Source organism: Bufo gargarizans, chromosome 5 (assembly GCF_014858855.1).
Source record: "Bufo gargarizans isolate SCDJY-AF-19 chromosome 5, ASM1485885v1, whole genome shotgun sequence".
Lineage (NCBI taxonomy): Eukaryota > Metazoa > Chordata > Amphibia > Anura > Bufonidae > Bufo > Bufo gargarizans.
In genome coordinates, this window is record NC_058084.1 from 456,785,486 (window position 1) to 456,929,664 (window position 144,179).

Below are 144,179 nucleotides of genomic sequence, written 5' to 3' on the forward strand. Positions count from 1 at the left end.
AGTGTTGATTGTGAATTTTCATAAAGAGAATTTTCGTAATGCGAATTTTCGTAATGAGAATCAATGAGATTGTGAAAACTCAGATCCGATGGTATATTCTAACCCCCAGGCCTTCCCTATGGTGACGGGGACGCTTGTCGGGGAGGAGTATGCCAAAGTGGAAGAACTGTACAGATTTAAAAAAAAAAGACGAATATTCTAAAAAATTAATATATTTGCAAATATTTAGAATATAGTGATAAATATTTGTAATTTCGAATATTCAAGATTTTTTTTAAATCCGTACACATGATCCCTCCCTGCTTCTAGCTTGTGGGCCAATAAGAAGGCTGCAAAATGAGAAGGCTGCAATATCTTTGACTTTAGGAGTAGTGTTGATTGCGAATTTTCATAAAGAGAATTTTCGTAATGAGATTGTGAAAACTCTGATCCGATGGTATATTCTAACCCCCAGGCCTTCCCATGGTGACGGGGATGCTTGTCAGGGAGGAGTATGCCAAAGTGCAAGAACTGTACAGATTTAAAAAAAAAAGACGAATATTCTAAAAAACAAATATATTTGTTTTTTAGAATATTCGTAATATTCTAAAACAAGAATATATAGCAATATAGCGAATATTCGAAAAAAACTAAAACAAATGTAGAACAAGTTAGCTAATATAGTGCTATAATCTTTTTTTTAATAGTTGTCATTTTTTTCCAATCTGAACATCAGATGAGAAAAAAATTACAACTATTAGACAAAGAAGATTATAGCACGATATTAGCTAAAAAAATACCCTTTTTCACCCAGACAGCCCTCTGAGATGAGCATCGGAGCATTTCCTGCTCCAATGCTCTCCCTTGCCCTGCGCGATACAGCTGTTTGTTTAAATTTTTTACACTGCTAGGCGGCGGCTTCTGCCTAGCAGCGTTGCCGGAAACGTCACCGGCACACTTATCGGCTGGCTGTAAAACGGCTAGGGGAGCGCTGAAGCCTGCCCATTAGTACCCTTGACATCACCGGGCTCACTGCTAGGCAAAAGCCTCCGCCTAGCTTACCCATAGAGAGTCTAGTAGATCACCAGCTCTCCATAAAAAAAATCCTTCGATTCTCATGTCAGAGGAGCTGCCTGGGTGAAATAAGGGATATGTCCTGGTTCAGCTCTGAATCTGGACAACTCCTTTAATTAGTAGGGTTTATATAGAGTTCTCAATTATGGGGGCTTTCGGGGACCCAGCAAGTCCTGCAAGGCCTGCTTAGGGTAGGTTCAGATCTGCAGCAGGTAAATCCGGAAGTTTGTTCTGGCAGATGAGCAGACTACCGGAGTTACCAGATCCCTAATCCCTATAATTCGGCCAGTTTCTGGCACAGAGAGCAGCTGTATATTTCCAGCAAAATTCTGGCATTTATACCGGATCCCCGTTGGATCCCATTATAGTGAATAGGGATCCAGCGGTGTCCAGCTATGCCGGATATGGTAACTCTGTTAGTCTGCTCCTCTGCTGGAACAGACTACCTGATTTACTTATCCTAAATTACACCTAACACATCTGTAGGAGAATGTTTGTGATCTACTTACCCTCCTGAAGTTGCATGATTGGCCTCCTAGGAACCCAGTTATGTAACACACCTCTCCTGAAAATCCAGCTTCCACCGAAATCACGTCTTTTGCCAGGTTTCTAGTCTGGGCTGTGGACAGGATGTAAATTTGGCTATGGATTCAGCCATACTGTAGCTATCCCTCTCCCTGGCTCATGTATAGATGAGGTGGAACTTGTGCGTGCTTCCTGCTCACATGACTGTATGACTTACTCCATGCACAGGGATGTCTGTCATTAGTGCTTTTAAAGATATGCAGTGGCAGTGTCTGTGAACCTTTAAAGGCTATGTATAGGTTTCGGGGCAATATTTTTAATTTTTGCATTGTACTGATTATGAGGTAAAAAACTTTTTTTCAATTGGTCTTTAGTAAAAATTTGGAGCCTTTTTTTTCTGTACAGAGGTGAGATGCTCTGGTAGCAGCCTCTGGATTTTCTCTTTTCTGTCATTTGGGGAGTTGAGGGGCTCCTTATCTCTGCTCTCTGACATTATAAACACTCATTAAAGCTCAATCCTTATCTTACTGATAATAATGTGGCTTTATTAAGTGTTTATGATGACCTTTTAGTAATTTAGAGATGATGTTTGTTAGATAACCAATCAACACTAAGTGAACGTAGGATTCACACAGCTAGAAAAACAGAACAGATCAAAATATATAATAAAGACCAATTGAAAAAATGATTTCTAGCCCAAAATGAGTAAAATGTAATAAAAAATAAATAAACTAAAGCTTTAAAGCATACATCCACTCGTGTAATAAAAAAATATCATAGGATATGCACCTCACAGCGTAACATCAAGTTAAGTGTTATTTGATGGCTGGATGCACACTCTATAGTTTTCAATATTGGCATAGTAGGAGGAGACACAATGAATTTGGTCCTTTACTTCCTCCCTGCTGATGTCAGCTAAAGTGTGACATTTGTTACTGGCTGACGGGTGCACCCTGAAACCATTGCCAGGTAACTGCCTTCCTGGACAGTGGGCATGGTCCGCGTGTTGCAGCACCGCCTGCATTTGTGCCCCACTGTTTTGTAGCGGGCTACACCCCCGACATCCAGTGCTTAGTTACTGGCTGGGTGCCATTTGTTGGAGCACTGGCCAATCAGGTGGGACATTGGGATCCATCATCATGACGTCACAGGTCACGTGGGCGCACATCCCACGTGATCTATGGGGCGACCTATTTCGGTTGGAAACTGCTGGCCAAAGTTGCCTGTGATTAAGGCATCTTTTCCACTTAATCTGCTTTATTAAATTTTTGACCTCTAGAATTTGGACCTCAGCATGTTTATAACGTTTAACACTTTGCTTGACGATTTGAATGTGACAAGACTTCCTGGTGTGAGCTTCTGGCTTGGTACGTTTCTGATTTCCAGTTTCTGGCTTTATAGTTGACTCTCTTGGTATCAACCCTGGTTAGTACCACTCTGTAATCATTGTTTCAGTTCAGTTCTGGTTCTTTTTGTATGACCCACATAGTTGGTATCGGTTCAGTGTATCTGTCACTACGTTTATTTATTTTTCCTCGCGTTTCTCCCTGTAGGTCCCTTTACCTAGTTAAGAAGGGACCGCCTTCCAGTTGTGGACTGTCAGCTAGGGCGTATCATGCAATCAGGTAGGAACAGTGGTGCAGGTGAAGTTCAGGGCCTCACTGATCACTACCGTGACCATAATGGAGTGAATAGAGACAGAAACTTACTAGCTGTGATTGCAGCAGCATCAGCACTGATTCAATCTGTGTTAGAAGATGTAAGCACAGGACTGTATTTAAAGAGGGTGGAAAGAGTGGACTTTAGAAAGAGTGACCGGTGACCGGGTTGCCTCTCCACTGTATCAATAATGATATATTACTGTTAGTAAAATAGGAGGGAGAGGTCTGCAGCACTGACCATGAGATTTGAGAGAAAAACCTTTAGAAAATGTGCTGTAAATGACAATCTACGAGGACTGAGAAAGTTTTAATTTTCACCAGCGATACGCATTAAGCTCAGCAGTTTTCAGCCTTTTAATATACTTTGGCGTGTTCGCTGCTTCTTTACGACAAATTTTCATAGATTTTTTTACACTGCCTCTAATTAATTAAACTTGTAATGATGTACTGCTACTACTGTGAATTATATCTGCATTGCTAATAAATTAAGTAATTCTTGCTAATTATCATTTAAGTTTCCTAACGCATTGTAAATTGATTGCAAAGATTATGTTGCATGTTTTCCCCGTAATGAAGAGGCAGGAGAGACGTTTCATGCTGCAAGAATAGCATCTAAATTCAGCTAATTTATTAGCAGCATTTACTGGTGTCCCTTGAGACGATGGCGATGCTCCTTAAGGTCTAGCTCCTCTGCAGTATTAGCATAATTAACATTACATAAGAATACATGAGGATTGTTTATCTTCATAAAAAGAACCCTTGAATTTTGTACTTTGATTTTGTTCTGGTTGCAGTTGCCTAGCAACCACTTGTCTTTCTGTCTCGATGACTACCGGTTCAGCACATGTAGTCACATATACTGAAGTGGTCACCAAATGGTCAGTTGTGCTTCCTCTGCCAGCAGACTCATAGCCTTTCCTTACTAAAGATACAGTATGGCGGAGCTCCACTGGCACCCGACACCTCGTTTATGACTCTCCCAGTGCCACCCAGTCACTAATTGAAGATCTGTCACCTCTCTTTTTTAGCCCCATAAATGAACAATTCTGGAGCATCTTTTCTAAAAACTCTTGAGTTGTGAATCCCTCTGTTATTGCTATTAAAAATGTATTTAAAAAAACTGACGACTGGGGTGTCAGAGGGGATATCACTACACAGTGTGACTGGGCAATGTCAGACATGGAAGGGACACATCCCTAACTGGTAACATCTCATTATCAGTATATTCCACATGTTATCCAGGAGGAACAGCTGAGCAACGACATGATTCAGAGTCCTAAGAAAAGGTGCCCCAAAATTGTTCTGATCTTGGAAATCCAAATAATTACTAAAACAGATATGTCGGGGGTGTTGGCAGAGTCTGGGATTGAACAATTTTGTTTTGACAACCCCTACAGAGCCTGTTATGGTGTTTGCATTGGTTGTCAGGACTGGGTAAGAAACGGCAGAATCCAAATGTCAGTGGCAATGAAAGACGAGGGATTCAGAGTCGTGTGAACCAAAGGAGATTCAGAACGTTACATCCAAGAGGTTACTTAATATAAGGCTACATTCACACCACCGTACTTTCGGTCTGCGTCTGATGCTCATTTGCTACGGATCGGACCCATTCATTTCTATGGTTCAGAGAAAAATGTGTGTGTTGTCCTCATCTGTGTGATAGAGCATTTCCCATTCTTGTCCGTTTTGAAGGTAAATAAATATAGATCAGTAATGTTTTTTTTTTTGCATAGCAGTGCCCAGTGGTGCACCACCAATGAGGCCAGGTGAGGCAGCACCAGTTACGAGCAAGAGGGGGGCAGCGGAAGGGCCGTGGGCGATGAGCACTTTCATTGTGGCAAAGGGGTTAGGTTAAGAAATTGGCATGGGGGGGGCGCCGTTTCATTTTTCGCCTCAGGCAGCAGAATGACTAGGTGCACCCCTTGTAGTTCTTCTGTGGTATAACAAAAGAGTCAACTGGAAAGAAGAAGGTTCAGGAGGCCGGTGATGCGTCTATACTGATATTTCAGTGTTCTTTTACACTATATAGGCACATTCGACCCTGATCACACATGCCTAAGGAAGGGGAACGCCCCCGAAACATTACAGTGGGCTTTTATCCACCTCTGTAATTGATGTGATGGACTGATTTATCCATACAAGTATAACCACTGACTGTTCACTTGGTGTATACACCTGCACATTGACTGTGGACTTCCGGTTAGAGATGAGCAAAGTTTACAAAAAAATCGATTCGGCCGCTTCACCGAATTTCACAAAGAAATTAGCTCATGACGAAGTGCATTTCTTTTTAAGTATCGGGCGCAATGACGGAGAATGGTGATTGCGCCGCCCCCCCTACAGATGCCGCGTTCATCGCTGATCGCGGCATCTGAGATGAAAAATGAAGGCTTTCAGGGGTTAATCAGTTTTAAAAAAATATGTAGAAATACTCATTTTAGCCATTTGAGCGCAAAGAGGATCTTGATTGAAGATCCCACGTCACCACGCACAAGGTTTTAGGTGGGACCTTTAATCAACATGGCCGAGGCGTCCTCTTCGCTCTCAAATGGATGAAGTGAGTGTGAATTTAATTTCTATTTTTTTACCACCATGTCAGTGCAAAGCGGAAGGAAATGTGGCTTTGCGGCGAATCAAATTTTCCCTGAAATTTGAATCAAAGTCCACTTTGGATACTTTGATTCGCTGAACACGGCGTGCTATATTTCTATTTATATGATTCCATATCTGGAAGAGGAGCTCGTTTGGACGCCTGTGTCAGTGCCTATTAAGTAGCTCCTTATAGTAAAGGGGTCTTCCGGTTATATTAAGTTATTCCCATCCACAGGATGAGGAAAAATCTTTAGATCAGAAGGGTTCCTACTGATCAAGAGAAGGGGGGCCCTGTACCGCCTGCAGCCCCCCTGTAATGAACGGAGCAGCTGGTCAAAAATGCATTCATTCCTTTCTATGGGAATACCAGACATACCCGCATACGGCACTCGGCCATCTCCGGATTTCCTATAGAAATTAATGGAGAGGCTGCACGCATGACCGATCGGCCAGTCCGTTCATTCAGGGGGTACGGGGCCCTTGTGATCGGTGGGGGTCACAGCAGTAGGACTCCCGCCAGTCTAATAGTTATCCTCTATTCTGTGAATAGGGGATAACTTAATCTTACCGGAATCCATTTAATTTCCCATTGATCAGGGCATTGCTGCGCGAAGCAGGATATTTATCACAAGACCATCAGCTCTTCGCTGGCACGCTTTACACGCATGAATTATGTATGTTATAACTAAGGAAACATGCTTTCTTGGATTTTTAATGCCGTGTTTCACAAACCGTTCTATTATGCAACACGCGGCTCGGATTTCCATGACACTAGATGAAGCCGAGCGCATGCTACCCATCTAAAGACTGACGGGGCCGCTGCTTCTCAGCCTGCAGTGCACTGCGTACCTCGGAAACGTACATCTGGGGTACAAGAGGGGAAAAGTAACGGTCCTGGTGTGTTACATGACCCCAGCAATGCAATGTTACTAAATTGGGAAACTTGTCCGTAATTTCACTTTAAGAGGGCAATTCGCACGTCCGTAAGTGTTTTGAGGTACGCAAATTGCGGATCTGCAAAACACGGATACTGGCTGTGTGCGTCCCGCATTTTACGGACCGCACATGGCCGGCCCTATGGTAAAAATGCCTATTCTTGTCAGTGATTGCGGACAAGAATAGGACATTCTCTATATTTTTCGCGACCGTAGAACGGAACTACGGAAGCAAACAGCACACGTTGTGCTGTCCACATCTTTTGCGGCACCATTAAAATGAATGGTTCCGCACCTATTCCGAAAACTGCGGACGTGCGAATGGACCCTAAATATTCTTCCGCGTCTACTTACCTCTCACGTATTACAGCGTGCAGAATTTTTAGCCTCGCACATGATGGTTTTACATACAGTCCCAATAGTTTCAGACTTTTCCTGTGTAATGGAGCTTCCGTACCTCAGTATAATCCACTGTCCGACCCCAGCAGCCTATTAATAATTCAGCACTGGATGGTATTGATACTATGAAACTTGTTTGTTTCAGACGCACATAGATCAATAGATGTATGTCTAGAAACCTGACCAGCAATTCACCTCCAACCACACTTAGAAATCTGCTACCTGATACATTTCTGCTCCCTCCTCAGTCAGCGTAAAATACTGCTGAGCTTAGCAAAGGGACACTTAGTGATTAGACCTGCTCTCCATGCTGCTTACAAGCTGCAAAAGTTTAAAGAAATGTGAAAACTTCATGCTAGATACAAAAACACCAAAGTATGTGCCGCTACCTATCCATATCTATTATCTATCTATCTATCTATCTATCTATCTATCTATCTATCTATCTATCTATCTATCTATCTATCTATCTATCTATCTCATATCTATCTATCTATCTATCTAATATCTATCTATCTATCTATCTTTCTAATATCTATCTATCTATCTATCTATCTCATATGTATCTCATATCTATCTATCTCTATTATCTATCTATCTATCTATCTATCTATCTATCTATCTATCTATCTATCTATCAGGCTCCTCTCAGTCCATGGCAGGCAGTGATATATTGTGCTGCTATGGCCGTTGTGTTCTCCTCTTCCCCCAGCAGTATGGAGAGTCTCTCTTCCTCCTCCATGGAGGTGAAGTCTGGGCAGAGATCAGACAGTCTCCTGAAGTGAGTCTCTCTCACTGCTGAGTATTTGGGGCACCGCAGCAGGAAATGAGCCTCATCCTCCACGGTCTCCTGGTCGCACTGCTGGCACAGTCTGCTCTCCCTGGGCTTGTACCTCTGTCGATGACGCCCGGATTCAATGAGCAGGCTGTGGGCGCTCAGTCTGTACCGGCTCAGGATCTGTCAGTCTCTTGGACTGGGGAGTTTCTCCAGATATGGGGCCAGTTTGTACTCCCTCTGCAGGCTCTGGTATACTGTCAGCTTCTGGGACGTTCGTATCTCGTTCCTCCAGACGCTAATATACTCCTCTTTGCCCTTGTGTATCGTCCTCTGGATTTCGCCCTTTGTCAGGCTATATTGGTTGGTGGCTTGGGCAGGCTGGGTTTGGGTGACTTGTTGCAGGGTGCTTTGTTTTTCTGGGGCTTCTTGGTTTAGGAAGGCTTTGTGATGGTAGCAGGGGCGTAGTTATAGGGGGTGCAGAGGTAGCAGTCGCTACCGGGCCCAGGAGCCTGAGGGGGCCCAAAGTCCCTTGTGCCATATAAGAGGACACTGGTATTATAGAAAGTACATGCTGCTCAAGTTACATCTCTGGCTGAAGGGAAGGGGTTAGGTCAAGAATTTGGATTGAGAGGGGGGGGGGGTGCTTTTTGAATTTTTGCCTCAGGTGGCACGAAGGCTATGTGTTTCACTGTCCCTTGCCACAAAGTAGGGGGCCCAAGCTGAACTCTTGCACCAGGGCCCGTGAGCTTTTAGCTACACCTCTGGATGGTAGGAGCTATGCAGATGGGCTCTGAATGATAGCGCCCTCTTCTGGACAGAAAAGTACCGTAGAGTGGAAATCTGCCAGTTCAGGCGCAGTTTGAGGGGCTCCTGTGGACCTGGAGAAAGTGTTTGCCCAGAGTCTATCTATCTATCTATGTCATATCATCTACTTCCGGTAAAATTGTAAAAAAATTACACTGCCAAATATCTGACGAGATCCTTTCCTCTGTGTTGTGCTGGGCGTTATGTAATTGGTGAATCCTCTACAAATCCAAATCCACAATTTAATAAAGTAGTGTTTTTCAGTATATCATATGTGAAAATAGTGAAGTGGAAACAACCAGACTAATGCGAGGAGATCCCGCAGAACACCGCCAGCCGTAGATTTAACAGCTCATTTCACTTCTCGTGGGAGTCTCATGCAAACAGTTTTTTAAAGACGCTTTTAGGGAGCGAAGTCATTATTATGTTATACCCACAGTCCAACGAATAGAAAAGATTCCAGGGTACTTCAATTATACCAAAGGATATTTTTAAGAAAAAAAAAAAATATATATATATATATATAACAAAAATTGAAAAAATTATTTAGCATTTTCTCAGTAGTAAGGTTCATTATCAGTGATGTGGATTTAATATTCTTAAATTTTATTTTAGTCTTTTAGTGCTGATAATTAATCATTTACAATATTTCTTACAGTTTTTGATTATTATTATTTTTATAAACTAGGGAAATCCAACTTCAGCGCACAGGGGATCAAGACTTACGTATGTGCGCTGACTGACCGCCTGTCTTCCTTTGCGCCCCTATAGCCTTATCATTTTTTATATGCCATTCCTGTAAATGCCTGGTATTGCACCTCACTCCTATTTAAAGAGGATGTAATAATGTCTATTCTCCTGACATGTCTATTTTAGAAAACAATTATATTCCCCGGGAAAAAAACAATTCATTTCTTTCAATTCTGTGTACCTTTTTTATTCCTCCTAGAAATGTATCAATTGACTCCTGGGTGTTACCATTTCCTCTTGTCAGAGGTGTGTCCCTACCAGACCGCCTGTGCCTGCACTGATTGGACGGTGGCAGAATAGGTAGGGGCACACCCTCAACTGGTAACACTCAGTTGTCACTGTGTTCATACCTTTCTAGGAGCAGTAACAGAGGAGCGGCACAGTTCTACGAAACGGTGCCCCACAATGGCTATATATCACGGGGAATACAATTAGGTCAGGAGCGCAGATAGGTCTTCTTTGAATGATTGAAGCTGAACTGCAATATCAGATAAAGTCATTGGGCAAAAGGGGGGCTGTTTCTGGGGGGGGAAAAAAGCGGATTCTTTAGGCTGCCTTCACACACAGCAGATTTTGTTGCAGAAAATTTCTGCAAATGTAAATCAGTTCTAGTCATCCGAATGGGTTTCTGTGGGATTTCTGCGAGCGCCATCCAGGTGAATAGAACGGATTTTCAGCCAATTTTCTGCAACATAATCTGCAGCGTGTTAAGGCGCCCTTAGGCCTCGTGCACACGACCGTTGTGTGTTTTGCGGTCCGCAAATTGCATATACGCAAAACACGGAAGCCACCCGTGTGCCTTCCGCAATTTGGGGAACGGAAAAAGCGTCCCATTGTAGAAAAGCCTATTCTTGTCCGCAAAATGGACAAGAATAGGACATGTTATATTTCTTCTGCGGGGCTACGTAACGGAGCAATGGATGAGGACATCACACGGAGTGCTGTCCGCATCTTTTGTGGCCTCCTTGAAGTGTATGGGTCCGCATCCGAGCCGCAAAAACTGACTGTACATGAGGCCTTATACTGATCACCTGCAACCCTCCTAAAGACTAAAAAATGTCCCCCATATGCCGGGCCCCTCACACTGAATCTACTTATCTGGCTCCCCGCTCTCTGCGCCGCTCCTGGTCCCCGCACCGCCGCAGCTGCTTCTCCCCGTGTGCGGATAAAAACATCTGGTGTCGCGGTGGGCGCAGCCATTTGCAGGCGGGGACGGAGACGAGACTCCCTAGCGTCACCCACGATGCTAAGGAGGCTCGTCCCCGGGTGACAGGTGACGCTAAGGAGGATTGTCCCCGCCTGCCATTGACTGCTCCCACCCGACACTGGATGTTTTTATCCGCGCACGGGGAGAAGCAGCTGCGGCAGTGCGGAGACCAGGAGCGGCGCAGGGAGCGGGGTAAGTATATTTAGTGTGAGGGTCCCGGGCGTATGGGGGCATTTTTTAGTCTCAGATAACCCCTTTAAGGGGAGCTGCCCCCTCTCCTGACACATCTGTTTTAGTAACTGTTCACATTTCCCATGTAAAAACTATTCTGGAGCATCTTTTCTTTTATATATTGTGCCATTTTTCGGTTGTTCCTTCTAGAAGTTTCTGAATGAATTGCCCCAGCTGTCTGTAATGAAGGTCCATGCAACATAGACCCATAATCATAGATGCCCTAGAATTGTCATTAAATGGGGAGTGCAAGTAGTTACTAAAACAGACATATCAGGAGAGGGGGGCCGGGTGCTCAGGGGTTGTGCCACAAAAAATATGTGGATCTGAATACTTTTGTACTTGCATGTGATAAAAAAAAATTTGAATGGCCACTTAGATAGTTAGTAAAATCTATCTGTACAGCGCCACCTGCTGTTTGTTATTTTCCTTATTTCTTGTCCATCTCACTGAGGTGGTCGCACGTGCTCAGTTTAAATCTTCAACTGCCCCCAGCCGTATCTTCTGTTAGAAGCTGTGTCAGTTACAGGGAAAGAGCTGCAGTATAAAGGACACATCCTTTTAGACATGTTAGGGAGAGAGCTGCAGCAGACAGGGCACATCACTTGAGCTTTAATAGGGAGAAAGCAGGGGTGTAACTCAGATAGTGGCAGACCATGCGACTGCTATGGGGCCCAGGGCAAGAGGGGCCCAGTCTTGGTTGGCATTATCTCCTCTTCTACTGGAGGTGAAACTTAGTCAGGACTCTACCCTCTAAAGGAACAACTTTTAGCAAATGAGGCAGTGGAAAAATGGCCCAAGGGTCATTGAAAAGGGTTTAGGCAGAAACTCTTCTGTCCTGTGTGGGGGGTCTGGTTTGATCCTTGCTATGGGGCCCTTACTTCTCTATGTATGCCACTGGTAGAAAGCTGCAGTTGACAGGACACACCCCTCGAGCTGTAATAGAGAGAAAGCTGCAACAGACAGGACACACCCCTCGAGCTGTAATAGGGAGAAAGCTGCAACAGACAGGACACACCCCCTGAGCTGTAAGGGTCCTTTCTTACATCCGTAATTTGGGTCCGCATTCGTTCTGCAATTTGCGGACCCATTCAATTTCAATAGGGCTGGAATTGATGCGAATCCGCATTTCCGGGATCTGCATCCGCATTTTCGGGATCCGTTTTTTCGGGATCCGCCATTCCGTTCCTGAAAAAAATAGAACATGTCCTATTATTGTCCGCAATTGCGGACCAGAAAAGGCATTTTCTATTATAGTGTCTGTGATGTGCGGTCCGCAAATTGTGGATCGCACATTGCAGGTGTCCGTGTTTTGCGGATCCGCAAAACACTTACGGACGTGTGAATGGACCCTAATAGTGAGAAAGCTGCAACAGGTAGGACACACACCCTGAGCTGTGGTAGAGTGCTTCAACAGAAAGGACATGCCCCATGAGCTGTGATAGGGAGAGCTGCAGCAGAAAGGACACACCCCATGAGCTGCCAGCCTGAAATAAAGCTAGAAGATCATTCAGAGCCACGAATGGGGAGCTCTCTGGCTCCATGGGAGGTACAGGGCTGGTTCTAGCTTTGTTAGAAAGAGATTGCCATGTGCTATATGATGTCTGATTTTCATTTTTTACATCAGTCATGGGATAACCCCCTTCTAGAGGGTGGACTAGACGTGTCAATCAGTTGAAGTATTAATTAGGAAGACCTTATACGTAGTAGTCATTATTTCTCACTTGTTACTTTGTACAGATACAATCATTCTAACTTAATAGCGACGTCAAGTGTCCTAATGAACATTACTTCTCGGTAAACATCATAGGGCGATAAGTACAAAATAAAAACAATGCGCTGCGCGCACAATTAATGTGCTGTATAATTATACCTAATTATTATGTGCCAGGCTTCTGTTTGATATAGACCATTACGGCAGAATTTACACCACATCAGCTTCCTAATGGCAGCAATAAGAGAAATATCGGATTGTGTGTTAATGTATTAATCAAATAATTTCTTTCCCGATAATTTTCTGACTTGAGCACGTCAAAAAGGAGAAAAGCCCCATGGGAAAAGAAAGCGCTAATATGTTTCCATTTACGACATATGTTCGATATACTTAAAAAGCAATCTGTACTTTCAGATTCAGATTACCATATGCAGCTCTCCTGCTGTGGAGATATATCTATATATACTCTCACAGTATACTTTTCCTACCTAGAGGCAAGATGTAAAAATAATCTATAGACCGTTTTTGTGGTTTTGTACTGATTTAGGCTACAGAGCAAAATCAGGAGCAAAGTCAATATTAGGGCTCATGCATACGACCGTGTGCTGGCCGTTCCGTGCATTGGGGATCGCAATTTGAAGGGTCCCAAATGATAACTTGGCTGTCCCTTATCTCATGGAGCTGACTAGATATCCCTTATCTCATGGAGCTGACTGGCTATCCCCTATCTCTTGGAGTTGATTGGCTATCCCTCATTTCATGGGGCTGATTGGCTATCCCTTATCTCATGGAGCTGATTGGCTATCCCTTATCTCATGGAGCTGACTAGCTATCCCTTATCTCATAGAGCTCATTGGCTATCCCTCATTTCATGAAGCTCATTGGCTACTCCTTATCTCATGGAGCTCATTGGCTATCCCTTTTCTCATGGAGCTGACTGGCTATCCCTCATTTCATGGAGCTGATTGGCTATCCCTTATCTCATGGAGCTGATTGGCTATCCCTTATCTCATGGAGCTGACTCGCTATCCCTTATCTCATGGAGCTCATTGGCTATCCCTCATTTCATGGAGCTCATTGGCTATCCCTTATCTCATGGAGCTCATTGGCTATCCCTCATTTCATGGAGCTCATTGGCTACCCCTTATCTCATGGAGCTCATTGGCTATCCCTTATCTCATGGAGCTGACTGGCTATCCCTCATCTCATGGAGCTGATTGGCTATCCCTTATCTCATGGACCTGACTGGCTATCCCTTATCTCATGGAGCTGACTGGCTATCCCTTATCTCATGGAGCTCATTGGCTATCCCTCATTTCATGGAGCTGATTGGCTATCCCTTATCTCATGGAGCTGACTGGCTATCCCTTATCTCATGGAGCTGACGGGCTATCCCTTATCTCATGGAGCTCATTGGCTATCCCTCATTTCATTGAGCTGATTGGCTATCCCTTATCTCATGGAGCTGACTGGCTATCCCTTATCTCATGGAGCTGACTGGCTATCCCTTATCTCATGGAGCTGACTGGCTATCCCTTATCTCATGGCGCTGACTGGCTATCTTTAATCTCATGGAGTTGACTAGCTATCCTTTATCTCGTGAAGCTGACTGGCTATCCTTTATCTCATTGAGCTGACTGCCTACCCCTTATCTCATGGAGCTGCCCATCACCCCTGATCCAATTTTTCTTACCCCCACCAATCAGATACTGATGACCTATCCAGAGGATAGATCATCAGTATAAAAATCTCAGAAAACCCCTTTAACTCGTAAATTTCGTGAAAACTTTGCAGTCATAGCAAACAAAGCAATTTTTTCAATAGTTTTAATTAAGAATGTCCTATTTGTGTCTACTTCCCATGCAGGCTTACACGTTTCTATGGTAACAGACAACAAACAAGCCCTGTGTAGTCTGATCCTGCAGATTATCTTCCATAATTATTATAGCATAAATTTATGTTAGTAAGGGCTCATGCACACAAACGTATTTTTTTTTCCATGTCCGTTCCATTATTTTATTTTTTTGTGGAGCGTATGCGGAACCATTCATTTCAATGGGTCAGTAAAAAAAAAACGGAAGTTACTCCGTGTGCATTCTGTTTCCGTATGTCCGCATATCCATTCTACAAATTGAATGTGTCCTATTATTGTCCGCATAACGGACAAGCATAGGGCTGTTCTATTAGGGGCCAGCTGTTCCGTTCCGCAAAATACGAAATGTACACAGACATTATCCGTATTTTTTGCGGACCGCAAAATACATACGGTCATGTGCATGAGCCATAATAAGTAGGGAACAGGTGTATGACTTCAGAAACACTTGCCAGCAGTCCAAAATGTGCCAAGTCAACCCAGCGAACTGGCTCGATAAAAGGGCGAGGCTTATGCATACCCAAAAATAGGTATTTTGCTGGCATTTTTGGTCATTTTTTGCAGTACCTTGTGGCTGGCTTTAAATGTCACATTTTTGACTATTTAAATGCTGGTAAGTGTAGGATCAGACTACTCAGTGTGTAGTCTGTTACCATGGAAACACAAGACTACATAGAAGCTAAAAACACATTACAGTCGGATATTTAAATCAAATCAAGACTATTTGCTAAATTACGTGATCTGTTGGTTTAGATCTAAAAGAGAACTAAAAATGGCTGCAAATTTGGACATATCCTTTAAACATTTCTTGTCTAACAGCGAGCAGATGAATGACGAGAAGCAGAATAAGAAACAGAAAATGAGATCTCTAATTGCTAAGTAACAGCACAGGGTCTTTCGTTTACTTCCTTCACCTTGGCCCGATTATGTAATTGCGCTGAACCTCTAATCTCCATCTCCGCGTCCTCATCTATATTTCATATACCCTACTCCCAAAGCAGGCTCTTTCAGGTTTTCCTATCCTATTAGTTGACCACAGTCTGTCCACAGGCTGCTTTCACGGACAATCGATACCCATGATCCTCAGCTGTCAGAAATGAGATAGAAAGAGCAAAACAAGAACTATGATTTAGACAAGTGGAAAGCAGTCAGCAGGGGAAGATTCTTGTTATATAGGATAAAGGAGTTTCCAGGACTTACATATTGAGGACCTACCCTCAGGACAGGTCAGCAGTATCTCATTGTTGGGGATCCAACTCCCAGCACCCCAAACAATCAGCTGTTTGGAGGCGTTTGAACAAGCGCTGTGGCCTCTTTGTAGTATGCGAAGCTCAGCGATCTACTTCGGAAAACGGCCGTGCTTGGTAATCATCTACACGAAGGCTAGGTGACCAGTGGACGCTATCTCACAGACCAAGGAGGAGAACGTATCACTTGCTGTGGTCCCATTAGGCAGCTGATTGGCGCAAGTGTTGAGAGTTGGAGCCCCTTTAATCAGATACTGATGACCGATCCCAGATTGATGGGGGTCACGGCAAGCTCCATTCTCTGTCCATTGGCTACTGCAGCTCATGTCCTGTACACTAGAGCTGTGCCTTCCTACTACTCTATAAAACCATGAGAAAGGTTTTCTGGGAGTTTGATATTGATGGTCACTGCTCAGGATAAGGCCTCATACACACGACCTTATGTTTTTTTCAGTATGCAAAAAACGAATCCATAAACAATATGGTTGACGTCCGTGTGCATTCCGTATTTTGCGGAACAGAACAGCTGGCCCCTAATAGAACAAGACTATCCTTGTCCGTAATGCGGACAATAATAGGACATGTTCTATTTTTTTGCGGAACAGAAATATGGAAAAGGAATGCACACGGAGTAATTTCAGTTTTTTTTGCGGACCTATTGAAATGAATGGTTCTGTATACATTCCCAAAAAAACGGAACGTGTGCATGAGGCCTAAGTCATCAATATCTGATCGGTGGGAGTCGGCACCCTTGCCGATCAGATATGTGATCAGCTGTTCTTAGGCCCGTGACCTAACTAGAGTGCCGGAGCCTCTTCAAACAGTTGGTTGGCACGGGTGTCGGGCATTGTTGAGCAAATCAAAGTTAACAAAATTGGAATTCGATCAGAATTTCAAGAAAAATTTGGCTCACCACAAATCCAAATTTCTTGGCCCTTCTTGGTAAGGAATCAATTTTTACTCATCCATTTGATCGGGGAGAGGCAGTCACGGCCATCTTGATTGAAGAAAGCGCACCAAATCTCACGCGTGCTGACGTGTGACATCACCACGTCATCATGTCCGCGTGCACAGTGACGTCATGATGACATCACCGCACCCGACCAGCGTGATGATGTCACCGCATGTGAATTAGTGCGCTTTCTTCAAACAAGATGGCAGCGACGGCCTCTCCGCGATCAAATGGATGAGATGCGTATGTATTTTTTTGTTATCACAGCCGATAGGCTGACTATGACTATCAGCAATCGGCATCTGAGGGGCTAAATGACGGGGAACAGCACGATCGTCCATTCCCCGTTAGAGTTGAGCGAACACCTGGATGTTCGGGTTCGAGAAGTTCGGCCGAACATCCCGGAAATGTTCGGGTTCGGGATCCGAACCCGATCCGAACTTCGTCCCGAACCCGAACCCCATTGAAGTCAATGGGGACCCGAACTTTTCGGCACTAAAAAGGCTGTAAAACAGCCCAGGAAAGAGCTAGAGGGCTGCAAAAGGCAGCAACATGTAGGTAAATCCCCTGCAAACAAATGTGGATAGGGAAATGAATTAAAATAAAAATTAAATAAATAAAAATTAACCAAAATCAATTGGAGAGAGGTTCCATAGCAGAGAATCTGGCTTCCCGTCACCCACCACTGGAACAGTCCATTCTCAGATATTTAGGCCCCGGCACCCAGGCAGAGGAGAGAGGTCCCGTAACAGAGAATCTGTCTTCATGTCAGCAGAGAATTAGTCTGCATGTCATAGCAGAGAATGAGGCTTCACGTCAGCCACCACTGCAACAGTCCATTGGCATATATTTAGGCCCAGCACCCAGGCAGAGGAGGGAGGTCCCGTAACAGAGAATCTGTCTTCATGTCAGCAGAGAATTAGTCTGCATGTCATAGCAGAGAATGAGGCTTCACGTCAGCCACCACTGCAACAGTCCATTGGCATATATTTAGGCCCAGCACACACACAGGCAGAGGAGAGAGGTCCCGTAACAGAGAATCTGGCTTCATGTCAGCAGAGAATCAGTCTGCATGTCATAGCAGAGAATGAGGCTTCACGTCAGCCACCACTGCAACAGTCCATTGGCATATATTTAGGCCCAGCACACACACAGGCAGAGGAGAGAGGTCCCGTAACAGAGGATCTGGCTTCATGTCAGCAGAGAATCAGTCTGCATGTCATAGCAGAGAATCAGGCTTCACGTCAGCCACCACTGCAACAGTCCATTGTCATAAATTTAGGCCCAGCACCCAGGCAGAGGAGAGAGGTCCCGTAACAGACAATCTGGCTTCATGTCAGCAGAGAATTAGTCTGCATGTCATAGCAGAGAATGAGGCTTCACGTCAGCCACCACTGCAACAGTCCATTGGCATATATTTAGGCCTAGCACACAGGCAGAGGAGAGAGGTCCCGTAACAGACAATCTGGCTTCATGTCAGCAGAGAATCAGTCTGCATGTCATAGCAGAGAATGAGGCTTCACGTCACCCACCACTGCAACAGTCCATTGGCATATATTTAGGCCTAGCACACAGGCAGAGCAGAGAGGTCCCGTAACAGACAATCTGGCTTCATGACAGCAGAGAATCAGTCTGCATGTCATAGCAGAGAATGAGGCTTCACGTCACCCACCACTGCAACAGTCCATTGGCATATATTTAGGCCTAGCACACAGGCAGAGCAGAGAGGTCCCGTAACAGACGATCTGGCTTCATGTCAGCAGAGAATCAGTCTGCATGTCATAGCAGAGAATGAGGCTTCACGTCAGCCACCACTGCAACAGTCCATTGGCATATATTTAGGCCTAGCACACAGGCAGAGGAGAGAGGTCCCGTAACAGACAATCTGGCTTCATGTCAGCAGAGAATCAGTCTGCATGTCATAGCAGAGAATGAGGCTTCACGTCAGCCACCACTGCAACAGTCCATTGGCATATATTTAGGCCCAGCACCCAGGCAGAGGAGGGAGGTCCCGTAACAGACAATCTGGCTTCATGTCAGCAGAGAATCAGTCTGCATGTCATAGCAGAGAATGAGGCTTCACGTCACCCACCACTGCAACAGTCCATTGGCATATATTTAGGCCCAGCACCCAGGCAGAGGAGGGAGGTCCCGTAACAGAGAATCTGTCTTCATGTCAGCAGAGAATTAGTCTGCATGTCATAGCAGAGAATGAGGCTTCACGTCAGCCACCACTGCAACAGTCCATTGGCATATATTTAGGCCCAGCACCCAGGCAGAGGAGGGAGGTCCCGTAACAGAGAATCTGTCTTCATGTCAGCAGAGAATTAGTCTGCATGTCATAGCAGAGAATGAGGCTTCACGTCAGCCACCACTGCAACAGTCCATTGGCATATATTTAGGCCCAGCACACACACAGGCAGAGGAGAGAGGTCCCGTAACAGACAATCTGGCTTCATGTCAGCAGAGAATTAGTCTGCATGTCATAGCAGAGAATGAGGCTTCACGTCAGCCACCACTGCAACAGTCCATTGGCATATATTTAGGCCCAGCACACACACAGGCAGAGGAGAGAGGTCCCGTAACAGAGAATCTGTCTTCATGTCAGCAGAGAATTAGTCTGCATGTCATAGCAGAGAATGAGGCTTCACGTCAGCCACCACTGCAACAGTCCATTGGCATATATTTAGGCCCAGCACACACACAGGCAGAGGAGAGAGGTCCCGTAACAGACAATCTGGCTTCATGTCAGCAGAGAATTAGTCTGCATGTCATAGCAGAGAATGAGGCTTCACGTCAGCCACCACTGCAACAGTCCATTGGCATATATTTAGGCCCAGCACACACACAGGCAGAGGAGAGAGGTCCCGTAACAGAGAATCTGTCTTCATGTCAGCAGAGAATTAGTCTGCATGTCATAGCAGAGAATCAGGCTTCACGTCACCCACCACTGCAACAGTCCATTGGCATATATTTAGGCCCAGCACCCAGGCAGAGGAGGGAGGTCCCGTAACAGAGAATCTGTCTTCATGTCAGCAGAGAATTAGTCTGCATGTCATAGCAGAGAATGAGGCTTCACGTCACCCACCACTGCAACAGTCCATTGGCATATATTTAGGCCTAGCACACAGGCAGAGGAGAGGTTCATTCAACTTTGGGTAGCCTCGCAATATAATGGTAAAATGAAAATAAAAATAGGATTGAATGAGGAAGTGCCCTGGAGTCCAATAATATATGGTTATGGGGAGGTAGTTAATGTCTAATCTGGACAAGGGACGGACAGGTCCTGTGGGATCCATGCCTGGTTCATTTTTATGAACGTCAGCTTGTCCACATTGGCTGTAGACAGGCGGCTGCGTTTGTCTGTAATGACGCCCCCTGCCGTGCTGAATACACGTTCAGACAAAACGCTGGCTGCCGGGCAGGCCAGCACCTCCAAGGCATAAAAGGCTAGCTCTGGCCACGTGGACAATTTAGAGACCCAGAAGTTGAATGGGGCCGAACCATCAGTCAGTACGTGGAGGGGTGTGCACACGTACTGTTCCACCATGTTAGTGAAATGTTGCCTCCTGCTAACACGTTGCGTATCAGGTGGTGGTGCAGTTAGCTGTGGCGTGTTGACAAAAGTTTTCCACATCTCTGCCATGCTAACCCTGCCCTCAGAGGAGCTGGCCGTGACACAGCTGCCTTGGCGACCTCTTGCTCCTCCTCTGCCTTGGCCTTGGGCTTCCACTTGTTCCCCTGTGACATTTGGGAATGCTCTCAGTAGCGCGTCTACCAACGTGCGCTTGTACTCGCGCATCTTCCTATCACGCTCCAGTGCAGGAAGTAAGGTGGGCACATTGTCTTTGTAGCGTGGATCCAGCAGGGTGGCAACCCAGTAGTCCGCACAGGTTAAAATGTGGGCAACTCTGCTGTCGTTGCGCAGGCACTGCAGCATGTAGTCGCTCATGTGTGCCAGGCTGCCCAGGGGTAAGGACAAGCTGTCCTCTGTGGGAGGCGTATCGTCATCGTCCTGCCTTTCCCCCCAGCCACGCACCAGTGATGGACCCGAGCTGCGTTGGGTGCCACCCCGCTGTGACCATGCTTCATCCTCATCCTCCTCCACCTCCTCCTCATCCTCGTCCTCCTCGTCCTCCAGTAGTGGGCCCTGGCTGGCCACATTTGTACCTGGCCTCTGCTGTTGCCAAAAACCTCCCTCTGAGTCACTTCGAAGAGACTGGCCTGAAAGTGCTAAAAATGACCCCTCTTCCTCCTCCTCCTCCTCCTCCTGGGCCACCTCCTCTTCCATCATCGCCCTAAGTGTTTTCTCAAGGAGACATAGAAGTGGTATTGTAACGCTGATAACGGTGTCATCGCCACTGGCCATGTTGGTGGAGTACTCGAAACAGCGCAACAGGGCACACAGGTCTCGCATGGAGGCCCAGTCATTGGTGGTGAAGTGGTGCTGTTCTGTAGTGCGACTGACCCGTGCGTGCTGCAGCTGAAACTCCACTATGGCCTGCTGCTGCTCGCACAGTCTGTCCAGCATGTGCAAGGTGGAGTTCCACCTGGTGGGCACGTCGCATATGAGGCGGTGAGCGGGAAGGCCGAAGTTACGCTGTAGCGCAGACAGGCGAGCAGCAGCAGGATGTGAACGCCGGAAGCGCGAACAGACGGCCCGCACTTTATGCAGCAGCTCTGACATGTCGGGGTAGTTGTGAATGAACTTCTGCACCACCAAATTCAGCACATGCGCCAAGCAAGGGATGTGCGTCAAATTGGCTAGTCCCAGAGCTGCAACGAGATTTCGCCCATTATCACACACCACCAGGCCGGGCTTGAGGCTCACCGGCAGCAACCACTCGTCGGTCTGTTGTTCTATACCCCGCCACAACTCCTGTGCGGTGTGGGGCCTGTCCCCCAAACATATGAGTTTCAGAATGGCCTGCTGACGTTTACCCCGGGCTGTGCTGAAGTTGGTGGTGAAGGTGTGTGGCTGACTGGATGAGCAGGTGGAAGAAGAGGAGGAGGAAGCCGAGAAGGAGGAGGTGGCAACAGGAGGCAAAGAATGTTGCCCTGCGATCCTTGGCGGCGGAAGGACGTGCGCCAAACAGCTCTCCGCCTGGGGCCCAGCTGCCACTACATTTACCCAGTGTGCAGTTAGGGAGATATAGCGTCCCTGGCCGTGCTTACTGGTCCACGTATCTGTGGTTAGGTGGACCTTGCCACAGATGGCGTTGCGCAGTGCACACTTGATTTTATCGGATACTTGGTTGTGCAGGGAAGGCACGGCTCTCTTGGAGAAGTAGTGCCGGCTGGGAACAACATACTGTGGGACAGCAAGCGACATGAGCTGTTTGAAGCTGTCTGTGTCCACCAGCCTAAATGACAGCATTTCATAGGCCAGTAGTTTAGAAATGCTGGCATTCAGGGCCAGGGATCGAGGGTGGCTAGGTGGGAATTTACGCTTTCTATCAAATGTTTGTGAGATGGAGAGCTGAACGCTGGCGTGTGACATGGTTGAGACGCTTGGTGACGGAGGTGGTGGTGGTGGTGTTGGTGGTACATCCCCTGTTTGCTGGGCGGCAGGTGCCAACGTTCCTCCAGAGGCGGAGGAAGAGGCCGAGGCGGCAGCAGCAGAATAGGCCGAGGCGGCAGCAGCAGAAGAGGTAGCAGGGGGAGCCTGAGTGACTTCCTTGGTTTTAAGGTGTTTACTCCACTGCAGTTCATGCTTTGCATGCAGGTGCCTGGTCATGCAGGTTGTGCTCAGGTTCAGAACGTTAATGCCTCGCTTCAGGCTCTGATGGCACAGCGTGCAAACCACTCGGGTCTTGTCGTCAGCACATTGTTTGAAGAAGTGCCATGCCAGGGAACTCCTTGAAGCTGCCTTTGGGGTGCTCGGTCCCAGATGGCGGCGGTCAGTAGCAGGCGGAGTCTCTTGGCGGCGGGTGTTCTGCTTTTGCCCACTGCTCCCTCTTTTGCTACGCTGTTGGCTCGGTCTCACCACTGCCTCTTCCTCCGAACTGTGAAAGTCAGTGGCACGACCTTCATTCCATGTGGGGTCTAGGACCTCATCGTCCCCTGCATCGTCTTCCACCCAGTCTTGATCCCTGACCTCCTGTTCAGTCTGCACACTGCAGAAAGACGCAGCAGTTGGCACCTGTGTTTCGTCATCATCAGAGACATGCTGAGGTGGTATTCCCATGTCCTCATCATCAGGAAACATAAGTGGTTGTGCGTCAGTGCATTCTATGTCTTTCACCGCTGGGGAAGGGCTAGGTGGATGCCCTTGGGAAACCCTGCCAGCGGAGTCTTCAAACAGCATAAGAGACTGCTGCATAACTTGAGGCTGAGACAGTTTCCCTGGTATGCATGGGGGTGATGTGACAGACTGATGGGGTTGGTTTTCAGGCGCCATCTGTGCGCTTTCTGCAGAAGACTGGGTGGGAGATAATGTGAACGTGCTGGATCCACTGTCGGCCACCCAATTGACTAATGCCTGTACCTGCTCAGGCCTTACCATCCTTAGAACGGCATTGGGCCCCACCATATATCGCTGTAAATTCTGGCGGCTACTGGGACCTGAGGTAGTTGGTACACTAGGACGTGTGGATGTGGCAGAACGGCCACGTCCTCTCCCAGCACCAGAGGGTCCACTAACACCACCACGACCATGTCCACGTCCGCGTCCCTTACTAGATGTTTTTCTCATTGTTATGGTTCACCACAACAACAAATATATTATTTGGCCCAATGTATTGTATTCAAATTCAGCGGGATATAAATTTGAGGCCTAGTATTTAGGCGCTGGGTGACCGGTATGGATTTAGTGACAGAATTAGACTTGGAAATGCACAGAAGCGTGTGTGTGAAGTTATTCTGAATGACCCTATGTGCACCTTCAATATGATCTACCCTTTTAGGGATAGATTTCAAATAGCTCTGATATAGCAGAAACGACTAAATTATGAAATTGCTAAATTGGGAATTGTATTTCAACCCAGAACAAAAAATGTGCTTTGACGGACACTAAATAACTTTCCCAGCCACAACAGGACAGCGGTAACGAGAGATTTAGCGGGATATAAATTTGAGGCCTAGTATTTAGGCGCTGGGTGACAGGTATGGGTTTAGTGACAGAATTAGATTTGGAAATGCACAGTAGCGGGTGTGTGAAGTTATTCTGAATGACCCTATGTGCACCTTGAATATTATATACCCTTTTAGGGATAGATTTCAAATAGCTCTGATATAGCAGAAACCACTAAATTATGAAATTGCTAAATTGGGAATTGTATTTCAACCCAGAACAAGAAATGTGCTTGAACGGACACTAAATAACTCGCCCAGCTACAGCACTAGGGACAGATTTAGCGGGATATAAATTTGAGGCCTAGTATTTAGGCGCTGGGTGACAGGTATGGGTTTAGTGCCAGAATTAGACTTGGAAATACACAGTAGCGGGTGTGTGTGAAGTTATTCTGAATGACCCAATGTGCACCTTGAATATTATATACCCTTTTAGGGATAGATTTCAAATAGCTCTGATATAGCAGAAACCACTAAATTATGAAATTGCTAAATTGGGAATTGTATTTCAACCCAGAACAAGAAATGTGCTTGAACGGACACTAAATAACTCGCCCAGCTACAGCACTAAGGACAGATTTAGCGGGATATAAATTTGAGGCCTAGTATTTAGGCGCTGGGTGACAGGTATGGGTTTAGTGCCAGAATTAGACTTGGAAATACACAGTAGCGGGTGTGTGTGAAGTTATTCTGAATGACCCAATGTGCACCTTGAATATTATATACCCTTTTAGGGATAGATTTCAAATAGCTCTGATATAGCAGAAACCACTAAATTATGAAATTGCTAAATTGGGAATTGTATTTCAACCCAGAACAAGAAATGTGCTTGAACGGACACTAAATAACTCGCCCAGCTACAGCACTAGGGACAGATTTAGCGGGATATAAATTTGAGGCCTAGTATTTAGGCGCTGGGTGACAGGTATGGGTTTAGTGCCAGAATTAGACTTGGAAATACACAGTAGCGGGTGTGTGTGAAGTTATTCTGAATGACCCAATGTGCACCTTGAATATTATATACCCTTTTAGGGATAGATTTCAAATAGCTCTGATATAGCAGAAACCACTAAATTATGAAATTGCTAAATTGGGAATTGTATTTCAACCCAGAACAAGAAATGTGCTTGAACGGACACTAAATAACTCGCCCAGCTACAGCACTAAGGACAGATTTAGCGGGATATAAATTTGAGGCCTAGTATTTAGGCGCTGGGTGACAGGTATGGGTTTAGTGCCAGAATTAGACTTGGAAATACACAGTAGCGGGTGTGTGTGAAGTTATTCTGAATGACCCAATGTGCACCTTGAATATTATATACCCTTTTAGGGATAGATTTCAAATAGCTCTGATATAGCAGAAACCACTAAATTATGAAATTGCTAAATTGGGAATTGTATTTCAACCCAGAACAAGAAATGTGCTTGAACGGACACTAAATAACTCGCCCAGCTACAGCACTAGGGACAGATTTAGCGGGATATAAATTTGAGGCCTAGTATTTAGGCGCTGGGTGACAGGTATGGGTTTAGTGCCAGAATTAGACTTGGAAATACACAGTAGCGGGTGTGTGTGAAGTTATTCTGAATGACCCAATGTGCACCTTGAATATTATATACCCTTTTAGGGATAGATTTCAAATAGCTCTGATATAGCAGAAACCACTAAATTATGAAATTGCTAAATTGGGAATTGTATTTCAACCCAGAACAAGAAATGTGCTTGAACGGACACTAAATAACTCGCCCAGCTACAGCACTAAGGACAGATTTAGCGGGATATAAATTTGAGGCCTAGTATTTAGGCGCTGGGTGACAGGTATGGGTTTAGTGCCAGAATTAGACTTGGAAATACACAGTAGCGGGTGTGTGTGAAGTTATTCTGAATGACCCAATGTGCACCTTGAATATTATATACCCTTTTAGGGATAGATTTCAAATAGCTCTGATATAGCAGAAACCACTAAATTATGAAATTGCTAAATTGGGAATTGTATTTCAACCCAGAACAAGAAATGTGCTTGAACGGACACTAAATAACTCGCCCAGCTACAGCACTAAGGACAGATTTAGCGGGATATAAATTTGAGGCCTAGTATTTAGGCGCTGGGTGACAGGTATGGGTTTAGTGCCAGAATTAGACTTGGAAATACACAGTAGCGGGTGTGTGTGAAGTTATTCTGAATGACTCAATGTGCACCTTGAATATTATATACCCTTTTAGGGATAGATTTCAAATAGCTCTGATATAGCAGAAACCACTAAATTATGAAATTGCTAAATTGGGAATTGTATTTCAACCCAGAACAAGAAATGTGCTTGAACGGACACTAAATAACTCGCCCAGCTACAGCACTAGGGACAGATTTAGCTGGATATAAATTTGAGGCCTAGTATTTAGGCGCTGGGTGACAGGTATGGGTTTAGTGCCAGAATTAGACTTGGAAATACACAGTAGCGGGTGTGTGTGAAGTTATTCTGAATGACCCAATGTGCACCTTGAATATTATATACCCTTTTAGGGATAGATTTCAAATAGCTCTGATATAGCAGAAACCACTAAATTATGAAATTGCTAAATTGGGAATTGTATTTCAACCCAGAACAAGAAATGTGCTTGAACGGACACTAAATAACTCGCCCAGCTACAGCACTAAGGACAGATTTAGCGGGATATAAATTTGAGGCCTAGTATTTAGGCGCTGGGTGACCGGTATGGATTTAGTGACAGAATTAGACTGGGATATGGCCAAAAAATAAACAGACTATTGCTGGTTAAATGCACTTGGTGTGACAGCTTCACCCTGATGTAGGCTTTAGCCAAAAAACAACCACACCATTGAGGGTTAAATGCACTTGGTGACAGGCGCAGCTTGCCCCTGATTTAGTATATGGCCAAAAAATGAACAGACTATTGCTGGTTAAATGCACTTGGTGTGACAGCTTCACCCTGATGTAGGCTTTAGCCAAAAAACAACCACACCATTGAGGGTTAAATGCACTTGGTGACAGGCGCAGCTTGCCCCTGATTTAGTATATGGCCAAAAAATGAACAGACTATTGCTGGTTAAATGCACTTGGTGTGACAGCTTCACCCTGATGTAGGCTTTAGCCAAAAAACAACCACACCATTGAGGGTTAAATGCACTTGGTGACAGGCGCAGCTTGCCCCTGATTTTGTATATGGCCAAAAAATGAACAGACTATTGCTGGTTAAATGCACTTGGTGTGACAGCTTCACCCTGATGTAGGCTTTAGCCAAAAAACAACCACACCATTGAGGGTTAAATGCACTTGGTCGCAGCTTGTGCTGGCGCACCACAAGACACAAAATGGCCGCCGATCACCCCAGAAAAATGTGACTGACAAACGGTCTGGGCAGCCTAAAAACAGTGAGCAATTGAGGATCAGCAGCTCAATGATCCACAGCTGCAGATCGATCAGTTAATCAAGTCCTTTGGAGGAGTTAATCTGCCTAATCTCGCCCTACTGTCGCAGCCGCAACCTCTCCCTACGCTAATCAGAGCAGAGTGACGGGCGGCGCTATGTGACTCCAGCTTAAATAGAGGCTGGGTCACATGGTGCTCTGGCCAATCACAGCCATGCCAATAGTAGGCATGGCTGTGATGGCCTCTTGGGGCAAGTAGTATGACGCTTGTTGATTGGCTGCTTTGCAGCCTTTCAAAAAGCGCCAAGAAAGCGTCACAAAAGCGCGAAGAAAGCGACGAACACCGAACCCGAACCCGGACTTTTACGAAAATGTCCGGGTTCGGGTCCGTGTCACGGACACCCCAAAATTCGGTACGAACCCGAACTATACAGTTCGAGTTCGCTCATCCCTATTCCCCGTCATTGCGCCTGCTTCATACAGTGGAATACGATTTGTTACAAAGTAATTCGTAATGAATCAAATTTCTTATTAAAATTCAGCGAAGTCGCCAAATCAAATTTTTTAAAAAGTCGTTCATTACTAGTGTCGGGTGTCAGACTCCCACCGACCAGATACTGGTGACCTATCCTGGGCGTAAGTTATCAATATTGAACTCTCTAAAAACTCCTTTAATGAAGTACTTATTAGCTGGGCCTCCATCTATGTCGTATCTCTGGCCACATCTTCACGAAAAAGTCTGAATATATTTTTGGTTTAGGTTTGGTGTTTTTTCTGTCAACTAAATTGTTATAGTCTAGAAAAGTAATCAATGCAGACATAAAATTGAAAGTTCTAAAGCAAATATAAAAAAGTTGCACTTTTACTGTATTTAACATTTTTTTCCCAATAGCTAGGTACCAATAACAGTAGGAACAGTTTTCTAACGGATTATTCAACTTCCCTCCCTGATGCGTCAGTCCAATCCACCAATAAGGGTCCATTCACACGTCCGCAAAATGGGTCTACATCCATTTGCGGAATGGGTGCGGACCCATTCATTTTTAACGGGGCCACAAAAGATGCGGAGTCCGCATCTGCACGTCCGTTCCGAGGCCCCGCCAAAAAATAGAACATGTCCTATTCTTGTCTCGGACAAGAAAAAGCATTTCTATTATAGCGTCGGCCATGTGCGGAACACACATGGCCGGTGTCCATGGCCGGTGTCACATGGCCGCAAAACGGCTGCTGACGTGTGAATGGACCCTAATTGCGACAGGGATTGGAATCAATATAGTAGTATGTAGTAATAAGTAATAAAATGATAGAGCATTCGGTAGCACCGGGTCCATTTGCATGCAGGGCACAGGCTGTAAGTGTGGTATGACTGTTCCTGTGACTCCCAATGCCTATGACTAGCGTTGAGCAAATTGAAGTCCAGAAAGTGGACATTGATCTGAACTTCAGGGAGAATTAGATTCGTTGCGAAGCCGAATTTCCTCGTGCTACATGGTAGCAAATCGATTTTCCCTGAATGGCGGTAAAAAATTTAAAAAATACGTCATCCATTTGATCCTGATGAGCTGGCCACCACCATCTTGATTGAAGATCTCGCACGAAGTCCTATGCGCGGCGAAATATGACGTCACCGCGGGCCGTCCAAGATTTTGCTCTAGATCTTCAATCAAGATGGTGGTGGCCAGCTCATCATAATCAAATGGATGATGTAATTATGATTTTTTTATATTTTTATGCACGCAGCATCTGAGGGGTATAATGACGGGAAGCGGTGCAATCGCAGTTCCCTGTGATTGCACCAACTTCTTACACAATTTTTTTGTAAAATTCGGCGAAGCAGCCGAATCAATTTTTCCAGTACTTCGCTCATCTCTACCTATGACTGAAAAATCTGTGAAATAAAAAATAAATAAAATGAAAATAAAACAAAAAATACAAACGCATTCTCGTATCTGTAAAACATTCTTTATTGTATAGTGAAATATTTTGCATCCGGCCTCCGCACGGTCGTATTTCAGAACAAAATATCAACATTATTTTCTTTTTGTTTTCTTACAGGGCTATGCGGAAAAGGGAAAAAGCATAGCAAATGCTCTGGAGGATTTGAAGGCTAATTTCTATTGTGAATTATGTGACAAGCAATACCACAAGCACCAGGAGTTTGACAACCATATTAATTCTTACGACCACGCTCACAAACAGGTAAGCCTGGAAATTCATATATTCCAATATCTCTGTCCAAAAACATCACTGAAATCCCTTGCTAGCGAAGGGTGAAAACGACACTGCTGGAATTATGCTTTTATTTCTGTATTTTAATGATTATTCCCTCAATTCAGTCACAGTATCAGATGTTTCTTTTCAACTGGCTGGTACAAAATATTATCAAAAAGCCTTTTTTTGCTTTCAAAAATGTGTTGCTGGCTTCCTATTAGAGATGAGCAAATCAATTCTAAAATTAGGAAGTTTAACACGAGATTTCCAATGAGTTCTGATTGTAACGAATCAAAATTTTGTGAGAAAGATTCCTCCAGGCAATTGGGGCACTTTTATTTCCAGTTATATATGCTGCAACTGGCTGATTTGGCTAAATCGGACAATAATAGAACTTTGTTCATCTCTACTTTTAATGTCTCTGTGTACATTGGACCAGTATAAGAATAATTAGATATAGTGTCCATTAAAAATTTGTTATATTTAAGGCCCTCTGTCAGCAGATTTGTACCCATGACACTGGCTGACCTGTTACATGTGCGCTTGGCAGCTGAAGGCATCTGTGTTGGTCCCATGTTCATATGTGCCCACATTCAGGCTCGGACTGGCCCACAGGGGTACAGGGGAATCCCCCGGCAGGCCCCTGAGCAAGGTGGGCCCCTAGTCTCCCACCCCTGCACAAGTGGCACATAACACAGTAGACTTAGTGTACTAATATTCAATGTGCAGCACCTCAATCAGTCTATGTTCATATAAAAAAAACTTGTTAGATTATTTATTATATTTGAACGTATCCGTACTGTGGGCCCCCAAAATACATTTTTACTGGTGGTCCCTAGGTACCCCAGTCCGACACTGCCCACATTACTGAGAAAAATTGTGTTTTAATATATGAAAATGAACCTCTCGGAGTTGCCGTTAATCCTAGAGGCTCTGCTCTCTCTGCAACTGCCGCATCCTCTGCACTTTGATTGATAGGACCAGGCACTGAAAACATCATAAGGTCTGGCCCTGTTAATCAAAGTGGAGAGGACTTGGCAGTTGCCGACGTGTGGAGCTGTAACTACGGTCAGGGACAGTATATGGGTGAATGTCGTTCCTGCACAGCCACACCAGCAACTTCGCCAGGTGACTCCGCTTCTGCCTTCACGTTCTCACGCCGTTGGTTCTGCGACAATGTCCACCTCTGCCTCCTCATCCTTCATCGTGTCCTCTGCCTCCACTGCAGGGACAATTCACAGTGCCTCTCCAGCATACCACATGTGCAGGGCATGGCGGTGTTCCACACCACGTTTGCCTGGGCAAATGGAGTCACACAGAGGGAGGAAGTGTTCTGTGAAGTTCGTCAAGAAATAGAATCCTGGCTTTTTCCTCAACAACTGAAAATCGGAACCATGGTGACCAACAACAGGAAGAACATGGTGTTGGCGCTGCGTCAAGAAGGGCTGAGCCATGCGCCCTGCATGGCACGCGTGTTAAATCTGGTTGTCACGCAGTTCCTGAAGTCTTCCACCCATCTTTAAGACATCCTAAAAATGGCCAGGAAACTTTGCATGCACTTCAGCCACTGGTACACCGCAAAGCACACTCTCCTTGAGCTGCAGTGGCATAATGGAAATCCCTAACATAGGCTGATATGCAACGTTTCCACGCTTTGGAATTCCACCCTCCAAATGTTGGACCGACTTTACGAACAGAAAAAGGCCATAAACAATTTCTTGATGATCCAAGAGTACTCCCCTGTGTAACTTCAATGTCAGCCAGTGGCAGCTCATGCGTGACACCTGCCATTTTCTCAGACCCTTTGAGGAGGCCACATTATTTGTCAGTTGCCAGGACTGTAGGATGAACAATGTCATTCCACTGCTTCATGTCCTGGAACAGATGCTGGTAAATCTGGCTGGTTAGGGGACTGGAGACGTGGCGCCTATATCTCATGGCTACATGAGCCCTGTGGGGCCTGAACTGGAGGAGGAGCAGGAGGAGAACATTAGAGCACTAGCAATGTGTAGCATAATGGGTGGTTTTTCTACACAGGGGACAGGAGAGGAAGAGCAGGAGCAGCCAGAGGAGCTACAGGACGATGAGGAAGACAAGGCAGAGGACCCAGACACACCGTGGCACTATACAGTGGAGATGGAGGCTGGGAGCCGAATTGTCACCATTTAGCAGAGGGATGACTTCTGGATCTCCATCTTGTTGGACCCTTGCTACCGGTCCAAAATGGGGCCTTTTTTTACACCCGCTGAGAGAGAGGACAAACTGAACTACTATAGAGACATCCTATGTAGTGAGTTGGCCGCTGCCTATCTGCGCCATCGTCCATCCTCTCGCAGGTCTGACTGGGGGGGGGTGCCCTCTGTTCTCACGTTCCACTTCCATGGCTGCTAAGACAGGTGGGGGGGGGGGGACTGGAGCAGTACCAGCTCCATCAGCAGCAACTTGAGTCTAGAGTAGATGATGAGTAGCTTTCTTCCCCCGCCTAGTGAAGAAACTACTCACCAGCAGCAGCAGATAGACCTAGAGCAGGACCTGAACCAGCAGGTGGTGGCATACTTGGACAGCACCCTGCCACCCCACATTGAAGATCCGCTGGACTACTGGGCAGTCAAACTGGATTTGTGGCTGCAAATGGCCGAGTTTTCCATGGAAAAGCTGTCCTGCCCAGCCAGTAGTGTGGCATCAGAGCGGGTGTTTAGCATGGCGGAGGCCATAGTTACCCCAAGAAGAACTTGCCTGTCCACCCAAAATGTGGAGAGACTGACCTTTGTCAAGATGAATCAGGTGTGGATAAGCCAGGATTTCCACCCACCAATACCTGGTGCATCATACTAGATCATCCATGGTGCCACACCAGCTCTTGGTTTCTTCAAAAAGAGATTGGTTTCTTCTGGCTACCTGCCTCAGCTACTATTCTGATGCTGCCATCCACCAGATGCCACACATCTCATGCCAAGTGCTCCTTCTTTCACCCACCATCTTCAGCAGGTACTGGTATTGCCACCCACCTCCCCACTCTGTCACTCTGAGTTACTCTGTGGTCTCCTGATGCTGCTGACACCTCGACACTATGTCACCTTGCCACTCTGTGGTCTCCTGATGCTGCTGCCACCTCCACACTATGTCACCTTGCCACTATTTGGTCTCCTCATGCTGCTGCCACCTCCACAATATGTCACCTTGCCACTCTGTAGTCTCTTCGTGCTGCTGCCACCTCCACACTATGTCGCCTTGCCACGACATAGTGTGGACTTATCATGCTGTTACCACCCTCCACACTTCATGACTGAGCCACTATTTTGCCTTTTGACATCATCATTTATTTGACCCTTCTTCTGATCTGTCAGAAGGAAGAAAAAATGAGACGCACAACGGATCCTGTCTGTGTAACAGCTGTAAGGCCTGTATGGTCCCATCAGAATTGGCTTATGATTTGGTAGCCAAAAGCAGGAAAAGATACAAAACACAGAAGACATGCAAATATTCCATTCACGTGTCATCTCTATTTTGGATCCACTCCTGTTTTTTTGGGCATTAGCAATACTGATGGATTACTGACCAAATGCTGGATTAGTGAAGGCGGATGCTCCACAGACAGGATCCGTTTTTTGGGGGTTATTGTTCTGAAAGATCAGAGGAAGGGCAAAATAATCAGTGACTTCAACACAAACTTACTGCTGACACCCTCTCCACTCTGTCGGAGGGGCTCTACTTGTATAAACGTTTAATAGAACAGGTTTTATGCTATAGTAGGATCTTGGGTCTCTGGACGGTTCACACTTGAGTGAAGTGTGCAGTGATTCTAAGAGCGACGCATGTCATCTGCATGTCATACTGACTCACAGTATTATTTCACTACAACAGCAGACTCTCCCTATACGTGTTACTGCAAGGCACAGTGTTCCACACCACTATACAGGAAATAGCTGTTTTTTAATGCGATTCGCCACAAACTATTTTGGATCGAATCAAATCTTTTTGGAAAATTCGTAGAACCGACCAAATAGAATTTTTGAGAAATTCGCTCATCTCTAATTGCAATACATGACATAGCATTAAAAAACATTATATAACAAACCACCTGCAGATACCCTCTGCTCCAGGGTACTAGGTATTATACATGGTGCTCCATTTGGTCAGTGTGAACATGAGTGAAGCAATATACAGTACTCCAGTCCCTTAGGGTGAGCGAATGTGAGGTCACGGGGTCAGTTAACAGACCGAGGGTTGCTCTTAGTACTCACAGTTTGTAGGATACCCTGGGCAGGTGTACAGCAGTGATAGAGAGGCTGGCACGTAGATCCTCTGGGGCACTCTCTGAATATAGGGACAAGGCCGGGTGATGGTTGAGGTGCCCTGGGTGTTTAGGTTTAGCGTGCCTGCCAAGATCCCTTCCCTACAGTTTGTGACGCCAATCCCGGTAACGGTGGCACACCGATTGTTAGGAGGAATAATGGAGGTACACACGGTTGTAGTGAACTAGAATACCTCTTTACTGAACAGTTCAACTATGTACAATCTTCAGACAGTTCCATGTGAAGAATATTTGATAACAGGCAGGCTTTACATCAATGGCAGGTAGAATCCTAGCAAGATAACTCAGAGGAAATAAACTCACAGATCAGGCTGTACTTCCTTCAGATCCTGTCTGGCTTTCTCCAAGGCCCGTATGCCTAATAGCTGGCTTTATCCTTGGGTAGGGAAACTTTCCTCTGGTATAAATCCTCTTGCTGTAAATAAACTACAACATGACTAAATTGACCCTTAGTAGTGCCCACCTTTACGTAGTGGGACACTACAAATACACTACAAGCATTAGTCGCCATAGTTCACAGCAGGCAGTGTATTTCCCCAAATGCAAGGAAACCTCGGAAGGAACTAAGTTGTGTAATTTATTCGTGGAAACCTCTGTGTCTAATTCCTACTCTGATTATAATTACTGGTGTTATTGTATAATTGCGGTTCATCATAAGTTAAACATCATTTTTATAATTTTGTATTTTTGCACAGTAAATACATGTAACATATAATTTGATTTCCACCAAAGGTGGTTGGGCATTGTTCTGTTAGACTGTAATTAAGAACATTGCTGAATAATCTGAATACCTCGCCTTCAATTGACCCTTGTGTGGTGTTTAATGTGGGCCTGCCCTCCGCAGAATTAATTACAGCATTTAATATAGCGTTCCTTCTAAGAAAAAAAAAATACAACTGCTTTCCTGACCTTCTTTTAAGTAAAGGAATTTTACAGATCACTGCACTGGATTGCTCATAGTCCTTTTACACTTTTCTTCCAGTCATCATGAGTTAACTGAATCATCTTGGAGTGTATATCATCTCCATGTGATATAGTAGCGCCAGCCCAAAAGCACCCTGGTAGGTTGAATCCACATGGGACACATATGCTGCGGATCATCTATCATCGTTGTACACACGGCAAATCTGCACAGTTTCATAATACCAGCAAAGTGGACGAGATTTTTTTCAAATTTTTTCAAATTTGCAGCTTAAAAGGGTTATCCAACCAGTCTGATGCCCCCCAAATGCCCAGGCACCTCATACAGGTTATAGTTACCCGCGTCGCTCTTAATGCCTGCACGACCGCCACTGCATCTCCCCGTCACGCGGATCAAAACAAGGCTTCGTAGCGTCAGCCAGAATGCTAGGGAGGCTCATCCCTGTTGCCGGATGTTTTTATCCACGCGACGGGGAGATGCAGCCGCGGCACCAGGCAGGAGCTGTGTTTAATTTTGGGGGGACATTATAGGTGTTGGATAATCCTTTAAAGAGGTTGGCCCATCTCAGACATTGATGGCATATTGGTAAGAGTGGAGTCAAGAAAGTGAAAGAGAGCAATTTGTGGACATGCCTTACTACTTCTTGCACAGAAATGCTAGCAAATTAGCTTCAATAAATGCGTCTAATCCAGGGATGGCCAACCTGAGGCTCTCCAGTTGTTGCAAAACTACAACTCCCAGCATGCCCACACTGCCTACAGCTATCAGCCTGCAGCAGGGCATGATGGGAGTTGTAGTTTTACAACAGCTGGAGAGCCGCGGGTTGGCCATCCCTGGTCTAATCTAATCCGATATATAAATCTGCACATCTGTGGGGTAAATCCAAGTGTCAGCCTCAAATTTTTGCCGCAGATCCTCTAGTAAATACGAGTTGAGGCAAAACCAGTATGTGAGACCATAACTTTACTTGAATGGTCATGTAAGGCTTGGGGGGAAATGAATTGCCATATGTGACCTCCCCTGGTAAGAACTTCTTGGGAATACTCTGATAAATGTAATATTGGACTGTTTGACGGAAAGTGGCTGAAGGTGGTGAGAAGTCCTGCTTCTTTTAGTTTGAATTGCATGCCCCAGTGGGGCCACACGGTTATGTACTCTATATCTATGGTATTGGACATAGTACTTTGCTGCTTTTATAGCCCAGAGTATTGAAACACTAAAACCAATGAGAACAAAACTTCCCAAAAGTCCCTTCAGAGTATCGTAGCCGCTCAGGTGACGCCATTTAATTTAACAAGCCTTAAAGCAAGTTCCGCCATGCTTGTATAAGTAGGGTAGAGTACACTTTCAGCTAATTCCTTTTTCAACTGCACAATAAAACCCTGGGATAGTTGTCATTGTGTATGTATAGCTCTCAAAGGTTTCTATTGCTCAAAATTCAGTATCAGCCTTAAAGGGGTGGTGTACCTTTTGTAGCACTTTTCAACAGACTCTAGAGCGCGTGCGGACCCGAGATGGAAATGATACATACCTGATCCCCAATACTAGTCTCCATTGTTCCCAGTTGGGCGCTGCAGGTCTTGGGTCTCCCCATGTCAACATCTAATAACATGATGTATGGGTGGCACGTCACCGCTGTAGCCAGTCATGTGATCCACACCAAACCAGATGTTGATGCGAGAAGACCCGAGACCTCCGACGCCCGAGGGGGAACGGTGGAGATGGAACCTATCAGGATCAAGTAAGCATCTTTACCACCGAGGGTCTGTAGGAAAGTGCTACAAAGGTGCACAACCCCTTTAAAACTCACATATTTAAAGTCCGTCACCAGGGAGTTCACTGGTAAGCCAGGCACAATGCCTTATAGGACCATGCTCAGCTGGATGTCATGATACCTTTTACTTAGAGATCCATTGCTTCATTCGGGAGATAAAGGGGGTCATTTATTAAGACCGGCGTCTTAATATCCCCTATATCTGGCGGTGGAATCGCCAAAGTCATGAAGAGGTGTAGGCTAGCTGGTTTACATTTAGACCATATTGTATGCCTAAAACTGAAACTGATAAATGAGACGGGCCTATCGGCAGGGCCAGGTGAGATGACTATGCAGAAACCTGGCCCTATCAATCAAGAAGAGGGATATGCTGTGGAGGAAGCAGGAGGAGAAAGGATGCACTGAGTGTCTTGGGCCTCCCTCAATGAAGTTAACTGCTCTTTTGCATATATTCAGATGAGCTAGTACTACAAGACGTTTTGTGACTAGTTTAACATTGAGTTTACTATGAAAACAGTTGAATAATAATTTGCAAATATATACTTTGATTTTGTAATACTCTGTTGGGAGTTGTTTATGCTGTATGTGTCTATGTGTCTATATGTGACCACCCAGTGGTTGTGATATGCATTGCAGCCTGTTGAGAGTTTTTGCTTGTGGCAATTTTGTATTGTAAGAAATTGGAGTCCTTAAATTTGCACAAAGCTAAGGGGGATACACCTATGATTTTGTAATCCTTGGAGAGCTACAGGTGGGAGACCATGGCTCTGTATAGCAAGGGGGTTTTATACAACAATTTTCTCCCACATTCCAAAACATGGTGATAGATTAATTTGGAATTTAGTTTGTGAACCGGAATAGGGGAAGGAACTGATGTGAGTGATGATAATCTCTGTACGTCATTGCATAATATGTTGGCACAATATAAATTAATAAAATAGTAATGATAAAATAAGGCGGGCTGTTCCGGCAGATCCTTGTATCCAACATTTCCAGATCTACCTTTCCCTGTCAGAGCCCATTGACTATAATGGGACTGGGTGAGAATCCAGCCTGTTTCCGGCATTAATGCTAGGATTTGGCAGTACAAAAACTGTGGCATGCAGTGTTATTTGTCCAGCTGAATTTTCAACACTTATGCCGGAAACTGGCCGGATCCTCACCCAGTCCCATTATAGTCAATGGGAAAGGTAGTATCCGGAAATGCCGGATGCAAAGATCTCCGGCAGGCTGTTCCTCTGCCAGACCAGCCTACTGGACAATGTAAGCACTAGTTCACACCAGTGGTTACTGGAATGTAATAGGATCTTCTAGAAATGGTAAATGACGCATAAGAGGGTGATGACAAGTAAAATCATTTTGGCTCTGAGATGGGTTCCTATATATTCACTCCTTCCAAAAGATGGTTGAAATGCCGGATGCGTAGATCTCCGTCAGGCTGTTCCTCTGCCAGACCAGCCTACCGGACTATGTAAGCACTAGTGTGAAACTAGCCTGGGTCCTTGCAGTCCTCCGGCAGTTTCCGGCTATGCCGGAAGCGATAATCTCCAGCAGGCTGTTCCTCTGCCAGAACTGCCTGCTGGACGATGTACGTGTTAGTGTAAAACTAGCCTAATAATAATAGTAATAACTCTCATCAATCACTTTAAAGGAGTTGTCCCAATAGGAAATGCCATAAATTATTAGGAACACCTGTTCTATTTCTCATTAATGTGATTATCTAGTCAACCAATCACATGGCAGTTGCTTCAATGCAGGTAGGGTTGTGGTCCTGGTCAAGACAATCTCCTGAACTCCAAACTGAATGTCAGAATGGGGAAGAAAGGTGATTTAAGCAATTTTGAGCGTGGCATGGTTGTTGGTGCCAGACGGGCCGGTCTGAGTAGTTCACAATCTGCTCAGTTACTGGGATTTTCACGCACAACCATTTCTAGGGTTTACAAAGAATGTTGTGAAAATGGAAAAACATCCAGTATGCGGCAGTCCTGTGTGACGAAAATGCCTTGTTGATGCTGGAGGTCAGAGGAGAATGGGCCGACTGATTCAAGCTGATAGAAGAGCAACGTTGCCTGAAATAACCACTCGTTACAACCGAGGTCTGCAGCAAAGCATTTGTGAAGCCACAACACACACAACCTTGAGGCGGATGGGCTACAACAGCAGAAGACCCCACCGGGTACCACTCATTACCACTACAAATAGGAAAAAGAGGCTACAATTTGCACAAGCTCACCAAAATTGGACTGTTGAAGACTGGAAAAATGGTTTCTTGAACATGACAATGAGTTCACTGTACTAAAATGGCCCCACAGTCACCAGATCTCAACCCAATAGAGCATCTTTGGGATGTGGTGGAATGGGAGCTTCGTGCCCTGGATGTGCATCCCTCAAATGTCCATCAACTGCAAGATGCTATCCTATCAATATGGGCCAACATTTCTAAAGAATGCTATCAGCACCTTGTTGAATCAATGCCACGCAGAATTAAGGCAGTTCTGAAGGCAAAAGGGGGTCCAACACCGTATTAGTATGGTGTTCCTAATAATTCTTTAGGGGAGTGTATACAATAGGTGCACTTATCTCAAGACAGAGGCTCCACCATGAACGGAGAGCATGCAGTTCATGCACAGTGTCCTCACCATTCACTACCATGGTACTTCTGAACATAGCTGATTGAGTGTGCTCATCTATTTTTGGAAGTCCCATAGCAGTAGATGGAGAGCAAGCCATGCAGCTACCCCTGCATTCCCTGCTAAGGGACTTAGGAAAATAGCCTAGCCAGCCCTTCTAGAAGTGCCATAGCGGTTAATGGAGGGGGGGGGGGGGCTGTGTGTGTGTGGCTTGTTCTCCAATCACTTTGGGGCCTATTCTTAAGATAGGAGCAGGTCCCACAGGCTGAACCTGCACCTATCAGACATTAACGGCATATACTATCGATATGCCAAATATTTTCAGAGGGAACAACCCCTTTAAGAGCTATATGAGTCTTTCTACAGTGAGCTCCCCCTAGTGGCGGCTACAAGCAAGCAGGAAGAAAAACTCTGCACTGAGCCCCTTCTCACCACAGGCCCCCTGGCAGTGGTGTGGCCTGCCACTGCAAAAGGTACCTCACTGCAGACAGGGTTTTAACTGGGTCCTAGAGGGAAATCATTGCTCTGACCTAATGCATTATGGGAGTGATATTCAGTATAAAAATTTAGTTTAGCGAAGAATATTTGAAATATCCAGTGGTTACTGGAATGTAATAGGATCTTCTAGAAATGGTAAATGAAGTATAAGGGGGTGATGACCTGAAGAAATGTCAAGTAAAATCATTTTGGCTCTGAGATGTGTTCCTATATATTCACTCCTTCCAAAAAATGGTTGGAATTAAAAGAGCCATGCCAGGTTTCCATCCAGATACGTTAGCGTTTCAGCAGTTCCTTAGCGGTGTTTATGTTTGCAAATTTTGACGAATGCATCCATAAATGATTGCGCGTGGCTCACAATGGCTTTACAAGCAATTATTTGCATACAGAACCATTGGAAAAAAGAAGCTTACAGCGATGATATGCATTCAAGTGATGCCAGGTAAAAAAAAGAAAAAAATTGGATTGTCAAATGCCACTGAACACAGCTTGGCGACTATTTGTATCTTCAGGCAGCACATTCCAGATTTAAATGTCAATTGATACAACAGTTTATATTCAGCCCAGTAGTCTATGGGGTCCAATCTGCTTTGCTGAAAGCTGCGCGCACCTGCTGCTCCGAAACATAGATGCAAACCTTGTTTAAAAAAAAAATGGAGCGCCAAGCAAATAAATGATTATGGCGCCTCGTCGTTGGGAAAAGCCAGTTTTTTTTTGCAATAACGAGATCCCTTTAATCATTAGCTTTTATGAAAGCCTTAACAAATAATACAGAGTGCTGCCCCTTTAAATCAAAAAAGCTAAATAAGCCAAATTTGTCATTAAAGGTGTTATCCATCATAAATAACTGCCCCCCCCCCATTCCTGGGCCCTTCACAGGGAATATACTTACCTGGGTCCTGGGTCCCCTCTCCCTGCACCGCTCCTGGTCCCCGCACCGCCGCTGATGCTTCTCCCAGATGAAAAAATCCGGTGTCAGGGGGGAGCAGCCAATGGCAGACGGGGACGAGCCTCCCTGGCCTCATCCGCGATGCTAGAGAGGCTTATCCCCGTCCCCCATTGGCTGCTCCCCCCCGACACCGGATGTTTTCATCCGTGTACAGGGAGAAGCAGCAGCGGCGGTGCAAGGACCAGGAGCGGCGCAGGGAGCAGGGTACGTATATTCCCTGTGAGGGGCCCGACACATGAAGGGGCAGTTATTGATATTGGATAACCCCTTTAAGGCCCTTTTCCCACACGCGGGTTTTCCGTGCAGGTGCAATGCATGAATTGAAGGCATTGAATTCGCACTGCATCCTAACCTATTCATTTCAATGGGTCTGTGAACATGGGCGTTGTTTTTCACGCATCATCTCTGCGTTACGTGAAAATCGGCAGCATGTTCTATATTCTGCGTTTTTAAAGATGGAAAAGTTGTAGAGGCAATCCAGTGTACAATACATTAGAGAGGTACAGTACCTTAGGGGATATAGACAACCATACAATTATTTGAATGTAGCTTCTGTTTATTGTGAATGTAACATATTCCGCAGAGATTTACAGTTCAGGGGTTCATGTACAAACAGTCATAAATAACATAGCAACAGACACGTCAATAATTACAAGAGAAATGAGGACCCTGCTCTCAAGAGCTTACAATCTATGAGGAGACAGGTTGACACAAAAGGTAGAAGTGCTTGTTTTGTACAATAGTCCAGCAACGTTGGGGAGCAGATAGAATAGGGGATCACATCTACAGTAATCGGATTTGCACATAATGATGGCCTCAGCCGTGCCTATCTGTACTAGTGTTGGTCGAGCAGCAAAGTGCTCAAGTGCTCGAGTAGAACACCTCGGGATGCTCGGGTGCATAGAGCACAATGGAAGTCAATGGGAGAACCCGAGTATTAAACCAGGCACCCCCTGCTCTGAAGAAGGGAGGGAGTCTGGTTCATAGGAAAAGGTCAGAAATTGATGGAAACACCACCGAAATGGTTTGGGAACAGCATGGGGAGGATGTATGGATGCATCTTGGACTCCCAGGTCGCTGCTGGGAACGATGTTGTCCGTTTAGTACGCCACTTTTACAGACTGACCATAATAATAATAAAATTGATTTTAGAGGAAAATTGTTTAGGAAACCTGTATATTTACTTGTATATCAAGTGCTGCCAAGACTGTTGGTATTCAGGGAAACACAGGGGTTAGGATAAGACCTACCTTCAGGCCCCACCCATATCCCATTTATCCTAAAACACAAGGACACGGACACCGCTCAACTGTTTAAACTCTCTTTTACTGGGTGATTGTCGGCCACAGCTCACGTTAAACAGGCACATTTAAACTCCTCCTCCAACCACTCCTTCTGTGCGGTGTGCCAACCCCTGAACACCAGAGGGCACGTGCGCCAACTCAGCTCCGATTATGCTCCTGTTCTCCACATTGCCGCCAGCTGTGACTTCCGAATTCCGCACCAACTCAGGAATCCTCGAAAAAGAAAAACAACATGACCAACCAAACACAAGGCAAACCAACACCATCAAAGGGGAGGGAGGGCGGGCCAGCTTGCCTTCTCCGAAAAGAGGAAGAGGCAGGGGCAGAAGGGGGCGTATATATACCCCTAACTACAACCACCTCCCCTTCCTGCTTACTGGCAATACCACCCTCCATTAACCCCTCACACTCCTTCCCAGCACCATTAACCCTGCCTTGCCCAAACCTGCCACCAGAAGAGCAGGAGGCCTGACTATCACCTAGGAAGGGGAAAGGGGGCACCACCAGTCCCTCATCACCCTCCCTAAACTGTCGGGTGCTCTCCAGACTGTTGGTATTCAGGGAAACACAAGGGTTAGGATAAGACCTACCTTCAGGCCCCACCCATATCCCATTTATCCTAAAACAAAAGGACACAGACACCGTTCAACTGTTTAAACTCTCCTTTACTGGGTGATTGTCGGCCACAGCTCACATTAAACAGGCACATTTAAACTCCTCCTCCAACCACTCCTTCTGTGCAGGGTGCCAACCCCTGAACACCAGAGGGCACGTGCGCCAACTCAGCTCCGATTATGCTCCTGTTCTCCACATTGCCGCCACTGGAGGAGGCCGATTATACAGGACTCCGACCACCACCCAGGAAAAAGAAACCCTGCTCAATGCCATCTTGAAGGCCAGACAAAAATATATCCAGGCCGATCTCCGTCAGATGGACCCCATCCGGCCTCATCAAGGCCCTATTGTCTCCTTCCAACTGCCGATGACGAACCGTGACACCACCACGAGAGCGCACAAAGCGCGAGATACGAGCATTCAAAGTCCTCCGGCACCTCTCCAGAGCCTCACCATCCCGGGCCCCAGTGCCACACCACCCGGGGCACCACCTCCGACCACACGATAACCAACTCTCTAAAGAAAGCCGGAAACCTCTCAAGGTCAGAACGCATGAGCGCCATTAACTCCGTAAGCCGTAGGGCACAAAGATCGTTTCCGCCCGCATGGATCACCAGCACCACCGGTCCTACCGACCGGAGACCAATGTCAACCACCTCAGGCAACAGCTGAGACCACCGAAGGCCCCATATCCCCTTCCAAAACACCTCAACTTCCCTGAATCCAAGGCTCCGACCTCCAGGCCGTCGTTCCGCCTGCTGCGCAGCCCAAAATATATAAGAATGGCCCAACAGCCAAACCACCGGACGAACAGCACCTGAAAGAAATAAAGATGAAAAACAAATCCACCACACATGCATAAACAGTACACAAAAAGGAACGGAGCACACCGCCCCAGGCGCATAAACCACCCCTCCCTGCGCCGTAAACTCCATAGTCAAACACGTTATTTTTTGTTTTTTGTTTTTTTTTATAGCACACCAGCAAACTGAAGAATTCAAACCAACAAATCCGGGCGAATATAACACGCAAAACAGGCAGAGCGCCACCTACCAATACGCATCACCTCAGATTCGGGTAAGCCAGCCCTCGCCGCTTCCGTAGCAGCACCGATACGAAAGGAATGAGTGTCAAACTCACCAGGCTCCACCCCCGCCCGCCTCAAGCAGCTGCACAAAACTGAAGAAAACTGGAATTTCGTAAACGAGGATCCATCCGCATGAGCCAGGAAATTCACGCCACTCACCCGAACCGCCATATACTCCCCCACCATCCTAACCGGGCAAGCCAACCCCGCAACCGGCAATATCGGCAGCCACGCCCCTTTACCCAACTGGTCGGTCTTTGACTTCTTAATACGGACTCTGAGAGCATTGTTACCAAGTACCACATCCGATTCCGCCAAACCTCCAGGCCTAACACCCGAAGGGGCCACCAGTTCACCCACCCTCAGAGCCGCAAAGAAGGCGAGACAAAAACTAGCCGCCACCATGGAACCCTCAAACGCTGACGAGCACACAGTCCCACAACACTCAACCAACTTGCAAAGCAATGCAAAAGAAATAGGCCGCCTACTATCCTTAACCACATGCTCCCTCTACCAACCCTTCATGGCCTGCCTCACCACAAAAACCTTCGTCACATCCGCCCATCCACACAACTTAAAGTAAAACGCTACTCCAGCCAAACGCCGCCGCGCAACCGGGGCTGACACCCCCATAGATCTCATCCTCAACAACCATTCCACCGTCACTTCCAGGCGTACATCATCCCTCTCAGCCACATTCCTCACCCCACTCACAGCCAACCAGTCAGCCCAGGCCTTACCATGTGCCTGCCAAGTCGCCGGCGACACCGACGCACTCACGAGGGACATCAGCTGCTGGCCACCAGCCGCCACAGGAACTGAGGGCACTCCCGCTCATCCGATTGCGCCTCCGGAAGAAGTTCCCAAAACACCTGCCAATTTAAGCGAGAAAGAGCATCAGCGACACGATTATCAACTCCCGGAACATGCCTGGCCCGGAAGTAAATGTTGCGCTCCAGACAACGGAGCACCAAATGCCACAGCAACGCCAACACCGGGAGGGACGAGGACGACAAACAATTAATACATTGAACAGTCCCTAGATTATCCGACCAAAAGCAAACATGCCGGTTCGCTAAATGGTCACCCCAAATCTCCACCACAAACCACTATAAGGAACAGCTCCAACAAAGTCAGATTCCTTATCCAGCCCCAAGGCACGCCACTCCTCAGGCCAGGAGGCCGCACACCACTCCGTACCCAGTATCGTACCAAAGCCACAAGAGCCAGCCGCATCAGACCACAACGCCAATTCTGAGTTTGAAACCACCTCTGCAATAAAGCAAGTATGCCCATTGTAGGCACCCAAAAAGGAACTCCACACCCTCAGGTCCGCCTTCATCGAGCTCGTAAGCCGAATACGATGCCGAGGGGCCCGGCCTCCACACGTCGCCAAAGAGAGGCGACGCGAAAAAACACGACCCATAGGCATGACCCGACACGCAAAACAAAGTAAACCCAAAAGGGACTGGAGTTGCCGCAAGGTGACCTTCCGCACCGCCAAGAAACCCTCAATCAACCCCGCCAAGGTACTCAACTTGTCCCCGGGAAGCCGAAAAACCATTGCAACCGAATCAATTTCGATCCCCAAAAAGGAAAGACAAGTAACTGGGCCCTCCGTCTTTTCAACCGAAATAGGAACACCAAACCGAGCCATTAACTCCAAAAATGTGGACAGCAAGAATCGACAGCCGTCGCTCTCCTGCGAACCCACAAAAAGGAAGTCATCAAGATAGTGAATCACAGACGACAACCCAGACTCAACCCGAACAACACATTCCAAGAATGAGCTGAACATTTCGAAGTAATGGCACGAGATGGAGCACCCCATAGGTAGACACATATCGTAATAAAAACAGCCCTCGAAACAACCCCCCAGCAAATGAAAACAATCAGGGTGAAAGGGCAACAACCTAAACGCAGATTCAATATCTGATTTCGCCATAAGGGCACCACGTCCCGCCTTACGCACCAACGCCACTGCCCTATCAAAAGATACATACGTAACGGAGGCCTCCTCAGGAAGGATAGCATCATTCACAGACATACCACGAGGATAAGACAGATGATGGATAAGGCGGAATTTCCCCACCTCCTTCTTGGGGACCACACCCCATGGTGAAACCCTCAAATTGGAAAAAGGCGGGTCCACGAAGGGGCCAGCCATCCTACCAGCCGAAACCTCCTTCTGCAACTTAGCCTCCAGGACTCCCGGGTGTTCCCTGACAGATTTAAGGTTATCGGCATAACTGGAAGCCGACTAAGAACAAACGGAATAAAAAACCCATCAGAAAAACCTTCGAACAGGGTCACAGCAGCCTCACTATTGGGATACCTGCTTAACCACGGCGCCATCTCTACCACGCTGACCGGCGTCCTTGGGCTCAAAGGCCGAGGGGGTTCTACCGGGCCTAACCTGGGATCTGGAACACCTACCCGCTGCGTGAGGGCCGCCACAGGCCAAGCATTCGTGCTTGTACTTACACAAGCCGGCATATTTGCAGAAACCTTCATTGAACAACCAGCACGCGCTCGGTCGTCTAACGGCCACTGGCCCCTGGGCTGCCGAGGCCCCGGCACCAGCGGCCGCCCCTGGAAAGGAAGGCGGGCGCTGTGACACCATCAAGCGAAGCCACACATCCGTGGCCTTCACTCCCCAACCCAGCTCCGGCTGAAGCGCCAAACGCCTCCTGAACTCTTCATCATACCTCCACCACGCGCTACCCCCATGAGCCTTATACGCAGTATAGATAGTGTCCAAATATATGAACAACTTCGCACAGCGCTCCGGGTGCCGCTGCCCCATAACGCACCCCAAAACCGCAAACGCCTGCAACCAATTGTTCATAGTCTTGGACACCTTCACGCTCCTATCATAAGGCTTATCCAAGAAACGTTTCTCCCTGTCTACCGTGTGCTGGTCGACTGAAACCAGCGACCAAATGTCCACATACTGATTGGACCAAATCTTCTCCCGCACCGCCTCCTCTAAATGCGAACCCAAAGGGCTAACCCCACAGAAAAAAGAATCCTTATGCACACCCGCCAGCACCGGAGGGGCCCGATCAGATGCGGTCGAGGCCTCCTTCAAATCGGACCCCGTAGCCTGCCGCTGCGACCAACTCTGGCTGCGACCGCAACCGGTGCTGTCGGGGGCAACAAGGCCGGCAATTTGTCCAATAAAGACTTCAATAACACTTCCAAACCTGCAGAGGACCCACCAGCCCCCCACGCCCCAGCATATTGGTACTCACCAGCAGGGGAAGGTATCGGCGCGGCCAACGCAGGTACAGGCACGTCATTCCTGTGCACCGCCAAATTCACCAGGCTGGATGCCCTGGACAGCTCAACCGGGACCGGCCTGTCCCGCCGGGAAGGCGGTGTCCGAACAGACTCCCCTGAAGCGCCCGAAGACCCGTCTGAGGACGACGGGGAGCGCCAACGAGAGGATCTGGACCGCCTACTGTGCCTAGAAGACCGGGAGCCGCGCCACGGACGACGACTACGGCGGCCCCTGCTCCTGCCATCAATCGATGAGGAGGGGGACAATGACACCTCCCTGCGCCGGCGCGAGTGACCAGAGGAAGAAGGCCCCGCAGATGGCTGAGGTAGCGGGAGGGAGGGTGGCATCTGAGAAGGGGGCACTATAGGCACAACCCCCACAGCAGGGGGGGGAGGTGCGGGCAACTGTGCAACCGCCCCCATACCCCCAGGTAAAAGCACTAAGCCATCCCCATGCCCATACACAACAGGAGGGGGGGAAGGAGGAGGGGGGAGAGGGGCCTGCTGCGAGTCTGGAGGGGTTAATGAACGCTCCCCATCCTCCTGAGCACTATGATGGGACCCCATGCTGGAAATCACTCCCGTTCCACACACCGCCGCACGCCGGGACTGAAGCACAGGAGGCGGAAGCGGAAGGGGCGGGGCCAACTCCGGTCGGCGCGAAACCACTGCCGGCCGCCGCACAGAGGCAGCGCGCCTGCGCGGCACAACCAGAGCCGGAGCGGGACCCAGGAAGGGAAGAGGCGAGTGACCTAAACGCACCGGGGGCCGGTGAGTACGGCCGGAACGCCGCCCGGCAGGAATGTCAGACGGGGCAATAGGGGGAGAGTCAGCCACCTGCGGTGAACCCACCGCATCAATCAAACCTGGCGCAGGAGGGAGCGAGGAAGCAGGAGCACTCAGGCCGCTCAGAAACGAGCGCAGCCAGCCCTCCCCTTCCTCACTGAACCTTGCAAGGAGAGCATCCCGCAACCGAGCGTCTCCAGCAGCCATCTCTTGGGGGGACAGGCAGCAAGCAAGGAACTCACCAGCTTGCCTTCTCCGAAAAAGAGGAAGAGGCAGGGGCAGAAGGGGGCGTATATATACCCCTAACTACCACCACCTCCCCTTCCTGCTTCCTGGCAATAACACCCTCCATTAACCCCTCACACTCCTTCCCAGCACCATTAACCCTGCCTTGCCCAAACCTGCCACCAGAAGAGCAGGAGGCCTGACTATCACCTAGGAAGGGGAAAGGGGGCACCACCAGTCCCTCATCACCCTCCCTAAACTGTCGGGTGCTCTCCAAAATTACAAGGAAGAGGCACTCCGATACAATCTGTATATCACATAAAGGAGGGCCTCATTCACATTGTGGTACAATTGTTCAGGTAGTGGGGCTCCTACTGCCTATGCACTAAGTGACAGGGCTGCCAAAAATTACAAAGAACTGGCACTCCAATACACCCTTTATTACACATAAAGGAGGGCATCATACCCACCCTTGAAAAATTATAATTGATGGCCTGCTGGTGACCCTCAAAAACATTATGGGTGAGGGCCTGCTGCTGAGCTGATCATATGGGTGAGGGCCTGCTGCTGAGCTGATCATCTAAAAAATGTTGTGGTCGAGGGCCTGCTGCTGAGCTGACCATATAAAACATTATGGGCGAGGGTCTGCTGCCGAGCTGACCATTTAAACACTTTTGTGAGTGAGGGCCTGCTGCCGAGCTGACCATATAAAAAATGTTGTGGGCGAGGGCCTTCTGCCGAGCTGACCATCTAAAACATTATGGGCGAGGGTCTGCTGCCGAGCTGACCATCTAAAACATTATGGGCGAGGGCCTGCTGCCAAGCTGACCATCTAAAACATTATGGGCGAGGGCCTGCTGCCAAGCTGACCATCTAAAAAAAATTGTGGGCAAGGGCCTGCTGCCGAGCTGACCATCTAAAAAATCTTGTGAGCAAGGGCCTGCTCTGCAGAGCTGACCATCTGAAAATTTAGGGGTGAGGGTCTGCTGCTGAGCTGACCCTCTAAAACATTATGGTTGAGGGCCTGCGGGTGACCCTAAAAAATATTATGGGTGAGGGCCTGCGGGTGACCCTCAAAAATATTATGGGTGAGGGCCTGCTGGTGACCCTCTAAAACATTAGGGGTGAGGGCCCGCTGCTGAGCTGACCCTCTAAAACATTAGGGAAGCCTAATAAGCATGTTGGATGGATTAAGGAGGAGGACGATGACGAGAAAAGGGAGATTGAACCATATACCCTTGTTTGTGGTGGAAGCGGTGTATGGGAATACAGTGTATTCAGTACATTATAAAAAAAACACATTTAAAGTGACTTTATGTTCAGCCGCTTTCCTCTGGTGGAGTAGAGAAGTCAGGGGCAATCCAGGGCTTGTTCATTTTTATGAGAGTCATCACCCTTAGGGCGGCCTGCCCATAAACTATCTACACTCATGCGCGTTTTTTTCTGACGTCAGACGTCGGTCACGTGATGCCTAGTTTGCACGATTTTTGCCCTACTTATTTGGACATGCGCCCTGGGCTTAACGCCACCATGCTCCATGATACTACTTCACTGGTATGTATTATTGCTGAATTTTCTAATATTGTAGATACACTGCATACTGGATACTAGCAGTGACTCTCCACATGTAGTGGATATGTTCCTATAACTCTGCATTATATATAGATTCATTCTTTGTGTTTATCTATTTATATTTATATATTTATTCATATAGCCGATATATTCTACGGGCCACAGTGGGTACCGTGTGTTCTGAATATGCCACCTTACTTATTGTCCTAGGTGGCTGTGGTCTGAAATGTGAACTTATGAGTCTATGAATTCTTTTGCTATACCAGACATGTGCTACATTGGTCTATTTATTTTTATTCCAATGTACTCGCGTTATGTCAATCATGTACATGATCCTATCTAATATTTTGTATATATTGCAACCAATTATTTCCCTTTTTTTTTTTTTTTTTACTTTAATTTCCCATCTGTTCATGTTTAGTTTTCAGAAAAATACTTTTTCCTTTTCCTTTTCCGTTTTCAATCTATTTATACTGTTTTATATAGTATATTCTTGTAGGCCGTGAACAAGGTCTGAGATGGACCGAAACATTGGCCTTATGTACTAAAAATTATTGGTGGATAAAATAAATGTTCAATTACGATATCTTCTATATCTGAGTGCCGTGAATCTTTACTCTGCAACTCTGGGATTATTATTCCATTACTGAGCACTAGAACATATTATACTGTGGAGTGACAGCCATCTAGACAGTTACAGGTGAAACTTGAAAAATTAGAATATCGTGCAAAAGTCCATTTATTTCAGTAATGCAAATTAAAAGGAATTGCATTAATGCAACTTAAAATTTTAATTTTGTGAAAAGGTACAATATTCTAGGCTCAAAGTGTCAGCTAATTAATCCATATCACTGAGCAAAGGGTACCTCAAAATTGTGACTTTAGGGTTTTAATAAGCTATAAACCATAATCATCCAAATTATAACAAATAAAGGCTTGAAATATCTCACTTTGCATGTAATGAGTTTATCTTATATGTTAGTTTCACCTTTTAAGTTTCATTACTGAAATAAATGAACTTTGCACGATATTCAAATTTTTCAAGTTTCACCTGTACAGTGTAATCAATACACCATAAAAGCCACATTTAGAGTGCCTTTATGTTCAGACGCTTTCCTCTGGTGGAGTAGAGAAGTCAGGGGCAATCCAGGCCTTGCTCCTTTTTATAAGAGTCAACCTGTCAGCATTTTCAGTTGACAGGTGGATGCGCTTAACAGTTATTATGCCCCCAGCAGCACTAAATACTCGCTCTGACAAAACGCTGGCAGCGGGGCAGGCCAGCACCTCCAAGGTGTAGAGTGACAGTTCGAGACACGTGTACAGCTTGGACAACCAGTAGTTGTAAGGCACAGAGGTATCACTGAGAACGCTGACACGGTCTGCTACGTACTCCTTCACCATCTTCCAAAAATTTTCCCTCCTTGTGACACTAGCCCATGCATCAGGGTGAGGGTGCTGGCGGGGTGTCATAATACGGCCCAGGCCTTGGGGAGTGTTGCCCTGCCTTGTTGGAACTGCTGTGTGTTCCCCTTGTCTCCCCTCCTCGGTTGGCCATGGAACTACGCACTCTGCTGCCAGCGTTGTCTGCTGGTAACTTTTGGAGCAATTTTTCCACATGGACCTTCTGGTATTGCACCATTTTGCTCATCCTCTCCACCACAGGAATGAGAGATAAGAAGTTCTCTTTGTAGTGGGGGTCTAGAAGAGTGAACAACCAGTAATCGGTGTTGGCCAAAATGCGTACAACGCGAGGGTAACGGGAAAGGCAGCCTAACATGAAGTCAGCCATGTGTGCCAGAGTCCCAACAGACAAGACTTCGCTGTCCTCATCAGGAGGATGACTCTCAATCTCCTCATCCTCTTCCTCCTCTTCTACCCAACCACGCTGAACAGATGGAATAAAACTTCCATGGGTACTACCCTCTGTAGCAAAGGCAACCGTCTCCTGCTCCTCCTCCTCTTCTTCATCGTCAAATTTGCACTGAGAAGACGAACTGAGGGTGGTCTGGCTATCACCCTGTGTACTGTCTTCCCCCATTTTCACCTCTTCCACATGCAAAGCGTCCGCTTTAATTATGAGCAGCGAGCGTTTGAGTAGACACAGAAGTGGGATGGTTACACTGATAACAGCGTTATCGCCGCTCACCATCTGTGTTGATTCCTCAAAGTTGCGTAAAACCTCACAGATGTCAGACATCAATGCCCACTTGTAGCTTGTGAAGAGCGGAAGCTGACTGGAAAGGTGACGACCATCTTGCAGCTGGTATTCCACTACTGCCCTATGCTGCTCGCAAAGTCTGGCCAACATGTGGAACATCGAGTTCCAGCGCGTGCTCACGTTGCACAACAGTCGTGAGCTGGCAATTGCAGGTGCTGCTGCAGCGTTGCCAGACCGGTGGAAGCTGTCGATGACTTGCGGAAATGGGCACACACACGGCACACCTTCACTAGTAGCTCAAATTGGGGTAGGTTTTGAGAAACCGCTGAAACACGGCATGGTATGTGTGTGAGCTTGCCGAGCGCCAAAGCCGCCACCAAGTTACGGCCATTGTCAGATACAACCATGCCTGGTTGTAGGTTGAGTGGCGATAGCCACAGCTTAGTTTGGTCCCTTATCCCCTGTCACAGCTCTGCGGCGGTGTGCTGTTTGTCACCTAAGCAGATCATTTAACGCACGGCCTGTTACTGCTTCCCCACTGCAGTGCTACACTGCTTCCAGCTACCGACTGATGACTGACTGGTACTGCAAGATGATAATTCAGAGGTGGAAGTGGAGGAGGAGGCGGAAGAGAAGGGGGGGTTGCAGTCACTAACGTAGGTGGCGGCGGAAACCCTAATAGAAGTAGGGCCCTCAATCCATGGTGTCGGTAGCAGCTGTGCCATCCCAAGGTACAACTCGCTCCCGGCCTCCACAACGTTCACCCAGTGTGCCGTCAGGGAAATGTAGTGTCCCTGGCCAAAAGCACTTGTCCATGTGACCGTGGTTAAGTGGACCGTCCCAATGCCTGCGTTGGTCAGGGCATTGGTGATGTTATGGGACACATGCTGGTGTAAGGCTGGGACTGCACACCATAAAAAATATTGGCGGCTGGGAACAGAGCACCACAGGAAAGACTCCGCCTCAGTGTCCACAAGCCTAAATGGCAAAATTTCCAGTGCCAGCAATTTGGAAAGATGCGTATTTAGTGCTATGGTCTGTGGGTGGGTGGGTATTTGCGCTTTCGTTCAAAGGCCTGGGGTATAGACATATGTACGCTGCGCAGGGACACAAAAGTGGATGTGCTAGCTGATGGTGCTTGCGAAGGTCCAGGTGCAAGACGGGAGATATCCGGGCCTGCGTCTTGGACAGGGAATTGGCCAGCACGTACCATAGGGGAAGAGGAGGCAATGGTGTGACCCGCACACACTGGTTGTGGACCCAGGCGTTCAGCCCACCTATTAGGGTGCTTTGATGCCATGTGGCGGATCATGCTGGTAGTGGTGAGGTTGCTAGTGTTCACACCCCTGCTCATTTTGGTACGGCACAGGTTGCAAATGACAATTCTTTTATCGTCTGCACTTTCCTCAAAAAAGTGGCAGACTGCGTAACACCTACCCCTTGGCAAGGGAGGTTGCCACAATGGGGTGCTCCAGGGAACAGTTGCAGGCCTGTTTGGTGTGGCCTGCCTTCTCCCTTTTGCCCCCCTACTGCCTCTTCCAGCCTGTTGCGGTGCTGCGGATCCCTCCCCCTCTGTACTGCTGTCCTTGCTCGGCTCGCCACCTTCCCAGGTTGGGTCAGTGACTTCATCGTCCACCACCTCCTCTTCCACTTCCTCACTCTGGTCATCCTCCTGACTTGTTGACCTAACAACAACTTCAGTTATTAACAACTGTGTCTCATCCTCATCATGAACCTCTTGAGATACTAATTGCGGTTGACTTATTGGCAACTGTGTGTCATCATCATCGTGCACCTCGTTAAACACGAATTGCCGTTCTCCGCCGTCCTCTTCTTGTGACTGTGGATGCTCCAGAGTTTGTTAATCGGGGCACAATATCGCCTCATGTCCCTCTTCAAGCGGGCTTGGTGAGAGGCCCAAATTAAAGAATGGCGATGAAAACAGTGGAATATCCGAGTGTGGGATCACTTGTTTGCCAAGACTCTCCATGGTGGGTGGAAGGAATATCAGTGTGAGGATTCTGTTGACCAGACTCTTGGCTACTGAGACTGAACTTTGTGGAAGACAGGGTGGTGCTTAACTGACTGGAAGCATTTTCTGCTGCAATCCAACCGACCACCTGGTCGCACTGGTGTGACTTCGAGAGTGCTGTCCTGTGCCGCCCTGCAAACTGGGACATGAAGCTAGGTATCGTGGATGAGTGTGTTTCTTGTGCTCTGGCAGCCGGCACAGTTTCACTGCGCCCAGGGCCACTGCCTCTGCGTGCACCATCAGCAGCACGGCCCCTTCCCTGTCCCTTACTGCTCGCCTTGCGCATATTAAATGGTATATATGCTTGCAAGTATGTCACACGTACAGTAGCGCAGGTTTTGTAAGTGTATGCGCAAATAAAGTACACAGAATGTCACAGATATTTTTAGGATGCGCACACGTTAAACAGGAGGTATAGCGCAAGTAATGTCGCTGTCACCTCCGGCTAATAAAAATTACACTGAATAAATGTCACTGATATTTAGGATGGGCAAACGTTATACAGGAGATGTAGCGCAGGTAATGTAACTGTCCGCAGCGGACACCGTCTACAGAAAAAGTACACTGGATGCCACAGATATTTTTAGGCTGTGCACACGTTACACAGGCGGTGTAGTGCAGATAATATCGCTGTCTGCAGCAGTCAAACAATTGCAAGCTATTTAGTGATGGTTTTGCTCAAAATTTATATTGCTGCCAAATACAACTATAGTCCTTAAAAGGACTTTTCGGTCTCTAACAAGTTTTAGCAATTTAGTGCAGATTGCAAAAAAAATATATATTGCTGCCACACACAACAATAGTCTTTAAAAGGACTTTTGGGTCTATAACAAGTATAAAAACAAAAATATTCTTATATCACTCCCTACACTATCTCTCCCTTCTACTCTCCAGCTCTCCCTGACTAAGACTGAGCCGAACACGTGTCATCGGGTGCTATATAGCACCCGATGACACGTTCCAGCCAGCCAATCACTGTAATGCCAGTAGCCAACATGGCTACGGCATTACAGTGAATGGCAGTACTTACCTGCGCGCTTATTGGCTGCGTAGCAGCCAACAAACGTGCGGGGAGTAGACTCGAGCATCGCGCTCAAGCACATGCGGTATTCGGCCGAACACCGCGATGTGCCGAGCATCGCGATGCTCGAGTAAAATTCGTGTTTGGCCAAGCATGCTCTCCCAACACTAATCTGTACCTATAAGAGCTTGCTTCTGTAAATTTATGGAACATACCATGTATCCAAGGATGTGCCATCTTTTTCGAGGAAAATATTGCCCTTTGCATGCTATAAATATCATAATTAGACCATGGTAAAAAAAAATCTATGTATTTTGCAATTAGCGAATGCATACAAGTCACTCGCCTGGAAACAGAAAGGGCTGTAGATACCTTTGTACGCTTTGTTATTTTTTTCCAGAATATTGTATTGTATATATTATGTGGTATCTAACATTTCTGCAGTGATAATATCTATCTAAGCACAAACCTAATGCCGGCAATCCAGCTCCTGCTCATCTGGGCCATGAGCACCACAAAGTCAGCTCATCTAGGAGGACCACTTCCCCAGAGAACCTACAGAGTCCCAGGATGCAGAAGATCTGTAAACTACGACTTGTCAGCAGAATGATCAAGCAGCAAGTTATACAGATTCCACTGCAAAGGGAGGGGAAACGTGTTAAGACACCACCGCCGCATTATACAGTGGACTCCTACAGCCACAGAGAATCTGAGAGAGACATTGTCAGCTAGCCAACTTTTGAGTGTCATCTTCTGCCACATTCTCTGCCCCCATACCCCATTATCTGTGAGGAGAAATTGCACTTTGTAAGAACTGCTGCTGGATGTGCTGCTATTTGTTTTTGCACTCAGTAAAGAAAGACGTTCTTTGTTCTACAATCTCCCCTTGGTTCTTCACATCACTTATTCACTGCACCTAACATTTGGGAGTGATGGCCTGAGGGAGTACAACGTGACCCAATGCAACAACATCTGGGCCACTAACTCTCCCATCCTCTATACTGGCTCCTCAGAGGCTCGTTGCAACTGGTCTCAGCCATATCCAAGATGTTACTGCGGAGGCCAGTGATTGGCTGCAGTGTTGACCTGTGTGCACGGAATGTCACCGCTGCTGGCAGGAAAACAAACAGCAACAGGAAGGACTGGAGCTCAGCACCGGAAGCTGCAGGGGAGAAAAGAGGTAAGTATCGTTTTGTTCATATTTCTCTTGGTCAAACTTTTTTAAATGACCAGGTAAGGAGAAATAGGGATAGAGAGATTACAACTAGGGTTAAGACTGACCAGAATCAAGCAGCTTGCACAATATTGTAATACATGCAAGCGGCAGAAGAAAAAGGGATCAAATGCTTATTTAAAAGCAATGGCAGAAATGTTTGCTTTCACCTAATGTATACGGCATGTTCAATACTCTAAAAACAAGCAAAGGCGTCCAAAACCTTTACATTTAGACTAGGATTTCCTAGATTGTGTCACATATCATTTTAACTTTATCTTTTAGAATTATGCTTTATGGTGTAAATCATAAAGTTTGCAATTTATAATATTGTGAAACATTACATTATAGCATACAATTACATCTGCTAGGGTATTTATTTGGCAAACCTGCAGCCGGATAAACTTTTTGTACCAAGCAGAGGCAGCAATAGATTACAGTCTCTGCTTCTTTAATTGGACACTGTATGGCTCCATTCTAGAGCACTTTATTGCAGTATTATATATGTACTGCAGGACATAGTAAATGTAATAGGGACTCTACTATGTAGGGACCTTCATTATCTCCTGAAAATATATTTAAATATTAGCACTACAGGTTATGAAGTGTGTATAGTTGGGTGCTGTATGGCGCTTTTACGTCTGCACTGTATAACATCTCGGGACCCTCGCCACCTCTTGAAAATATTTAAAGTATCAGCAGCAACAGATCCAATTTTTTTTTTTTACTGGGCACCGTATGGGGCTATTATGCGAGCACTGTATTGCAGTGCACTTTACGCCACATTACGATATTATATTTGTGACTGCAACATGCTTTTTAAAGTTGCAACTGATTGAATTTCTAAACCTTTTTTTATACACAGCATCGGACGCTTTCACACAGTTTTTGATCAGTGATTTTACGTTAGTAGTGTGGAGCGAATTGAAGACCGAATTTGAGGATAAATTAGATTCAGCACCCCGAAGCTTGATTTTACCTGAAATAGTGTAAAAAAACTAAAAAAATCATACTTACCTCATCCATTTGCCGGCCGCTGCCATCTTGCTTGAAGATCTCGCATGGAATTCCGTGTGCGGTGATGTATGATGTCACCACGCCAGCTGACATCCTCAAGGGCCGCACCAGATTTCGCAACACATTTTAAATCAAGATGGCACCTCGCAAGCAAATGGATGAGGTATGGTATTTTTTATTTTTATTTAACACTGTTGTTATTACTATCAGATGCCGCCATTGCCGCTCCCTGTCATTGCACCGACTACTTACAAAGAAATGTACTAGATGACAAAGTAATTTGTCAAGAAATAAAAAAAAATATTAAAAATTTGGCAAAGCAGCCAAATCAAATTTTGGAATAGTTCGCACATCTCTTCTGAGCTGAAACCAGGCGTGGGTCAAAAACACAGAAGAGGTACAAATCTTTCCATTATACCTTATTTCTATATAGGCATCACTTCTGGTTTTGGCTAGCAATCACTGATCAAATGCTAACTAACTGTGTGAAAGTGGCCTGGAACTACATTAATACATAGCAGAATTATATTAAGACCTTATTTCTCTTAGTTTTTTTTCTCCAGACTCCTCTAATTATTTTGCAGAATAGCAGAGCTTCATAAATGTACAGTCTGAGGCTGACACTTACGTAGGATGAACAGGTGTTTTATTTTACGACTTAATTAGATTAATGTGAGGAAATGCACACAGAAAACAAATCCTGGTGAGATATATGTACCTGTCAGAGAGAAAATTCGAAAACAGCTCTAAACTGCAGTGAAAAACGCCAATAATAATTATTCGTTGGGTTTTCCAGCCTCTAGATATTGGTGACCTCTTCTTCAGGATTGGCCATTAATGTCACGTCGGTGGGAGCTGAACTGCAGTACTTGCATGACCACTACACATTAGATGAAACTCTCTTCTTCCTCCTTCTCAAGCCATCTCATCATGGACAGGAAGTCAATAAATTCTTGCCATTTCCACTTGACCTCGGACTCACTTTCAATTTGCTCAATAATAGAAGTGTTGTGTAAAAGCCATTTGCTGTAAATGGGATTCTTAGATATGTGACTCTTTTGAGAAGACCTGGGTAGTGTTCTCTCTCCATGCTCCTTTGCGTCATCTGTGGGATACCTCTAGAATGGCTAACCATGAGCTCCCTCTGGAGATGGGAGTTAAGCACACGTTCTTGCCACCAAGCAGCAAAAAGGATGTGATCAACCAGCTAATAACCTCCTCTCTCCAAAAATCTGAAAGATGGGATGTCTTCATGGCATTCTCTTGATCTGGGTCCATAACAAACACAGAAGGGTACATTTCTAGCCAATATTTGCCATCAAATCCTAACAGCTAATCAGTTAGCTCCCTCATGTGGTGGCTAAATGCAGCCAGAATTATACACAGTTGAGTCACATTATTATGACCACTTACCACTTTCGATGTCTGAAGTGTATAGCTCATGAAGGAAGTCACATGTGGTCATCTGTCATGGTGGGTATACATTATAAAGTGCGATAGGCTGTCTGCACGCATAGCCCTTGTTGCTGTCATGGGTAAAAGAGGCCATTTATCTGAGTTGCACAAAGGGGGGAATATTGCCTTTAGAGCCAAGGGCGGCAGTATTTCTGAACCAGCGCAGTTTGTGAACTGTGGATAAATGACATGGAAACTGCGGAGTACCACATGCCATTAATGTGAGAGGTGAACATCAGCTATGAAGGTGCAGGAAGGCGGACCAATGCGTTACAATGGGGCAGCTCACCACCAAAATGAACCAGGTGGCTACCAGATGTCTAACGCAATTGTTCAGTAAACCCTACTGTGTATGGGGCTCCGGAGCAGACAGACGGTCACTGCACCTCTGCTAAGGAAGTTGCATTGGCAAAAAAGGCTTCAATTTTCATTGGTACCGTATCTCCAATGAGTCACATTTTCGGCTTCATCGAACGGATGGCCATTGGCATGTCAGTCGAGAAACATCAGAGAACAAATACCCTGCAACCATTGCTGGAAGAACACAAGCTGGTGGTGGCAGCATTATGGCCTGGGGAATGTATTCCTGGCATTCTCTGGGTCACTCATCCATGTGGAAGGCATTCGCAACCGATTTGGGTATGAATCCATCCTTGCAGATTACATACACCCATACATGTTGATTGTCTTCCCTGGGGCAAATGGGATCTTCCAGCAACACATGTTAAATGGCTAGAAATGTCCAACATTAGTTGGAAGATCATGACCGAGACTTCCAAGCTACCCTGGGTGTCTAATTTCCCAGACTGGAACCCAATTGAGCGTCGGTGGGACCACCTCGATGGTCGTGTTCACTCTATGGATCCTTCTCCACACACCCTCCAGTAGCTGTAAGATGCACTGCAGTCAGCACGGCTGAGGATACCTGTGACAACCTACCAGGACGGTGGTTACTCTGGATATTAGCTGGTGGTCATTAAAATGGGACTCGATTGTGCATCATATATCAAGACAGAAAATCGGACCTTCTGGACCTAAAACAGAATGGTGGACGTCACACCAGATCCATACGTCTCCAATTGATTGATATACACTTTCATGGATGTTGTTCCTTCCAGAGTTGTTATTCTCAAGGTTTTCACAGTGAAATAATTTATATGGCAAGATGCACCAAGATAAGTTCTGGCTCTGCTCGGAAAACAAAAAAGATTAATTACCGTAAACTAAAACCCTGGATATTCAATTTAGCAGATATGAACTGAATGTTCTGATCTTTTGTTTCTGATTATTATTATTATTATATTATGTTATTATTATAGTATGGCGCATCAAAGGCTTTATATTATTAAAGTAGCAGAAATTTAAAATATGACCTTTGTACTTACTCCATAAAACATCTCTGGCGAGTTAAGGGAAATACCAGATGATCCCATATCTCTTGTGTACACCCTGTACACAGTCAGATATCAGTATTGTATACAGATGTTGGAGGTTCTGGATTATCACTCCAGAATGAGCTCTTGGTATCTTGAGGGAAGGGGGGTATTACTGTCAACCACCCCATTCACTCCTCTGGCTTTGGTGAACTCCTTTACAGAAGTTCAGTCAGCAGTTGCCATTAGGTGGAGCTGATCGCATATATATTTATAAAGCTCCAATGAGCTCCCTCTAGTGGTGACCGTAAGCAGCCAGAGAAATTTACCTTTTTAAAGATGCATTATTCTGTAATACTATTATTCAGCACTACATTTTGGAACAATTAAAATAAATAATCAGTATAATCCACCTTAGTACTATTTTTCACCAGGTATGTTCTTTTTAACCACTTCTACTCCCTATACCAATATAAATATGCCATTATACTATTGCGTAAGATATGTACTCAGCTGGTATTGTTTATAGGGGGCACGCTGCCGGCATTTTTATAATAGGCTAATTCTGCCATATACAATGGCACCATTAGTGGCCATACTCTAATGGTGCTGTTAACATAGTCTCTCTGGCTGTCATAACATGGGATTGTTAGGTGTGTACTGTAGAGCAGAATTATTTACTTGAACAGTATGGCACTGCTATTTAGGTTTACCATATGGTGGTGTTAGTTAGATGCACATTATAGAAGAATTACCAGAGGATGTGTCTGGTATTCAGGCACTTGGGGTCAGAGTGGTGCTGTTTCTAAAAGCCTTAAAGGACTTTAAAATACTTTTATTAAAGGTGTTCTCCAAGACCGACGGGAACCCCTTTTCTTATATGCAGGTTATGTTAAAGAAAAAACAAAACAAGGTTTAAAGGGATTCTGTCCCCTCGTTTTACCCTATAGAGATGCGGACATGCACGGCTAGATCGCCGCTAGCATGTCCGCAGTATATCTGTCCTATAGCGCTGTGTCCTTTTATTGTGTTTAAAAAAATGATTTTATAGATATGTAAATGACCCTGGTAAGGAGCCCAAGAGGCTGCACTAACCTTCTTAGAGCCCACCCATTCCGCCCTGTGAAGGAGCCCAGCACCACCTGCGTCCTCCGAATCTCCTCCTTTCGACACACTTAGATTGCCGTAATCTCATGATGCGCGAGCTCGCGCATGCGCAGTTCCTTCCCTGAGGCTGATGCCAGCACAGGGAAGGAACACTATACCGGCACTGCGCATCACGAGATTACGGCAATCTAACTGTGAAGAAAGGAGGAGATTCGGAGGACGCAGGCGGTGCTGGGCTCCAGAACAGTTAGTGCAGCCCCTTGGGGACCTTACACGGCTCATTTACATATTTATAAAATCATTTTTTAAACACAATAAAAGGACACCGCTTTATGGGACAGGTATATTGCGGACATGCTAGCGGTGATCTAGCCATGCATTTCCGCAGCTCTATAACCTAAAACGAGGTGACAGAATCCCTTTAAGAAAAAAAGAAAGATTCCCCTGTCACTGGTGCTCCATGTCCAGCGCCAAGCTCCCTTCTCCTCCACTTCCTGTCACCACTAGAAAAAAAAGTGTGACGTCCTGTCTACAAACATGTCACAGATGCCTGCCAATCAGTGGCTTCAGTGGTCATATGACGTTGCTGCGGAGATCGGAAGTGGCGGAGAAGAAAACTCAATGCCGGAACCGCAGCACCAGCGACAGGTAAGTATTTTTTATTTTTAATCCTTGTACCTACTCTCCACATATAGACAGAGGTTCAGAGTCTCGGCGAACCCCTTTAAGTATAATTGGCCACTGCTCCATAGGTTTCTGCATTCTTATAAAGTCACTGTGTCATTTCTCAAGCATTTATAGTTTTTTTTTTAAAACTATTATAGTGAATTATTTTCTATAGCGTCGTTTCACACATAACATTGTATGCTGCATTCTTTTCTTTTTTTTTACACTCCAGCCAGATGTTAGGTGTAAATCAATATGGAAATGTAAAGAACAAACATTGTATTTTTTGTGCCTTTTTTGGGGGTTGGTGCATTATTTTTTTAAACGTAGGATGTTCTGAGTTTGGCGTCCTTTCCATGCATTTTCCTTAGTCTTCTCTATAGGACTGTAAAAACCCATGAAAAGAATATGTAGAAGGAAAAAAAATTCCACCTAAAAACCGCTTGTAAAAAAGTTTTAAAAAGCCACAAAAAAATGATGTATATGTAGATATATATAAAGGAAGTTTATTGTTATACCCTGTCTCTTTCCAAAATGTGTTGAAAGCCTGGCATGAAGAATTATCTGTCTTAAGCCACATGGCTGGATTTTTTGCGGTTCTGGGGTCGCGGCAAACGTGCGAGTCGCATTGCGACCTGATTAATTTCTATGGCTGCAGTGCCACATTGCAATCCTTGGCCATGCGACAACTCTCGAGCTGAAGATCGCGTCCACCCCTGGCCTTACTGATATACCTGAGAAGAACCTCACACATATACTGCTTGCAAATGTGACTCTGCTGCATGAGATCTGTGCTGCTCATGTTTCCTACACATGTATTCGGCTGTATGTTCTTGGGCTTTGTAATAGCGGGATTGATAATTAGTGCTACGTGCAGTTTTATATAAAATCTACTATTAAGATTCTTATGTTTATAATAGGCTGTACATTATTTCTTACAATGCACCTTCGTTGCCGCAGGGCTTCAGTTTAGGTATGGCCACATGGCATGGTGTTGACGAGGCTGTGATGTGCCTGTTCTGCGGTGAGAATCGTGCATGAAAACCATAGAGCGGTGGTGTATGTTCATTAGAGCCAAACCACACAACCGCTATGGTGCCCCCGGGGGAAGGAGAGGCCAGCGCTGAACTTCCTCTATTGTTGACATGAAAGCAATGCATTTTCTAGCTGCCGCCACTAGGGGGAGCTCAGTGCAGAAGAGATGATTACAGTAACTGTATAAAATCCTGCACACTGAGCTCCCTCTTGTGGTGGCTGCAGGCAGACAGTTCTGTAATATGTGAAGGGAAGCAGTGATTTAGAGCTGTATGGAGGGAGATTTATCAGTGTATTTATAGATGCTGTCTGGTATAAATACACTGAGGAATATGGTGTTCAGAATGAGCGCCACGTTTTTAAAGCACCTGTCCCACGCTTTTCTGACTTAGACCTCATGCACACGACAGTTGTTTTGGTTCACATCGGAGCTGCAGTTTTTGCGGCTTGAATGCGAACCCATTCACTTCCACACTCCGTGTGCTGTCCGCATCCATTGCTCCATTCCGTGGTGCGCCCAAAAAAGTGTACCTGTCCTATTCTTGTCTGTTTTGCGGACAAGAATGTGCAGTTATATCAATGGCTGCCTATGCGGACCGCAAAACCCGCAACGATCGTGTGCATGAGGCCTTAGTCAGATAAACTGGGTGAGACTAAGGGACCACTTCATTCAATTCCAATTTTTTTAATTAAAATTATCAACTCAATAAAATAAAAATATAAATTGATCAGAAATCTGGGGCCTTGTGTATTGTAGTCTGTATTGTCTGGGAGTGATTGACTCAGGTAGGTAATGATAGATATTAGATGGACAGATAGATAGATATGAGATAGATAGATAGATAGATAGATAGATAGATAGATATGAGATAGATAGATATGAGATAGATAGATAGATAGATAGATATTAGATAGATAGATAAATAGATAGATAGATATGAGATAGATATGAGATAGATAAATAGATAGATAGATAGATAGATAGATAGATAGATAGATAGATAGATCGGAGATAGATAGATAATAGATAGATAGATAGGAGATAGATAGATAATAGATAGATATGAGATAGATAGATAGATAGATAGATAGATAGATAGATAGATCGGAGATAGATAGATAATAGATAGATAGATAGGAGATAGATAGATAATAGATAGATATGAGATAGATAGATAGGAGATAGATAGATAGATATGAGATAGATAGATAGATATGAGATAGATGGATATGAGATAGATATTAGATAGATAGATAAATAGATAGATAACCAGATCATACCAGTAACCCCAGAATTTAATGATCATCAGATCTTAGATTAAAGAAGACATTTTACTTCTCATACAGTCTGAGAAAGATGGCAACATGCTACAACCCAATACTTGAAAAAGTGATATGTATATATTTTTTTTCCTGTAGAGATTAAAAGAACTGAAACAAAGAGAATTTGCTCGAAATGTGGCTTCAAAGTCCTGGAAAGATGTGAAAAAGCAGGAGAAAGCACTCAAGCGTCTTCATCAGCTGGCGGAGCTCCGCAAGCAACCTGACTGGTAAGATTTCAAATTAAAAGGCTTTGAATCTGGCGTATAAAACAATACATCCTGATTGCAAGGAAGCTTTTTTGTTTCCTATTCAGGATCATTAAGCTATGTTACATATGACATAACACGGTATAGCTCCATGTACTGTATCCAGTGCAATTAAAGCTGTATTCATGTGGGCTGCACAGTCTTATAAGAATGCACTCCAGTAATACATGGGGAACTTTTTAGCAGATTATTAAAATATTTTTTTTCAAATATAATATAGTCAGCGGTGCACTACCAATGAGGCCAGGTGAGGCAGCACCAGGTAGGGGCAAGAGAGGGGGGCAGCCAAAGGGCCATGTGCTGAAGGGGAGGGGTTAGGCTAAGAAATTGGCTTTGGGGAGGGAGGGGCACCATTTCAGTTTTCGCCTCAGGCAGCAGAAAGGGTAGGTGCACCCCTGAATATAGTCTTATTAGCGGTGTTGTTTAACTTTTTTTTAACATCAGTTCCTAAACCCCTTGGCGCCCCATGGCAAGGGGAAAAAAAAGCCAGTCAGTGATAGTGAACATCAATACTGATGGTTTTAAGGGATAGTCCTGGGCCTAGTATGGTACATTGCAGGTCTTATGCATTAGAAAACATAAATATTCCAAAGCTTTATGGTAAAAAAAAAAAACATGACAAAAATCCCAAACATAAAAGAATAAAAGAAAAAAAATACTTTATTTTTAATTTATTAAAAAACATTTTTTAATAATTTGTAAAACAAATATAGTCTAAAAGTGATAAAACGTGACAAAGAATACCGTACATATATTATTATCCTCCTAATCCTTACAACCTGTACAATACATTAAGCTTTTCACAGGACTGCTAAAAAAAACACACACCAAAAAACTATGTGAAATTGAAGGGGCTTGTTCGACCATTAAATGTTATTTTATCATAATTCAGCGTTGAAAACTAGTTACCGGTACTTTTGAGGTTTACTGTCTGTTACAAAAATGCTCCAGTTGTGAGACAGTCTCTTTACTTCAATATAATAGCACCCCTGGTGTTTAATTTGTATAGCGAAGTGCACGTCCACCTACTGTGGTGGTCGAACATGCTCAGTTCTATCCCTCAACTACCACCAACCAGCAGTGTCTACTGTTAGAAGCTGTGATAGTTAAAGAGAGAGAGCTGTAGCAGAAAGAGCGCTCCCCCTGAGAAAGAACGCTACCCCAGAGTTGTGATAGGGAGAGAGCTGTAGTAGAAAGAGCGCGCCCCCTGAGAAAGAACGCTACCCCTGAGCTGTGATAGGGAGAGAGCTGTAGTAGAAAGAGCGTGCCCCCTGAGAAAGAACGCTACCCCAGAGCTGTGATAGGGAGAGAGCTGAAGCTGAAAGAACGCTACCCCAGAGCTGTGATAGGGAGAGAGCTGTAGTAGAAAGAGCGCGCCCCCTGAGAAAGAACGCTACCCCAGAGCTGTGATAGGGAGAGAGCTGTAGCAGAAAGAGCGCCCCCCCGGAGAAAGAACGCTACCCCAGAACTGTGATAGGGAGAGAGCTGTAGTAGAAAGAGCGCGCCCCCTGAGAAAGAACGCTACCCCAGAGCTGTGATAGGGAGAGAGCTGTAGTAGAAAGAGCGCGCCCCCTGAGAAAGAACGCTACCCCAGAGCTGTGATAGGGAGAGAGCTGGAGTAGAAAGAGCGCGCCCCCTGAGAAAGAACGCTACCCCAGAGCTGTGATAGGGAGAGAGCTGTAGTAGAAAGAGCGCGCCCCCTGAGAAAGAACGCTACCCCAGAGCTGTGATAGGGAGAGAGCTGTAGTAGAAAGAGCGCGCCCCCTGAGAAAGAACGCTACCTCAGAGCTGTGATAGGGAGAGAGCTGGAGTAGAAAGAGTGCGCCCCCTGAGAAAGAACGCTACCCCAGAGCTGTGATAGGGAGAGAGCTGTAGCAGAAAGAGGGTGCCCCCTGAGAAAGAACGCTACCCCAGAGCTGTGATAGGGAGAGAGCTGTAGCAGAAAGAGCGCGCCCCCTGAGAAAGAACGCTACCCCAGAGCTGTGATAGGGGGAGAGCTGTAGTAGAAAGAGCGCGCCCCCTTTTTTTCTTTAATAAAGATAGTGCTGTAGTAAAGCGCTATGGTCTGGTGCTGAAGGGGTCCTACAAGATGAAGTCATGTGACCACTGTATGGAAGGCTCCATGTACTGTACCATTTATATTAAAAATTTATTTTTATCCGTTTAAAAGAAATTACATTTTAGAATTGAAATCTACATAACCTACTAAATAACCTTATAAATATGTTTTATTTTCTGGTACTTATTTTAAATTCAAAGATCAATTTTTATCTTATTTATGCCCAAAGCAAAATATATAATTCTGAGAATTTTATTTCTGGTGTAAATAATACATCTCCCAGAATGCAAATCAGTAATGCATCCCCATGTAGAAAAATCTGACCCAGCAGGAGGCTTCTAGGAGATGTGAGGCCGGAGCATGGAGGAAGCCAACAGAATACTTTACGATCGTCTTGATGGAAGTATTTTACAATTAAAAATTAAAGCCAAGTATTTGCAAACTTTCCCACTATGATATGTACATTATTTCTAGATGTGTATGTGCAAATATTAAATGTTCTTCAAATTAGTATTCCAATTTCCATAAAGCTCACTCATTCTATAATGAAAAAAAAATCTTTTAATGTAATTTCTGTTTAAAGGGGTTATCCAACCCCTATAATGTCCCCCCTAATGCCCGGGCCCCTCATGTAGGTTATACTTACCCCGATCCCCGGCACCTGCGTCGCTCCCGGGGGAGGGGGATCAGCCAATAGCATGCTACAACGGGAACGAGCCTGCTAGCCCCCCCATCGCTGGACCTTTTGATTAGCGCAACGGGAAGATGCAGTGGTGGCCATGCAGGCATCGGTTGTAACGCGGGTGTCGGGGATCGGCGTAAGTATAACCTACATGAGGGGCCCAGGCATTAGGAGGGATATTATAGGGGTTGGATAACCCCTTTAAGATCTCTATTTGCTGTAATTCACTTGGAACTGTTGTTGTTTACGTCTTGGGGATAAAAATCATGTGATGGATACAGGAGCTCAGCTTGTTACAGTACAATTATCAGAGCTGTGTCTTGTAATAAAACATCATCATATGGCCAGGTCATATGTTTGAAAGTATTCATGAAGATTTCTATTGCATGACAGCAAGCAGAGGTCGTAAGGTGAATCTGTTGAATAAGCTGCCTGAGCTGACAGTATTTTACAGTATATTGTGGGGGGAAATTGAGGAGAACCTATAAAGTATCCATTGACATTCCTACATACAGTGAGGAACAGAAGTATTTGAACACCCTGCAATTTTGCAAGTTCTCCCACTTAGAGAATATGGAGGGGTCTGAAATTCACATTGTAGGTGCATTCCCACTCTGAGAGACAGACTTAAAAAAAAAAATCTGTAAATCACATTGTATGAGTTTTAAAGACTGTATTTGTCTTGCACGGCTGAACATAAGTATTTGAACACCTGAGAAAATCTGTGTTAATATTTGGTACAGAAGCCTTTGTTTGCAATTACAGAGGTCAAACGTCTCCTGTAGTTCTTGACCAGGTTTGCACTGCAGCAGGGATTTTGGCCGACTCCTCCACACAGATCTCCTCTAGATCTGTCAGGTTTTGGGGCTGTCGCTGAGCAACACGGAGTTTCAGGTCCCTCCAAAGATGTTCTATTAGATTTAGGTCTGGAGACTGGCTAGGCCACTCCAGAACCTTGATATGCTTCTTACGGAGCCACTCCGTTGCTTCTTACGGAGCCACTGTGTGCTTCGGGTCGTTGTCATGTTGGAAGACCCAGCCACGCCCCATCTTCAATGCTCTGACTGAGGAAAGGAGGTTGTTGCTCAAAATCTCACAATAATTGGCCCCATTCATCCTCTCCTTAATACAGTGCAGTCATCCTGTCCCCTTCACAGAAAAGCACCCCCAAAGCATCATGTTACCACCACCCCCATGCTTTACAGTAGGGATGGTGTTCTTGGGATGCAACTTATCCTTCTTTTCCCTCCAAACACGACGAGTGAAGTTTAGACCAAAAAGTTATATTTTGGTCTCACCTGACCACATGACTTTCTCCCATGCCTCCTCTGGATCATCCAGATGGTCATTGGCAAACTTCAGACGGGCCTGGACATGTGGTGACTTGAGCAGGGGAACCTTCTGTGCAATGCATGATTTGAAACCATGACGGCGTAATGTTCTTCCGACAGTGACCTTTGAAACTGTGGTCCCAGCTCTCTTCATGTCATTGACCAGCTCCAACCTTGAAGTTCTGGGCTGATTCCTCACCTTTCTTATCATCAGTCATACCCCACGAGGTGAGATCTTGTATAGAGCCCCAGTCCGAGGGGGACTAACAGTCGTCTTTAGCCTCTTCCATTTTTTAACAATTGCTCCAACAGTTGATCTATTTTCAGAAAGCTGCTTGGCAATTGCCCCATAGTCCTTTCCAGCCATGTGGAGGTCCACAATTTTGTCTCTAGTGTCTTTTGACAGCTCTTTGGTCTTGCCCATAGTAGTAGTTGGCGTCTTAATGACTGTGGGGTGGACAGGGGCATTTAAAAGCTCAGACAGGTGCTATTAAGTTAGATTAATGAGTGGAGTAGAGGTGGACTTTTTAAAGGCACAGTAACAGGTGTTTCTCAGGTGTTCAAATACTTATGTTCAGCAGTGCAAGACAAATAAATTATTTAAAAATCATACAATGCGATTTCCTGAATTATTTTTTTAAATTCTATTTCTCAGAGTAGGAATACACCTACAATGTGAATTTCAGACCCCTCTATGATTTCTAAGTGGGAGAGCTTGCAAAATCGCAGGGTGTTCAAATACTTCTGTTCCACACTGTATTTTGGACTTAGGAGTCCTGCACCACTGATAGGACCGCCCATTGGACTCCTAAGCGCAGAGCAGAGACTTTAAATGAACAGATTACAAGTTCTACTGAATCTTTTCCCACAAAACTATATATCAATCTGCTCAGCTCCTCCTGCTCTATCACATGCCGCCTCCAAATTAGGCACAACAAAATCCCTTACAAAAAATCACAAGAAATTGCTACAGAAAATGTATTGGAACATTTTATAACATTTCATTCTACAAAGAATAGTTTTTGTTGACATCAGACATAATGCTCCTTTAAAAGGAAAGGTAATTACATCATTAGGATGTAGGAGTCTGGTACTTATACAATATGAAGTGTGAAGTAAGTGAAGCCTTAACTGAAGGACTGATAATTAAAACCATCATTTCTAAATCTAAATATATGTCTTTTAAGATGAAATATAATTGTTCCTATTAAACACACACTTTCTGATGGCTATAATTAAGTAGTCAGTAACTAGGGATGAATAGAACAACATTGAAATAATAAGAATAAAATGCGGAGCGTCTTCCCTTGAGGAGGGGGCATGATGTGACCCCTCTAGTACCATTCATTATCTGCTTTTAGTCGTGGTGGGTGCCAGATGTTCTTGTAAATTTGATTCTTCTTTTTTTTCTGTAAGGCTCTGACATTTCCTTACGCAAAAGGTATAAAGCTGTAGGCGTGAGATGAGTGGTGTTGGACTTTAACTCCATGCAAACCTAGAAAGTGCTCAGAGCCCTAGAACAGTTTGCTGGGAAAGGTTCATCTGCACAGGGGCCCTTCAAAGTCATAGAGCAGTAGCAGAGGTTCCTCGGCTAGCTAAGCTGAGACTGGGGCTTAGCAGGCTGATGAGGTAGGCCTTAGCAGTGTGATGATGCAGATCTTAGCCATTTGAGGGGTGGAGCTTAGCTCTACAATGGAGATCCCCAAACAAAGGCAAAACTTTAAGATCCTGGGCCCCAGTGCAAACTCTGTAACAGGGCTCCCCACTACTATGTGATTTCTGTTCTGCTGGTGTCTTTCTATATAATAGAATGTTCTTTGGGCCCCCTAAGCTCCTGGGTAGTGACTGCACCCCCTATAGCTACTCCCCTGCACCCAAACATAACTTTTATTTGTAAGAAGACATATAAAGGTTCATAAACAGCAGGACTGGAGAACCCCGAAAAATCTAAACCCAGAAGTCCATGCTATGCTCACGCTAGGGGACTTTTTGGTTTCTTTAACCCTAACCTTGTTGTGTGCTCTGATTAGAAATGTTCATATAGCCTATTTCAGATAGTTAAAGGGGTTGTCCCCCGAAAAATATTCTGCAGTTTTCAAACCAGCACCTGGATCTAAATACTTTTGTAATTGCATGTAATTAAAAATTTAGCATAGCCACTGAGTTATTCAAGAAAATCTATCTTTATATCGCCACCTGCTGTTTGTTTTTTTCTTATTTCTTTGTCCATCCCACTGAAATGGCCGCACATGCTCAGTTTCATCATTCAGTTGCCTGCTGAGTTGTGATAGGGAGAGCATGGACACGCCCCTTTTCTCTAGCAGAAAAAAAACACTCCCCTTGAGTAGAGATGTCCCGAACTATTCGCTGGCGAATAGTTCCCGGCGAACATAGCTTGTTCGCGTTTGCCACGGCAGGCGAACTTATGCAATGTTCGGTCTGCCCCCTATTCGACATCATTGTGTAAACTTTGACCCTGTACCTCACAGTCAGCAGACACAATCCAGCCAATCAGCAGCAGACCCTCCCTCCCAGACCCTCCCACCTCCTGGACAGCATCCATTTTAGGGCCCTTTCACACTTGCGTTGTCCGGATCCGGCATAGAGTTCCGTCGTCGGGGCTCTATGCCGGAAGAATCCTGATCAGTTTTATCCTAGTGCATTCTGAATGGAGTGAAATCCGTTCAGGATGCATCAGGATGTCTTCAGTTCCGGAACGGAACGTTTTTTGGTTGGAGAAAATACCGCAGCATGCTGTGCTTTTTGCTCCGGCCAAAAATCCTGAACACTTGCCGCAAGGCCGGATCCGGAATTAATGCCCATTGAAAGGCATTGATCCGGATCCGGCCTTAAGCTAAACGTTGTTTCGGCGCATTGCCGGATCCGACGTTTAGCTTTTTTAGAGTGGTTACCATGGCTGCCGGGACGCTAAAGTCCTGGCAGCCATGGTAAAGTGTAGTGGGGAGCGGGGGAGCAGCATACTTACCATCCGTGCGGCTCCCCGGGCGCTCCAGAGTGACGTCAGGTCGCCCCAGGCGCATGGATCAAGTGATCACATGGAACACGTCATCCATGCGCACGGGGCGCTCTGACGTCATTCTGGAGCGCCCCGGGAGCCACACGGACTGTAAGTATACCGCTCCCCCGCTCCTACTATGGCAACCAGGACATTAATAGCGTCCTGGGTGCCATAGTAACACTGAACGCATTTTGAAGACGGATCCGTCTTCAAATGCTTTCAGTACACTTGCGTTTTTCCGGATCAATGCAAGTGTGAAAGGGCCCTTAGATTCATTCGGAAGCTGCATTCTTAGTGAGAGGAGGGACAGTACTGCTGCTGCTGCTGATTTAATAGGGAAAGCGTTAGCTAGGAAAGTGTATTCAGTGTCCACTCCAGTCCTGAAGGACTCATCTGATCTCTGCTGTGAGGACAGCACCCCAAAAAGCCCTTTTTAGGGCTAGAACATCAGTCTGCTTTTTTTTTTCCTGTGTAATCTAATTGCAGTTGCCTGCCTGCCAGCGTCTGTGTCAGGCTCACAGCGTATACTGTGCCCACTACTGCCAGTGCCACCATTCATATCTGGTGTCACAGTAGCTTGCATTTAAAAAAATAAATAAAACTTTTTGGACTGTAATATAATAGCAGTCAGTTGCCGGCACGTGCGTGTGTTATATGCCCTGCAAGTGCATAGTGTCACTTCAGCGCAACTCATATCTGGTGTCACATTCGATTCCATTTAAAGAAAATCAACAATTTTGACTGAATAAATAGCAGTCAGTTACACGTACGTGTTTGTGTGTTAAAGGCCCAGCTGCAAGCGCATAGTGTCACTTCAGCACAACTCATATCTGGTGGCACATTAGATTGCACGCGCAGTGCCCCAAATTTGAAGTAGGAGGACCGACCAAGCATCTTTTTCGATCTCCCGGTTCCGAAAATCGATGCCATATACACGTCCCCTGATAGGGGACGTAACAGGGATTAAACTGATAGGAATAGTACTACTTAACACACCGCTCATATCTGGTGGTATTAGATTGCACGCACAGTGCCCCAAATTCGAAGTAGGAGGACCGACCAAGCATCTTTTTCCATCTCCCGGTTCCGAAAATCGATGCCATATACACGTCCCCTGATAGGGGACGTAACAGGGATTAAACTGATAGGAATAGTACTACTTAACACACCGCTCATATCTGGTGGTATTAGATTGCACGCACAGTGCCCCAAATTGGAAGTAGGAGGACCGACCAAGCATCTTTTTCCATATCCCAGTTCCTATAATCTATTCCATACACGTCCCCTGATAGGGGACGTAACAGGGATTAAACTGATAGGAATAGTACTACTTAACACACCTTATAATAACGCAGAGAGTCTGAAGAAGAGGAGTCAGAGGAGGAAGGTGGCTTTGAGGAGGTGGAAGACCAACCACAGCAGGCGTCCCAGGGGGCTTGTTGGCACCTTTCGGGACCCTTGGTGTTGTACGTGGCTGGGTGGAGGAAGAGACCTTCAATGACGTCAGTGAGGACAAGGAACGGGACATGGCTAGCTTGGCATCCAACCTTGTGCAAATGGGGAGTTTGCAGTTGTGCAAATAGACTGTTTGCGGTTGTTTGCGGTACGTTAAACGGGGAGTTTGGTTTGTCAGAGTTTGGTCTGTCACTGTGAAGTTGACAGATGAGTATATATTCAGATATATAGACATTTTGGTCAATTCTAGCAATACAACCATTAGGAACTCAGATCTAAATTGTAATCGCAATGCGAATAATACAGGTTATATTAATCGCATTTCGAATTCAACTTAGAGCTGGGTTCCTAATGGTTGTATTGCTAGAACGAAGATTGAGAATATAGTGCTGTATTCATCAATTCTAGCAATACAACTATTAGGAACTCAGATCTAAGTTGTAATCGCATTGCTAATTCAACTTACCACACTCTGCGTCAACTACGTAATTTTCCATGGGAGTTTTGCCATTGATCCCCCTCCGGCATGCCACAGTCCAGGTGTTAGTCCCCTTGAAACAACTTTTCCATCTCTATTGTGGCCAGAAAGAGTCCCTGTGGGTTTTAAAATTCTCCTGTCTATTGAAGTCTATGGCGGTTTGCCCGGTTCGCACGTTCGCGAACATTTGCGGAAACTCGCGTTCGCCGTTCGCGAACGGAAAATTTTATGTTCGTGACATCTCTACCCTTGAGCTGCCAGCTTGATATACACTGGCGATCAATATTAGAAAACAATTTATGAAATCTTGATTTTTTCAGAAATAATGTAATCTACAGGGTGGGCCATTTATATGGATACACTTTAATAAAATGGGAATGGTTGGTGATATTAACTTCCTGTTTGTGGCACATTAGTATATGTGAGGGGGGAAACTTTTCAAGATGGGTGGTGACCATGGCGACCATTTTGAAGTCGGCCATTTTGAATCCAACTTTTGTTTTTTCAATAGGAAGAGGGTCATGTGACACATCAAACTTATTGGGAATTTCACAAGAAAAACAATGGTGTGCTTGGTTTTAACGTAACTTTATTCTTTCATGAGTTATTTACAAGTTTCTGCCCACTTATAAAATGTGTTCAATGTGCTGCCCATTGTGTTGGATTGTCAATGCAACCCTCTTCTCCCACTCTTCACACACTGATAGCAACACCGCAGGAGAAATGCTAGCACAGGCTTCCAGTATCCGTAGTTTCAGCATATGCTGTGAAGATACGAGATGTGCAGCACCTGAAACTACGGATACTGGAAGCCTGTGCTAGCATACCAAACAATAATAAAAGTTTATTAATGATAGGAAAAATAATAACTATGAAAAAAAGTATGGATGATAGGTAGCATAATAAGGATGCGTATAAGCTATACACTACGTGCAGAATTATTAGGCAAATGAGTATTTTGACCACATCATCCTCTTTATGCATGTTGTCTTACTCCAAGCTGTATAGGCTCGAAAGCCTACTACCAATTAAGCATATTAGGTGATGTGCATCTCTGTAATGAGAAGGGGTGTGGTCTAATGACATCAACACCCTATATCAGGTGTGCACAATTATTAGGCAACTTCCTTTCCTTTGGCAAAATGGGTCAAAAGAAGGACTTGACAGGCTCAGAAAAGGCAAAAATAGTGAGATATCTTGCAGAGGGATGCAGCACTCTTAAAATTGCAAAGCTTCTGAAGCGTGATCATTGAACAATCAAGCGTTTCATTCAAAATAGTCAACAGGGTCACAAGAAGCGTGTGGAAAAACCAAGGAGCAAAATAACTGCCCATGAACTGAGAAAAGTCAAGCGTGCAGCTGCCAAGATGCCACTTGCCACCAGTTTGGCCATATTTCAGAGCTGCAACATCACTGGAGTGCCCAAAAGCACAAGGTGTGCAATACTCAGAGACATGGCCAAGGTAAGAAAGGCTGAAAGATGACCACCACTGAACAAGACACACAAGCTGAAACGTCAAGACTGGGCCAAGAAATATCTCAAGACTGATTTTTCAAAGGTTTATGGACTGATGAAATGAGAGTGAGTCTTGATGGGCCAGATGGCTGGATTGGTAAAGGGCAGAGAGCTCCGGTCCGACTCAGACGCCAGCAAGGTGGAGGTGGAGTACTGGTTTGGGCTGGTATCATCAAAGATGAGCTTGTGGGGCCTTTTTGGGTTGAGGATGGAGTCAAGCTCAACTCCCAGTCATACTGCCAGTTTCTGGAAGACACCTTCTTCAAGCAGTGGTACAGGAAGAAGTCTGCAAGGTAAGAAAAACATGATTTTCATGCAGGACAATGCTCCATCACACGCGTCCAAGTACTCCACAACGTGGCTGGCAAGAAAGGGTATAAAAGAAGAAAATCTAATGACATGGCCTCCTTGTTCACCTGATCTGAACCCCATTGAGAACCTGTGGTCCATCATCAAATGTGAGATTTACAAGGAGGGAAAACAGTCCACCTCTCTGAACAGTGTCTGGGAGGCTGTGGTTGCTGCTGCACGCAATGTTGATGGTGAACAGATCAAAACACTGACAGAATCCATGGATGGCAGGCTTTTGAGTGTCCTTGCAAAGAAAGGTGGCTATATTGGTCACTGATTTGTTTTTGTTTTGTTTTTGAATGTCAGAAATGTATATTTGTGAATGTTGAGATGTTATATTGGTTTCACTGGTAAAAATAAATAATTGAAACGGGTATATATTTGTTTTTTGTTAAGTTGCCTAATAATTATGTACAGTAATAGTCACCTGCACACACAGATATCCCCCTAAAATAGCTAAAACTAAAAACAAACTAAAAACTACTTCCAAAAATATTCAGCTTTGATATTAATGAGTTTTTTGGGTTCATTGAGAACATGGTTGTTGTTCAATAATAAAATTAATCCTCAAAAATACAACTTGCCTAATAATTCTGCACTCCCTGTATACAATAAGTAAAAAAAGATTATAGGTTTATCTAGTAATAAAAAAATCTAGAATATTTGCGATTACGAAGATAAAGCACCATATTATAGATCTTCGCGAATTCTCCAAGTGCCGATATTCGCGATTAGAATATTCCCGCTCAACACTACTTATGATGTTCTATATAATACCATATTTTTGACTGCATGTTTCTTTATGGTCTTCCATATCAGTGCCATATGAGAACCATATACTTCTATACTTTTGCTCCCGTTATATATTATTTACTTACAGTTCTGGAGACTCAAGGGTGCTGGCTGGCTTAGCCTCAGGGGTGCTGACAGGCTTGGCCTCAGGGGTGCTGGCTGGCTTAGCCTCAGGGGTGCTGGCAGGCTTGGCCTCAGGGGTGCTGGCTGGCTTAGCCTCAGGGGTGCTGGCAGGCTTGGCCTCAGGGGTGTTGAAACAAAAAGTATACATTAACTTTAATATCTCTTCATTTGTTGGCATCTTCTTCAATATAAACCTTTCATACACCTTTGATTGCTGATAAAAACACTCAACATCATTAACCCTTTCCCCACGTTTGACATAATACTACATCACAAGTCGGGTCTTTAAAAATGCTGCACTCTCTAGAGTGGAGCAGGGCCCATAGCTGCCAGGTGCCTGCTTTTTCACAAAGCACACAACTGGGGCTAATGTCTGCAATCGGTGAAAATGCAAATCACAGACATTTACCCCTCGGATGCCATGGTCAAATGTGACCACAGAATTTGAAAGCACAAAACATGGAAGTGCTGTACTTCTAGATCTGGAACGGCTCCCCCAGGCGGCGATCAGGTGAGCCGTTTATTGTTAGTGAAAGCCCAGGGTGTGCTGAGGCTTCAATATCTTTTACAGGTGTATTCCAATGTAGACCAGCAGGTGGCGGCACTACATTGGAATATAGCAATCTTTGTGTATTGTAATGGTTAAAATTCTATTACTTTATACAAATTGCAATCCAATGATTGCGTGTTATAGTCACCTAAGGTGACTTTAAAAAGTTTAAAAAAAGTTTTTAAGATGAAAAAAATATAAAAGTTCTAATCATCACCTTTTCCCCAAAAATAAAATAAAAATAAACCATTTTAAAAATAAGCATCATAGGCATTGCCAAATCAGAAAATCGCCATACTATGATTTTTTTTATTATTTTTATTATCCCATACAATGAATGGCTTAATGGAAAAATAATCGCGCATGTTTGGTACCCAAACCCGAACTTCTTCACAGAAGTTTAGGTTTGGGATTAGTGTTCTGTAGATTGTATTATTTTCCCTTATAACATGGCTATAAGGGAAAATAATAGCATTCTGAATACAGAATGCATAGTAAAATAGCGCTGGAGGGGTTAAAAAAATAAATAAAATTTAACTCACCTTAGTCCACTTGATCGCGAAGCCGGCATCTCCTTGTGTCTCCTTTGTTGACTAGGACCTGTGGTGAGCATTAAATAGAGGTAAAGGACCTTCGATGATGTCACTCCGGTCATCACATGGTCTTTTACCATGGTGAATCACCATGGTAAAAGATCATGTGACGTACCATGTGATGACAGGAGTGATGTCATCAAAGGTCCTTTACCTCTATTTAATGCTCACCACAGGTCCTAGTCAACAAAGGAGACACAAGGAGATGCCGGGCTTCGCGATCAAGTGGACTAAGGTGAGTTAAATAATTTTTTATTTTTTTTAACCCCTCCAGCGCTGTTTTACTATGCATTCTGTATTCAGAATGCTATTATTTTCCCTTATAACCATGTTATAAGGGAAAATAATACAGTGAATAGACTGTCACCTAGCAACCATGCGTGAAAATCGCACCGCATCCGCACTTGCTTGCGGATGCTATGCGATTTTCACGCACCCCATTCACTTCTATGGGGCCTGCGTCACGTGAAAATCGCACAATATAGAGCATGCTGCGATTTTCACTCAACGCACAAGTGATGCGTGAAAATCACCGCTCATGTGCACAGCCCCATAGAAATGAATGGGTCAGGATTCAGTGCGGGTGCAATACGTTCACTGCACGCATCGCACCCGCACGGAAAACTCGCCCGTGTGAAAGGGGCCATACACACCCCAAAATAGTATCACTTAAATGTACAGATGGCCCCACCAAAAATGAGACCTCACACAGCTCTGTCGATGTAACTATAAAAAAGTTAATGAGGGTGATAATATTGCAATAAAAAGAAAAGGTTATTTTTTTCCAAAGGTTTTTTTTTGTATTAAAACACAAGAAAAACTCTACATATGTTGTTTTATTGTAATTGTAGTGACCTAAAGAATGAAGAGCACAATTCAGTTTTATTGTATAGTCAACACCATAAAAACAGCTTCCCACTACATCCTATGCAATTCCTATGCAATATTAAATGGTGCCATTAGAAATTACAACTTGTCCTGCAAAAAACAAGTCTTTATACAGCTATGTGAAGAAAAGAATAAAAAAGTTATGGCTCCAAGAAAGCAGGGAGTAAAAAAAAAAAAGCACAAAAATGGAATATAGTCTGAGGTTAATTTCACATGTATTCAGAAATACCCAATATTGTATTTTGGGTTATACTTCCCCTAATACTCTTTGATATTTTTGTTTGCAGATGTACCCAACTTTCCTCTATATTGAGATGAATAGTCTTTTTTTCAAAAATACATATATCTAGTTAAATCTGAATACCATACCTAATGATATATACATAATGCACTTGACACACACATATACTGAGGGCATGTGCTATATCAAGCACCCCATGTGTACACACGAAACACATTCTATAAAAAATAATAATATTTGTTTTCAATAAATTTACAAAGAGGGAAAAACGTCTCTCCTTTTCCCTTCTTCATGGGGAGTCTTGTAACTAAGGGATGAGCAGAAAGGGCTGTGTTGGTGTCCTGTAAAGTCCACAATTTTCTTCTCCCTTTATTAACATTAACCCCTGCTTAAAGGGACCCATTCTTAAAGGGTACTGCTAAAGTAACTATTCTGAATACTTTTTTTTAACCGTCTAATTCATATATACAATGACATCTATGTCCGTAATGTCTCCCATTTAGTGATGAGCGGCAGGGGCAAGATTATCTTTACTTGATTGCGAAAATCGGCAATGTAATATTCGCGCAATGCGCGCAATACAGGCGTGGGTCACTTTTGCTACATTTTCCAAGCTGCTAGAAGTTTCCTGAGACTGGAGAAAATGGTTGGCACGGCAGAACATTACAAATGGCTTTATATGCAGTTAGAGTGCTCCAATATATCAATATATTCGCGATTGCGCAAATCGGCAATTAATGATGCGCATATTTTTTGCGGAATACGTGCAACTTCACATTTTAGCAGGTCTGACTACATATTACTGATTGTTGCACTAAGTATTGTTGTGAACATTTGACATCATGTCTGTAGCATGTATGTATGGACAGCAGAACCTATCACACTACCTAACACCCTGCACTGGAACCTACAGCTGCACTATATCAGGATATAACCTACACTGACTATCTCCCACTAACTACTTGTATTATATATATACGCTAACTATCTATCTAATGTAATGAGTGGAAAGCACAGAGCACAGCAATAACACTGCTCTCTCTCAGAACTGCAAAAAACGACTGCTGGGGAGGTTCTTATATAGTAAGGGGTCGGCAACTTTCCTATTAGTTGCTAGGGATGTTGCTAAGCTCAAAAAAAGACATTGCAGCCTTCTCATTGGCCCACAAGCAAGAAGCAGGGAGGGATCATGGGTTCAGATGAAAAAAAATCTAGAATATTTGCAAATACAAATATATAGCACTATATTATAGATCTTTGCCAATTCTCGAAGTAGCGATATTCGCGATTAAAATTCACGATTCGAATATTCTCGATCAACACTACTCCCATTCACTGTAATGTTACCACATATAGTTTTACTTCTAGTTTTGACATCATAAGTGTTTCAAATCAGTCTCTAAAGATAGGGACATAAATCTCTTCTACTTTGACCAACACAGCACTAGGGTAACAAAGGCTTAACATCGTCCTTTCTGAATATTTTAGACAATTGCCATACAGTCTTTCTAGGCTCCTGGATGCTTTTCTCTTCTCAGCAGAACCAATCTTCTCAGTTCTACAGACTGTTACTAGCTATTTCTTTTTGTTCAGAGAACCCTGCTCAGCTCTATAACTCAACAGAAACCTGCTTGGTTCTACAATGCAACAAAACCCTGCTTGGTTCTACAGACTTTCCACCATTTCTACAGCCCCATTCACTGCTTATAGCAGAAATTAATCAATGCAATAATCTGCCTGCAGATTATCACCTTCCCACAAATGCCAGGGTGGGGTCCCATTTGGAGTAGTAGGACATCTACTACTCTCTATGTATCACCCTATCAATACCCCTCTATATAGTACCCAGATCTCACTTCTAACACCATATGATTTTACTGTGAATTCTGAGATCCGGGAATAAGATAAGCATAACACAGTCTAAGTGACTAGAAAGTTTACTAACAGTGATAAACACATGCAAATCAAATACATAGTAAAAACATTCACTCTGACCTATGTTCACTGAGCAGTCTCCTGTAGGCCACCCTTGCAGGACACCCTCCCATAGCCAACACCCAGTCATGGTAGACAAGAGAGGGAGTCTCACACATCCTTCCTTCTAGATGTTCCATTGGAGCTTAAATCACTTTGTCCTATGCATAGAACTTAATAGTTCAGTGCCCACTGCCCCCCACCCCCGAGATGTTTCCAGTGTGTAGCATGCATAACCAGTGAACTCATCACTTAGGAATAAAGTGTCACCACCAGACATCTGAGAAGCTCTGACAGATGCCTTTCAGAACCTCCTCCTTGAGCTTCCTTTGTTTTGGCTTTCAGTTCCTCATCTCGTTAGCCTCTCTCAGCTGTCATGTAGTTGGACTGATTGCAAACCTTTAAATTCCTCCCCATAATGCATTAGTGTGCGGTTTATACAACTTCCTGGAGTGTGTGTGCATGCTGATCCTATTTCCCAGTCTTCTACAAGATAAGTGTTGTGCATTCTTTTGTGTTTTCTGTTTGCTGGATCCCAGGTGACCCTGACTCCCTCCGTGTCTAGTGTAGGGAGCCGGTGGTCGTGTCCCCTCACTATTATAGGGTGTTCAGGTGTTATACAGTCGAGGTACGAGGATATGCGATCATCTACCATTGGGATTTTCGCATAGGCTGAGCAGTCAGGGAGAGTGCCAGGTCTGATGCAGGGGTCTCCCTTTTTGTTCCTTAGTTTTGGATCCAGTGAGTCATATATTCATTTTGTGTTGTCTTGTTTCCTGTACACCTTCCGTGACATAAAGATTACATGGTACTATGGGGTCCTATATATACTATACCAATATGCTGCCTACCTTACAAGGAATATCACTACATAAAATGGGTAATAATTAAAGCGAAAGAACCAATAACAATAAAAAATAAATTTTCAACACAATCCTATTTAGCCAGATCACTGACATTTGCCCAAATTTGCCTGTTTATGATGCCAGTCATGCCTCTGACCAGAATTCAATAGGTTTGTAAGCATTTTTAAGCTCCATAGCACCTTCCTTACTGGAATCCTCTAGGTTCCTAGGGTATTTTCACACACAGCATTTTTTGGAAACAAAAAAAGCTGTTTATGTAAGTTTTTTGAGCCAAAGCCAAAAGTGTATTCAAAAGGAAAGGGAAACATACAGGAAGGATATATGCTTCTCTTTCCTGCTATATCCTGTTCTGGCTTTGACCAGGGATGTTATATTATGACTTGTACCAATGGCATCACAAAAAAACTTCAGTCATCGGAGGAGCTAATTGAAAGATACTACCTGTTCCACCATAAGATTTAAACTTATAATTGGAGGCACAAACAGGAGCAAAATTGGATTTGCCTATCATTTCCTTGCTGAGGGAATTTACATTGCGTCATATTTAGGTAGTTCAGATTCTAAAGATCAGCAAATTTCCTAAAATTAATTTCAGGTCATATTCTCTAGATTGGGCCATCAGATTTGATTTGGTCCAGATAAATTCAACTTGAATTAAAAGTGCCCCCTATTGCTCTGAAAAGTCAGGTATGACACTCTGTAGTCTCCTAGGACTGTATCCAAACCTTTGCAAGATTTTTGTGACAGTAACATTTATGACATATATGATATGTAAAATGGCTGATGTCATTTTGATTGATTCATGCAGGGAGAATTACCAAAACGTCAGAAAGGTGGAAAATTCCTAATAACTTAGATTTCTTAGAATTGATTCAGTCTTCTCACCAAAGTCATTGGTTAGGGTACTTTCACACTTGCGTTGTTTGATTCCGGCAGGCAGTTCCGTTGCCTGAACTGACTGCCTGATCAGGCAAACTGTATGCAAACGGATGTCATTTTTTCTGACTGATCGGGCATTTTTCTGACTGATCAGGATCCTGATCAGTCAGAAAAATGCCTGATCAGTCAGAAAAATGCATTGCAATACCGGATCCGTTTTTCCGGTGTCATCAGGCAAAACGGATCAGTTTTTTTTGTTTTTTTTCATTTTTAAAGGTCTGCGCATGCGCAGACCGGAAGGACGGATCCGGCATTCCGGTATTTTGAATGCCGGATCCGGCACTAATACATTCCTATGGAAAAAAATGCCGGATCCGGCATTCAGGCAAGTCTTCAGTTTTTTTCGCCGGAGATAAAACCGTAGCATGCTACGGTTTTCTCTTTTGCCTGATCAGTCAAAACGACTGAACTGAAGATATCCTGATGCAAACTGAACGGATTACTCTCCATTCAGAATGCATGGGGATATGCTTGATCAGTTATTTTCCGGTATAGAGCCCCTGTGACGGAACTCTATGCCGGAAAAGAAAAACGCAAGTGTGAAAGTACCCTTAACAAAACAAAAAATGCAGTATTTCAGCACAATGATGAACATTTTATATTTTCCTGCAGGTTTTTTCAACTGTTCCATTAATGTTGTATATTTTGTCTTTTTCAGTGTTGCTGAAGATGTTCCATTATTTAAAGCGCCCAGATTAAAAGGACCCAAAGAAAATCTTGAAACGGCAACAAACGAGAAAATTGCAAGTTTGGGATGCGCTGTTATGTGCAGTCCAGAAACAGTCACCAGCAGCAGTAGCAATGACATCACTGGAGAGAAGAAACCAGACATTTTATTTGACGGAGAGGTTCTGAAAGCCAGCAGCTGCTGCCTAGTTGAAAATCCGAACCAGATAAAGGTTCCCCTCTCGAACAGCGGCAGTGTCAACAACAGGGCAGGCGTCTCATTCTGCTTCTCTAAGAAGGCATTATTAAAGCTGGATTCTTCAGCCTCAGTTTTCAATGAGAGCCTTGATGAGGTAAATGAATACAACCAATTTCTTCACCATAAAGCAAAGCAAATGTCTGTAAGCTTTCGACACTATGCACACCTAAATGAAAGCGCAGCAGAAAGCAGCGTGTTGTCTCAAGCAGATGAAACGGACATGGACCTGCCAGACAACACGCCTGCAAATGTAGAGAAGTTAAAAGATGACAAAGGAAGTCAGGAAGACCCTAAGGAACAAAGCGAAATTGCCCAATCAAACACAACAGCGAAAATGCATTCTCCAGACACTAGTTGCACAGATCAACCGAGTCAAAAGGAAGTAAATGTTCCTTCAGAGACCGAGCCAACTTCTGAGACTACAACAGAAACCCCTTGCCAAATGCAAAGCAGTATACAAGAGACTTGTTCCAGCAAGCACACAGTCGCAGATGCAATATTAATTGAGCATTTTTCCAATTTACTTTCACAGAAACATGCTGAGGATGAGCATACCAGCAAGTCAAAAGAAGAAAATTGTGAGGCTTCTAATGAGCTTCGCGAAAACCCATGTGAATGCCCAGCCCCAGAGCACTCATTAGGTGAATCTGTAAATACCAATACTAAAGCCAAAGCACTATCTTTTCTTAGTGTTTTGAGCAAAGACGGCAATACCATTCTCCAGTGGCCCACAGAACTCGTATTGTTTACAAAAACACAGCCTTCAATATCTTATGCCTGCAACCCATTATATTTTGATTTTAAATGTTCTCCAAAAAATAAAATGAGAAATCCAAATGATAGAGAAAATGGAAGATGCAAAGATAGTGATCAGCCTGGTGGAAGTTATGTGGACAAGGTCTCAGGAATAAATGTAGGGAGAGCAGTGGGAAATGGAATGGATGGTCCATGTTTAGAGCCAAAGAGAGGTACACATCTAGAAGACGTAAAAAGCTTGGATAATTGCCAAACATCTATAGGAGCAAGGAATATTCATTGTAATGAACATCAACTCTCCAATTATGTTAGTCATTCGCAAACATGTTTTACTAGGGAAAATTACCATTCAAGAAAACGCACAACATCTTCACATGGTCAAATAGATAATTGTATGGTTAAAGAAACTATACACTGTAAGGAAAAGGGGAAAAAAAGGAGATATCAACACCAGGATAGCTCTCTAAAGGATAGATTTTATAGTTCAAAAAGGTCACTGGCGAGTTGGCAAGACAATATAAATTCATTAGAAAACAGTGATGGTTGGAAGGACTCCGACAGTGATACAAATTCCGATATATCCCATAAAACATCCTCCTCAAAGTTGTCCCATTGTAGTTCTTCCATGAGCAGTGGTTTGTCATGCAAAAATAAGGACCTTCTCAACCGGGCATCATCTCTAGAAGCCTCCTCGAATGGAAACGGTTGGAGATCAACAAAGCACAAAAATGATATGTCTTCTGAAAAGGACTACATTATTGATGATAAAAAGTTGAACTGCAAATGCAAACATCATAAGCACAACACATTTAATGAGATATCAAGGCATGAATATTTAGAGCACTGGCTTTGCTCCAAACATGTGAGGAACAAGCATCGGTCTTGGAAGAAACAAAATGATTTGAAAACAGATCCTGTTGGAGAAAAGTTTAATTCTATACATGAGTGTAATATTGAGGCTGATGAGTCAAGGGACAATAACTCTAGTGCTTCCCCTGAAGAAATAATTGACTTTCCAAATCCATGCAGAAGCTCAACTAATGAGGAAAGTTCTGACAATAGTGCCACAAAAGACTTCCTTCAGTGTCAGCCACGAGAAGTGACACCTATTTTGGTAAACTGTAAAAACAATACTTCCAAAACTTTTGTAGAATCTAAAGAAGTTAATGAGAAAGAACAATTCATTTCAAGTTTGAATTTAGATGGTAAATTGACATCAACGCAAATAGTTGAAGACAACATCAGAACAGAATTAAATATGGACTTTAATAAACCCCTGGGAAGTTCTTCTCCTCTAAAGTGTACCACAACAGGTTATGGAATGATAGATGTTCCATTGCATGAGGAAGCAAAATCTAGTAGCAACAATGTAGACCTTTGTAGTAAGAACCCCAAGAGGTTGGAAAACTGTGAGGTCCCAGTCATGATCACTAACAGTAGTGTGGATAACGTAATTCACATTGGTACAGAAAGTGGAGTTGAGGAACAAAAGGGACAATTTGTTAGTGAAGAACAACCAATTATGCAAAGCCCTGACCCAGTTCACCTTAACTTCTTATGTCCATTGCCCTCTCTCAGACATCCCTGTGGAGTCAGTTCACCAGAGACCAAAGAAGACCCATTGAGACTGGGACGGGCTGATGTAAATACTAAATCGAGTCTTGTAGATGGAAATCTAAAATGTTTTTTTGACAGTACTATGCAGGATATTAGGAAACTTGACAATAGGTTGCATCATAAGTCATCTGGTCCTCCTTTAGCACAACAACCCGTAACATTTTCACCAGATGAAGTCGATAAGTATAAAATATTGCAAATGCAGGCACAACAGCATATGCAGAAACAGCTCTTTACAAAACATTTTAGAGCTTTACCAACAAATGGCTCAGCTGTTCTCTCAACTGCACAAACCATTCAACCTGTGTCCATCCCACATCCTCCCTCCATCACCACTATCCACCATGCACTGATGCAGCGATATGCAGTCACGGCTTCCATGCACTCTCATGTCAATCATTTTCCATTGCCCCATCTTAATCACTTCCCCCAGTCTCAGTTTTCCCCCATTTCAATTTCTTCATCTCTAACACCGACCCTATTTCCAACTCCAACCCCAATCATAGGGCATGCACTGGCACACCCACTACACTTAGTTTCCGCAGCAGCCATTCACCCTCCACACTTGACCATTCAGGCCATTCCCCATGCAGCACTCATACCAACCATCTTTGCCCCGCACCCCAACACAGGCATGCATCCCACCCTACAGTTACACCCATTTATTCATCCATTGTTCCAAGGTCAGGAGTTTCACCATCATCCTGGCTCTGGTCACCTTCATTAATATTTGCTAGGATAAGATGTCCTGACATACTAGAGGACATCGGGTTAGATTCTGTTTGTTTTTCTTTTTGCATTATTTTTCTCCCTTTTTGATACATTTTAGTTGACTTCATTAAAAATTAGTTTCATGAGTTTAAAAATCTATGTTCATTGTAATTCTTGATTGTTTATTTGATACCGTATGGTATATGATGTGAATTTATTATGCAGAAAATGCTATTATTTTTAATAAAATAAAGAATAATCTGTTTACAGAGTCTGCTAAATATATCTTGGGTGTTTCCTTAAATCTATTTTTCAAAGTTATTTATTATTGCTTTCATTTTCATACAAATGTAATTATTGAAAGAGCCTGCAGCATCATCTCCCTTCCTTGCTCCCTCGTTCCTCTCATCTCCTCTGTTTCTTCAGTTTTTGTGACCATTAGGAAAGAAACTTTTCAAGTCTATGTCTACCTCAGATTCATGTTGCAAAAACAATTCAGGGGCATTGTTGGCTACATAGGGAAGGTTATAAATTATAACTTAAAGAAACTATCCTCTTATTACAAAACAAATCCAGAACTTCAAGGGTTTTTTCAGCAATTACATTATACATCAATTAAAGGAAATGTGTCAATTGTTTAAATCACCTTTTTATGTAAAACTTATTTTTTCCAATTTTTTTGTTCCATGTCACTATCTACAGTTGCAAGAAAAAGTATGTAAACCCTTTGGAATGATATGGATTTATGCACAAATTGGTCATAAAATGTGATCTGATGTTCATCTAAGTCACAACAATAGACAATCACAGTCTGCTTAAACTAATAACACACAAAGAATTAAATGTTACCATATTTTTATTTAACACACCATGTAAACATTCACAGTGCAGGTGGAAAAAGTATGTGAACCCCTAGACTTATGACATCTCCAAGAGCTAATTGGAGTGAGATGTCAGCCAACTGGAGTCCAATCAATGAGATGAGATTGGAGGTGTTGGTTGCAGCTTCCCTGCCCTATAAAAAACACACACCAGTTCTGAGTTTTCTTTTCACAAGAAACATTGCCTGATGTGAATGATGCCTCGCACAAAAGAGCTCTCAGAAGACCTACGATTAAGAATTGTTGACTTGCATAAAGCTGGAAATGGTTATAAAAGTATCTCCAAAAGCCTTGCTGTTCATCAGTCCACGGTAAGACAAATTGTCTATAAATGGATAAAGTTCAGCACTGCTGCTACTCTCCCTAGGAGTGGCCGTCCTGTAAAGATGACTGCAAGAGCACAGCGCAGACTGCTCAATGAGGTGAAGAAGAATCCTAGAGTGTCAGCTAAAGACTTACAAAAGTCTCTGGCATATGCTAACATCCCTGTTAGCGAATCTACGATACGTAAAACACTAAACAAGAATAGATTTCACGGGAGGATACCACAGAGGAAGCCACTGCTGTCCCAAAAAAAATTGCTGCACGTTTACAGTTTGCACAAGAGCACCTGGATGTTCCACAGCAGTACTGGCAAAATATTCTGTGGACAGATGAAACCAAAGTTGAGTTGTTTGGAAGAAACATACAACACTATGTGTGGATAAAAAGAGGCCCAGCACATCAACATCAAAACCTCATCCCAACTGTGAAGTATGTTGTTGGGGGCATCATGGTTTGGGCTGCTTTGATGCGTCAGGGCCTGAACGAATTGCTATCATCAAAGGGAAAATGAATTCCCAAGTTTATCAAGACATTTTGCAGGAGAACTTAAGGCCATCTGTCCACCAGCTGAAGCTCAACAGAAGATGGGTGTTGCAACAGGACAACGACCCAAAGCATAGAAGCAAATCAACAACAGAATGGCTTAAACAGAAGAAAATACGCCTTCTGGAGTGGCCATGTCAGAGTCCTGACCTCAACCCGATTGAGAAGCTGTGGCAAGACCTCAAGAAAGCGATTCACACCAGACATCCCAAGAATATAGCTGAACTGTAACAGTTCTGTAAAGAGAAATGGTCAAGAATTACTCCTGACCGTTGTGCACGCCTGATCTGCAACTACAGGAAACATTTGGTTGAAGTTATTGCTGCCAAAGGAGGTTCAACCAGTTATTAAATCCAAGGGTTCACATACTTTTTCCACCTGCACTGTAAATGTTTATATGGTGTGTTCAATGAAAACATGGTAACATTTAATTCTTTGTGTGTTATTAGGTTAAGCAGACTGTGATTGTCTATTGTTGTGACTTAGATGAAGATCAGATCACATTTTATGACCAATTTGTGCAGAAATCCATATCATTCCAAAGGGTTCACATACTTTTTCTTGCAACTGTATGTTTACAAAAGGTTATATAACCCTGCAATTTTCACCCTGGCCATAGTCCTAAAGTATGTTAAGACTTTCTGTCTTTTAAGAACAGTTACATGGGGTGTAGACACAATGGACAGGATGGGACCCTATTGACTTCTATGGGAGAGTTTTCTAGGCATGCTCAGTGACCTGTGCAGAGGTCAGGAGGGAGTAGATAAGCTGTGATGTCACCTGGTGGCCAGTGGGAAAATTGCAGGATTGTATACAGTTTTTAAATATAATTTTATATTTAAAAAATGATTTAAATTATTTAGATAAAAAATTATCCCGCAATATCTCCACTGGCCACTTGGTCTAATAGATAGATTGTGATTTTTATGTTCTGTACGAGTAACTTTTCAGTAGCTATCATCATTATCACCACAAGGAAAATTACAATGATAAGTAACACCACATTATAAATAACACAGGATCCAGAATTTCCAATAGGTGATACTACAGCTTATCTACTCCCTCATGACCTCTGTGCAGGTCACAGAGCATAACATAAAACATTATTTAAACAATAGGTCATTTTCTGATGACACATTCCGTTTAAAGATGTGATGTGTGGGGTCCAACTGATGAGACTCCCAATGATCCTTGGAAAACGAGAGCTAGCCAGGCATAACGTCCTACTCTACAGAAAATAAGGGGCTCTCACTCATCTGTTTCCATACATGTCTACACCTCTTGTTTATTTCTAAACAAGACTTTTTATTCTCAATTTTGGTTAGGGTCCCAGTGCTTTCCTAAAACCCACATCATGCCTACATCATTGTTTTGTCATGCAGATACCCTGTATATCCACCTTTGCTTGAATTTGGTTAAGGACTCCCATTTCTCAGAAAACAAATTCAATATAATAGTGTGATATGTAATCAAAACTATCAATGCACATCACAACCACTGGACATACACAGCATAGACATCTCATGACAGAGTATTGTAAAAAGTTTTGCACATCATACGTCTTGGGATATGTTGAGCCAAGACAAAGGTAAGAAAAGAGACATCGGCATGTAAAGACCCTCAGTGTTTACCTGTAAAGCTATACATTGGCTTTGCCTAGTAGCAGCCACCAATCATGGTTTCCTTCAGCCATAAAATATATATATATATATATATATATATATTTCCTGGGTGTTTTCTTGATTTTTTTTTTTCCTTTGAAAGTCAGTTATTTATTTCCTTTCATTGAGATGGAAATATTGATATTGTATAGGCATATCTTAAGACATCCATAGAATAATCCAACAGCACCTGGTAGGTAGAGGTTATACACCCTTCCGCCCAGGTTTTTAACATCCTCTATGGAGATCACTAGAGATGAGCGAATCAAATCAAACGAAGTAAAATTCGATCCGAATTTCAGGAAAAATTTGATTCGCAACAAATGCAATTTCCCTCGGGCTTCGTGGTAACGAATCACAATTTTTCCTAAAATGGCAGCTAAAATGGCGGCTACACGTGTGAGGACATGCGGCAAGGAACTCTGGGAAGGCGGGCTGACCCATAATGCCATGCATGCAGCCAATCAGAGTCAGACATTTTCCAGCATTCTGAATGCAGGGATAGACGTGGGAAGGTGCTAGGGACAGCAATAGGAAAAACCTCATAGTGAAAAAAAAGAAAAAGAAAAAATGATTTATAAGTGCAGGGAAAGGATAGGGAGGAATCATTTCACATAATCTTAGTGCAGAGAGAGAAGTCTGAAGTTGCTAGGGACAGTGCTAGAAAAACCTCATTGTGAAAAAAAAAAAAAAATGCAATTTACAAGTGCAGGGAAACATTATTTGGGGATCCAAATAGCCATTATACAGCTCTGGCATTCCAACAATTTGTTCTTGTTATTGGGGTGCAATTTTAGGTAGTCAAGGCTCCACCACCTCAGGCGAAGGGAGCTGTCTGTCGTTCCCATCATCTGCTGGTCCTGATGCTCCTGCTCCTCCTACTCCTCATCAGTCATTCCATCAGCAATCGATCACCGAAGCGATTGCCAAGAGAAAACAGTATGCGTGCACGCCTCCAACGGCGCAGAAGCTGAACGTGCTGCTGTCCAAGTTGCTGGTGCTGCAGTCCGTTTTCGAAGTGGTGGACTCTGCACCTTTAAGAGAACTGATGGCTTGTGGCAGGCCGAGATAGAGAGTCGCAAGCCTTTAGTGACGTATTTCGGTAGCAAAAACAAATTTTATTCAGCGCTGCAGTTATATGTGGTAAAATCTTTATTAACGTATTTAAGTCGAAAAACAAATTTTATTCAGCGTTCAGGGCTGAAGTTATATGTGGTAAAGTGTTTATTGAAGTATTTCAGTCGAAAAACAAATTTTATTTAGGGTTCAGTGCTGCAGTTATATGTGGTAAAAATTTTATTGACGTATTTCGGTCGAAAACCAAAATTTATTCAGCGGTCAGCTCTGCGGTTATATGTGGTAAAATCTTTATTGAAGTATTTCGGTTGAAAAACTGAATTTATACAGCGTTTAGCTCTGCGGTATATGCGGTAAAATCTTTATTTAACTATTTAGTCAAAAAGCAAAATGTATTCAGCGGTCAGCGCTGCAGTTATATGCGGTAAAATCTTTATTGAACTATTTTGGTCGAAAAGCAAAATTTATTCAGCGGTCAGCGCTGTGGTTATATGCGGTAAAATCTTTAGTGACGTATCTTGATGAACTTCACGACTCTTCCGGGCTCAAAGCTATCTTGGCGATTTGTCTTCTCATTGTCTGTAGCTACTAGAGGCCTGTTCATGCCAGGCAGGTCCCCCCAGAAGTATCCGGGTCGATGAGCAGCCGATACGGCACTTGCATCAATCTTGACAGGATTCATCTCCAGGTGGAGAGAAATAGTTTTTTGGAAGACTGGTGGATTCTCTCCTGTCTTAGGCAACACTTAATTTTTATTATTACATTTATTAAAATATTGAATATTAAATTGAACCAAAACTTGATTAAAATTAAAAGAAAGGAAACTTAAATTCGCCAATATATTATCCCAATCTTCGAGGGAAATTCACAGACATTCAATTTTGTGCCGGAGAACGTGTATTATTAAATCGTGTTTTAAGCAACACTTTATAAAGTTGAGACATTTTTACTTTCTGTTCTGTCCCATATTCCCTATAAATTAATAGACAAAGTGGCCACTCTGTGGCCTCCTCATGCTGCTGCCACCTCCACACTCTGTCATTGTGCCATCCTGTGGCCTCCTCCTGATGCTGCTGCCACCACCACCTCCACACTCTGTCATTGTGCCACTTTGTGGCCTCCTACTGATGCTGCTGCCGCCACCTCCACATTGTGTAATTGTGCCACTCGGTGGCCTTCTCCTCATGCTATTACTGCTGCTGCCGCCACCACCAAACACTGTCATTGTGCCACTTGGTGGCCTCCTCATACTGCTGCAAACTCCAGACTCTGTAATTTTGCCACTCTGTGGCCTCCTGATGCTGCCGCCACCTCAAGACTCTGTCATTGTGCCACTCGGTGGCTTCCTCATACTGCTGCCACCTCAAAACTCTGTCATTGGGCCACTTAGTGGTAAGGTGGAAGCAGCATGAGGAGACCACAATGTCATAGGGCCAATCTGTAGAGCTCTCATGTTGTTCCCACCTTCCCCACTTCATGACTGGGCCACTATTTTGCCTTTCGGCCTGGCTGACATCATCATTTGTTTGACCTTTCTTCTGATCTGTCGGAAGGAAGGAAAAATGAGACGCACAACAGATCCTGTCTATGTAACAGCTGTAAGGCCTGTATGGTCCCATCAGAATTGGCTTATGATTTAGTAGCCAAAAGCAGGAGTGGGTACAAAACACAGAATACATGCAAATATTCCATTCACGTGTCATCTCTGTTTTAGATCCACTCCTGATTTTTTTGGCATTAGCAATAATGATGGATTATTGAGCAAAGGCTGACCGAGTGAAGGCGTTTGCTCCTCAGACAGGATCTGTTTTTTGTGGGTTATTGTTCTGATGGATCAGAGAAAGGGCAAATTAATCAGTGACGTCAACACAAACTTACTGCTGACACCCTCTCCACTCTGTCGGGGGGGGGAGCTCTACTTGTATAAGCATTTAATAGAAAAGGTTCTGTAGACATCTATGTGGAATCAGCTGACGAGGGTGTAAAAGGAGTGTGCTTCTTCTTGACACTAACATGGACCTGTAAGGCTGAGTTAATACTTAAGTTATTTGGTCGGTTTTGGCCCCGTGACTGCCCAAATAAGTGAAGTGTGCAGTGATTCTAATAGCGACGCCTGTCATCTGCATGTCATACCTACTCACAGTATTATTTCACTACCACAGCAGACTCCCTATGCGTGTTACTGCAAGGCACAGAGTTCTACACACAAATAAAGGCTCTATGCAGCCCGGAAATAGCTGTTTTTTAACGTGATTTGCTGCAAAAAAATTTGGATTGAAGCAAATCTTTTCGGAAAATTCAGCGAACCGGCGAATCAAATTTTTGACAAATTCGCTCATCTCTAGAGATGACATAAATAACTAAATTGGGAAAACTACTTTACAGTAAGCCCATCGTAGCTCATGCTTCACATTGTGGTCAAATAGGTAGATCCATGGATGTTTTTTTCTATATGAATTAACAGATTGAGTGTAGATTTCCCCGGAGCTGTGCCTTTTCATTTACTTGATGTAATATATTCACATAACCATTGTATGTGTTTTACTGATTATGCCCATAGTGATATAACGGCTGTGGTTTTTTTCTTGCATGACTGTAATGTTTTAGGAAGAATGGCAAATCACTGTAAATAAGGGTCAGACTTCTTGAATTTAAGACATATGTCGTTCAGCGTGTTACCAAGTAAGCAGAGCAATTTGCCTTTCAGTGAATTTTATTTTTTGCTTTAAAAAAAAAATCTTTTAACAATCAATGTTTTAGCCATATCTTTTTGATTCGCTATTGGCCCCTTCTCTCTACAAAATATTTTCTTTTGTGAACAGTAGTGTTGAGCGAAGTATTAAAAAATTCGATTTGGCTGCTTGGCCGAATTTTACAAAAAACGTTGTCTCATGACTAGGGATGAGCGAACCCGAACTGTATAGTTCGGGTTCGTACCGAATTTTGGGGTGTCCGTGACACGGACCCGAACCCGAACAATTTTGTAAAAGTCCGGGTTCGGTGTTCGTCACTTTCTTGGCGCTTTTTGAAAGGCTGCAAAGCAGCCAATCAACAAGCGTCATACTACTTGCCCCAAGAGGCCGTCACAGCCATGCCTACTATTGGCATGGCTGTGATTGGCCAGTGCAGCATGTGACCCAGCCTCTATTTAAGCTGGAGTCACGTAGCGCCGCACGTCACTCTGCTCTGATCAGTGTAGGGAGAGGTTGCAGCTGCGACGTTAGGGCGAGATTAGGCAGTGATTAACTCCTCCAAAAGACTTCATTCAGTGATCGATCTGCAGCTGTGGATCATTGAACTGCTGCTATTCAATTGCTCACTGTTTTTAGGCTGCCCAGAGCGTTTTTCATTCACTTTTTTCTGGGGTGATCGTTTTGTGTCTTGTGGTGCACCAGCACAAGCTGCCACCAAGTACATTTAACCCTCAATAGTGTGGTTGTTTTTTGGCTATATCCTACATCAGGGTGAAGCTGTCACACCAAGTGCATTTAACCATCAATAGTGTGGTTATTTTTTGGCCATATACTACATCAGGGGCAAGCTGCGCCTGTCACCAAGTGCATTTAACCCTCAAAAGTGTGGTTGTTTTTTGGCTATATCCTACATCAGGGTCAAGCTGTCACACCAAGTGCATTTGACCCTCAATAGTGTGGTTGTTTTTTGGCTATATCCTACATCAGGGTCAAGCTGTCACACCAGGTGCATTTAACCATCAATGGTGTGGTTATTTTTTGGCCATATCCCAGGCTAATTCTGTCTGTAAACGTATACCTGTCACCCAGCGCCTAAATAATAGGCCTCAAATTTATAGTCAGCTAAATCTGTGGTTATTGCTGTGGCTGGGCAAGTTATTTAGTGTCCATCAAAGCATAGTTTTTGTTCTGGGTTGAAATACAATTCCCAATTTAGCAATTTCCTAATTTAGTGGTTTCTGCTGTATCAGACCTACTTTAAATCTATCCCTAAAAGGGTATATTAAATTCAAGGTGCTGATAGGGTCATTCTCAATAACTTCACACACACACACTACTGTGCATATCCCAGTCTAATTCTGTCTGTAAACGTATACCTGTCACCCAGCGCCTAAATAATAGGCCTCAAATTTATAGTCAGCTAAATCTGTGGTTATTGCTGTGGCTGGGCAAGTTATTTAGTGTCCGTCAAAGCATAGTTTTTGTTCTGGGTTGAAATACAATTCCCAATTTAGCAATTTCCTAATTTAGTGGTTTCTGCTGTATCAGACCTACTTTAAATCTATCCCTAAAAGGGTATATTAGATTCAAGGTGCTGATAGGGTCATTCTCAATAACTTCACACACACGCTACTGTGCATATCCCAGTCTAATTCTGTCTGTAAACGTATTCCTGTCACCCAGCGCCTAAATAATAGGCCTCAAATTTATATCCAGCTAAATCTGTGGTTATTGCTGTGGCTGGGCAAGTTATTTAGTGTCCGTCAAAGCACAGTTTTTGTTCTGGGTTGAAATACAATTCCCAATTTAGCAATTCTCTAAATTAGTGGTTTCTGCTGTATCAGGCCTACTTTAAATAAATCCCTAAAAGGGTATATTAGATTCAAGGTGCTGATAGGGTCATTCTCAATAACTTCACACACACGCTACTGTGCATATCCCAGTCTAATTCTGTCTTTAAACGTATACCTGTCACCCAGCGCCTAAATAATAGGCCTCAAATTTATAGTCAGCTAAATCTGTGGTTATTGCTGTGGCTGGGCAAGTTATTTAGTGTCCGTCAAAGCACAGTTTTTGTTCTGGGTTGAAATACAATTCCCAATTTAGCAATTCTCTAAATTAGTGGTTTCTGCTGTATCAGGCCTACTTTAAATCTATCCGTAAAAGGGTATATTAGATTCAAGGTGCTGATAGGGTCATTCTCAATAACTTCACACACACGCTACTGTGCATTTCCAAGTCTAATTCTGTCTGTAAACGTATACCTTTCACCCAGCGCCTAAATACTAGGCCTCAAATTTATATTCTGCTAAATCTGTCGTTACTGCTGTGCCTTTATTAGTGTAATACGGTACCTAAATAGATAGCCAGATAGTGTTAGGTGTCTGTAAAAAAATGCCTGAATTTGAATTCTATACATTGGGCCAAATCATATTTTTCTTATTGTGGTGAACGGTAACAATGAGGAAAACATCTAGTAAGGGACGCGGACGCGGACATGGTCGTGGTGGTGTTAGTGGACCCTCTGGTGCTGGGAGAGGACGTGGCTGTTCTGCCACAGCCACACGTCCTAGTGTACCAACTACCTCAGGTCCCAGTAGCCGCCATAATTTACAGCGATATTTGGTGGGGCCCAATGCCGTTCTAAGGATGGTAAGGCCTGAGCAGGTACAGGCATTAGTCAATTGGGTGGCCGACAGTGGATCCAGCACGTTCACATTATCTCCCACCCAGTCTTCTGCAGAAAGCGCACAGATGGCGCCTGAAAACCAAGCCCATCAGTCTGTCACATCACCCCCATGCATACCAGGGAAATTGTCTGAGCCTTAAGTTATGCAGCAGTCTCTTATGCTGTTTGAAGACTCCGCTGGCAGGGTTTCCCAAGGGCATCCATCTAGCCCTTCCCCAGCGGTGGAAGACATAGAATGCACTGACGCACAACCACTTATGTTTCCTGATGATGAGGACACGGGAATACCACCTCAGCACGTCTCTGATGATGACGAAACACAGGTGCCAACTGCTGCGTCTTTCTGCAGTGTGCAGACTGAACAGGAGGTCAGGGATCAAGACTGGGTGGAAGACGATGCAGGGGACGATGAGGTCCTAGACCCCACATGGAATGAAGGTCGTGCCACTGACTTTCACAGTTCGGAGGAAGAGGCAGTGGTGAGACCGAGCCAACAGCGTAGCAAAAGAGGGAGCAGTGGGCAAAAGCAGAACACCCGCCGCCAAGAGACTCCGCCTGCTACTGACCGCCGCCATCTGGGACCGAGCACCCCAAAGGCAGCTTCAAGGAGTTCCCTGGCATGGCACTTCTTCAAACCATGTGCTGACGACAAGACCCGAGTGGTTTGCACGCTGTGCCATCAGAGCCTGAAGCGAGGCATTAACGTTCTGAACCTGAGCACAACCTGCATGACCAGGCACCTGCATGCAAAGCATGAACTGCAGTGGAGTAAACACCTTAAAACCAAGGAAGTCACTCAGGCTCCCCCTGCTACCTCTTCTGCTGCTGCCGCCTCGGCCTCTTCTGCTGCTGCCGCTTCGGCCTCTTCCTCCGCCTCTGGAGGAACGTTGGCACCTGCCGCCCAGCAAACAGGGGATGTACCACCAACACCACCACCTCCGTCACCAAGCATCTCAACCATGTCACACGGCAGCATTCAGCTCTCCATCTCACAAACATTTGAGAGAAAGCGTAAATTCCCACCTAGCCACCCTCGATCCCTGGCCCTGAATGCCAGCATTTCTAAACTACTGGCCTATGAAATGCTGTCATTTAGGCTGGTGGACACAGACAGCTTCCAACAGCTCATGTTGCTTGCTGTCCCACAGTATGTTGTTCCCAGCCGGCACTACTTCTCCAAGAGAGCCGTGCCCTCCCTGCACAACCAAGTATCCGATAAAATCAAGTGTGCACTGCGCAATGCCATCTGTGGCAAGGTCCACCTGACCACAGATACGTGGACCAGTAAGCACGGCCAGGTACGCTATATCTCCCTAACTGCACACTGGGTAAATGTAGTGGCGGCTGGGCCCCAGACGGAGAGCTGTTTGGCGCACGTCCTTCCGCCGCCAAGGATCGCAGGGCAATATTCTTTGCCTCCTGTTGCCACCTCCTCCTACTCAGCTTCCTCCTCCTCTTCTTCCACCTGCTCATCCAGTCAACCACACACCTTCACCACCAACTTCAGCACAGCCCGGGGTAAACGTCAGCAGGCCATTCTGAAACTCATATGTTTGGGGGACAGGCCCCACACCGCACAGGAGTTGTGGCGGGGTATAGAACAACAGACCGACGAGTGGTTGCTGCCGGTGAGCCTCAAGCCCGGCCTGGTGGTGTGTGATAATGGGCGAAATCTCGTTGCAGCTCTGGGACTAGCCGGTTTGACGCACATCCCTTGCCTGGCGCATGTGCTGAATTTGACACTACCCTGACATGTCAGAGCTGCTGCATAAAGTGTGGGCCGTCTGTTCGCGCTTCCGGCGTTCACATCCTGCCGCTGCTCGCCTGTCTGCGCTACAGAGTAACTTCGGCCTTCCCGCTCACCGCCTCATATGCGACGTGCCCACCAGGTGGAACTCCACCTTGCACATGCTGGAAAGATTGTGCGAGCAGCAGCAGGCCATAGTGGAGTTTCAGCTGCAGCACACACGGGTCAGTCGCACTGCGGAACGGCACCACTTCACCACCAATGACTGGGCCTCCATGCGAGACCTGTGTGCCCTGTTGCGCTGTTTCGAGTACTCCACCAACATGGCCAGTGGCGATGACGCCGTTATCAGCGTTACAATACCACTTCTATGTCTCCTTGAGAAAACACTTAGGGCGATGATGGAAGAGGAGGTGGCCCAGAAGGAGGAGGAGGAGGAGGAAGAGGGGTCATTTTTAGCACTTTCAGGCCAGTCTCTTCGAAGTGACTCAGAGGGAGGTTTTTTGCAACAGCAGAGGCCAGGTACAAATGTGGCCAGCCAGGGCCCACTACTGGAGGACGAGGAGGACGAGGATGAGGAGGAGGTGGAGGAGGATGAGGATGAAGCATGGTCACAGCGGGGTGGCACCCAACGCAGCTCGGGCCCATCACTGGTGCGTGGCTGGGGGGAAACGCAGGACGATGACGATACGCCTCCCACAGAGGACAGCTTGTCCTTACCACTGGGCAGCCTGGCACACATGAGCGACTACATGCTGCAGTGCCTGCGCAACGACAGCAGAGTTTCCCACATTTTAACGTGTGCGGACTACTGGGTTGCCACCCTGCTGGATCTACGGTACAAAGACAATGTGCCCACCTTACTTCCTGCACTGGAGCTTGATAGGAAGATGCGCGAGTACAAGCGCACGTTGGTAGACGCGCTACTGAGAGCATTCCCAAATGTCACAGGGGAACAAGTGGAAGCCCAAGGCCAAGGCAGAGGATGAGCAAGAGGTCGCAAAGGCAGCTGTGTCACGGCCAGCTCCTCTGAGGGCAGGGTTAGCATGGCAGAGATGTGGAAAAGTTTTGTCAACACACCTCAGCTAACTGCACCACCACCTGATACGCAACGTGTTAGCATGAGGCAACATTTCACTAACATGGTGGAACAGTACGTGAGCACACCCCTCCACGTACTGACTGATTGTTCGGCCCCATTCAACTTCTGGGTCTCTAAATTGTCCACGTGGCCAGAGCTAGCCTTTTATGCCTTGGAGGTGCTGGCCTGCCCGGCGGCCAGCGTTTTGTCTGAACGTGTATTCAGCACGGCAGGGGGCGTCATTACAGACAAACGCAGCCACCTGTCTACAGCCAATGTGGACAAGCTGACGTTCATAAAAATGAACCAGGCATGGATCCCACAGGACCTGTCCATCCCTTGTGCAGATTAGACATTAACTACCTCCCCTTAACCATATATTATTGTACTCCAGGGCACTTCCTCATTCAATCCTATTTTTATTTTCATTTTACCATTTTATTGCGGGGCAACCCAAAGTTTAATGAACCTCTCCTCTGTCTGGGTGCCGGGGCCTAAATATCTGACAATGGACTGTTACAGTGGTGGGTGACGTGAAGCCTGATTCTCTGCTATGACAGAGAAGTCTGGCTGCTTAGTCTGTCATCCATTACAGCCCGGGCCTTATTCCCCAGCCTGTGCTCACTGTGTCATTGCCCCTGCTAGCCTGTGTAGGAAAGCACACAGTTTGGGGATCATCCTCCAGCATGTGCGCTCTTCTGCTTAACTGAGCAGGAGCATTTCACCTGCTGCTGGGGAGTGATGTGCTCCATTTATTGGAGGAAAGGAGCTAGATATTACTTTTTTAAAATTTGTATTAACAGTGCAAGGGATTCACTTCTGTAAGTGGGCACTAAGGGGAGAACATTAATCTAACGGGGCAACATTACTGTAATGGGAGCACTAATAGGCTATCACTACTGTATAGGGTACTAAGAGGGCATTCTACTGTCTGGAGACAGTAAGGGGTATTATTACTGTGAAGGGGGCAATAGGGGAGCATCCTACTTTGAAGGGGGATTAAGGGGGATAACAGAGCACTATGAGGGCATACAGGGCCCAGGCAGCATACTGCAAAGTAAGCTCTTAACTAGTGTTGATCGAGCACCAAAGTACTCGAGTAGAACACTTTGGGATGCTTGGGTGCTCTACCGAGCACCCAAGCACAATGGAAGTCAATGGGAGAACCCGAGAATTAAACCAGTCGCCCACTGCTCTGAAGAGGGGAGGGTGTCTGGTTTACAGGAAAAGGCCATAAATTGATGGAAACACCACCGAAATGGGTCGGGAGCAGCATGGGGAGGATGTCTGAATGCATCTTGGACGATGTTGTCCGAGTAGTACGCCACTTTTACATACTGACAATAATACGGACAAAACCGATAAAATCAATTTTAGAGGAAAATATTTACTTGTATATAAAGTACAAGTGCTGCCAAAAATTACAAGGAAGAGGCACTCCAATACAACCTTTATTACACATAAAGGAGGGCATCATACACACCCTTTAAAAATTATGATTGATGTCCTGCTGGTGACCCTCTAAAACATTAGGGGTGAGGGCCTGCTGCTGAGCTGACCCTATAAAACATTAGGGGCAAGGACCTGCTGCTGATCTGACCATCTAAAACATTAGGGGTTTTGGTTTGCTGCTGCGCTGACCCTCTAAAACATTAGGGGCGAGGGCCTGCTGCATGATCTGACCCTCTAAAACATAAGGGGTTTGGGTCTGCTGCTGAGCTGACCATCTAAAAGATTATGGGCGAGGGACTGCTGCTGATCTCACCCTCTAAAACATTAGGGGCGAGGGCCTGCTGCTGATCTGACCATCTAAAACATTATGGGCGAGGGCCTGCTGGTGACCCTCTAAAACATTAGGGGTGAGGGTCTGCTGCTGAGCTGACCCTCTAAAACATTAGGAGCGAGGGCAGCCTAATAAGCATGATGATAAAAGAACGAGAAAAGAAAGATAAACCATATACCCTTTTTTGTGGTGGAAGGGGTGCATGGGAAAAGGTGTATTCAATACACCATAAAAGCAACATTTAAAGTGCCTTTATGCTCAGCCGCTTTCCTCTGGTGGAGTAGAGAAGTCAGAGGCAATCCAGGCCTTGTTCATTTAATATAAGAGTCAACCTGTTAGCATTTTCAGTTGACAGGCGGATGCGCTTATCAGTTATTAGGCCCCCAGCAGCATTAAATACTCGCTCTGACAAAACGCTGGCGGCAGGGCAGGTCAGCACCTCCAAGGCCTAGAGTGCCAGTTCATGCCACGTGTCCAGCTTGGACACCCAATAGTTGTAAGGCACTGAGGCATCACTGAGGACGCTAACACGGTCTGCTATGTACTCCTTCACCATCTTCCAAAATTTTTCTCTACTTGTGACACTAGGCCGCGCATCAGGGTGAGGGTGCTGGCGGGGTGTCATGAAACTGTCCCAGGCCTTGGAAAGTGTTGCCCTGCCTCTGTTGGAACTGCTGTGTGTTCCCCTCATCTCCCCTTCTTGTTTGCCCAAGGAACTACGTACTCTGCTGCCAGCATTGTCAGCTGGAAATTTTTGGAGCAATTTTTCCACAAGGACTTGCACCATTTTACTCGTCCTCTCCACCACAGGAATGAGAGATGAGAAGTTCTCTTTGTAGCGGGGGTCGAGAAGAGTGAACAACCAGTAATCGGTGTTGGCCAAAATGCGTATAACGCAAGGGTCACGGGAAAGGCAGCATAGCATAAAGTCAGCCATGTGTGCCAGAGTGCCAACAGACAAGACTTTGCTGTCCTCATCAGGAGGATGAATCTCAATCTCCTCATCCTCTTCCTCCTCTTCTGCCCATCCACACTGAACAGATAGAATTAAACTTCCATGGGTACTGCCCTCTGTAGCGGAGGCAATCGTCTCCTGCTCCTCTTCATCATCATCCAATTCGCGCTGAGAAGACAAGAAGCCTTCATTGTGAGCAGCGAGCGTTTCAGTAGACATAGAAGTGGGATGGTTACTCTAATAATGGCGTTATCGCCGCTCACCATTTGTGTTGATTCCTCAAAGTTGCGTAAAACTTTACAGAAGTCAGTCATCCATGCCTACACGTCACTTGTGAAGAGCGGAAGCTGACTGGAAAGGTGATGACCATGTCCCAGCTGGTATTCCACTACTGCCCTGAATGGAGGCCATTTTGGCACCATAAGAGGCATAATACAATGTGGGCTCAGCATGCATGTGGAGCCTGCATTCCCTGAATGCAATGGAGGCTAGTATGGCACCAGTTAATGTGGTATTTAGTGTCAGGTTCCCGTCTTACTGAGATCGCCTTGACATTTGGCAGACGGGCCCAAATTATTTTGTACAAAATCATTTGCCAAGCATCTCAAATTTATTAGCGTAGCATTTGCACAAGAATACTTTCTATTATTTGGCATTATTGTACTTTATTTGGTTTGCAGAGTGCTGTTGCATTGTATATCTTTATTTTTCCACTACTGCCCTCTGCTGCTCACAACACCTGCCCAACATGCGGAACGTGGAGTTCCAGCACGTGCTCACGTCACACAACAGTCAGTGATCTGGCATTTGGCAGCGTTGCCAGACCGGCGGCAGATGTAGATGACTTTCAGAAATGGGCACACACGCGGCTAACCTTCACCAGTAGCTCAGGCAAATTGGGGTAGGTTTGGAGAAACTGCTGAACCACTAAGTTAAACACATGGGCTAGGCATGGTATGTGTGTGAGCTTGCCGAGCTCCAAAGCCTCCACCAAGTTATGCCATTATCAGACACAACCATGCCTGGTTGTAGTTTTAGTGGCAAAAGCCACAGCTCAGTCTGGTCCCTTATACCCTGCCACTGCTCTGCAGCGGTGTGCTGTTTGTCACCTAAGAAGATTGGTTTCAGCACGGCCTCTTGCTGCTTCCCCACTGCAGTGCTACACTGCTTCCAGCTACTGACTGAGGGTGCTGCAAGATGAGAATTCAGAGGTGGAAGTGGAGGAGGAGGTAGAGGAGGAGAAGGGGCGGTTGCAGACACTAATGTAGGTGGTATTAGGGCCCGCAATCCTTGGCGTCGGTGTCGGTAGCACCTATGCCACCCCAGGGTACGACTCGCTCCCGGCCACCACAAGGTTCACCCAGTGTGCCGTCAGGGAAATGTAGCATCTCTGGCCAAAAGCACTTGTCCATGTGTCAGTCGTTAAATGGACCTTCCCAATAACTGCATTAGTCAGGGCACGGGTGATGTTACGGGACACATGCTGGTGTAAGGCAGGGAAAAATAGTGCCGGCTGGAGACTGAGTAACAAGAGACGGCCACCGACATCAGGCTGCGGAACGCCTCAGTTTCCACAAGCCTAAATGGCAACATTTCCAGGGCCAGCAATTTGGAAAGGTGTGTATTTAGTGCTATGGCCTGTGGGTCGGTGACTGGGCATTTGAGCTTTTGTTCAAAGGCCTGGGGTATGGACATCTGGGACACAGAAGTGGATGTGCTAGATGATGGTGCTTGCGAAGTCCAGGTGCAGGGGGGAAGGCATTCGGGCCTGCGTCTTGGACAGGGGATTGGCCAGCACGTAACACAGGGGAAGAGAAGGCAGTGGTTTGACCCACAAACACTGAATGTGGACCCAGGCATTCGGCCCACCTATTAGGGTGCTTTGATACCATGTGGCAGATCATGCTGGTGGTGGTGAGGTTGATAGTGTTCATGCCCCTACTCATATTGGTACAGCACAGGTTGAAAATGACAATTCTTTTATTGTTTGCACTTTCCTCAAGAAAGCTCCAGACTGCGGAACACCTACCCCTTAGCAAGGGAGATTGCTGCAAGGGGGTGCTCCAGGGAACAGTTGTGGGCCTGTTTGGTGTGGCCCGCCTTCTCCCTTTTGCCACCCCACTGCCTCTTCCAGCCTGTTGCGGTGCTGCGGATCCCTCCCCCTGTGTACTGCTCTCCTCGCTAGAGTTGCCACCTTACCAGGTTGGGTCATTGAATTCATCGTCCACCACCACCTCCTCCGCTTTCTCACTCTGGTCATTCTCCTGACCTGTTGACCTAACAAGAACCACACTTATTGACAACTGTGTCTCATCCTCATCATCAACCTCTTGAGACACTATTTGCTGTTGACTTATTGGCAACTGTGTCTCATCATTATCATTCACCTTGTGAAATACTAATTGCCATTCCCCACCGTCATCTTCTTCTGACTGTGGATGCTCAAGAGTTTGGGAATCAGGGCACAAGATCTCCTCATGTCCCTCTTCAAGCGGACTTGGCGACAGGCCCAAATCAAGGAATGGCGCTGAAAAGAGCTCCTCGGAATATCCGAGTGTGGGATCACTTGTTTGCCAAGACTCTCCATGGTGGGAGGAAGAAGGATCAGGGTGAGGACTCTGTTGACCAGACTCTTGGCTACTGAGACTGGACTTTGTGGAAGACTGGGTGGTGCTTAACTGACTGAAAGCATTTTCTGCTGCAATCCAACCGACCACCTGGTCGCACTAGTCTGACTTCGAGAGTGGTGTCCTGCGCCGCCCTGCAAACTGGGACATGAAGCTAGGTATCGTGCATGAGTGTGTTTCTTGTGCTCTGGCAGCAGGCACAGTTTCACCGCGCCAGGGGCCATGGCCTCTGCGTGCACCATCAGCAGCACGGCCACTTCCCCATCCCTTACTGCTTGCCTTGAGCTTATTAAATGGTATATTTGCTTGAAAGTATGTCACATGTACAGTAGCGCAGGTTTTGTAAGTGTATGTGCAAATAAATTAGACTGAATGTTTACAGATATTTAGGATGCGCAAACATTTTACAGGAGATGTAGCGCAGGTAATGTCGCTGTCACAAGCGGCAAAAAAATTTGACTGAATGTCACAGATATCTAGGATGCGCAAACATTATACAGGAGGTATAGTGCAAGTAATGTCGCTGTCACCAGCGGCCAAACAATTGTGCTGAATGTCACAGATATTTAGGATGCGCTAATGTAACACAACAGATGTAGCAGAGATTGTGTCACTCTCAGCAGCGGCCAAACAATTGCAGGCAATTTAGCGCAGGTTGCGCTAATAATATATATGTCCCCCATATGCCCGGGTCCCTCACGCTGAATATACTTACCTGGGTCCCTGCACCTCTCCTGGTCCCCGCCCCGCCGCCGCTGCTTCTCCCCGTGCGCCGATGAAAACATCCGGTGTCGAGGGGGAGCAGCCAATGGCAGGCGGTGACGGTGACGAGCTTCCCTAGCATTGCGGGTGACGCTAGGTAGGCTCGTCCCTGTCACCACCTGCCGCTGCAGCGGTGGGGGGAGCCAGGTAAGTAGATTCAGTGTGAGGGCCCGACATATGGGGGACATTTTTTAGTCTTGGATAACCCCTTTAAGTATTCTTATCTCTTGAAGGCTTTCAAGGAAATTTCTATAACTTTTCTGCAGTTTTATCGTCTAGACTAAGTCACATGACATTTCTTATATTTTATAATTTATAGGCTATAACAGTAACAGTCTATTTAATTAACAACTACAAATGTATGTAGGTGGTGAGACCGTGAAGTCACTCAGGGTGGACAATAATTTGGCAGATTCAATTTGAATTTGAGTCTTTCTATATGGTTTTGTCCATCCCTGAGTAGGAAGACTACCAATCTAGGTCTGTAAAATATTTTAATTGAGCCTTGCTTTTGGTAGGTAATGTTTCAAGTCACCATGTTTAACACATAACAGGTATTGAAGGCTTTATAATTGAAAACCGCCTATTAGCAAAACATCAAGTTTTTCAAAGGTTCACCCATCATTATATAGAAGTATAAAATATGAAAGTAATGGGAGCTCCTGTCATGTTTTTCCATGTATGTTTTATTGCTGCCAATCTAAGAATATTGGTCTGTACTGTCTACCAAAAGAACAGTTTTTTTTTTATTAGGCATCCTATACATCAAGCATATAAAAATCTGATATGGGAGTTTTAGATTTTTTTTTTTAAATATTATTTAAAATAATCATAATGTGTCCATCAATTTCATTTTCTTAACTTCGGTACAAATAACCCTTGGGTACTCTTTGGACTAGTTAAATGTTGAGCTATATGTTTTATAGGATTAGTGAAAGAAACACAATATTTTTTTTGTAGAAAATGATAAACAAAAGTTTTACTGTTCATAGTGGGTGTACCAGATCATTACTGAAATAGCGTTTCTTTGTAAATATATTATTTTACTTGAAGTTTTCTACTTTCTTGCTGTGTGTTACACTCTTAAAGTACATCATTAATTATATTAAAAATACATGGACCTGTTTACGTAATAATGGGAAAAAATAATGAGAAGAAGGTGAAGTCTGACCACTATAACACAGCAGGGTTTTCAGTAATTACTTTCATTTAAAGTTCTGTAATGTTCCTTTTCTGTAAAATTTTGGTAAGCAACTGTAATTGTAATTTAGTTTGCTTGACAAGTTCTATGGAAAATATACTTTAAAAAATATTAAACTACAGTATCAAAGAGGATGTCTTGCCTCCTCCACAGTTTTATCTCTGCCCCAGACAGTGCTGTAAATAACAAAAAAAAGGCATTTAACGGCTCCCCACCATTTCATTCCAGCACCGAGGTACCAGTCCTGCTGCTTCCGGTCTCTGGCATGTAAACTTCTGGACAGGGTCACATGCGCCGATGATGTGTGCCTAAGTGGCATGTCACCGCCGAGACCAATGATTGACCACAGTGGTGCACGCGGACTCGCTCAGTAGTTTACACACCAGGGAAGGGAAAAAACAAGACCAGTACATTGGTCCTGGAATAGGATAGCCGAGAACAGGCGATAGCCTTTTTTATGTTATGTACCGTGCCGTCACAGAGAAAAGAAAATATTGTGGTCCATCCTGGAAACCCCCTTTAAGTAGCTGGACCAAATCATCTATTTATTTTTATCCCTCAAGGTTCTAGTATGTAAATGTTCACAAAACGTTGCATAAAGAAATAGTATAGATAAAAGTAATACACTTTGTAATACATCTTATCAGTGAAAAATGTCTTGTTGTAGAATTATCACCTTTCCTGACCACCCCCCCCCCCCACACACAGTTTCCAAACTTACTTTGTGAAATTTGTGATAAATCTGTGTTGTTAAAACCTGCTTACCATAGGATCAGCTTACATGATCCCATAGATTAGTTTATGGACAGGGGAGGGAGGAGGAAAGAAGTGCAGAGAGAAACAAGAAGACAGACATGACTCAGCAGATTAGTACACGTTATATCTTATCTCAAGTGCTTTAGTCACATCAATATTGGTCGGGAATAGAGTTGAGCGAACACCTGGATGTTCGGGTTCAAGAAGTTCGGCCGAACTTCCCGGAAATGTTCGGGTTCGGGATCCGAACCCGATCCGAACTTCGTCCCGAACCCCATTGAAGTCAATGGGGACCCGAACTTTTCGGCACTAAAACGGCTGTAAAACAGCCCAGGAAAGGGCTAGAGGGCTGCAAAAGGCAACAACATGTAGGTAAATCCCCTGCAAACAAATGTGGATAGGGAAATGAATAAAAATAAAAATTAAATAAATAACAATTAACCAAAATCAATTGGAGAGAGGTCCCATAGCAGAGAATCTGGCTTCCCATCACCCACCACTGGAACAGTCCATTCTCAGATATTTAGGCCCCGGAACCCAGGCAGAGGAGAGAGGTCCCGTAACAGAGAATCTGGCTTCATGTCAGCAGAGAATTAGTCTGCATGTCATAGCAGAGAATCAGGCTTCACGTCAGCCACCACTGCAACAGTCCATTGGCATATATTTAGGCCCAGCACACAGGCAGAGGAGAGAGGTCCCGTAACAGACAATCTGGCTTCATGTCAGCAGAGAATCAGTCTTCATGTCATAGCAGAGAATGAGGCTTCACGTCAGCCACCACTGCAACAGTCCATTGGCATATATTTAGGCCCAGCAAACAGGCAGAGGAGAGAGGTCCCGTAACAGACAATCTGGCTTCATGTCAGCAGAGAATCAGTCTGCATGTCATAGCAGAGAATCAGGCTTCACGTCAGCCACCACTGCAACAGTCCATTGGCATATATTTAGGCCCAGCACACAGGCAGAGGAGAGAGGTCCCGTAACAGACAATCTGGCTTCATGTCAGCAGAGAATTAGTTTGCATGTCATAGCAGAGAATGAGGCTTCACGTCAGCCACCACTGCAACAGTCCATTGGCATATATTTAGGCCCAGCACACAGGCAGAGGAGAGAGGTCCCGTAACAGACAATCTGGCTTCATGTCAGCAGAGAATTAGTCTGCATGTCATAGCAGAGAATGAGGCTTCACGTCAGCCACCACTGCAACAGTCCATTGGCATATATTTAGGCCCAGCACACAGGCAGAGGAGAGAGGTCCCGTAACAGACGATCTGGCTTCATGTCAGCAGAGAATTAGTCTGCATGTCATAGCAGAGAATCAGGCTTCACGTCACCCACCACTGCAACAGTCCATTGGCATATATTTAGGCCCAGCACACAGGCAGAGGAGAGAGGTCCCGTAACAGACAATCTGGCTTCATGTCAGTAGAGAATCAGTCTGCATGTCATAGCAGAGAATCAGGCTTCACGTCAGCCACCACTGCAACAGTCCATTGTCATAAATTTAGGCCCAGCACCCAGGCAGAGGAGAGAGGTCCCGTAACAGAGGATCTGGCTTCATGTCAGCAGAGAATCAGTCTGCATGTCATAGCAGAGAATCAGGCTTCACGTCACCCAACATTGGAACAGTCCATTGGCATATATTTAGGCCCCGGCACCCAGACAGAGGAGAGGTTCATTCAACTTTGGGTAGCCTCGCAATATAATGGTAAAATGAAAATAAAATTAGGATTGAATGAGGAAGTGCCCTGGAGTCCAATAATATATGGTTAAGTGGAGGTAGTTAATGTCTAATCTGGACAAGGGACGGACAGATCCTGTGGGATCCATGCCTGGTTCATTTTTATGAACGTCAGCTTGTCCACATTGGCTGTAGACAGGCGGCTGCGTTTGTCTGTAATGACGCCCCCTGCCGTGCTGAATACACGTTCAGACAAAACGCTGGCCGCCGGGCAGGCCAGCACCTCCAAGGCATAAAAGGCTAGCTCTGGCCACGTGGACAATTTAGAGACCCAGAAGTTGAATGGGGCCGAACCATCAGTCAGTACGTGGAGGGGTGTGCACACGTACTGTTCCACCATGTTAGTGAAATGTTGCCTCCTGCTAACACGTTGCTTATCAGGTGGTGGTGCAGTTAGCTGTGGCGTGTTGACAAAAGTTTTCCACATCTCTGCCATGCTAACCCTGCCCTCAAAGGAGCTGGCATTGACACAGCTGCCTTGGCGACCTCTTGCTCCTCCTCTGCCTTGGCCTTGGGCTTCCACTTGTTCCCCTGTGACATTTGGGAATGCTCTCAGTAGCGCGTCTACCAACGTGCGCTTGTACTCGCGCATCTTCCTATCACGCTCCAGTGCAGGAAGTAAGGTGGGCACATTGTCTTTGTAGCGTGGATCCAGCAGGGTGGCAACCCAGTACTCCGCACAGGTTAAAATGTGGGCAACTCTGCTGTCGTTGCGCAGGCACTGCAGCATGTAGTCGCACATGTGTGCCAGGCTGCCCAGGGGTAAGGACAAGCTGTCCTCTGTGGGAGGCGTATCGTCATCGTCCTGCCTTTCCCCCCAGCCACGCACCAGTGATGGACCCGAGCTGCGTTGGGTGCCACCCCGCTGTGACCATGCTTCATCCTCATCCTCCTCCACCTCCTCCTCATCCTCGTCCTCCTCGTCCTTCAGTAGTGGGCCCTGGCTGGCCACATTTGTACCTGGCCTCTGCTGTTGCCAAAAACCTCCCTCTGAGTCACTTCGAAGAGACTGGCCTGAAAGTGCTAAAAATGACCCCTCTTCCTCCTCCTCCTCCTCCTCCTCCTCCTGGGCCACCTCCTCTTCCATCATCGCCCTAAGTGTTTTCTCAAGGAGACATAGAAGTGGTATTGTAACGCTGATAACGGCGTCATCGCCACTGGCCATGTTGGTGGAGTACTCGAAACAGCGCAACAGGGCACACAGGTCTCGCATGGAGGCCCAGTCATTGGTGGTGAAGTGGTGCTGTTCTGTAATGCGACTGACCCGTGCGTGCTGCAGCTGAAACTCCACTATGGCCTGCTGCTGCTCGCACAGTCTGTCCAGCATGGTGGAGTTCCACCTGGTGGGCACGTCGCATATGAGGCGGTGAGCGGGAAGGCCGAAGTTACGCTGTAGCGCAGACAGGCGAGCAGCAGCAGGATGTGAACGCCGGAAGCGCGAACAGACGGCCCGCACTTTATGCAGCAGCTCTGACATGTCGGGGTAGTTGTGTATGAACTTCTGCACCACCAAATTCAGCACATGCGCCAAGCAAGGGATGTGCGTCAAATTGGCTAGTCCCAGAGCTGCAACGAGATTTCGCCCATTATCACACACCACCAGGCCGGGCTTGAGGCTCACTGGCAGCAACCACTCGTCGGTCTGTTGTTCTATACCCCGCCACAACTCCTGTGCGGTGTGGGGCCTGTCCCCCAAACATATGAGTTTCAGAATGGCCTGCTGACGTTTACCCCGGGCTGTGCTGAAGTTGGTGGTGAAGGTGTGTGGCTGACTGGATGAGCAGGTGGAAGAAGAGGAGGAGGAAGCCGAGAAGGAGGAGGTGGCAACAGGAGGCAAAGAATGTTGCCCTGCGATCCTTGGCGGCGGAAGGACGTGCGCCAAACAGCTCTCCGCCTGGGGCCCAGCTGCCACTACATTTACCCAGTGTGCAGTTAGGGAGATATAGCGTCCCTGGCCGTGCTTACTGGTCCACGTATCTGTGGTTAGGTGGACCTTGCTACAGATGGCGTTGCGCAGTGCACACTTGATTTTATCGGATACTTGGTTGTGCAGGGAAGGCAAGGCTCTCTTGGAGAAGTAGTGGCGGCTGGGAACAACATACTGTGGGACAGCAAGCGACATGAGCTGTTTGAAGCTGTCTGTGTCCACCAGCCTAAATGACAGCATTTCATAGGCCAGTAGTTTAGAAATGCTGGCATTCAGGGCCAGGGATCGAGGGTGGCTAGGTGGGAATTTACGCTTTCTCTCAAATGTTTGTGAGATGGAGAGCTGAACGCTGGCGTGTGACATGGTTGAGACGCTTGGTGACGGAGGTGGTGGTGGTGGTGTTGGTGGTACATCCCCTGTTTGCTGGGCGGCAGGTGCCAACGTTCCTCCAGAGGCGGAGGAAGAGGCCGAGGCGGCAGCAGCAGAAGAGGCCGAGGCAGCAGCAGAAGAGGTAGCAGGGGGAGCCTGAGTGACTTCCTTGGTTTTAAGGTGTTTACTCCACTGCAGTTCATGCTTTGCATGCAGGTGCCTGGTCATGCAGGTTGTGCTAAGGTTCAGAACGTTAATGCCTCGCTTCAGGCTCTGATGGCACAGCGTGCAAACCACTCGGGTCTTGTCGTCAGCACATTGTTTTTTAGAAGTGCCATGCCAGGGAACTCCTTGAAGCTGCCTTTGGGGTGCTCGGTCCCAGATGGCGGCGGTCAGTAGCAGGCGGAGTCTCTTGGCGGCGGGTGTTCTGCTTTTGCCCACTGCTCCCTCTTTTGCTACGCTGTTGGCTCGGTCTCACCACTGCCTCTTCCTCCGAACTGTGAAAGTCAGTGGCACGACCTTCATTCCATGTGGGGTCTAGGACCTCATCGTCCCCTGCATCGTCTTCCACCCAGTCTTGATCCCTGACCTCCTGTTCAGTCTGCACACTGCAGAAAGACGCAGCAGTTGGCACCTGTGTTTCGTCATCATCAGAGACATGCTGAGGTGGTATTCCCATGTCCTCATCATCAGGAAACATAAGTGGTTGTGCGTCAGTGCATTCTATGTCTTTCACCGCTGGGGAAGGGCTAGGTGGATGCCCTTGGGAAACCCTGCCAGCGGAGTCTTCAAACAGCATAAGAGACTGCTGCATAACTTGAGGCTGAGACAGTTTCCCTGGTATGCATGGGGGTGATGTGACAGACTGATGGGGTTTGTTTTCAGGCGCCATCTGTGCGCTTTCTGCAGAAGACTGGGTGGGAGATAATGTGAACGTGCTGGATCCACTGTCGGCCACCCAATTGACTAATGCCTGTACCTGCTCAGGCCTTACCATCCTTAGAACGGCATTGGGCCCCACCATATATCGCTGTAAATTCTGGCGGCTACTGGGACCTGAGGTAGTTGGTACACTAGGACGTGTGGATGTGGCAGAACGGCCACGTCCTCTCCCAGCACCAGAGGGTCCACCAACACCACCACGACCATGTCCGCGTCCCTTACTAGATGTTTTCCTCATTGTTATCGTTCACCACAACAACAAAAATATTATTTGGCCCAATGTATTGTATTCAAATTCAGCTGGATATAAATTTGAGGCCTAGTATTTAGGCGCTGGGTGACCGGTATGGATTTAGTGACAGAATTGGACTTGGAAATGCACAGTAGCGTGTGTGTGAAGTTATTCTGAATGACCCAATGTGCACCTTGAATATTATATACCCTTTTAGGGATAGATTTCAAATAGCTCTGATATAGCAGAAACCACTAAATTATGAAATTGCTAAATTGGGAATTGTATTTCAACCCAGAACAAAAAATGTGCTTTGACGGACACTAAATAACTTGCCCAGCCACAACAGGACAGCGGTAACGAGAGATTTAGCGGGATATAAATTTGAGGCCTAGTATTTAGGCGCTGGGTGACCGGTATGGATTTAGTGACAGAATTAGACTGGGATATGGCCAAAAAATAACCACACTATTGCTGGTTAAATGCACTTGGTGACGGGCGCAGCTTGCCCCTGATGTAGTATATGGCCAAAAAATGAACAGACTATTGCTGGTTAAATGCACTTGGTGTCACAGCTTGACCAACCACACTACTGAGGGTTAAATGCACTTGGTGACGGGCGCAGCTTGCCCCTGATTTAGTATATGGCCAAAAAATGAACAGACTATTGCTGGTTAAATGCACTTGGTGTGATAGCTTGACCAACCACACTACTGAGGGTTAAATGCACTTGGTGACGGGCGCAGCTTGCCCCTGATGTAGTATATGGCCAATAAATGAACAGACTATTGCTGGTTAAATGCACTTGGTGTCACAGCTTGACCAACCACACTACTGAGGGTTAAATGCACTTGGTGACGGGCGCAGCTTGCCCCTGATGTAGTATATGGCCAAAAAATGAACAGACTATTGCTGGTTGAATGCACTTGGTGTCACAGCTTGACCAACCACACTACTGAGGGTTAAATGCACTTGGTGACGGGCGCAGCTTGCCCCTGATGTAGTATATGGCCAAAATATGAACAGACTATTGCTGGTTAAATGCACTTGGTGTGATAGCTTGACCAACCACACTACTGAGGGTTAAATGCTCTTGGTGACGGGCGCAGCTTGCCCCTGATGTAGTATATGGCCAAAAAATAAACAGACTATTGCTGGTTAAATGCACTTGGTGTGACAGCTTCACCCTGATGTAGGCTTTAGCCAAAAAACAAACGCACCATTGAGGGTTAAATGCACTTGGTGACAGGCGCAGCTTGCCCCTGATGTAGTATATGGCCAAAAAATAAACAGACTATTGCTGGTTAAATGCACTTGGTGTGACAGCTTCACCCTGATGTAGGCTTTAGCCAAAAAACAACCACACCATTGAGGGTTAAATGCACTTGGTCGCAGCTTGTGCTGGCGCACCACAAGACACAAAATGGCCGCCGATCACCCCAGAAAAATGTGACTGACAAACGGTCTGGGCAGCCTAAAAACAGTGAGCAATTGAGGATCAGCAAATGATCCACAGCTGCAGATCGATCAGTTAATCAAGTCCTTTGGAGGAGTTAATCAGCCTAATCTCGCCCTACTGTCGCAGCCGCAACCTCTCCCTACGCTAATCAGAGCAGAGTGACGGGCGGCGCTATGTGACTCCAGCTTAAATAGAGGCTGGGTCACATGGTGCTCTGGCCAATCACAGCCATGCCAATAGTAGGCATGGCTGTGATGGCCTCTTGGGGCAAGTAGTATGACGTTTGTTGATTGGCTGCTTTGCAGCCTTTCAAAAAGCGCCAAGAAAGCGTCACAAAAGCGCCAAGAAAGCGACGAACACCGAACCCGAACCCGGACTTTTACGAAAATGTCCGGGTTCGGGTCCGTGTCACGGACACCCCAAAATTCGGTACGAACCCGAACTATACAGTTCGAGTTCGCTCATCCCTAGTCGGGAAGTGATTCTGAGTGAGACTGAGTTAGGGAGAAGAATCTCCTGTCTCAATGTCTAGGCTATAGGAAGACATAACAGCAGATAGTTTCTACCCAACATCTCAGAGATTACTGAGAATTAGAGATATAGACTGCTAATAAAATGCCAGGTAAAAATCATATCATAGTGTCAGATATAGAACTCTCACTCATGTATACACATATGACAGCTTATATAAATTATCTGAGGGTTTAGGCACACTTTAACAATTTTTTATTCGTTCTTTTGAGCTGATATCATGGTGAACTACAGAGCAATAGACACATCATGTGCCACTGCTGTATGCCTCTGTATGGCAGAGTATTGCCCGTTTGCTACCAGCACCATACACGTATTCCACCCCATTTGGAATTTTTTTCCCCGCTTCCCAGTTCCCACTACATGGTATGCCATATTAAATGGTGACATAAGAAAGTAAAACCTGACCAGCAAAATACAAGCTCTGATATGGATATGAGAACAGAAAAATTGTTATGGCTCCAGGAAGACAGGGAAGAAAAATGAAAGCTCAAAAACAAAAGAAACTCTGGTATCCTAAGGGTTAAAGAGGTTATCCATAATACGTGCACTGCATGTGCACTGGCCTTTTAAGGACACATGACGTATCGGTACGTCATGTATGGTTCCGATCACTGCTGCCCGGTACCTGCTCAAATCATAGGTGAATAAAGGTCCACATTCTTTTTTTCACCAACGGATGTGCTGCAGTGTTTTAATTTATTTTGCAGGCACCTAGGCTAAATGCGCCGGAGGGTCCTGTGACCCCCCCATGTCGGCGAACGCAGAAAACCGCAGGTCAATTCAGACCTGCGGTTTTCTGCGTTTCTGGGTTATTTAGGTCTCTGAAGACCCGATAACCCGGAACAGGATGGTGATGGTGGTGTGATTTTACCCCACCAATCACCATCCTGCGATCCTAAAAGGTGATGGTGCAACACGCCAGACCTGCAGGGGATGACGAAGTGAGGTCACGGTTATGGGCAATCGAGGGTACTCACTATATTTGAAGAACCCTGGGCAGGCGCGTGGCAGTGAAGGAGAGGTAGACACGGTTCCTCTGGGGCACGCTCTGGTGGATGAGGTGCCCTGGATGTTACAGGTATTTTGTGTGCCTGTGCCTTTGGACGGTGGCACGCCGGTTGGTGGTTGGAATGATGGAGGTACACAAGTATATAGTGAACCAAACGTAACTTTACTGAACAATCCAACTTTGTACAGCAGGTAGGAGTACAGTCTTTCAAACACAGTTCCACAAGGAGGCTTATTCACAAAAATGGCAGGCAATATTCATGCAAGATACGCAGAGGGTAAACTTCACAAGCACTCAGCAGCAGGTTGTACCTTTCCTCAGCATCAATGTACAGTGTCCTTTCTAGAACTCCTGCTCTGGCTTTTATCTCCCAAGGCCCGGATGCCTAAAAGGGTGGCTTAAATCCTTGGTTACTATCTTCCTCAGGTATTAGATTCTTGCTGCACTTGTTAGTGTAATCTGCCCATCAGGGTTACTTAGCTTACCCTGGATCGCCTTCTCCTGTAAGGTGGATAACTGTGGGTTTCTCCCAGGAGGTTGGGTCCTGCGACTGGGGTGTCTCTACTGAGCTAATCCTAGCCTCAGGAGCTTCAGGTGGACGAAGTGACTCCTCTAGTCCCCTGGAATGAACTAACTCTTCCCTGTCTGGGCCTTCCTATATGTATCTAGGGCTCTCTAGCTCCCTCTAACGTCTGGGAGGCTATACTACACCCTGACAGGCCTGACACCCAGATAATACAGGGAAAAAATGCACATGACATTTAATGCAAATAAACACATTAACCTTTGCAGTGCCCACCTTTACCTAGTGGGACACTACATACCCCCACGCTATAACGTTGCCCGTCCTCGGCGCAATATGGAGGGTCCGCCCATCTGGAAGCAGCAACCTGAAAGACAGCTGAGAACATGCACATACAATATTCACCACATTAACAACATAACAGTGGGCAAACAGGACCACTAAAAGGAGTGGTGACAAGGGGCGTCGTTCTCTTCTCTCAGGATAGTGTGAGGGAACAGGGGCGCTGACCTGGCACAGCGTATCAATAAATACCAGGATAGTCCATAATAGAACAGTAGAAGAAATGTAAATAACCATAAGTCCTTGGAGGCTCAAAGGATCACATGAGTCCATACCCAGGCTTGCAAAAGTTAAACAGGGGTTTCCCGTGAGGAGCTACCTGGTCCCATAATGTAGTCCACAAACCTCACAGGACGATGCCCCCTGGTAGAACGGGTAGACCTCCTTACTGGCAGGGATTCTTCCTGCCCGGTTTCAGGAATGTCAGAGGAGCCCACCGCCTCTGGAGCTTCTTCAGGAGGCTGAGGGCTAACAGGAACAGGAACAGGAGCAGGAACCAATAAATTCAACCAAGGCGTGAGGGCCCAGTGAAGCGGCTCTTTATCATGGATTAAGTTCTCCACAGCCTGCATAGGGTCCATAGGTGGAGCCGGCAACTCTTCCTCAGTAGGCTCAGGTTCCATCTCCTCCGCCGCTGGTTCTCCTTCTATACAGGGCTTGAGGCGGTTCCTGTGAACAACTTGGGGACCTTTTCCTTCCCTGGAGATCTGGTAAATGTGGGCCGCAGCATTGGGTATGGCAGTGATAAGATAGGGAATCCTTTCCCATTTGCTGTCCAACTTGCTGGTCCGGTGGTTGTTTTTCAACCATACCTTGTCTCCCAGAGCCAGGGGTCCCGCATGGGCAGTCTGGTCAAAGTCTTTCTGCTGCCTTTCTCGAACAATCTCCATCCGTTCCTGGACAATCTCCTTAGCATTAAGAAGACGCCTTTGGTGCTCCACTACCCAATCAGTCTTGGGCAGTGGGTTGATCTCATCCGGCACCTGTACCCCTAGGGAGTGGTCCGCAGGCAATCTCCCTTGTCGGCCGAACATCAAATAGAACGGGGTGTAGCCGGTGGAACAATGGATGGTGTTGTTGTACGTGTACATAAGCTGCGGCAACAGAGTAGGCCAATCTCCCCTCGTCTCAGGGGGTACTGCTCTCAGCATTTCAATGAGATTCTTATTCATTTTCTCACAGAGTCCGTTACCTTGCGGATGATAAGCGGTGGTCCGAACCTTCTGGCAGTTGTGTAGCAGGCACATCTCATGGAACAGCTGTGACTCAAACGCAGACCCTTGATCGGTGAGGATCCTTTCTGGGCAACCGTAGGGCAGCAGGAAATGCTTCCAGAACGCCTCCGCTGTGGTCTTGGCTGTCAGGTCTTTCACAGGCACTGCTACGACAAACTTAGTGAAATGATTAATTATAGTCATGGCATATGTATACCCTGAGCGACTCGGCTCTAACTTTACATGATCAATGGCCACAAGTTCTAAAGGAGCCTTACTTACGATGGGATGGAGAGGCGCCCTCTGGTCATGGCGTTCAGTCCGCTCTACAGCACAGGCAGTGCATTCTCGGCACCATTTCTCAATATCTTCTCTCATCCCGATCCAATAGAATCTTCTGCGAATGGTGGCCTCAGTCTTTTGCACACCGAAGTGTCCGGACTGATTGTGATACATATCCAGCACCAGGCTGGCATCCCGACGTGGCAGGAGGATTTGATACACTCTATCATAGGACACTGGATCCAGACTCCTTCTGAGCAACAGGCCCTTTTGAAGGAATAGTTGATGGCGATGTCTCCACAGTCTCACTAGCTCTGGGTCTGCACTCTTCCTGCGGATCCTCTCAGGGACTTTTCCACTGGTAAGGAAGTCGAGCAGTTCACCGAGGACTCTACTTTCGGACTGGAGCTTAAACCATCTTTCTTGATCGCCTCTGGACTCAGGGCCATCTGATGAGGAAGGATCAGCAGCAGGGGAATCTTCAGTACGTATATTATCCTGCTGGGTAAATTTATTATAGAACGCTGGCATCTCCACCTCTTCCCAGGCGTCTTTCGGTTCATCTGGGGCTTCTGTAGTGGGGAGTCGTGACAGAGCATCAGCGTTCTCATTGGAGCGGCCTGCCCGGTACTTCACAGTAAAATCATAGTTGGCCAGGCGGGAGGCCCATCTTTGCTCCAGTGCCCCTAATTTGGCTGTATTCAGATGCGCCAGGGGATTATTATCTGTGAAGGCAACAAACGGTGTGGCAGCGAGATAGTCCTTAAACTTTTCGGTCACAGCCCACACTAAGGCAAGAAACTCCAGCTTGAAAGAACTGTAATTCTGGTCGTTCTTCTCAGCTCCCTTCAGGGATCTGCTGGCGTAGGCAATCACCCTTTCTTTATTATCTTGCACTTGAGCCAACACGGCCCCCAGGCCTCTTTTACTGGCATCTGTGTAGAGGTGGAATGGCTTCTGATAATCTGGGTAACCCAGAACAGGGGGTTCAGTCAACTTCTTCTTTAGGAGTTGGAAGGCAATTTCCCGCTCTTTATTCCACTCAACAGGAATAGGAGTCTTTGGGCTCTTCTTTGGATGCCCCCTCAAGAGTTCCTGGATGGGATCCGCAATTTGTGCGAAATGCGGGATGAAACGCCTATAATACCCTGCAAAACTGAGAAAGCTTCTCACCTCTTTCACGGTCGTAGGAGTAGGCCAGTTACGGACAGCAGCAAGTTTATCAGGATCAGGCTGTACTCCTTCGGCACTGACAACGTGCCCGAGATATTTGACGGCTGGTTTCAGCAGGTGGCACTTGGATGGTTTGATTTTGAGGCCATATTTAGTAAGAACTTGAAACACCTCACCCAGGTGCTTTAGATGGTCCTCATACGTCTTGGAGTATATAATGACGTCATCCAGGTATAATAGCACCGTCTCAAAATTCCTATGGCCTAAACAACGTTCCATCAGCCTCTGGAACGTTCCTGGAGCATTACACAGTCCAAATGGCATATAATTGAATTCAAACAGGCCCATAGGTGTAGTGAAAACAGTCTTTTCTCGATCTTCTGGGGCCATGGGTACCTGCCAGTACCCACTGGTTAAGTCCAAGGTGGAGAAATAGGCTGATGACCCCAGGGCAGTCAAGGACTCCTCAATGCGTGGCAAGGGATATGCATCTTTGTGGGTGATTTGATTAATTTTCCTGTAATCCACGCAGAACCTTATGCTGCCATCTTTTTTTCGCACAAGTACTAGGGGCGCAGCCCAGGGACTATGGCTGTCCCGGATTATATTAGAGTCTTTCATCTCTTGTATCATTTCTTTCACAGACTGATAGGTAGTAGGTGGTATGGGTCTGTGCCTCTCCTTAATAGGAGGGTGAGAGCCAGTGGGTATGGTGTGTTGGATTACACTGACCTCTCCATAGTCTGTGGAGTGTTTGCTGAAAGCCTGGTGGTGCTCCTTCACCAGCTTCAGGACTCCCTCTATTTGCTCCTTTGGGGTGGATTCGTTCCCCACATGTAGTTCTTCCCACCAGGATGCCGTTGGGGTGCTGCTGCTCTGTGTGGTCTGGAACGCCTCCGTGGCAGGCAGACGGATCACATCCTGGAAAGACACTTGGAAAAGCTGAGCAACGGGGCAATGCTTAAGGAGAGTAATGGGATGATCACCAAAGTTAATTAAACGAACAGGCACTTTACCTTGAGACACGGTCACCAGGCTCTTGGCTGTCCGTACGAAAGGATGATCCTTAATAGGAATAGGTTCCACTAGGGCTTGATAGTCCTGGCCCTGGATCCCTAATACAGCACGGCACCACAGGATGATCTGGGAATTTGGAAGCAAAATCACCGGCTATCCCGGATCCGGACAGTGCAAATTTCTCCTTTCTTGTTGGCGAACCTTTGTTGAGCGCACAGCACGCTAATAGTTTTCTGAATAACTCTTCTGGAAGCAGGTGAGGCGGATGATATGGTTTGATTCAATGCTTCAAGCACTTCGGAGTAACAATTTTTAAGAACATTAGTCCCTAAGATCACAGGGTGTCCTCCTTTACCTCCGGCTTGCACCACATTCACGCCTTGCTGTGGCAGGGTGGCTTCTCCCACCTGAAGAGTAGGTTCCCAATACCCATGCACTTTCACTGGCTTACCGTTGCTAGCGATAATATCTAGCCAGGACTCTGGTGGCTGGGTGAGGAGACTTGGATCCCAGAACTTGTCAAAGGCAGGCCGTTGAATGGTGGTGACCTGTGACCCAGTGTCTAACAGGGCCTCAAAGGGTATCCCGTTGATACATATATTAATTTTCGGACGGGATCCCACATACTTAGGCATCCATTTTGGATCCTTTGGACCTTCTGTTCTACCTCCCGAGGGGCGGTCCTCTGCCTCAGGGGTTACTCGTTTAACTGCCAGCACATGGATTCAGTATGTCCATATTTCTTGCAGTGATGGCAGACAGGCTGTTTTCTACTTCTGGGCCGGTACTTCGGTCGCCCATCAGGCTCTTTTGGATACACATCTTCATATGCAGGTGGGAGCCTTGGAGGAAAAGGACCTTCATCTTCTAGTAACAATGGTCTCTCCCACTCCTCTATCTTCTTGCACACCTTCTCTAGACTTAGAGTAAGATAGTTCACTTGCTCCATTAGTGCTGCCACTACATCTGTGACTGGAGCTTGGGTGGCTTGACCGACTCCTGCAGACCCCACATTAACAGTCTTTGGCTGACAAGCCTGGGGTTCAGGGAAGGTTGCTGGCCCAGGAGCAGGGTTCTGGCCTAGGATGCTGATGGCCAATTCTTTAAAATCCAAGAATGTACAGTGAGGGTGTTGAGCTGACAACATCCGTAGCTGGCCCTTTAAATGCTCAGTACTTATGCCTGCAATGAATTGCTCCCTAAGAGTCCGGTCCTGGTCCTCAGCTTCTTTAGGATCCACTTGGACTACAGCTCTCAGCGTCTACTGTAAGGACAGAGCAAAATCACAGAGCGACTCTCCAGGCTGCTGCTTTCTGCTGAAGAAACGCATTTTAACTTCTAAAAACACAAAAATGCAATCGCACACTGCAACCAGCACTCTGCCTTGCCTTTATGCTGGATGTTGAATAAGGCATTGGTGTACATTTTGGCCAAAGCGTAATAAGCCACTCACCGCGTCAAGGTTGCCTTCATGAGTGGTCCCTAACACTAGTTCCTACCTTTTTATGGGCCATGACAGCCACATAAAGTCCAGGGAGCGCAGGTACAGCATGCATGCCAAGCACAATCTGCTTTTAACCCCGTCCGGTGCTATTACAGCTTTCATCGGATCCAGGGATGCAAGTACTCACATGCATGCTGAGCCCACTTTATACTTCTCCTGGAACCTAATGGTTACTGGTAGGTGCTGTATAAGCAGACTCAGTTTTATACTGACTTTAAAACCAGCCTCCAGGGGGCAGATTCTGGACAGGTGTGCTTGACTGCTTGGAGATCGCCACGCCTCCAATACGTACTACAAAGAGAAAAATATGGAAAATTTCAGCCCGCACAACCCCTAGCAGGTGCAGATTGCTATGGCGAAATGGAAATATAAATGTAAAAACACAAAAATGCAATCGCACACTGCAACCAGCACTCTGCCTTGCCTTTATGCTGGATGTTGAATAAGGCATTGGTGTACATTTTGGCCAAAGCGTAATAAGCCACTCACCGCGTCAAGGTTGCCTTCATGAGTGGTCCCTAACAACTTCTGACACCGTTCTGGCTTCAAACGTGGTGCCCAAATGTTCAAAGATCTGTTCCAGGCTATTTTTCTCAGAACGGGGCCATGACATTACTTCCCTGCGGGCGGCCCCTTCTAACTGAGCTAAGAGGATCTCCATTTGCTGCTCAGCATTGATGGGATAAAGCCGGAACAGAGCCAGTATCTGTTCCCTAAAGTCTTTTAACTTGTGGGCTTCCCCTGAATAACGTGGGAACCAGGGGGCCCCGAAATAGTATGGCATGGTTAGCGGCATCAGGCTTGGCGGTGCCGCGGCGGCAGGGGCCCCAGAGTCGGCTGCGGGTACTTCAGCAGGAACGACTGGGGCTGCCTGTGCGATTTCCTCGACCGCGGACATGGCGTTGCTAGGTGGGTATGGCCCTTTAAATGTAGCGGAGCGGACCGGAGCAGCTATGGCAGTAACTTAAACTTTTTTTTTTCAGACAAGTCATTGGTGACTAGCGGGGGTCCCTCCGGTGCCCTGGCAGGGGTCGGGAAGCTCTCGGTAAGGTAAGCGGAGAAGCCAGCAAAAGTTTTTGAAGTCGGTACTTACTCCGGTGGTGCTCGCTCCAAGTCTCGCGATATGCGCAGCTACGGGTGTCGGACGTCCTGCGTACCGCGTCAGCAGGTAGGCGCGGCCTCTCGTAGCTCCGGGACTCAGGTAGGCGGGGTTCTTCTTCCTGGTTGGCTGGGCGATAGCTCCGCCTGATTCTTTTCACGCCAAAGTCCTCTTTTTCGCGCCAAACAGCTCCACGAGGCGCACTTGTAATCCGATCAGGTTAAATGGGCAATATGGCTGTCTATTCACTGACAGCAAGCGGTGACTCAAATCGGCAGAAAATAGTCCATACAATGCAATCTTCACACCGCAATTATTGCAGTTCACTTTGGCCCAGCAATTTGCAAATAAATAATTAGGGCTTGTCACTTTAAGGCAATTTACAGCACACAGTTTTTGTATCCGCAATGGCGCAGGAATATTCGTATCCTGTTCGTGACGCCAATTTATGCAACACGCCAGACCTGCAGGGGATGACGAAGTGAGGTCACGGTTATGGGCAATCGAGGGTACTCACTATATTTGAAGATCCCTGGGCAGGCGCGTGGCAGTGAAGGAGAGGTAGACACGGTTCCTCTGGGGCACGCTCTGTAGACAGGGACCAGGCCTGATGGTGGATGAGGTGCCCTGGATGTTACAGGTATTTTGTGTGCCTGGGGCAAGGTCCCTGTGGTATTCGTGACGCCAGTGCCTTTGGACGGTGGCACGCCGGTTGGTGGTTGGAATGATGGAGGTACACAAGTATATAGTGAACCAAACGTAACTTTACTGAACAATCCAACTTTGTACAGCAGGTAGGAGTACAGTCTTTCAAACACAGTTCCACAAGGAGGCTTATTCACAAAAATGGCAGGCAATATTCATGCAAGATACGCAGAGGGTAAACTTCACAAGCACTCAGCAGCAGGTTGTACCTTTCCTCAGCATCAATGTACAGTGTCCTTTCTAGAACTCCTGCTCTGGCTTTTATCTCCCAAGGTCCGGATGCCTAAAAGGGTGGCTTAAATCCTTGGTTACTATCTTCCTCAGGTATTAGATTCTTGCTGCACTTGTTAGTGTAATCTGCCCATCAGGGTTACTTAGCTTACCCTGGATCGCCTTCTCCTGTAAGGTGGATAACTGTGGGTTTCTCCCAGGAGGTTGGGTCCTGCGACTGGGGTGTCTCTACTGAGCTAATCCTAGCCTCAGGAGCTTCAGGTGGACGAAGTGACTCCTCTAGTCCCCTGGAATGAACTAACTCTTCCCTGTCTGGGCCTTCCTATATGTATCTAGGGCTCTCTAGCTCCCTCTAACGTCTGGGAGGCTAAACTACACCCTGACAGGCCTGACACCCAGATAATACAGGGAAAAATATGCACATGACATTTAATGCAAATAAACACATTAACCTTTGCAGTGCCCACCTTTACCTAGTGGGACACTACAATGGTGACGTCACCTCTCAGAATCGCCTCTGATTGGTTGGTGGGCGGGACAGCGGCAGATTCAAAAGTTGCAAGTGCACCTCTCCTCCTTCTTTTGTGATCCGGAGCCGGAGGAGAGAGGAGCTGCCTGCACGTCGTCAGTCTGTGACAGAATCACCCCATCTGTGCCCCCAGGACCCCCCATCTATACAGCAGGTACATAGGGAAAGTATAGGGAAAGTATAGGGAAAGTTTGGGTTAGGCAGGGAAAATAAAGGGAAAGTTAGTTTGACAAATTTTGCTAAGTTAGGGTGTCTGGGGTCCACAGCACAGCTGTGTGACCCTAGACCCCCAGGGGTGCTGCCGCTTGCCCCCTCTTCACCCCCCCAACTTTTTTGGGGTGCAGGATTTTTTATTTTTTTTGTATACGCTGACTGTGGCCGGCACTCTTAGCGTCCGGCCACTGTTAGCGAATCGCACACCCCACCGCTGATCAACTTCGGACGGTTGATCAGCGGTTTTGAATCTTTTTCTTTAGTTTCTTTTTTTAGTTTGTTTTTTTTTTTTTAGTTTTTTTAGTTAGTTCGTTTTTTTAGTTAGTTTTTTTTTTTTCTGTTAGTTTTAGGGTGAGTTCGCGAACACCCGTGCCCACACGCACACCAAATAAAGATTTACACACACGCACATACACACGCAGACACACATTCCCCTATGGCCTGCCGGACATTCTCGGCCGAGGAGGCATACGCCCAGCTTGCCTCCGACTCCGAGAGTCCCAGTGAGGACGAGGATGAACCCACTTTCGTGTTGTCGTCCGCGTCCTCCTCATCATCTAGCGATGATGATGAGCCCCCAAGGAGGCGGAGACGCCGCCAGGCGGAGCAAGGGGACCGCCATGTTAGGGACCCTGTGGCCCAGCCTAGTACGAGCAGCTCTGGGGCTCGTACTAGTTTTCCGGCCCACCAGTTAAATCCACCGGAGCACCCTGCCGGTGAACTAGTCTGGTGTAGCCCAGAGAGATACGAGCCCGTGATTCCTGATTTTGTAGGCCAATCAGGAATCCAGATTTCCACAGTGGGCTACACTGAATATGACTTTTTTTGTCATTTTGTTCAGTGACCCACTGGTAAATCTGATGGTGGAGCAGACGAACCTGTACGCCCAACAGTTCGTTGCTCAACACCCAGGCTCCTTTTTGGCCAGGCCCGGTGGCTGGACGCCGGTCAGTGCAGCCGAAATGTGCAGCCGAAATGAAGACATTTTGGGGCCTCGTGCTGCATATGGGCCTGGTCAAGAAACCCAGTGTCAGGCTGTACTGGAGTGGGGACGTCCTATACCAGACCCCACTTTACAGTACGGCCATGACACGCTCCCAGTTTGAGGCCATCCGGAAATGTCTGCATTATTCAGATAATGCAGCATGTCCCCCCCTTGAGGTGATCCTGCCCATGACCGTCTGTATAAGATACGGCCGGTCATCGATCACTTTGGGGCCAAATTCATGGAGGCCTATGTCCCTGGAAGGGAGGTCGCAGTTGATGAGTCTCTCATTGCGTTCAAGGGGAGACTCATTTTCCACCAGTATGTGCCCTCCAAGCGGGCGAGGTATGGCGTGAAGCTATACAAAATTTGTGAGAGTACCTCAGGGTACACTTACAAATTTTGTGTATACGAGGGGCGAGATTCCCGGATTCAACCCCCAGAATGTCCCCCCACTCTGGGTGTTACCGGGAAACTTGTGTGGGACCTTATGTACCCACTGCTAGATAAGGGTTACCACCTTTACGTGGATAACTTTTATACTAGTATCCTCTTGTTCCAGTCCCTTGCCGCCAGATCCACGTCCGCTTGTGGGACCGTGCGGAAAAATCAACGCGGCCTCCCTGCCCACCCCCTCCAGGTACCTATCCCCAGGGGTGAGACCCGTGCCCTTACCACTGGAAACCTGTTGCTGGTCAGGTATAAGGACAAGAGGGATGTCCTTATGTTGTCCACAATTCATGGTAACGGTATCACCCCTGTCCCTGTGCGAGGTACCGCGGCAATGGTCCCCAAGCCCGATTGTATCGTTGACTACAATTGGTATATGGGAGGAGTTGATCTTTCTGATCAAGTCCTCAAGCCATATAATGCCATGCTCAAAACCCGGGCATGGTACAAAAAAGTTGCGGTCTACTTGGTACAGGTTGCCATGTACAACTCTTTTGTGCTGTCCCGGAGCGCTGGCAACACAGGGACATTCCTTAAGTTCTATGAGGCAGTCCTCAAGGCCCTGATCTTTTCAGACCGGGAAAGAGCAGGCCGGAGTACCTCAGGAACTGTAGGCGCCCAGATCGTCCCTGGCCAACACTTTCCAGGTGTGGTCCCCCATACTGGAAAGAAGGGACGAACCCAAAAAAGGTGCAGAGTGTGTCACAGGAGGGGGATACGGAAGGACACCACTACTCAATGTGACTCGTGCCCCGATCATCCGGGCCTCTGCATTATTGGTTGCTTCAGGGAGTACCACACTTCCATGGAGTACTAAATTTATATCCCAATTTAGTACTGACATCGGATAAAAATACTGGTTCTCAGACTTGAGACACCCAAAAAAAAACTAAAATAATTTATTAAAAGTATACAAATTAGGTATCTCAGCGTCGGTAAGAATCTCCTCTATAAAAATACCTCATGACCTAACCCCCCAGATTAACACGTCTAAAAAAAAATTAAAAAAAGGTGCAAAAAAAGATTTTTTTTGGTCACCTTACATAATAAAAAGTTTAATAGCAAGCAATCATAAAGTCATATAGCCCCCACAATAGTGCCAATAAAACCGTCCGGCCATCCCGCAAAAAATGAGCCCCCACATAAGATAATCGGATAAAAAAAAAAATTTAATGACACAGACTTTAGAGATAAAAAAAAAAATGTTTTGTATCAAAAAGGATAATATAGTCTAAAACCTAAATAATTGTAAAAAAAGTAGACTTATCAGGAATCGCCGCATCCGTAAGAATCTCCTCTATAAAAATACCCCATGACCCAACCCCCCAGATTAACACGGTGCAAAAAAAGATTTTTTTTGTCACCTTACATAACAAAAAGTTTAATAGCAAGCGATCAAAAAGTCATATAGCCCCCAAAATAGTGCCAATAAAACCGTCCGGCCATCCCGCAAAAAATGAGCCCCCACATAAGATAATCGGATAAAAAAATAAATAAAAATGACACAGACTTTAGAGATACAAAAAAAAATGTTTTGTATCAAAAAGGATAATATAGTCTAAAACCTAAATAATTGTAAAAAAAGTAGACTTATCAGGAATCGCCGCATCCGTAAGAATCTCCTCTATAAAAATACCCCATGACCCAACCCCTCAGATTAACACGGTGCAAAAAAAGATTTTTTTTGTCACCTTACATAACAAAAAGTTTAATAGCAAGCGATCAAAAAGTCATATAGCCCCCATAATAGTGCCAAAAAAATCGTCTGCTCATCCCGCAAAAAATGAGCCCCCACATAAGATAATCGGATGAAAAAAAAATATATATGACACTTAGACTTTAGAGATACCCAAAAAAAAATGTTTGTATCAAAAAGGATAATATAGTCTAAAACCTAAATAATTGTTAAAAAAGTCTTATTAGGTATCGCCGTGTCCGTAAGAATCTCCTCTATAAAAATATCCCATGACCTAACCCCCCAGATTAACACGGTCAAAAAAAAACGGTGCCAAAACCGCTATTTTTGGCACTTTTCCATTTCAATACGTTTTTTCCATTAACAAAACAAGGGTTAACAACCAAACAAAAGTTAATATTTATTACCCTGATACTGCCGTTTACAGAAATGCCACATTTGTGTTTGTAAACTTCTGTATCAGTAAAAGGGAGGCCGCAAAAGGAAAAGACCGACATGGTTTCTGGAAGGCCGATTTTGATGGCCTTTTTTTATTGACACCATGTCCCTTTTGAAGCCCCCCTGATGCCCCACTAGAGTAAAAACTCCCTAAAAGTGACCCAATCTAAGAAACGACACCTCTCAAGGTATTCAAAACTGATTATACAAACTTTATTAACCCTTTAGGTGTTCCTCAACAGTTAATGGCAAATGGAGATGAAATTTCAGAATTTCAATTTTTGGTAACCTTGCCTCACAAAAATGTAATATAGAGCAACCAAAAATCATATGTACCCTAAAAATAGTCCCAAAAAAAATGCCAACTTATCCCGTAGTTTCCAAAATGGGGTCACTTTAAGGGAGTTTCTACTCCAGGGGTGCATCAGGGGGGTTGAAACAGGACACTGTGTAAATAAACCGGTCCATAAAAATCAGCCCTCCAAAAACCACACGGCGCTCCGTTCCCTCTACGCCCCGCCGTGTGGCCGTACAGTAGTGTATGACCACATATGGGGTGTTTCTGTAAACGGCAGAGTCAGGGCAATAAGGATACAGTCTTGTTTGGCTGTTAACCCTTGCTTTGTTAATGGAAAAAATGGGTTAAAAGAGAAAAATTGGCAAAAAAATGAAATTCTCTAATTTCATCCCCATTTGCCAATAACTCTTGTGCAACACCTAAAGGGTTAACGACGTATGTAAAATCAGTTTTGAATACCTTGAGGGGTGTAGTTTCTTACATGGGGTCACTTTTAGGGAGTTTCTACTGTAGGGGTGCATCAGGGGGGCTTCAAATGGGACATGGTGTAAATAAACCAGTCCAGCAAAATCTGCCTTCCAAAAACCATATGGCGCACCTTTCCCTCTACGCCCTACTGTGTGGCCGTACAGTAGTTTACGGCCACATATGGGGTGTTTCTGTAAACGGCAGAGTCAGGGCAATACAGATACAGTCTTTTTTGGCTGTTAACCCTTGCTTTATTAGTGTAAAAAATGAGTTAAAAGTGAAAATTTGTCAAAAAAATGAAATTCTTAAATTTCATCCCCATTTGCCAATAACTCTTGTGCAACACCTAAAGGGTTAACGACGTATGTAAAAATCAGTTTTGAATACCTTAAGGGGTGTAGTTTCTTAGATGGGGTCACTTTTAGGGAGTTTCTACTGTAGGGGTGCATCAGGGGAGCTTCAAATGGGACATGGTGTAAATAAACCAGTCCAGCAAAATCTGCCTTCCCAAAACCATATGGCGCACCTTTTCCTCTACGCCCTACTGTGTGACCGTACAGTAGTTTACGGTAACATATGGGGTGTTTCTGTAAACGGCAGAGTCAGGGTAATAAAGATACAGTCTTGTTTGGCTGTTAACCCTTGCTTTGTTAGTTGAAAAAATGGGTTAAAATCGAAAAATTGGCAAAAAAATTTAATTCTCAAATTTCATCCCCATTTGCCAATAACTCTTGTGTAACACCTAAAGGGTTAACGACGTATGTAAAATCAGTTTTGAATATCTTGAGGGGTGAAGTTTCTTAGATGGGGTCACTTTTAGGGATTTTCTACTGTAGGGGTGCATCAGGGGGGCTTCAAATGGGACATGGTGTAAATAAACCAGTCCAGCAAAATCTGCCTTCCAAAAACCATATGGCGCACCTTTCCCTCTACGCCCTACTGTGTGGCTGTACAGTAATTTATGGCCACATATGGGGTGTTTCTGTAAACGGCAGAGTCAGGGCAGTAAAGATACAGTCTTGTTTGGCTGTTAACCCTTGCTTTGTTAGAGGAAAAAATGGGTTAAAATGTAAAATTTGTCAAAAAAATGAAAATCTCTAATTTCATCCCCATTTGCCAATAACTCTTGTGCAACACCTAAAGGGTTAACGAAGTTTGTAAAATCAGTTTTGAATACCTTGACGGGTGTAGTTTATGGAATGGGGTCATTTTTGGGTGGTTTCTTTTATATAAGCCTCGCAAAGTGACTTCAGACCTATAGTGGTCCCTAAAAATTGGGTTTTTGAAAATTTCAGAAAAATTTCAAGATTTGTTTCTAAACTTCTAAGCCTTGTAACATCCCCCCAAAAAAAAATATCATTCCCAAAATGATTCAGAAGTAGACATATGGGGAATGTAAATTCATCACATTTTCTGTGGGTATTACTATGTATTAGAGAAGTAGAGAAACTGAGACTTTGAAATTTGCTAATTTTTCCAAATGTTTTGTAATTTAGGAATTTTTTTAATGCAAAAAAATTTACTTTTTTGACCCACTTTTAGCAGTGTCATGAAGTACAATATGTGACGAAAAAACAATCTCAGAACAGCCTTGGCAAGTCAAAGCATTTTAAAGTTATCAGCACTTAAAGTGACACTGGTCAGATTTGCAAAAAATGGCCTGGTCCTTAAGGTGAAATAAGGCTGTGACCCTAAGGGGTTAACAACTCCTCTTTGTTACTCCCACTTTTAAAAAATGCAAAAACTTTGTAACACACATTATAAAGTGCATGCCATGTACCACATTTTGTACCAGAATTCTATCACATTTTAGTAAATTTACCTCTTTGTGTTCAGCTTATTGTCGATTGACCCTCCAAACAAGTGGGGATTGCAATATGGAGAGTCCTTTTCAGACAGTTATCATGTTTATGTGAGATAATATCTCCAGATACAGTATTTTTTTCTGTTGGCTTCCATATGGATGTGAGAGAAAAAACCTTTTTTAAGGCTAGTTTCACACCTGTGGGATGCGAATCCGACTGCCTAATTCAGTAGATAATGGCAGAAATTGGCCAGACACAAACCATGGAGCTGTATTTTTGTATTTTGTATTTTTGCCGGAATACTTAATGGGGTCATCAGGAATTCTGTTAGTATCTGGCAGCGCTGGATCCGGAGAAATCTGGCAAGCTGTTCTCTGCAGCCTTCCGGAATTTATGGAGCTGTAATACGGCCATATGCATAAGGTCTAATATAAATTAGCATACTTTAACATAAATCCAAAAATTTCATTTTTTTACACCATAAAAACACTAAGAATGTTATTTTACATTTTTCTTACCATATTTATTTTATGATCTGTCTGAATAAATTTTTGTTCGTAGCAACACATACCAGAACAGCAGGCATCAGACAGCCCTGGAATCCCCACTAGGAGACCCCCAGTTGATGAAAATACATGGGCTTCCTTCATGGCATCAAAGGAAGAGTCCGTTTGATTTACACCATAGTCCGATTCCTCTGATCTCTGTTGTGCCTATCTGGTTAAAGTAGGCAAATTCAAATGTGTTTTACTTTTATAAGTTAAAAATGTAATAAAAAAAATATGGTGAAGTAAAAAAATAAATAACAAAACAGATTTTGCTATCAAAATCATTGTGTACCCACCAGAAAAGTCAGTACAAAAAGGTCTTATATTGTTCATTTGCTTTAGATCTGATTGGAATACCACAATACAAGGATGAAATTGGCACTCTCATGCAAGGACCTGAACTTTCAATTTTCACTAGCTCTAGGAGACAAATTCATTGACCAGTCAACAGTCTAATGGAGAATGTTATTACTGGAAGAATGAAGCCATGCTTTCCACCAATTGAAATAATTCCCCAACTGTACAGAAAATGAAGATCACACTTGGGGAGCGACCTGTCAGAAGGATCAACCCGATTTGACCGGACACACTGGCTGGTAGGGTTGATCCTACTGATTGAAATGACCTGATACCTGTCTTGTGAAATCAGTTGTGGCATTCTCATGTTAAGATTTATAAGGGTAAGATATAACCTATACACTGGCTAGGGGTCCCATAACCCTGTCCTGATGGATTGGCAGACCAAGCATGCACTGCCATTCCATTCGCTCCTTATGGTACTGCCAGAGATAGCCTATACATTGCTCAGTTATTTCAGGCAGTCCCATGGAGCATGAATGGAGCAGCAAAGTAAATGTTCGACCCGCCATTCCATCAGGACAGTGGTTCCCAGTGGTTGGACCCTCACCAGTTATCCCCTATCAGTAGTATAGGGGTACTGTTCTTGTCAAACTAAAAGTGACAGGTTGGCCGACCCCTTTCCCCCATAACCACGCCCACTCCATCCACAACCCTTCACAAACCTAAATACCGCCCATTCAAAGCCCCTTTTCTTCTGTTATCTGATATTGCGTCAGTAATTTAATTAAGTTTTAATATCTTTAAAAATAAAATGATATTAAGCTTGTATTAACCTCTTATTATGTTATTATAAATATTGAGTACAATAAAGGATTTCAAGAGAGGCCTGGATGTATTTCTGGAGTGTAATAATATTACAGGCTATAGCTACTAGAGAGGGGTCGTTGATCCAGGGAGTTATTCTGATTGCCTGATCTGGATCAACTTGCAGGATGACAGGTCGAACTGGATGGACAAATGTCTTTTTTCGGCCTTATGTACTATGTTACTATGTTACATGCTACTATAATAGCTTTTTAATCCATCTAGGATCCTAAAACTAAAAGACCTTTGATGATGTCACCGCAGGTCCTTAACACTAACTGTCACATTCCCTTTGTTAGTGGACCTGCGATGTTTCAAATTTGCTTTTAATTATATACGATCGTGTTTAATAAAATCGAATGCGTCCGTGATTTAAGCAAAATATTTGATCACCGCATCTAACGCAGATATGTATCATTTATAAATATTAACAATAGCTAATTGCGGCACCCAACTTTCCTGGGGGCCGATTCAGCATTCGTTTTGTGAAATAGCGTCAGGTAATGCCCGAGCATGATGAAGGCATGTTCAGACATGTCCTAAGACGTTATTTAAGAGTGTCAAAATCATTTTGTTTCGTAAGGAAATTTCCTTCGCTACAAAATTATGTTTAATAAAAATCAAAGGCGTATGTGATTTAAGCAAAATGTCTTTATTTACGACGCATCACGGTACATTTTTCAATAACTCAGTACGGCAGACACGTTTTTGCGTAATTACAGCAACGTATACATAATTGTTTCATGCGCTCTGTTACAAAGGAGCGTACAACAACAAGGTCATTTTTTCTAAAATCACTCAAAAATATTTTTAATACATTTTTCAAGAGACATTCCTTTAAATAACACATTGAAAACATGCACGGGTATGTCCTAAGACGTACCGTCAGTAATTCAGATGTCCTAAGACGCTATTTAAGAGCGCCAGCCGCGGCACACAACTTTCCCGGGTGACGATTCAATGTTCGTTTTGTGAAATACGCCCCCCATTTTGCGAAGCGCATCAGGGAATGTCCAAGCATGTTGAAGACATGTTCTGCGGCAGCAGCGGCACCCAACTTTCCCGGGGGTCGATTCTGTCGTCCCATTTTACCCTATTTCATAAAGCCGCTATCACAGATATTCAATATATCTACTACTCAGCCGCCGGCTGTACGTGCAGCTGGCACAATAGCACGCAGCAGACAAGAGTCACAAACACAGTCCTGATTAAAGCTAATTTCTATCTATCTATTCTGTCGTCCTTTCTATCTATCAATCTATCATTTTATCCATCTATCTAACAATTTATCTATTTATCTATTAGTTCATAAATATCTGACTATCTATCTATCAATTTATCTATCTAACAATTTATCTATTTATCTATCTAACAATATACGTAATTATCTATCTATCCAACTGTGTGACGAATACCGCACCTCACATCGAGCTCACGAGATACGGTATAGTCACTAATTACCAAGACATGACGTTACACCCTCCCGGAGGAGCAGATAACGTAAGCTTAGTACAGTTTACACAGTTGGAATTTCTCTGATCGAGATACAGGACAGCACAAGATTAAATTACATATTTAATTGCCTTAAGGGCTCACTAGACCGTACACAATATAACATAGAATATATACAGTGGTCCAATGTGCAGAATACAGGTGATATGGTACAAACAGAATTAAACAGAGCAAAAAGTCAGTTTACCAGAGTCCTTTGGGTTGATGAATAATGGTTCATGTAATCCTTGGCTGTCGTCACATGGGAGGCAGTGATGTCAGCAGCTTTAAAGGTCCCTCCAAACACGATGCTCAGAGTGACCCCCTTCAGAGAAAATACGCTAAACTCTGCCTGCATGGGTCTTTTCACCTGTAGTCGTCCACGCTCCTCCCCTGCCTCTGGGAGGGGTCCCCCCCCCTCCTGGCCATGGCAGCCAAATGACCCACAAAACCCATTAGGGCATAGCTTTAGACCAGAAGGTCACAGGGAGATGGTTCTGGGACCCTGGGTTCTGGCTTCAGGTAGAGTCCACACATGGTACCGTTATTAGATTTCTGTGGGGAGATCTCCATATCTCCCCTCCCTGGCATCCTACCACCCAACTACGAGCAGGAGCATGTCCATCTTAGCCACAGGGTCGCAAATATATATCTGGTTTATGCCTGTGATGGACCTATGAATCACCGGTTCCATGATGTCTGATAGTTGCTTTTATTCTGAGGAATGACTTAGACCCTCTGCAGGGAAGTTTTCCTGCAGGATCCATGCTGTCTGAATGGAGGTGTGAAATGTAACAAAAATTATCTGCTATCTGGCTGCGCTTTAAAGAAGGGCCCCCTGTGGCGTTTGCTTTCCTCTGCCACTCCTGGAGCAAATGGCAGGAATGAAATCATACTCCATATTCCTCACATTAACAATTTATCTATTTATCTAACTATCTATCAAGCTATCTTTTTATCTATCTATCTAATAATGTATCTATTTATCTATCTAACTAGCTATCAATCCATCTATTTATCTAGCTATCTAACAGGCCAGTGATGAAGAAGTAGGGTTATACTCCGAAATGCGTTTGGCGTTGATACCTGCAAATTTGAACTATTTCCATCTAATATCCATAGATAAATAATATGAGCTAACTGCAGGATGTCTATACATTGGAGCCGGTCTGAAACCTATAATTCCTCTCCCAGTGCCTCACTGACGACAGGAAAAGAAGCGCTGACACACATGACAGCTTGACCTCCGAACTGTCTGGTCACGTGAGACGCCGGGTGAGAATCTTTAGGAACGGCACGGCCAGAGGAAACATCATTACCTGCAATTTACTCTTCAGGAAAGAGGTAAAAAAAAATCCATACCCGACCAGACACGTGGGACGCCACAAAGTATCGGTGGGTAGTATTCTCATTAACTATTACTAACATCGGAACTATTAATGTAAGTGACATTTATTAATAACCTACATGTTGAAAATGACTTACCTATTGGAGTCCATTACATCTACAATTATGCTGCATTAACATGAAGGAGTATTATGTTGGATGGATTTAAAGCTCACCTAATCATGATGGAAGTATTTTTGGTTGACTAATCCTATGTGGACTTCAGGAAATATATACAAACCGGATTCCAAAAAAGTTGGGACACTATACAAATCGTGAATAAAAACTGAATGCAATGATGTGGAGGTGCCAACTTCTAATATTTTATTCAGAATAGAACATAAATCACGGAACAAAAGTTTAAACTGAGAAAATGTACCATGTTAAGGGAAAAATATATTGAATCAGAATTTCATGGTGTCAACAAATCCCCAAAAAGTTGGGACAAGGCCATTTTCACCACTGTGTGGCATCTCCCCTTCTTCTTACAACACTCAACAGACATCTGGGGACCGAGGAGACCAGTTTCTCAAGTTTAGAAATAGGAATGCTCTCCCATTCTTGTCTAATACAGGCCTCTAACTGTTCAATCGTCTTGGGCCTTCTTTGTTGCACCTTCCTCTTTATGATGCGCCAAATGTTCTCTATAGGTGAAAGATCTGGACTGAGAACCGGCCATTTCAGTCCCCGGATCCTTCTCCTACGCAGCCATGATGTTGTGATTGATGCAGAATGTGGTCTGGCATTATCTTGTTGGAAAATGCAGGGTCTTCCCTGAAAGAGATGTTGTTCTAGAACCTGAATATATTCTTCTGCATTGATGGTGCCTTTCCAGACATGCAAGCTGCCCATGCCACACGCACTCATGCAACCCCATACCATCAGAGGTCCAGGCTTCTGAACTGAGCGTTGATAACAAATTGGGTTGTCCTTGTCCTCTTTGGTCCGGATGACATGGCGTCCCAGATTTCCAAAAAGAACTTTGAATCGTGACTCGTCTGACCACAGAACAGTCTTCCATTTTGCCACACTCCATTTTAAATGATCACTGGCCCAGTGAAAACGCCAGAGCTTGTGGATCTTGCTTAGAAATGGCTTTGTTACGACCAGAGGATGTGGATCCTCTGTGTCAGCTGATAGAGGACTGGAATTAGTCCAATATTGCTGACTGCTGACTCTCAGAGACAGGACCCTGGTGTCTGCACCTGTTACCTTGAATGCAGCTACCTGCAGTAGTGTGAACAGAGTCCAACAAAGGCAGAATAAAGTAACAGATGGTCTTTACTGGCAGACAGTATTCAAAAGTCACTTGACAGATACAGGCAACACAAAGTTCAGAGCAATATAGCATGCAGATATCAGCAGTCTCATAGGCAGCGCAGGGTCTGGATCCAGGCAGACTTACAAGAGGAGATGGACAGATGCGTAATCAGGCAGTGCAGATATAAGCGGTCTCGTTGTCAGGCAGTGCAGAGGTCTATAATCCAGGTGGTCCAATAAACAGACAGCAGGCAGATGCATAGTCAAATGAAGCGGAGGTCAGAATCCAGGAAATCCAACAAACGGACACAGTGGAATGCTTCAGCGGGAGTCAAGAGGTACAACAACCACGCTTGGGCACTTCATGATGAGTGAAGCTGCCTTAAATACAAAATAGTCCCGCCTCCGGGTGGGGATGGTAATCAGGAACCAGCTGCCTACTCCTATAAGAAATGGAGAGGTGCGCGTGCTATAGCTCATCAGATGACACCTGGCAAAAAGGACGGATGCGGCGGTATGCTGGTGGGCACCTGCGTCTCCTACAAGGTAAGCCAGTACTGGGACCCATAGTGCTGCAATGTGTAGACAGCGATCTGCCACCCTGCCGTGGAGATGCAGATCCCATACTGACAGTACCCCCCCTCTTACGCCCCCTCCTCCACACGGCTGACCTGGAGAGAAATTTCTTCAGCAACAGAGGGGCATGAATATTCTCTGCAGATTCCCATGACCTTTCTTCAGGCCCGTAGCCCTTCCAGTCCACCAAATAGAAGGTCTTACCTCTGATAATCCTCCTGTCTAGAATGTCCTTAACTTCAAACTCATCATCCATAGTGACAGGAGGAGGGTTCTGTGAAGTGCCTTTGCAAAACCTGTTAAAGACAGCTGGCTTAAGTAATGAAACATGAAATGAGTTGGGAATCTGCAAGGTAGCAGGTAGTTTGAGCTTGTAGGCAACAGGATTAATTTTCTTGATCACAGAAAAAGGTCCCAAGAATCGCGGAGCCAGTTTGTAAGAGGGAAGTCTGAGACGGATATTCTTAGAAGAAAGCCATACCTTGTCTCCAATGGCAAACTGAGGAGGAGGTCTGCGCCTCTTATCCGCAGACCTTTTCATCTGGTCCGCTGTTCTCCGAAGCGATACTTTAGTGTCAGACCAGACCCGAGACAGCTGCTCCACACAGGAATCTGCCGCAGGAACTCCAGAAGAAGGCCGCACGGGAAGAGGAACACTTGGATGTCGTCCATAGACCACAAAAAATGGAGATTTACCTGTGGCTTGGTTGACTCTATTGTTATGAGCAAATTCCGCCCAGGGAAGATGCTTCACCCAGTCATCCTGATGGGCATTGGTGAAATGTCGCAGGAAGCTGACCAATATTTGGTTCATGCGTTCCACCTGGCCGTTAGACTCTGGATGATAGGCAGAAGAAAAGTCCAAAGAGACATTCAGAGACTTACATAAAGATCTCCAGAACCGGGAGGTGAATTGTACTCCTCTATCCGAGACGATATGGAGGGGAAATCCATGAAGGCGGAAGATATGTAAAATGAATAGCTCAGCAAGACGAGGAGCAGATGGCAGACCTGGAAGCGGAATAAAGTGCAACATCTTAGAAAAACGGTCAACGACAACCCAAATGACTGTACAGCCCTCAGAGACAGGTAAATCTGTTATGAAGTCCATACCAATATGCTGCCAGGGGACCTCAGGCACCGGAAGAGGCAATAATAAACCTGCAGGTTTCAGTCTGGGAGACTTATTCTGGGCACACAAGGTACAGGAAGCCACAAAGTCTACAATATCCGCGGTTATGGATGGCCACCGGTAATGTCTGGAGATGAGATTCAAGGTCCCCCGTTGACCTGGATGGCCGGCAATCTTGGATGCATGCCCCCACCGTAAAACCTTCCTTCGTTTAGATTCCAGAACAAAGATCTTACCTGGGGGAACCTTGGACAGGTTAACTGGAGCCACTGGGACTACTTTAGTTGGTTCAATGATAAACTGGGGTTCGTCTTCTGAATCTGTGGTTTCAAAGGACCTGGAGAGAGCGTCCGCTTTGATATTTTTGTCAGCGGACCGAAAATGCAATTGAAAATTAAATCGGGCAAAGAAGAGAGACCAACGGGCCTGACGAGGATTAAGTCGTTGAGCTGTCTGCAAATAGGTGAGGTTCTTATGATCGGTGTAAATTATGACCGGTAGGCTAGAACCTTCCAGAAGATATCTCCATTCCTCTAGAGCCAACTTAATTGCTAGGAGTTCCCTGTCCCCAATAGAATAGTTTTTTTCGGCAGCGGAAAATAACTTAGAAAAAAAACCACAAGGAGACATACGACCTGAGGCATTCTTCTGTGACAGGACGGCCCCGGCTCCCACGGAGGATGCGTCCACCTCCAAGAAGAACTGTTTGTTGGGTTCTGGGCGTCTAAGGACTAGAGCTGAAGAAAAGGCTTGCTTGAGGGAGGAAAATGCTGTCTCTGCTTCAGGGGACCACAGTTTGGGATTGGCACCCTTCTTGGTCAGGCCAGAAATAGGAGCTGTCAGGGTAGAAAAATTACGGATGAATTGACGATAATAATTGGCAAAACCCAGGAACCTTTGTATTGCCTTCAGGCCGGAGGGACGGGGCCAGTCGAGCACTGCTGCCACCTTTCCAGGATCCATTTTGAGACCATGATCCGAGATGATGTACCCCAGGAAGGGCAGGGACGACTTTTCAAAGACACACTTTTCCAATTTAGCGTACAGACGATTCTCTCGTAAGCGTTGTAAGACCATCTGCACATGCCTGCGATGAGTTCTGATGTCTCTGGAAAAAATAAGAATATCATCCAAATAGACAACAACACAAGAATAGAGAGATCTCGAAAAATGTCATTGACAAACTCCTGGAAGACAGCGGGGGCATTACTGAGCCCGAAGGGCATCACAAGGTATTCATAGTGGCCATCCCTGGTATTAAAGGCTGTCTTCCATTCGTCACCCTCACGAATCCGTATTAAATTATATGCCCCCCGCAAGTCCAGCTTAGAGAAGATCCGAGCCCCACGGAGTCTATCAAATAATTCAGAAATTAACGGTAAAGGGTATTTATTCTTGATGGTGATCTTATTCAGACCACGGTAGTCTATACAGGGGCAAAGAGACCCATCTTTCTTTTTCACAAAAAAGAATCCTGCCCCTGCAGGTGAGGAAGACTTCCTGATGAAACCCCTCTCAAGGTTCTCCTTAATGTAATCTGCTGTTGCCTGCGATTCAGCAGGAGACAGAGGATAAACACGACCCCGAGGAGGAGAAGTCCCAGATAGTAAATCAATTGGGCAGTCATAGAGGCGATGGGGAGGTAGTGTCTCAGCCTCTTTTTTATCGAACACATCCGCAAAGGAATGATAGACCACCGGCAAGGCCTCCAGGTTTTTAGGGAGGGATATAGAGACCCTTCGTTGAATAGAACATAAGCACTTGCCTTGGCACAGCTGTCCCCATTGAAGAACCTCTCCAGAGCTCCACTCGATTACTGGATTGTGCATCCTAAGCCAGGGCAACCCCAGCAAAAGAGAATGGGACAGTTCAGGGAGCACATATAGAGAAATCTTTTCAACATGTAACCACCCTACCTGCAGTTCCAACGGCTCAGTGATGAACCGGACTGGATCCGTCAGTACTTGTCCACTGACGGCAGTCACCAGCAGGGGATTTTTAAGCAGGCGTACAGGAATGTGGTATTGACTCACCATAGCTTGGTGTATGAAGTTCCCCGCAGACCCGGAATCCAAGGAAGCAGATATGGAGACCTTGATGCCCCCAAGAACCAGAGTCACAGGAATTTGGAGAGTGGAACAGTTTTCGCCTTTCTCCCAAAGACCCTAAGCATTGGAGTTTCCCGACTTCTGGGGACAGTTGCGGACACGGTGACCGGGACCACCACAGTAGAGGCAGAGTCCAGAAGACATGCGAAGACGACGTTCATCCGAGAGCCGAGTGGAATTCACCTGCATGGGTTCAGGATCCGAAAAGGAGGTGCGTAATGGAGGTTGAGACATATTAGACTTAAACAGTTGTTGCGGAAGTCTTTTTTCTCGACGGGCCTCCCGAGCTCGCTCCGAAAACCGTATGTCGATTTTAATAGCCAGAGAGATTAGAGCCTCAAGGGAGGTAGGCACATCACGACCTGCAAGTTCATCCTTAATACGTCCAGACAAACCTTCCCAAAAGGCCGCCACCAAAGCCTCCTCATTCCACGAAACTTCAGACGCTAAGGTGCGGAACTGAATCGCATATTGGCCCACCGACCAGCTTCCTTGACGGACGTGCAGCAGAGAGGAGGCCGCAGAAGAAGCTCGACCTGGCTCCTCAAACACCCTCTTAAAAGAGCCCATAAATAGTGCCACATTATTGGTGATAGGACCAGATCTCTCCCATATTGGATTCGCCCAGGCCAGAGCCTCACCCTCGAGATGAGAGATAATGAACGCCACTTTAGCGCGGTCTGATTGAAAGTGATGAGGAAGCAGTTCAAAGTGAATTGTACACTGGTTAAGAAACCCACGACAGGCTTTCGGGTTGCCGCTATAACGGGGCGGAGCAGATAATCGTGGTCCGGAAACGCTTGGCAGTGCTGCAGCTGCAACAGGGACAGCAGGAGCAGTAGGAGCCTGTGCAGACTGTGCTGTAGCAAGGGAGTCCAGGCGAGCAGCTACATGCTGCAAGTAATTTATCACTTGTTTCTGGGTGGTACGCTGTTGTTCAAGTTCATGTAGTACTTCAGACATTCCTGGTTTAGAGCCAGCGAGATCCATGGCCCAAGCGTACTGTTACGACCAGAGGATGTGGATCCTCTGTGTCAGCTGATAGAGGACTGGAATTAGTCCAATATTGCTGACTGCTGACTCTCAGAGACAGGACCCTGGTGTCTGCACCTGTTACCTTGAATGCAGCTACCTGCAGTAGTGTGAACAGAGTCCAACAAAGGCAGAATAAAGTAACAGATGGTCTTTACTGGCAGACAGTATTCAAAAGTCACTTGACAGATACAGGCAACACAAAGTTCAGAGCAATATAGCATGCAGATATCAGCAGTCTCAGAGACAGCGCAGGGTCTGGATCCAGGCAGACTTACAAGAGGAGATGGACAGATGCGTAATCAGGCAGTGCAGATATAAGCGGTCTCGTTGTCAGGCAGTGCAGAGGTCTATAATCCAGGTGGTCCAATAAACAGACAGCAGGCAGATGCATAGTCAAATGAAGCGGAGGTCAGAATCCAGGAAATCCAACAAACGGACACAGTGGAATGCTTCAGCGGGAGTCAAGAGGTACAACAACCACGCTTGGGCACTTCATGATGAGTGAAGCTGCCTTAAATACAAAATAGTCCCGCCTCCGGGTGGGGATGGTAATCAGGAACCAGCTGCCTACTCCTATAAGAAAGGGAGAGGTGCGCGCGCGCGTGCTATAGCTCATCAGATGACACCTGGCAAAAAGGATGGATGCGACGGTATGCTGGCGGGCACCTGCGTCTCCTACAAGGTAAGCCAGTACTGGGACCCATAGTGCTGCAATGTGTAGACAGCGATCTGCCACCCTGCCGTGGAGATGCAGATCCCATACTGACAGGCTTCTTCTTTGCGCTGTAGAGTTTCAGCTGGCAACGGCGGATGGCACGGTGGATTGTGTTCACTGACAATGGTTTCTGGAAGTATTCCTGAGCCCATTCTGTGATTTCCTTTACAGTAGCATTCCTGTTTGTGGTGCAGTGTCGTTCAAGGGCCCGGAGATCACAGGCATCCAGTATGGTTTTACGGCCTTGACCCTTACGCACAGAGATTGTTCCAGATTCTCTGAATCTTCGGATGATGTTATGCACAGTTGATGATGACAGATGCAAAGTCTTTGCAATTTTTCGCTGGGTAACACCTTTCTGATATTGCTCCATTATCTTTCTGCGCAACATTGTGGGAATTGGTGATCCTCTACCCATCTTGGCTTCTGAGAGACACTGCCACTCTGAGAAGCTCCTTTTATACCCAATCATGTTGCCAATTGACCTAATTAGTGTTAATTGGTCTTCCAGCTCTTCGTTATGCTCAAATTAACTTTTTCCAGCCTCTTATTGCTACTTGTCCCAACTTTTTGGGGATTTGTTGACACCGTGAAAATTTGAATCAACTTATTTTTCCTTTAAAATGATACATTTACTCGGATTAGACGTTTGATCTGTCATCTACGTTCTATTACAAATAAAATATTGACATTTGCCATCTCCACATCATTGCATTCAGTTTTTATTCACAATTTGTTTAGTGTCCCAACTTTTTTGGAATCCGGTTTGTACAATGTGTGTGTATACTGGATGACAGAGGTGTGTAACCAATTCTACTGTCTGCTAGTATACACATTTTTGGCAGACAAGATTCAACCTATATTGTTTTTAGTTTTAATTACATTTTTTTATATCTTTTAAGAGGTTTTATATGTACATTTGTAATTTATTTAATTATCTATTAGCTCATAGATATCTAACTATTTTATCTATCTATTTATCTATGTAACTACTGTATCTATTTACAAAAGAATAAGGCAACACTTCAAATCAGGGTGAAAGGTGATGACCCTTTTATTCCCAGGCAAAGTTTCAGCCCACTCGTCAATCAAGAGTAGAAGGGCATTTAAAGAGGTGGGCGAACGGAGCCTGTAGGAGCAGGTCCAATGTTCCCCCCTGCACCTAGAAGCTAGTTTTCATATAATAAAAGTAAGAATTCTGCAGTAACGGGGGCATGAATAATCACAAGATTAGCATAGTTAGGTGCAGCTGACATTAGCACATCGCTAATGTCAGCCAGTTTAATAGTGAAAATTCTAGTGACAGAAATCCTTTAAATAGCGTCTTAGGACATCTGAATTACTGATGGTACGTCTTAGGACATGCCCGAACATGTTTTCATTGTGTTATCTAAAGGAATGTCTTTTGAAAAATTTATTTAAAATATTTACGAATGATTTTAGAAAAAATGACCTTGTTGTACGCTCCTTTGTAACAGAGCGCATGAAACAATTATGTATACGTTGCTGTAATTACACACAAACGTGTTTACGCTACTGAGTTATTGAAAAATGTACCGTGATGCGTCGTAAACAGACATTTTGCTTAAATTACGTACGCCTTCGATTTTTATTAAACATAATTTCGTAACGAAGCAAATTTCCTTACGAAACAAAATGATTTTGACTCTCTTAAATAACGTCTCAGGATGTGTCCGAACATGCCTTCATCATGCTCGGGCATTCCCTGATGCACTTTGCAAACTGTGGGGCCGTAATTCACAAAACGAACACTGAATTGGCCCCCATGAAAGTTGGGAGCCGTAATTAGCTATTGTTAATATTTATAAATGATACATATCTGCGTTAGATGCGGTAATCAGATATTTGCTTAAATCACGGACGCCTTAGATTTTATTAAACACGATTGTATATAATTAAAGCAAATTTCATTCATCGCAGGTCCACTAACAAAGGGACTGCGACAGTAGACCTTACAGGACCTGTGGTGACATCAGCTTTGGGCGGGGCTGTGTGGGTTTGTGGGAGGCTTGGATGGTTTATGGGCAGGGAAAGGGACCCATCAAAGGTCCTTTAGCTAATAGATAGATAGATGCTGGATAGATAGATTAGCTAGATAACTTCATAATCTGTTGATATATTTTTGCTTAAATCCTTCGATTTTATTAAACACGATCGTACTTAATTAAAAGCAAATTTCAAAAAAGCTAATTTCAAAGATCACAGGTCCACTAACAAAGGGAATGCAACAGTTACCTTTAAGGACCTGCGGTGACATCATCAAAGGTCTATTAGTTTTAGGATCCTAGATGGATCAAATACAGTCATGTGAAAAAATTAGGACACCCTTTGAAAGCATGTGGTTTTTTGTAACATTTTTAATAAAAGGTTATTTCATCTCCGTTTCAACAATACAGAGAGATTAAAGTAATCCGACTAAACAAAGAAAACTGAAGAAAAGTCTTTTCAAGATCTTCTGTAAATGTCATTCTACAAAAATGCCTATTCTAACTGAGGAAAAAGATAGGACACCCTTGCCCCTAATAGCGAGTGTTACCTCCTTTGGCTGAAATAACTGCAGTGAGACGGTTCTTGTAGCCATCTACCAGTCTTCGACATCGGTCTGAGGAAATTTTACCTCACTCCTCAATGCAGAACTTTTTCAGCTGTGAGATGTTTGAGGGGTTTCTTGCACGTACAGCCCTTTTCAAGTCACCCCACAGCATCTCAATGGGATTCAAATCTGGACTTTGACTTGGCCATTCCAGGACTCTCCATTTCTTCTTTTTCAGCCAATCTTTGGTTGATTTACTAGTATGTTTTGGGTCATTGTCATGTTGCATGGTCCAGTTCCGCTTCAGCTTTAATTTTCTAACTGATGGTCTCACATGTTCTTCAAGCACCTTCTGATACACAG

At 45.2% G+C, this 144,179-nt stretch overlaps 1 protein-coding gene across 1 annotated transcript; it reads left to right on the forward strand.

Annotated features, from left to right (window-relative positions):
* Positions 1-4,502: 4,502 nt before the first annotated feature.
* On the forward strand, positions 4,503-86,101 carry ZNF804B (zinc finger protein 804B). The gene is made up of 4 exons (XM_044295585.1): positions 4,503-4,673; positions 29,236-29,379; positions 63,847-63,977; positions 82,532-86,101. Exons 1-4 carry the CDS (start codon positions 4,503-4,505, stop codon positions 85,896-85,898), a joined length of 3,813 nt encoding a protein of 1,270 aa, XP_044151520.1. The 3' UTR covers positions 85,899-86,101.
* Positions 86,102-144,179: the final 58,078 nt, after the last annotated feature.

Coding starts and splice junctions, on each gene's coding strand:
- ZNF804B (XM_044295585.1), top strand. CDS start 4,503: ATGATTCAGAGTCCTAAGAAAAGGTGCCCCAAAATTGTTCTGATCTTG. Junction 29,380..63,846: donor ACGACCACGCTCACAAACAG/GTAAGCCTGGAA, acceptor TTTTTCCTGTAG/AGATTAAAAGAACTGAAACA. Junction 63,978..82,531: donor CTCCGCAAGCAACCTGACTG/GTAAGATTTCAA, acceptor TGTCTTTTTCAG/TGTTGCTGAAGATGTTCCAT.